This window comes from Acanthochromis polyacanthus, chromosome 14 (genome assembly GCF_021347895.1).
Source record: "Acanthochromis polyacanthus isolate Apoly-LR-REF ecotype Palm Island chromosome 14, KAUST_Apoly_ChrSc, whole genome shotgun sequence".
Lineage (NCBI taxonomy): Eukaryota > Metazoa > Chordata > Actinopteri > Pomacentridae > Acanthochromis > Acanthochromis polyacanthus.
The window spans coordinates 31,727,574-31,871,752 of record NC_067126.1 but is presented as its reverse complement, the minus strand read 5'-3'; the positions used below and the strand labels follow the sequence as shown (position 1 = coordinate 31,871,752).

At 39.8% G+C, this 144,179-nt stretch overlaps 8 protein-coding genes across 15 annotated transcripts in view; 6 read left to right on the top strand and 2 right to left on the bottom strand.

The window, feature by feature from the left end:
• Positions 1-14,658, top strand: part of atf2 (activating transcription factor 2) — a 19,677-nt gene extending 5,019 nt beyond the window's left edge. For 5 of the 8 annotated variants that reach the window (XM_022198896.2, XM_051959081.1, XM_022198899.2 and 2 more), the window contains 5 exons: positions 869-961; positions 4,381-4,617; positions 5,595-5,801; positions 8,966-9,071; positions 12,660-14,658. In XM_022198896.2, coding sequence (XP_022054588.2) covers positions 869-961; positions 4,381-4,617; positions 5,595-5,801; positions 8,966-9,071; positions 12,660-12,877 — 861 coding nt within the window. In that variant the 3' untranslated portion in view covers positions 12,878-14,658. The remainder of the gene's footprint in view (positions 1-868; positions 962-4,380; positions 4,618-5,594; positions 5,802-8,965; positions 9,072-12,659) is intronic. The other 3 variants (XM_022198900.2, XM_051959082.1, XM_022198901.2) reach the window with 3 other exon arrangements.
• Positions 14,659-44,546: 29,888 nt separating this feature from the next.
• Positions 44,547-53,510, top strand: chn1 (chimerin 1). Its single transcript, XM_022198895.2, has 7 exons — positions 44,547-45,299; positions 46,748-46,832; positions 49,537-49,710; positions 50,701-50,778; positions 51,480-51,617; positions 52,068-52,173; positions 52,620-53,510. Exons 1-7 carry the CDS (start codon positions 45,048-45,050, stop codon positions 52,789-52,791), a joined length of 1,005 nt encoding a protein of 334 aa, XP_022054587.2. The 5' UTR covers positions 44,547-45,047; the 3' UTR covers positions 52,792-53,510.
• A 5,344-nt stretch (positions 53,511-58,854) lies between these two features.
• LOC110954378 (cholinergic receptor, nicotinic, alpha 1 (muscle)) lies at positions 58,855-66,649 on the top strand. Its single transcript, XM_051959084.1, has 9 exons — positions 58,855-59,155; positions 60,124-60,266; positions 60,355-60,399; positions 60,906-61,015; positions 61,422-61,617; positions 62,564-62,801; positions 65,401-65,624; positions 65,842-66,078; positions 66,173-66,649. Exons 1-9 carry the CDS (start codon positions 59,113-59,115, stop codon positions 66,299-66,301), a joined length of 1,365 nt encoding a protein of 454 aa, XP_051815044.1. The 5' UTR covers positions 58,855-59,112; the 3' UTR covers positions 66,302-66,649.
• Positions 66,650-70,220: 3,571 nt separating this feature from the next.
• Positions 70,221-80,181, top strand: gpr155a (G protein-coupled receptor 155a). The gene is made up of 16 exons (XM_022198894.2): positions 70,221-70,511; positions 70,730-71,239; positions 72,281-72,680; positions 73,059-73,227; positions 73,321-73,476; positions 74,139-74,222; positions 74,342-74,462; positions 74,582-74,666; positions 74,889-74,979; positions 75,076-75,277; positions 76,239-76,328; positions 76,508-76,638; positions 77,873-77,968; positions 78,059-78,123; positions 78,239-78,376; positions 78,606-80,181. Exons 2-16 carry the CDS (start codon positions 70,771-70,773, stop codon positions 78,799-78,801), a joined length of 2,493 nt encoding a protein of 830 aa, XP_022054586.1. The 5' UTR covers positions 70,221-70,511; positions 70,730-70,770; the 3' UTR covers positions 78,802-80,181.
• Positions 80,182-81,395: 1,214 nt separating this feature from the next.
• On the bottom strand, positions 81,396-85,022 carry scrn3 (secernin 3). Its single transcript, XM_022198892.2, has 8 exons — positions 84,886-85,022; positions 84,540-84,707; positions 84,212-84,393; positions 83,640-83,839; positions 82,295-82,507; positions 82,042-82,204; positions 81,765-81,945; positions 81,396-81,678 (listed from the first exon to the last, which is right to left on the bottom strand). The coding sequence occupies exons 2-8, from the start codon at positions 84,693-84,695 to the stop codon at positions 81,517-81,519; spliced, it is 1,257 nt and encodes a 418-aa protein (XP_022054584.1). The 5' UTR covers positions 84,696-84,707; positions 84,886-85,022; the 3' UTR covers positions 81,396-81,516.
• Positions 85,023-85,359: 337 nt separating this feature from the next.
• Positions 85,360-92,843, top strand: cir1 (corepressor interacting with RBPJ, CIR1). The gene is made up of 10 exons (XM_022198890.2): positions 85,360-85,541; positions 86,787-86,881; positions 87,105-87,178; positions 87,321-87,334; positions 89,052-89,107; positions 89,198-89,246; positions 89,768-89,888; positions 90,704-90,810; positions 91,113-91,198; positions 91,663-92,843. Exons 1-10 carry the CDS (start codon positions 85,470-85,472, stop codon positions 92,354-92,356), a joined length of 1,368 nt encoding a protein of 455 aa, XP_022054582.1. The 5' UTR covers positions 85,360-85,469; the 3' UTR covers positions 92,357-92,843.
• Positions 92,844-94,965: 2,122 nt separating this feature from the next.
• Positions 94,966-97,008, bottom strand: sp9 (sp9 transcription factor). The gene is made up of 2 exons (XM_022198891.2): positions 96,845-97,008; positions 94,966-96,302 (listed from the first exon to the last, which is right to left on the bottom strand). Exons 1-2 carry the CDS (start codon positions 96,863-96,865, stop codon positions 95,004-95,006), a joined length of 1,320 nt encoding a protein of 439 aa, XP_022054583.1. The 5' UTR covers positions 96,866-97,008; the 3' UTR covers positions 94,966-95,003.
• A 1,660-nt stretch (positions 97,009-98,668) lies between these two features.
• On the top strand, positions 98,669-142,239 carry LOC110954393 (obg-like ATPase 1). The gene is made up of 11 exons (XM_022198893.2): positions 98,669-100,428; positions 100,540-100,631; positions 105,923-106,066; positions 107,363-107,490; positions 121,149-121,324; positions 124,859-124,939; positions 125,298-125,395; positions 135,434-135,574; positions 136,128-136,224; positions 139,566-139,688; positions 141,762-142,239. The coding sequence occupies exons 1-11, from the start codon at positions 100,414-100,416 to the stop codon at positions 141,861-141,863; spliced, it is 1,197 nt and encodes a 398-aa protein (XP_022054585.1). The 5' UTR covers positions 98,669-100,413; the 3' UTR covers positions 141,864-142,239.
• The last annotated feature ends 1,940 nt before the right edge of the window (positions 142,240-144,179 follow it).

Sequence of the window (144,179 nt, the reverse complement as noted above, 5' to 3'; positions counted from 1 at the left end):
GTTGAGTGAAATAATGGACTTTAGAGTACAACTGAGTGTCACTGTAGCAAAGACTCAGGATTTGGCTGAGGCACAGCAGGCTTCAGTCCAGGATGCTTTACAGCTATTTGTCCTTGTACAATTAGAATCTTGAGTTCTAGCAGAGCAGATTGATGATACTATTGACGTGTTTTGCAAACTGTAACACATGACAGCATCTAATGTAGGAAATATGTTGTATATGAAGGTCTGCTTGGTATTTTTTGAACTCCCCCATGTGGACGCTTGTCTTATTGTTCACTCTAGTCCTGATTGTCTGTGTGGAACACTGAGCAGCAGATGATTATCTCCTGATAGCTGCACAGCAGGGAAAAAACCCTCTCTCTTCCCAGTCTGTGGGGATAGGGAAAGGCTTTGACAAGCAAAGGAGGGCAAAAGTAGATGGAGAACATGAGCCACCAGTGGGCCTCCCTTTCAGTCCATCATCGCCTCCTCTCCTCCCCCCTCTCTCTTCTCTGCCTCTCTGGCTCTCCCCATCTCCCCCCTGTCTCATTGTCAGCGGCTGTGAGAGGAGGCCTGAGTCTGGCCTTCTGACTCATGTCTCTCCATCCTCTCTTCAGCTTCCCTGTCCATATGCTCTCACGCAGGCACGCAGAGGTTCATTAGCGTGCACACTGCATCTCCATGTGGCGCTGCCTCCACAAAATAACAGGCCATCCAACCTAATGAGGCTGAGATATGAGGAAACTCTGAGAGCCTGCCATGCTTGTGTGTGTGTGTATGTGTGTGTGTGCGTCTGTGTTTGTGTTGTGGTGGAGCGCTGCCTGCCTTTTTACCACCGAAGACTAATTTTCTCTGTGCTGATCTGTGTCTTTGTCTGTGCTGTCAGCTTGTCAGACCTGTCACCGTAGTGCCTAACGTCCCCGGAATCCCAGGACCTCCCTCGCCACAGCCTCAGCCCGCCCAATCAGAAGCAAAGCTGGTATTTATTATCTCTTCGTTCGCTCGCATCAAATATCATTTCCATGTTGAATCTGTAATTTCCCATCTGAGAGGAATGATAACAACCAAGGTAATGAGAGAGCCGGATGATAAGGGGACAATAAGATGATGAGGCTGGTTTTCTTTTAGAAAAATGAGGGTGCTGGTGAAAGGCCGGGTCTGTGGAAGACTAATGTTGCTTTCCGTGTGTGTGTGTGTGGAGTCGATTGACAAAAAATGAAACAGAAGGTTTTCTGAATCAAAGAACTGTCTTGAACCAAATGCCAAACTTTTGCTGGCTTAATAATGGATAAATAAAATGTATATATGTAGTACTGCTGCCTTAAAATGGTGTTAGCCAAAAATGAAAAACAGTAACAAAAAAATAAAAGCTTTGCAAACAGTATGATAAACCAGAATAATGGTAAAACCAGTCGTAGTTATTTTTGTGGTAATTTTTCCTTGTCATATTGTATATTTGAGCATTTTATTCAGTTGTTTTCTGACATTTAGAGGCCAATGATTAATCTTTTAATTAGCAAAATAATCAACGGATTAATCAAATATGAAAATAATTATTAGTGCCAGCCCCAATTATGTAACATAATCAGGCTACGAGCAAAAACAGACATGATCCAAGTGTTCCTCTGTGGGGAGAAGATGGTCACAGCAGTGTTGTTGTCCTGTATTAAAAGCGATAGTTGAAGGGCAGGGATATAAAGTGTTGTGAAGGAGATCGGTGGCAATGTGATGAAGCACGGATCACAGAACCTGTAAGTGTTCGCAGCATGCTCCGCCTGTGGAAATTAACAGATAAACTGCGGAGAGGAGACGTGTGTGTGTGTGTGTGTGTGTGTGTGCTGGGAGGGAAGGATTGATCCTGACTGGTGAGGATGAAGGAGGAAGGAGGGGAGGGGCGGCGAGTTGTCGGAGATCATGGGGTACGGAGATGACAAACGCGTAGACAGCGTTGTGCTCAGCACGCCGTCACCAGGGCCAACCGGAGGGGGGGGCAACCTGCGAAAGCCAGCTGGGGGCATCTTGGCACATGCTCAGCGAGGCACATTAAGTCGGCCTCACCCTGCATGGAACCTTTTGTTCAGCAGAATCCTGCCTGACCTGCATCCCCCCCTCTTACTCACGGCGCCTCCCACCGCACTCAGCTCATCAGCAAACACCTAATGAGCCTGCGTCAAGAAAACAGACCCCCAGCTCAACCTGCCCGCTCCCCGCCCCCACCCGGCTCTCGGGGGGCGCGGAGACGGCACTTTACAAGGACTGATGATGCTGCAAAGACCACAATAATGATAATTAACTTGCTGAATTTAGAAGATTATGCTGTTAATTAGTTGCAAAATAAAGATAAGTAATATAGTAGCAGATGGTTGAATAACACCCATGAGATGGAGGGTTATTACACTGATGAGGTTTCCATGGCAGAGATGAAATATGAATCTGACTGGCTTTTCCCTCTTTCTATGGGCCATTCCAAGAGAATAATATCTTGTTTCTGCCAGAAGAGCTTCTGGAAGGGTATTACACGATAAACTAATTTGGTAGATAGATTGGCCTGGCAAAGGTAGTTGTTAGAATAATGTGGTCCTCTGTTTTCTCATGTAAATGTATTCCCTCTCACTTTGTTATTGCTTCGAAAGGCTCATTCACTTTCACCTTGTTTGCTCAGTGTTTGATGCTAGAGGAATTGACCTGTGAATCACAGACACCAGTCTGTAGAGGAATAGTTTCTGTGAATGGGGTGTGTTTGTGTTAGACTGGTGGAAGCATTCAAAAAGCTTTTTTTTATGGTTTGGTTCCCATCATGTGCTGTGACTCTACCTTCGCTTTACAGATTGCAACAATATAAACACGAGGAGTGTGTTTCATGCTTGCATCAGTAGCCTTGTGTCAGTGTAATACAAGTTTAACTTTGCTTTCTAAATGTAGTGTAATTTTTTAGTATGCTATTTTATAACCCTAAATATGAAAGATAACTGTATAGAGGGTGGGTTTCTCTGCTGATTGCTCTAAACACAGAAGCTTCATTGAAGAAAGATGTTAAAGCCTTTTCAGTAACTGCTAAATTCTAAAGCGAGGTCTGTGTTGTTGAGCATGTTTTTGCCGGTGTGATCTGAGAATTTCAGTTTCATTTCAACTTCCCACAGACAATGAACACATTTGATAGTTGGAGAAAACTGACTCACACCTTGGTTAGTTGCATTTCAACGACTTGAGGCATTTCACAATCTCCAGCATGCACACTGACCAACTCATTAACATACTAATGTGTTTTATGTGCTAAAATCAGCCTGAGTATGCTTGTGTCATAATCACGTGATGCATTGTGTTCTTGATGTGATTGCACAAGGAACTTTCCAGAAGTCTATACTTGATTGTATTGTTTTCACCTTGAATGGATTCCAACAGTTTTCCATCAGTTGACACTTAGTACCCCAAAATGACAAATGTAAGCATGCTTTTATAATTTTTTGAATATGTATTCCAATCAATAACGCCTTTATGTTAGAGTAACTAGGCAAAAGCAACTCTTTAGTAAAAGAATATAACAGCCCAGTTCTATTTGATGGATTCTGAAAGCACAAGGAAGATTTTTTGGTCTGATGATACAACAATTAAACTTTATCAGCAGAACTCCAAGTCCATGCGATGAGAAATGACGAGTAAACACCATCACCTGCTACTGCCATCCCTGTGATCAAACATGGTGGCGGCAGCATCATGCTAAAGGGGTGCAGCGATGGAGAAACTGATCCAAATAAAAGGAATGATAAATGTAACCGAATAGAAAAGGTCTTTGTAAAAATATCTTTTTGAGAGTGCACATGACCAGAGATTGAGATGAGATTGAGATGAGCATTTATCAGCATCATAATGACCCGCAGCACACAGCCAGCATGACTTGAGTGATTTCAACACAAATCTCTGGTTGTCCTTCAGTGGCTCAGTCAGAGCTCAGACTTGAACCCCGCAGAACAAGATACAAAGCTTGTAGGGTCTTAACCACAAAATGTAGTTGCTGTTAAATTTTTTATTTTTTTATAAATGAATGAAGTCAGTTTTTGATTTTTGAAAAATATTGACAATTTCAGATTATTTAGAACTACAGTAAGAAGAGCTCTTATTTTTTTGGTTTAGTTGTAACCTTTCTTGTCAGTACCAAAACTGAAATTTCGCATCTTTTACTTGAATGTAACAAGACTAGAAAATCCCTTTTCTGCATTGCAACAGACTCACGATGAGAAATACCCTCCTTCAGTAATCTAGCTTTTAAGCTAAAAATACTTTGTAGGTGTATGGTTTTGGGTCAATATAATCACCTTTTCACAGTATTTAATCCATTTAATATTGGATTTTTATTTTAATTTCATGCCTTTTCTTGTGTGTGTCACATTTCTTTGTCAGAAGCTCAAAGCCACGTTAAGCCAGCAGCTTCCTCAGGTAACCAATGGAGATGGTGGTGAAATCCAAAGCAGTGCTGTAACCCACACTGCTGCTCCTCCTTCTCCTGTCCCGACTCCAGCTCCAGCCCCGACCGCAGTCCTAACTCCGGTTCCAACTCCGACTCCTCACCTGCCCACAACTGAGGAGCCATCTCCCCATTCCCTTCAGCAGCCAGCCACCTCCACCACAGAGACACCTGTAAGTCTTCACCACTGCAGTGTTTATCAGGGACAGGCATTCCTAGCAGTGTTTCACCACAGAAGAGACGTGTTTTAAATCTGTGGGATTGTGAGCGTGTGTTGTTGTTTATCACAGCATTTTATCAACAACATTACATCACATTTACTGGCATGTTATTTAGTGAAATGTGTCTCAGATGGGTGTTATGTACAGCGGAGCTAGACTGTCACATGAAATAACAGATTTGCAATACAGTTTATTTGCTCCTTAATCAGATAGTCTCTGATCAAATTATTTTCTTACTACTAATTTAGGCAATATTTTAGTACAGCAGTGACAGTGTCCCTGCAAAATAGTGTTGGGAAAATTGTTTTGGTAGAACATGAGTGGAAATTTAAGATTTTTTTAACAATCACTGGGCAAACATGCCAAAATGTTGAAAACATGTAGCTCTTTACAACCATCTACAAAAATAACCAAGCAAGCCTGCTTTGTTGCTTGATCCAGCAGGTAGTTTTCTAGCATGGAAGTTGTTTTTTTCCAGTAGTAAAAACAGGAATATGCAGATAGCGGATGGTAAGGAGAATGCTGTATGACATATGAGACAATGAAAGGCTTATACTCACAATGTGCACCCGGTAAGTCAGATTATAGAGTGCCAAACCCAAGTATTGTGTCTTTACAACTATGAAAGAGATTCAGTTATTACCCCAGACCTCACAATACAGTCATTTTAATGTTGATTGTCAGTCGTCACTTAAGAATAATTTGCACCTGAATTGAAGCCTTTTGTAGCCACAGCATTATAATATCACAGTTATTTTAACAGGATGAATCTGGATTTTCTATCACGTCTTTCTGTGTCTAAACTGATGTCTCAAATCGATACATAATGTTCTTTCTATGTGACAACAGCTTTATACTGATGTCAGGTTACAGATGTGGTGGAGTGGTATATTATTCTTATTGTTAGCGTCGTTGTTGTTGTTCTACAGGCTTCCCCAGCTCCCCCTGCGCCAAACCCTCCAAGCACAGGGGGTCGACGGCGCAGAACCACAAGCGAAGACCCCGATGAGAAGCGGCGCAAGTTCCTGGAGCGGAACAGGGCTGCAGCTTCTCGCTGCAGGCAGAAGAGGAAAGTGTGGGTCCAGTCTTTGGAGAAGAAGGCTGAGGATCTCAACTCCATGAATGGACAACTACAGGTGCTTTTTACGTCTTCCTCTCAGCTACTGCATGTAACAACTGCTTCTTCGTCTGTCTTTGTTTTTGCGCTCAAAAGCATCGGTGTGTCAGCTTGTGTATGTATGCATGCCTGTGTCTATTTATCACTGTGTGTTGTTGGTGTAAACGTGTGTACACAGACTTTTCCCTTCTGTGGTGATGAAGTCATTAAAGCCGATTAAGAAAAGCTGCCGTGTGACAGCAGCGGTGTGTGAGCCCTTTACATCGATATGTCCCTGTCAATAAAGATGTATCCTCCAGATGTCAGCCGCACACAAGCGTGTCTTCGCTTCTGTCTCAGCAGTTTACTGAATGGCCTCAAAAATCTCCTAGGGAAAGGTGTCTTTTTGAACCTTCATTTTGCTAGAAGCAATTAGGATCTGATGCTGACAAGTTCGAAACAGTTCATGTATCTGCTGTCTCTGTTGATAAGTGTGAGCCGGGGGTGCGGCACATCGGTGTTCCAGACAATTAAATGAGATGTGGTGTTTATTTGCTCACTGTCTTATTTTTCTATGAAAGCAGAGTAAGATGCGCGGGGTGGAGGAGGGGATACACAGCAGTGGAAAATAAATAGGTTCACGTTGTTAACACCTGGTTCAAAAACAAGTTAACACCACTTGTCACAAGTGCACCACCTAAGATTTTATTTAAATAAAAGGAGATGAAAAGGGAAGGATAGATGAATGCATGGGGTTATAAATAGAAAGAGCTTCACTGTTAGCTGCACAGAATAGAACAACATGTGGTAGAGAATAAAAGGGCACTTTATATGAAGGCATTAATCAGCAGTGCAGTTTTTGTAAAAACCCCCATGCTGACATGGCCCAGCTGATCAGCGAAACTGCCTCTAATGATGCACAATTATTTTAACATCATCCTTAACTGGCTTTTTAATGAGGTGTCAGACCAGGCAGCTCACAGAGCCTCCAACATCACCCAAGGCCCATTTGCTCAATTTTCGATTAATTCACAAAGTTAGAAACAAGTTTTAACTCTCAATAGTCCAGCTTGGTCTGGTTTAAAATCCTATGTACAATTCAGTTTGACGTTACTGTAGCTGGAATGTTGTTGGCAGCGCTGCAGTCATGCTTTTGGTGTCACCTTTTGGGCGAATGTTCTTCTGTATAATGAATTAGAAGGAGCGATTTAAAAGAGCGCCTGTGTTTATATTGGCTGTAAATGGCAGCAGTCATGGTGGAAGCACAGTGAATACGGTGTTGGCTACACGTGATACACACTCCTTCCAGCTGTGTTTAAATCTGTCTTACAATAGCTCAGCCCTGCCAACACCAGCAAGACTAAACAGATGGAATCAAATAAATTGGCTGCTTTTAGACTAATAGATTAAGCTGCCCATAGTCCTTTAAAGGAGAAGAGAAGGAGCTTAAATCTGCCATTGGGTGTTCCGCAGGCCCCTGGCCGCTCTAAATCCAGTTAAAGTCACCTTCAGCGTAATGTGGCTCTCTTTTACGACATGCAGAAATCCTCTGCTCCCTTGGGAGCAGTAACGACACGAGAGTGTAAATCTCGGCAGCATCTACAAAGTTGCACTGACAATCCCAACAGCTCACCTCTGACAAATGTGCTGGTCGCTAGCCAGTGAAGGCCCATAATTATTGCACAGGAAAAACATAAATGAAGAAGTGCATCATACTTTATTCGGAATTCATTCATTATTTTGTTACCTTTCCCTGTGTTTGCTGTTTCTTGCGGGAGAAAATATGAGTTCCTCTGTAGTAATGTAGTGGTCATGTGGGCTTACTGTACAGAGGAGGTCTTCAGGATTTAACCCTGTGATCCCATTAATAATGGGTGTAAGAGAAAAGTTACAGGAAGGGCACAACATCACATTCATGCTTTGTTTGTGTCTACATCCTTTATATATATACACGCACATATGCAACACCACCTCAATCAGTGGTTTTTATTTAATTATTTTCTAGTTTATAGATTAATACACTAATACTGAAGTCATCAAAATTATGAAAGAATACATATGAAATTATATTCAATAAAGTGTTAGACTTCAGTATTAACTTACAATGTAGAAAATAATACAAATAAATAAAAAGCATTGAATGAGAAACTGTCTGAACTTTTGATTGATAGTCTATATGTATCCACATATTGGGAGGTATTTTTTATTTGCCTATTAATATGTGCTATAGGATCATGTTCAGGCTCAGATCTCATTGTAGCTGCTTATTTGGGCTCAAACTACAGGTAAACTGAGAAACTGGCACACATTCACCCATATTAGCTGTTAACAGATATATCTTATTAGCTTGGAAGTTGGCTGAGAACAGGACAGAATTGCATGCTGAAAATCCATCCATTCTCTATACACTGCTTTATCCTCACTAGGGTCGCGGGGGGTGCTTACTTCCACTCCAGTCGTGATGTAGGTAAAAAAAAAAAAAATCTCACAGTCATCGTTCTTCAGCTCTCCCACTTTCTGCTTCTGAGTCAGAAAGGCCTCCATTTTAGTGTCAAAAATGAGACTGATGGGAGGGGGAAAGAAATTACTCGGAGACAGACACGTGCCTATCCCAGCTGACTCAGGCGAAGGCAGGGGACACCCTGGACAGGTCGCCAGTCTGTCGCAGGGCTACATATACAGACAAACAATCACACTCACACCTACAGACAATTTAGAATAGCTGGAAGCCGGAGTATACGGAGAAAACCCACACATGGACAGGGAGAACATGCAAACTCCATGCAGAAAGATCCCAGGCCCAGGCTGGGACTTGAACCGGGGACCTTCTTGCTGCAAGGCGAAAGTGCTAACCACAACTCCACTGTGCAGCCATGCTGAAAATACATTTGAGCTATACATTTTGTCCAGCAGAGAGCACCAATGGTAATTTTTTCACATGAAAAATCTGCCGCTCAGGACATGTGGTGTCAATTCTTTTTAATATGTATTTTCCTATAAACGTCATGGTCACACTCTAGTTTGGAAGTAAAGTAAAATCCTTTGAATCAGAGTTCAGTTTATACTTGCAGCAGCTGAAGTCTGACCTTCTCTCTGTAATCTGAACTGTGTACATCTGCCATCTGTTTGCCTTCATGTTTTCATCTGACATACTTTTTGCTCCAGAGTGACCATTTTATGTTGTGTCTCTCCTCTCTCCTTAAGAACGAAGTCACCCTGCTGAGAAACGAAGTGGCTCAGCTGAAGCAGCTTCTTCTGGCTCATAAAGATTGCCCTGTAACCGCCATGCAGAAGAAATCTGGCTATCACAGTGAGTAATGCTCCATTATTCTCAGCCCGAGGCTTCCAGTGAAACGTCTAAAAATGAGCTCCAGCTAACCGCTACAAAGACATGTCTCACTTATTACCAAACACAAAGCACTATTGACATATTAGGTTCCTGTTTTTGTTTTTGAAAAACTTTGCAAAAGTTTCTGTATTTATGGGTGGTGGTGTTTGAGACAGATTCTCTCTGGCGGTATTGTTGTGGTCCTTTTAGGAGGCCACAGGTGGTATCCACGAGCTCGCAATGTTTTTTTCCTCTTTTGACACCTAAATAAACATTTGTTAGATGAAGTTAAATGTCGGCTGTATCCTCCAGGAAGGATGTTCAGAAACCGAATGTTTGTGTGTCAAAGCCTGGATTATGAAGCATGATCTTTCTTTTTGTAGCACCTACACACAATAATTAAAGTGGTTATTTTTAATGTCTTTAGCTTACAGTGATCATCTTTATGAATGTTTGAATATATGGGAAGATTCTGCCATTTGCAGCCTCTTCATTTACATTTCCTGTTGTCAGCTTGTGCTCTACAGTGTCATCACATGGTCTCATTTAGAATCATATCGCCTATTTTTCTTCGTTTCCTCAGACCGGGGCTCTGTCACTCTGATTTTCTGGTCATAACTCACCTTCCTTCACAGATGAGCCGGTGTGCGACCAGAACGAGTGCGCTCCGAGCCACTTCTCCACTGTGCTCTCGGCGCCTCTGCTGACTTGTATTGACAATGATTGCCACTGAAATGAGTCCATTAAAGCAGCAAGCTTGACAAGACTGCAGAACATTCTCATTGTGGGGTGTCCACCAAGCTACGCTGCTCATTATGCATTTCTTATTGCTAACCATCCCACAGACACACGTCATGTGCATTATGGGACTGATGGTTTTCCAGGCCAGAGCGGGCTGTCAGAGCCGGGCCTCATTTGGTTTGGTGCAGATTGTTTTTAGCAGGATCTGCAGATGAAATGGGTCATCTTGCTCACGTGTTAGCTGAGGATGCCTGTCCTCTCTTCCTAGACCTTTGTGAAGGATGACAGTTGGGGCATTTTTGGGGAAAAGTAGAACCTTATTCAAATAACTCAGTTCATTGGTTTGGTTCATGATGACAAGTGTGGTGGGGTTTCAGCAAGCTTCGAAGGAAAGCCAATTAATTTGAGAGTGAAAATAACAGTCTGGTTTAATGACAGGATGAAATAATCCAGTGGTTCCACGTTACACAACATTCACGTTAGACAAGGAGCTCCTTAAACACCCCCCTATGCCAGATGTGTTCATTTCAATTGATTGTATACTGGATGTTTAACACTGTTTACTGCTTAAAAATGGATATAATTACACTGTTTAGGTCAGTTTGGTCAAGTTAACACTTGTACTTGAAAAAGCTGGACCTTTTAACCATTTATGCACTACTTTTAACTTTTTCACCATTTACCTAAAGGGTACAGTTAGTTTCTCTTTTATCCATTACTTTTAAGTGTCTATTCCAAGTTTTATCTAAAAATAGAATTTTCTACAGAATCAAATATGGATAAATGGTTGATATGGCTAAAATTGTCCCAAACTTTTAGCCATGTGAACTATTCATCCATCATATTTACCTCATTAGAGATGCTCACATATATAGATGTAGTATATAAATATAAAGGAAACTAAATCACATTTAGACAGTAAGAGATTTAATAATAATAATAATAACTTTCTTTATGTAGCACCCTTAAGAGCAGTGTTCACAAAGTGCTTCTCCAGTTAAAACATGCAACACAGACAATCAAACTAGATACAGGAGACAAGTCAGAGCAGTTAATTAAAATAACTAGAAAAAAATTATGATAAATGAAATAATTAGCTAAACTAGCAATCATAGCAAACAAAGGAACTAGGCAGTTTTAAAAATTAAAGAATAAGATTGAGGGTTACAGTTAGAAATAAAAAATCAAAAAGTCAGAGAATTAAATGAATCGAGAGACGACATCAGACCAAGGAGCCAGGCAGCTAAAAGTAAAATAAAACGAGAGAGCATTTAAAATTAACAGGAAATAATACAGAATAAAGCACTAAAACTAAGTAAAGCTAAAACTAATCCTCACATAAAAGCAAGTCTGTAAAAGTGGGTTTTGAACTCTATCATTTGTAATGTTACACCGTTTATATGTTAGCTTTGCCAGGCTAATTCTACAGTTTAAATGCTACTGAGTACGTCTTAGTTTCAGTCAGAGTTCCATGACTAGTCGCTAACATCTCTGCTCACGTGCTAACTAGTTTCTACACAGTTTCAGCTGCAACGCTTTTCATGTCGAAGTAATTTTTTCTCGTTTCTGTTTAATTGTAATTACTCCTCAGTCTTTCTATTTATTCCCTTCCCCTCCAGAATTACCCCAGGGCACAAGTACCCCCTGGTTGAGAATCACTGAAATAATCCATTTTGCTAATTAGTGAAGCACATTATTTAATTCTGACTGATCCGTGGCCCTCACTCGTGTACAGAACTCATCAAGCACTCTGTTTTCCTCACTGTTACATACCCCTGAAGGCTGCACTGCCCCGCAGACCCTGTAATACCCTTCATCGTCCTGCCCAGGCGTAGCCATGGCAGGTGGAAGGAAATTACCCAGACTGCCCCACAAACAAGCCAGGACATGCTTTGACTTGGCACACCGAGCTGTCCATCTGTTTACAGCGAACCCCACTTCAGAAACCAAGGGAGCAGAAAGAAGCTCGGTTCGCTCAGGGAAGCGGAATTTTTCGAGTATTATGATATATCATCCAGCCAACGCTTAATGTTGTTAGGAGTAATAATGCTCACTTGAACATGCAACAAAACCACAAAGCTGATTTATTCTGAGGTTGACCTTCTTCGTAGTGAAACGGCGAGGGAGTTTATTGCTCTTTGACATTCACTTGCACTAAATCACGCAGTCAAAAAAGGCAGACGGAGATTCTAACGTGAAGACGTTTGAATCGCTCTTTAATCGCATTTTCTTGCCGTGGAATTTGTATTTCACACTCTCAAATATACAACCCAGTCATTAATTACAAAGTGCCATAACAAGTGACTTCATATCATTAGCAATATTAATTATCATTGTGCTCCTTATTCTTTTATGAAACAGAGCATGAGAGTGGAGTCTTTTTTTTCCATCAGGATCCAATTAATTCAATGCAACTGCCTAACAGCTGGTGGCATTTCGACTCCAAGTCTTCCCTACTCTCCAGTGTGAGCATCATTAAAATCAGGTGCTGTAATCATCTGTCGCTGCAGTAGTTGGCAAGGTAACAAAAAACAAATGAGAATGCAGTTAAGGATGGGAAACACTGCCACATGCCCCAGAATGTAACGCACCCTTATGATGTGGGTTTAAATTGACATTGGAGCTTTAATTAAAGGAAGGGGTGCAGAAGTAGCATTATGGGGATTAATGAAACGGTTTGCATACACTACATGCAAATAGCTGTTTTACATCTGATTAGGCCGATGTGACACAGCCATCCCAAGCCTTCTGGATCGTATCCGGTGAAATAAAACGGCAGGAAAATCCATCACAGGGGTTTAAAAGCGCTTCTTGTTGGTGCCTTTGCAGTCTCCGACAAAGACGAGAGCTGCGAGGAGATGTCCGTCCCCAGCAGCCCCCAGAACGAGGCCATCCAGCACAGCTCCGTCAGCACCTCCAACGGGGTCAGCTCCTCCTCCACGACCCCGGCCGTCTCCGCCCCGTCCACCGCCACCACGTCAAACCAGAGCACAGAGGAGAGCCAGCCACGACGGGGCGCCACCCAGTCTCAGCCTTCAGGGAGTTGATCGTCCCAAACCGTGCCCGAGTGTCAACGCTGGAGCGCCATCGCCTCTTCAGATCCCCCCCCCCGACAGACAGAGGAAAAGGGATTCTCTCTCGGTTTCAGTTCGGACCGTCCTGTTTTTAATTTATTCCTGATTGCTTTGATTTATTTCTTTGGTCCGTTTTGAATCTCATAGGCAATGCTTTTTTAAAAAAATGCAATGTTTTCTCTAGAATTGGTGAAGACAAAAGAACAGGCACTTTAGGTGTATGATGTAAAACACGTGGTTCTTAACTGTTTTGTATTTGTGTGACTTATTTATTAATCTTATATATTTTTTTATTTAAAAGGGATCAGCAGAAACGGTTGATCAGTGAATTGTTGGCGACTTTACCAAAGTGTGTTGTGGCTCATTTGTAATTTATTTGCTTCTTTTTTGTTGTTGTTTTCATGACTTTTGTAAGCACTATCTTTATGATGAAGTTAATTAAAGAACAGACACTTTGTTTAGTTTTTTTTTAAATTTGCTTTTTCCATTTTGCACATATTTGAGAGATGACGGGTTTACTTTGTAGGAGTTTGACAGTCCACACGTTAAGTACCGGCAGCTTTTTAGGAGTAGATTTGAATACTGTCACGTCACACAAATGCAAATCAGATTTTAAACTTTTCTGTGAGTGAGATCAGCTGTAGTCGCATCGTGCAGTTTGAATGTTTGAGCTCGCCTCTGCTTGTAAAATAGTCTTATGGAGGCACGCTGCTTAGAAATGTGTGTTCTTTCATTAACATTCCATCTGTAGTCTGATTGTTCCTGAAGCAGTGATTGTAGGATTGCAGTACCTTTTCCATTACTCAATCATGGTGATGTTGACTTCATTCAGTGCCATTAATGTTTTTGTATAACTGACTTCCGTACATTTTTAATGCAGATTAGCTTGAGTTGATTGCCGTTTCTCTCAGATTTTAAGGGTCTCATGAACATATTTGCTCTGTAGAGGATATTTCTTGCTTTGTATCCTGTCTTTGCTTTCCAAGTGACTCTTTCTGGCTTCAGTAAATGCAGAACACTTAAGGACATCATGCTGTTTTCATGATTGCAGTTCTAGCCGGCATTTTTAGAAAACACTGTAAATAACATTGAGGATACATTGTACGTGATCTTTCTTGGTATTATGTACTTTGTTTTTATAGGATTGTCTGGATTCAGTAGCTGAGCCCTTTTGATCACATGAACTCTGTAAGCAGTTAAAAACTGACCTTAACAATCTTTCATTAGGATGCGCCTCCTCTGGACTCCGTAGGTATTTGTGTAAAAATAAAAGCATTCAGGTGTGAACTGGAATCACATCATGTATATTAAGAGTTCCACTACAACAGCTCTGTAAGACTTGTGAGCATTTCATCATTGAAATAATTGTAAGAAGCAAACCACACCATGAAGTCAGTTTTGCCTTTTCTCTTAGTCTGTACTGGCTTACTACTGTGTAGTTTTATGAGAAGCTAACACGTCGTTTTCTTAAAATAGGATTTTTAAAGTTTTACTGTTATGTGCTATCTGCATGAGATAATAATTCTCTGCGAGAATTTAACTGTTTATTTGATAATGTCTGAGATAAATATCATTAAACAAGTTATTACAACTTGAGTTGTGGAAAGCTTCGGTTCTTTGTTTTACCTTGGCTCCGCTGCTACAAGCGGGGTGTGATACTGTGTTGAAAGTGTACTTGTAACGTGAAAGTTCTGTATAAAATTTGAATTGATAAGTTGTTGTAATAAACCTTTTAATATCTCTTTAAAAATCCATCTTTGCTTCCATTTAATTCTCCTCCTAACTGTCCAATTTCATCAGGATAAACTCCCAAATTTTCATTGTTGGAAGTTTAAAAAAAATCACAATTCTTTACATAATTTAATAACTGACAACTGTTTGAGGACTGTATTGTGTATAAAGCCACCCTATAATGATTTACAGTGATGCGTGTGAAGTCTGAGACTGCAGCTGTTGCTGGTGAACAAAAACATTTATTGTGGTGCAGTCTGCCACCTTGTGGAGGATCTGGAGGAGTCTGTTTTCTGATCAAATATCAGACTATCCAACTGCTAGCGACAGTTTTTTTATTTATTTATGGAAATTTTTCAAAAATATTTTACTACACCCCATGTGGATGTTCTAAAATGTTAAATCATGTAGAGATGTTACTGTTCCCAACATTATAGTTCTCTTTTACAGTCAGTGTCTTAAATCCTCCAACAGCAGCTCGTAGACTTAACTCGTCTGTTCTCATTCCTGAGCACGTTATTCTCAAGTTACAGTCTCACATTCAAACATGCTGATTTGAATATGAAAACTAAGTGCAGCTTTAAAGCTCCCTGTCCCAGTAAAGTCAGTGTAACAAGAGGAGTGTTATAACCCTTCTTTAAAAACTCTTGTTGTTAGGGATGTCCGATATTGGCATTTGTTGCCAATAACCCATATGCCGATATTGTCCAACTCTCAATTTCCGATTCTGATATCAATCAATACCGATACCAATATACAGTATGTGGACTATTTAACTAATTTTAGGTCCCATCACATATCTCCTGTTGTGGAATTAACACATCATGCCTAATTTTATTGTGATGTCTTATTAGGTGCAACAAGGCTTTCCAAATGTAAACATTGTCTGTGCAGAATAAGTAAACTAGTTCAAATTAAGTTATGGAATAAATGCCTCTCTCCCTCTATGGGTCTGTTACAACGTGGCATCTATACCATACAATTTTGAAAACTGCACATTTCTTTGAGCTACAAACAATGCTTCAGGCAAAAAAAAGTGCGATAAAAGGAAACAGTTTGATGATGTCATCATTTGCGCACCGGTAAATGCCAGCAAAATCTAGTCATTATTTTATCAGTTTTCATGAAATACACACAAAAAAACAAAACAAGAGCAACATTGACCAATATAACATTTTTATGCCAAGATCGGTGGACCGATATTATCGGACATCTCTACTTGTTGTATTAATTATTATTATATTATATTATTATATATTATTATTATGTTATATTATTATATTAATATATGTTATATTGTAGTATTAAACAGTGGAGGAGCTGAGCTTACAAGGATTAACACGAAGTTGGTTATAAAAGAATTCAAGACATTTGGGCGTTCCTATGCATAATAAGAAATATTATATTCATGATAATTCTTCTGACCAGAGAGATAACCTGTTCATCTCTCAGACTTCAGTCCAGAAGAATATAAATGCAGCTCAGATCACTCAGGTTAAACATTTACTGTCAGTCTGGTGTTTGAACAGGTCTGTTCACACTTTGCAGTAATGTAATGTGACTGCTTTATGACAGCTTTAATTGTTGAAAGTCTGCTTCAGATGTGAGCAGATATGAATATAAACATCTCCTGAGTGTTTCCAGAAGCACTGGCTCAGACTGTCCAGCAGGTGGCGCTACATCCACACCTTACAGATGTGACTGAGTTAATGTATGTACATGCTATTCATGGCAACAATACTCATTATTGCTGAGAGGAATCACAGTGGGGCAGCGCTTTTTCATTATTTATTGATGTAAACAAAGAAGATATTGACACTGAAGATAAGACCTCAGAGTGAAGACATCCTCCTTCATTCAACTGGTCTCATGTCAAGTGGTTTTGTAACATGACAGTTTGGGAGCGATGTGCTTTCTGTGATTCACTGAAGTGTTTTTTATATAACACAGGCTGAGTCTTGCCTGCCAACACTCTGGTTAGCTGCACTGTGTATCCTTTTCTAACTAGGGCAGGCCTGATTAGCTGCTGATCACAGAGGGGAGAATTGTAAATGTTACTATCTAGGTCACAGCTTTGGCGTGTAACAACACTTTTGCCTTGATGCTGAATATTTACAAAGCTGGAACTGAATGATGCTACGCTCCCTTCTGCATCTTTGATGTTCAATCAAAGGCTCGAAGAAAAGCTGAGCTTCACCGTGCTATTTGTTTTCCCCAACTATTTCACCGTCACACGTAGACTATTAATTTTGATTGTTTGATTAATTAATTTCCCCCTGGCAAACAGCTCTGTGTTATTCATTATTCATTCCATAATGATTTTAATGCTAATTTGATGAGGGTTTTCATTAATGAATGCATGGCGTTTAGAGGTATCACCGTTTTCTGGCTGCTGCAGGACAAAGATGATCTTTCAGACAGATGGGCAGCAGAGACCTGTTTGGTGAACATGGTCCACATACTCTGTTTTCAGTTGTTTTCCCAGCAGCAGATTCCTGTTTCACAAAATTATGAGCCACACATGTGGAGCCATCGCATACGGCAGAGTCTAATTGGGAAGAAATAGCAACAGAAATAAAGTCTTCCAGCATACGACAGTAGTTGGGAGTGCCCTGTTTTAGCCTCTCGATAAATGAGCAGGATAATAATGTGGAGCTGATCTGCTGACAGGCAGGCTGCTCCAGCTGTTCCCATAATTCGACAGGTATTGCGCTTTGGCCCTCAGCAGTCTGCCTCAGCAGACTGGCACTTAATTAGGCAAGGATTAAGGCCAAACAGCCTCATTTACGTGAATTGTATCATAAATACAAACTGGCTACCCCCTTTTCCTTCAGGGGGCATCTGGGGTAAATTTTTAAAAACGCAGAGGTTGCTGAAATGAAGATGCTCCAGGCCTTTAACTCCAGATTTCCCAACAATGAGGGCTCTTTCCCCCTGCTGAGGGGTGCTGTTTTCGAGCACACGATTTAACCCCTCAAATCCAGGGAGACGGAGATGAAACAGCTTGATTTACATTTAATTCAGATTATGTAAATACACTGGTTGGGTCCCAAATCAAACACGGGACACAAAGCAGGCAGGCTGCAGCACCCAGCGAAGACGGCCTCCATTGTCATTTAAATGTGATACTTCTTTCATACATGGTGGGCATTTAATTGAACTCGTGATGAGATATAATATGTTCTTTCCACGAATACTGATAAGCTTTATTATTTTCAGTTGGCAGCCTCCACATACTATCATCCTGAGCCTGTTTGCCTTTGCTCTGGGGCAGAGGGCGACTGGGCATGGCATCTGCCTCTGCCACCAGGGATGTGCATCTATTTAATACCATTATAGGGGTGTATCAGCTCAGCTATCGCTAAGTGCACGGGTGGAGGCAAATCCCCAGGGGGCGTGTGCACGTGTATCGAGTGAGCTTGACTCTGCCAATCCCTCCCCCGGGCACTGGGTCTCTGTGGTGAGCCTGCAGACACCAGAACCTCTCCCCCATTAGTCTGTGCTGACATTAGTATGCGTGAAGGTCTATTCACAGCAGTAGGCCTGTTACTGTATGTGCAGGTCCTACTCTTGTTACTCAATCCTGCTTCCCATGTGAATTTGCTTATTTTGTCATCAATATTTAATGGTGGTCTGGTCTCAGTGCTCATGAGGCTGTACATGCTGGTGTAACTGGCAGAAGAGCTTGTCTTGTTGTTGGAAAAAGCATTAAGATCATCAGGACGCTTTTAGTGCTGCAGTCAAAGAGCTTATTTAGGACCAAGATTATCAGCATCAGCGAAGCAGCAGTGGAGTAAAAGCTACAACATTTCACTCTGAGTTTAAGTATAGAGACATAGAAAAACATTATAATTCCAATATCTGAGTGAGTGTACACAAATACACATTGGCAAATCAGAAGTTGTTGTTTTAAGCATTTCTAATCCATTTTCTGTACATTAAGTTAACCATCGTGTTGTTCTGTGCATCAAATTGACTCATTTTAAAGTTTCAAATTGTGAAAAAATATATATATTTTCACAGTGAAACTTCTGATGTCCAAGTTTTCCACATTTTCTGGAAATTTTTGAACATTTTTTGCCGGAAAAAAAGAAATGTTAAAAATGTTTCTTAAGAATATTGACAAAAAAATCAACCAAAATCCAGCGAGTTTTGCTGGATTTTGGTTGATTTTTTTTGTCAATGTTCTTAAGAAAATAGACATTTTACTGATATGCATGTAATCATTTTAGATATTTGTACTCATTTTTAGAAAGATTTTTACTCATTTTTTAAAAATATTTACAAGAATTTTCTTGCCAAATTTGGGGGGATTTTTAACTATTTTTTTTAAGGGAAACCTTTAAGGAAGTATTACAATTTTCTTCTTGAAGGTTTTGCAAATTTTCAGAAATTTGGGGAATTTTTTTGCTGAATTTTGGGATTTTTTTTCAGACAAAGAAACAATATTTTCTGGTGCCTGTAAATGCGGACAACAGGAGGGTTAAAGCTAAACATTGCTTACATCCTGTTTTACCACTTCTGAATCAAAGAAAAACTCCCACTCTGTCCTGTCATGTCTTGTCAGCTTTTTCTTTTACATCCATGCTTTTACCTCCGCTCCTCACCTTGACCCCTCTGTAGGTGTCTGCCTTCACAACAACAACAACAACAAACAAAGAAACCATGTCGGTCCTCTCTGACCGTCCTCACAGTGGCCTCTGTATGTGGTTTTAAAAATGATGGATCATTTCCACAGCGCTGCGTGTCCTGACCCCAGCAGACATTTCAGAGCTGTTAACTTCTCCTTTATGTGTTACGTGTCTTATATCTGATCCGTGTCTGCCGACTGCCCTGTTATTCTCCTTAATGAGGTGTTTGGTGGAGACTTTTCACCGTTTTTGTAGAAAACAGATAGAAGATTGAGGGATATTATCGCTTATTGCAGGTCTATGTGTTGCTCAAAGGATAAGTTTGGTGATATTTTATAGTTATCTGCAGTGCTGTCTACAAATCCAACAGAAACACCTCAACTAAAGGTAAAACAAGGTATCGTCAATGTCCTCAAAACCTGACATACAGTATTTTATTCCTCGCAGACTTGCTATTTGGTGAGTCTGTTGTTGTGCCTGAACACAAAAATAGAACTATAGATCCAAAGCATTCTAAATAATTGCCAAGCGAATACTTTAGATGCCTGAATAAGTAAAACTATGCAGTATTTCACAAAATATCAGCATAAAATTATAAGAAAATGTGAAAAACAAGCTACCCTTGCCTACGATAGATGGATGGATGGATGGATGGATGGATGGATGGATGGATTGGTGGGTGGGTGGATTGGTGGATGGATGGATGGATGGATAGATAGATAGATGGATAGATAGATAGATAGATAGATAGATAGATAGATAGATAGATAGATAGATAGATAGATAGATAGATAGATAGATAGATAGATAGGTGGATAGATAGGTGGATGGATGGGTGGATGGATAGATAGATAGATAGATAGATAGATAGATAGATGGATGGATGGATGGATGGATGGATGGATGGATGGATGGATGGATGGGTGGGTGGGTGGGTGGGTGGGTGGATGGATGGATGGATGGATGGATAGATAGATAGATAGATAGATAGATGGATGGATGGATGGATGGATGGATGGATGGATGGATGGATGGATGGGTGGATGGGTGGGTGGGTGGGTGGATGCTTTATTCATCTTGAGGGAAATTCAAGTTTATGAAGGTCTCCACCCCTAATTTTCCAAATACTGCCCTATAGATTCAAATGTGTATTATTTCATAGGTGTACATACTGTTAAATTTCTTTTTACCTCAGTTTGCATTGAGATTCAGTAGAAAACAGCAGGGAAACACTAAGAGACAGATTGACCAGATATTATCTTATGGAATTTGTTGACTACCAGATACTCTAAGTGTAGAGAAATGCTGACCTCTTGCTCCTGTTCTTGCGTGATTAAAGCTGCTGCCCTCAGCTTTTCTTTCCTTTTCCATTTGAAAGCCAAACCGTCATGATTCCTGTTTCTAATTAATAATTGATCGGTATTGATTACGGCAGTGGTGGGACTCGTCCTCTGATCTCAGCCTGAGGTCTAATTGTTTTCAAAAGATTTCAAAACGTGCCGTTGAGGTGTCTCTCAGAAGGTGTGTCTGATCTGAGGCGCTGACTGACCTTTTCCTTCAACATGCTTGCACATGGGAATGTCGCTGATCAGCGCAAAGCCTCATCGATTGTCAGACAGGATCCGGCCATTGATTTTACCTGCAGAGGTGCCAACAGGAGCTCTTTCTGACTCTAATCAACACAGTGGTTTGCAAGTTTTCATTATCATTTTGACTAAAAGTAATTTCATAATGAAGCTCTTTCAGAAGTCAGCAAACATCACCAGTGTGTTCTTGACATTGACTCCCATTGTAGTGTCGACCCCCATGTCTACCCTCACCCACTCTCCTCCCCCTCCTGTGCACTGACCGGCATTACTGATTGCTCCTGTATCATTGTAGGCACAGTTGTGTTGATTTATTGGCTCTGCAGCGATCTTGATCCCCCTCATTAGCTCCTTCATTACGCCGTCGATCATTTCATGGCGGGCCCATATTGTACTCTGAGTTTTATTGAGCTGCCTCCACTGCCACCTTTCTTTGTGGTCGGTGGCTATTGTGATAGATTCTTTTTCTGTTGTTGTTATATATGATTGTTGGTTTTTATGCACAGTGTTGCCAAAAACAATAAAAGATATGTATAAATCAGACCAAAACAATTACTGAACTGAATGTCAATCACAGTGTTAACATATTTACTGTAATATGAAGCAGATTCTGAACACATTATCTGTATAAAATGTTAAAAAAAAATAGCTTAAAATTACCAAACATCACATGATCTACCAACGTGAAAGATTTAAATGTCCTTCTATTTTAAAAATAAGTCATCCAAAGGACCAAGATTTTCATATCACAATGATGTAAAACACTGAAAATTTTCAAAATTGAAAGAACGTACGAGATTAATAATATAGGCTTGTTTCTGATTAATTGTCAGTTAATCAGCTCACTGTTTCAGATGTATTGCTGGTACAAGTCCCATAATTGTTCGGTGTTTTGGTAATTTTCCACACTGTAAATCATTTTGAGCTCTTTCATCTTAGACACATAAGTTCCCCTGCTGCCATAATAATGTGAGTTCACTGCACTAAGGATGATTCATTAGTTTAAGGTCATCGTGTGAGTTATCAGTCTAAAACTAACTTTGGTCTTAATGTATTAAAATGTGACTCTTTCTTTCAATATATGTTTTGTTATGTGCATTAGCTAAACCAATAAACCCATCATCAGGAAGGATCTAAGAATCCCTGCTCAGTATTTGGAGCATCATTTGGAGCAGAAGACGTTTTTAGCTTCTGACTGAATGTGCCGTTGCTTCATTTTTCATTCATTATCAAGGCAAAGTGAACATAAAAGTCATCCTTTATTCCTCACATGCTGTTGTCCTCTCTGATTTGCATGTTTCAGTAAAAGTTTAGATTTATTCCAGACATCAAAAGCTCACATCCAGGATGACTTCTAAATGATTGCACCAGTGAAGCGGTTGTCCCAGGCTTGACTCCCGTTTATGCATGAGCAGCACAGCTCTACTGAGAATGACCTTGCTGGATGTAGCAGGTGAATTTCCCATTTTTAGGAATACAGTATGCAAAGCACCAATTTTCTCCTGTCACTCTGCATTTCATCAAGCCTGACTGCTGTTTTATTTTCCAGCGAAATGCATTTTATGAAGTTAATAAGTCGTTTTCTTTTCATCAGTCCCTGTAATGAGCCACATGAACGTGCATCTATCCATACATTTCTCCCCTCCACAGTCTGTGATTGTGCTGCTGCACTTTCATATTCACTGTGATCCATAAAAAAATGAGCCATTTTTGTCACAGCAGATGTATCTCCCAGCTTCTACAGCACTAACTCAAGCCGGTCACCCTTTAATGGGATTTCCATAAATCTACTAAATGGGTTTAAAAACAGCTTCGCCCTGATGTGAATTTCAGAAATCCTTATGTGGACTTTGAAAGTATGTTCCAGATGCACACAATTTGACAGAATTACTTCTCTTTCAGCGAACCCCACACCCATTTTCTCCCACAGTTAAGTCGGGTCTGAGCCTGATGAAGTTAATGGGATTACAGAAGAGGCTGCTAACCCGGGATTTAACCATCAAATGTTTAAGAGCAGCGCCGAGCTAATGAGGGCATTTCTTATCACACATGAAGGAGAGCGTGATTACTTTGGCTTATCAGATGACACCAGGGACTGTGGGGTCACAGCTTTTATTGGAGGTATTAAAGTGTGGATTATGCTCCTCATGCTCATAAACAGGACTGTTGAGGTGAAACGTGTCTGCCTGACGGGCCTACCGAGTCAACAACAACACCTCGGCTCTGTTGTGCCAGCTGTTAACAAAGCTGTGGATCCAAACTCTGAGCTTTGAGAGACACTGCTACACTGTCACATCACTTGTCATCCGCTCTTTACATAAGCAGTCATTTTAAAGAAGAAGTCTGCTGATATTCTATATATTCTCATGTTCAACAAACCCTATGAAAAGACCGACTCCAGCAATGACTGATACTAACAAGCAGTTCCTGTGTTTAGAGCTTGATGCTGCTTCTGTCTCTGAGCTCATCTGTGTTGCAACAGGCAGCATCACTCAGGACAACGTGTACATTCATTATGATGATTATGTGGGTTATTTAGAGTCCCACATAATCTGTCCTGCTGTAATAATACTAATCTGTGGCAGAAAATATACAAAACTATGCACTTGGGACACATTTTAGTAGCTGTGGATGAGGCCACAGACAGGTTACAAAGATCAAAAAGTATTGATGGATGCTGCTACTTTTGGTCTTTTTATCGAATTGGTTGGGAATAATAGCATACAGAATATTAGTGTATGTCCCTCAAGGATTTATAAATTAGCATACATTCTGTAAACATAAAATACTTGCCACTACATGGATTGTTTTCATGATTTCAGTAGTTTGATTTGTCACTGTAGAACCATTTCAACCATTCTTGAGTTTTATCGTCTACCGCTGTGCTTGAAAAGTTGTGAAATATGAACATTTATTTAGTAAAAAACATGTTTTTGAGATCTCAAAGGGTAATTTGTGCTGAAATGCTCATGGTGTGTATAAATCTTATAAGGAACAAAAATGGCATTTCATCCATGCCTATTATACTAAAAACAATGAAATAAACTATTTTTTTGTGAGAAGAAATGATACAAGACAGAATTAGACATATTTATAGATCTAAACCATATTTCTCACTAAACAAATAAATCTATGCAAAATTACAAAGCTGATTGTCACGAATTCTACCTGGTTTTCAAAATGTATTTTCAATACTAAATTTGAAATTTAGTATAGTTTGTTTCATTAAATTAAAAAACAATATTTGGAAAATTATCATAAATATATGAAAGTTTTTTTTTTGGTCAATTTAAAATTTCCTTGAAAAAAATAATCATTTTAGGTTTACTCACAGTTACACTCTTAAATGTTATCTGATAATAAATTCAGTCTTTTTCTGTGATTTTATTGATATTGGTGTGTCATTTAAAAAATACAGTAAAATTCTGTAAAAGAGAATTTTTTTATTGTAAAATTACAGGTTTTTCTTACAGTGTATACACACCTTCTCATTCAATGTTTTTTTAGATTATTTTCTACATTGTAGATTAATACTGAAGATATCAAAACTATAAAAGAATACATATGGATTTATGATGTAAACAAAAAAGTGTTATTCTTCAGTATCAATCTACAATGTAGAAAATAATACAAATAAATAAAAAGCATTGAATGAGAAGGTGTGTCCAAACTTTTGACTGGTAGTGTATATGAAGAGATATTCATTTTGCAACGTGTTCAATTTTGCAGATATTTGAAGCTCTACTACGGGACTTTTTACATATAAATGAAGGTTTTTATACATTTAAGCCATTGCCAAAGGAGCTGACATGATGAAGTCAATCAGCACAGGTAAATCTCTGTATTTTTAGTACATCAGAGTTTTAAATCTGGTGTTTGTGGCGACATTTTCCTGCTGGCTCAGTGGCAGCACTGCCTTTAATGTCGAGCAGCAATGACTGGTTTGCCAGGACTGAAGAGGAACCTTAGAGACAGAGACTACAGTCAGTAGGAGAATAGAGAAGACAGAAGTTCTGCACTGCAAAGGAGCCTCAGCCTTCAGCATTTCACTGAACAAGAGCATCAAATAAAAGATTCACATGACTGCTTTATCACAGAGATCGTAGTCGAGGAAACTCCTAGGATGAGACACTTGGCTGGATTTCATACATGAATAAAACAAATGTACCACGGTGGTTTTTCTGCAGGGCACCGGTGTTCTGGTAGATCTCTTTTCATAGCACACAGGCTGACTTGTCATAACAAACAGCTAATAGCATTAAGCGTCTCCGGCATGAACAAAACCACGACCCTGACTCAGCTCACCTAAGTGGAGCACAATGGGTTTTAATGTTATCAGTTACAATTGGGCTTTTCCTGCTGACAAGTCAAAAGTTTGCTGTTCTAAAGGTTAATTGCAGGGGCCTGAGAGTGGCGTCAGTGTGATTAATTACACCTCTGCTGCTCCTGCAGTGACTGCTGAAACACCTGCTCTCATGCTAAAGGCCTGTTGGAGAGCAGTGATGTGGAAAATATGGTTTATGAACACCAGAAGAGCTGGCATGCTATGACTGTTGAATGATTGTATTGATTTATTTATTTATTCCATCAAATATTCATTCTCTTGCATGTCAGATTAACTGCATCTGAATCTGCTTTGTCTTAAACGGTGACACGGGTGGATATGCAGATTGCTTTTTTTTTTGATCTTCTGTCACAATATTGTCATGTTGATGGGAGCAAATTGTCTCAGCTTCGTTAATCAGATCAGTGTGTTTAAAGAGCAAGAAGACCTTGTTATCCTCAGGCGAAAACTGAGGATTATGCACCACGTACATCTGTTTATACATAAATGTTTAAATACAAACAACCTTCACGTAGACGCATTTTATTTCTTATAACTGTACCCTCCTTTTCGGATGTCGGAAGCAACATAAACCAGACGGTTGCATATAAACCTCAGCTTGCCGTCTAACCAACAAAACAAGTGAGCTCCTTGTTCCAAATGACATCATCTGTTTAAATAGAAATCTCTCATCTAAACCTTGTAAATATCAACATCAAGGGACAGACATGCATGAATTTGATACAGGCAGTAAAACCAATCAGTTTATTAGATGCTGCAGGAGTCCTCTTAATGTTGTTTTAACTCCTTTAACACTTTTTCTTTATTTTTTTTTGATTCACGTGTGTTTAATCGAATGTGAATTTTGAATATTTTACTCCTATTATCCATCACTGTGGAGCATGAATGAAAAGCACAATGTGATTCTTGGCATGAGGCCTGAAATTAGGATTTGAAAGCAAACAAAGAGAGGACACTGGCATATGGAGAAACATATTTAATCACAGTTAACACTTTTAAAAAATTCTGAGCTCTGTCAGGGTTCTGGATACGTTCTTATCCTGGGTAATGATCGATAGGTTTGTGCTCTGTAATATCCTTCCCTCAACCCCACACAGTTGTGCAGATTGCAGCATCGCGATGATTGTTGCCGCTGATTAGCAGACTTGCAGCTGCTTGCTTTCACACCAGCGAATGAATTAATCAAGACAACAAAGACAAGCTAATCACTGTTTTAACATGCGCCCATTAAATGAAGTGATGGCTAATTACTGTTTGTGCTTTAAGACAGGCTTTCAGGAATTTTTAAATTACTTTGAAGTCAGATATCATCTTTGACTGATTTCAAGAAGATCTCTTATTCTAACCTAATTTTTTTCTGTTCATGTGCACAAGGATGCAAAAATCTACAGATATTATTTTGTTTGTGAATCCTAAAGGGCGACTACATTAATGAAAATACATTCTCATGTCATGTCAGAGCACTTGCTATGTCAATAGATTTATGCACCCAAATTCCAATAAAACATTTCCCTCTTCTGGTAGGTAAATTCACTGGCATGAGTATTGTCACACCCCTCCAAATAATTGGATTCAGTTGTTCCAATCACTTCCATGGCCACAGGTGTATTAAATCAAGCACCGAGACATGCAGACTGCTTTTACAAACATTAGTGAAAGAATGGGTTGCTCTCAGGAACTCGGAGAATTCCAGCGTGGAACTGTGATAGGATGCCACCTGTGCAATAAGTCTATTCCTGGAATTTCCTAAATATTCCACGGTCTACGAGTTGGTGGTTTTATAACAAAGTGGAAGCAACTGGGAACAACAGCAACTCAGCCAGGAAGTGTTAGGCCACATAAAATCACAGAGCGGGCTTAGCGGATGCTGAGGCGGACAGTAGGCAGAAATCACCAACTTTCTGTAGAATTAATAGCTACTGACTTCCAAACTTGGTGTGGCCTTCAGATTAGCCCAAGAACAGTGTAGAAAGCTTCACGCTAAGCAGCTGCATCCAAGTCTTATATCACCAAGTGCAATGCAAAGCATCAGATGCGGTGGTGTAAAACACGCTGCCACTGTACTCTAGAGCAGTGGAGACATGTTCTCTGGAGTGACCAATCACATTTCTCTGGCAGTCCAATGGACGAGTCTGGGTTTGGTGGTTGCCAGGAGAACGATACTTGTCAGACTGCATTGTGGCAAGTGTAAAGTTTGGTGGAAGGGGGATTATGGTGTGGGGTTGTTTTTCAGGAGCTGGGCTTGGCCCCTTAGTTCCAGTGAAAGGAACTCTGAATGCTTCAGCATACCAAGACATTTTGGACAATTCCATGCTCCCAACTTTGTGGGAACAGTTTTTGGATGGCCCCTACCTGTTCCAACATGACTGCACACTAGTGTACAATTTCCCACTCTGGACTTGTGGCTCTTGGCTGCTGCTTGGTGCTGGATCTTTCTTCTGACTCTGAGGAGCTACAGGACAAAGTTTCCCAGTTATGTGGTCACATCATACTATTATTTAAATTATATAATGTTATGTTTTACGCCACAATGACACACGATTAATTGACTTGATAATTAACTTGAACAGTGGTTTGCAAAGTTCAACAAAGTCCGTATCCGTTCCCTCGGCCTCATTTGTCGTTTCAAAATGCAAGCTTTCGTGAAAAAGTTTCCAATTTCTGCACATTCGGCTGCGCCTGTTTCCAGAGCTTCCTCTTTTTAATTCTTACCTTCTCTGCACCATCCTTGCTCTTCCTGTTTTCATCGTTCAAAACACCTCTGACCTTGTGCACGAACGTGTTACGTCACAGTGCGTCTGCAAAAAAAAAAAAGAGCTGCCAGTGGAGGCGGCCCAGGAACACTGGTAGCAGCAGAATGGACCGGACCTCACGGTCCAAACATCAGACCGGCCCACCGGGAATTGTCCCGGTCCTCCCAATTAGCCACCCCGGGACTGCGCAAACATGATGTGTTAATAGTATTCCAGGTTCCTGTCAGCAGCTGTTCCTCTCATCCTAACACGCTCCTGACTGTCCCTGAGTAAACATGCAGCTCTGACAGATTTAAGCAAGCATGACAGATATTGATCGGTTGAGATATTTGGTGATAGTTTCACTCTTTTATTACATGTATGTCTCATTGCAAACAAACCCGATGCCTATAGTGGATCAAATCTAAAATTGCTCTCCTCCACTATCCCCCAGCCCGGGAAGTAATAAAAGGGAATTAGGGCGATTGTGACAGCAATCGTTCTAGCCATCTCATAAGCTGCTCTTTGTAAAGACTGGCTGCTCAGTGAACTGTGCGTTGTGTGCAACAGCTGTTGCATGGTGGATTTCTCACAACAGCAGAGAAATGTTTGAAAGAAAAAGCAAATGTGTCTTCATTTTGCATGTAAAACAACAGTTTTTAGTCTCCTGAATTTCTATTTTCAATTTTACCAGGCTGCTCCCCTCTGGCTGTAAACACAATGTGCCAACATGCAGGACAACGAGCCTTCTTGTTTCTGCTGATTTTATTTGGTATTTATTAGTGTTTGTCTGGTGACTATGCGGTTATGTCTGGTTGTAAGAATAACTAGCTCCTCTGAAATAATATGGTCTTTGATCAGTTGATGCAGTTCTAATCAGTGCAGAGCTTCCTGACTTCTTGATAAGCAATCTGAATGGCATCAGCATGAGTCTGCTTTGCTCAACATGTGGAGACCAGAATGAGCAGAAAGAGGAGGCATTGATAGTCAAAATGAAAAATGTTTTCCACATCAGCACTTCCAAGTAGGATGGCCTTTTACATGTCAGTTCACATGATACCAAAGTAAAAAATATGTTTTTTAAATGGAATTTGCTTTCTTTGCTTGAACGTGCATCATATTTATAAACAAAAGAAACTCTCATTTTGGTCAAACATTTGATCATATCACAGGATTTTATTCATCCGACACTTTGAAAAAGGAACAAATAAAGTTGAAATCTCAGCTTTTAAGCAAACTGGGAAGAAAAGTTAATAAAAGTAGCTCCTGCTAAGCAGAAGCTAGTGTAGCTACTTGTTATATATTAACCTGGTCTAAAAGTTGCTGGTGTGCCTCAGAGATGCACACAAGATGTCCTTTGGCGTTGATGTCACCCTCTTTAACCTTTGTGTTGTCTTAGGATCAAAAATGACCCGGCCACTATGTTTAACAGCAGAGAAAAGCCCTGAAATAACCCCTTTTCAACTTCAAATTGTTTATATTTTCATCAAAGCTGTACAGCACCAGGGCACAAAGATTGTCTTAGGGTCATGTTTGACTTGGCAGTTAAAAATCACTAAAACACACACCCACATCACACACACCTCTAAAACCACAACGACCCACTGTAGTTGAGTTTTTATCATTGAATTCCACTGTACAGTACAGTGTTTCCTTCAAAAAAATGCATTGAAAGCTACTGTCTGCACATTTCTGGTACTTTCTTAGGATATACAAATACTATCTCTTGCTAAAAATAAAGTTTACACCTAAGCAGCACCTTTAGCAACAATAATAGTGATACTAAACCTCTACTTTTGCAAAGAAAACAGTTATAATGTGTGACGTGATTAAAAACAAGTGGTGTACATTGATTAAATACAGTCTTTCTGCCCTTTGAAGATGGAAAAACACAGGAATTCACAAAGAGTGTGATGCATGACAGGTTGTTTCTTCATGTAAAATAGGTTTTGGTTGAAAATTCAATTAAGCTGCTTCATTTTAGAGGCTCAGTGAGGGCGGAACATGTTTGGCCATTAAGAAAGAAGAGTGTACAGGATGTTAAGACCACATGAGGGTTCATATCTGGGACAGATGTGTGAGTCTTTACGTTTAAAAACAGCCTCATTAGGATGCTTGAGGGCAGCTCAGTCACGAGACCTTTACCCAGGAGATGGAGATTTTCTTTTGTGACTTCCATCTCGCTTTTACTTGGATTGCATTTAGGCACCAAAAATGCTTGGTGAGGTTTGGTGAAAAAAGCATGATTTGGGTTAAAATACACTCTTTTACAACATTTAATGTTCGTTACAAACCTCTTGTTGCCTGAGTAGCGACAGCGAGGACACCAACTTTGCCATTGTTGACTACATTTGGCTCACATTATCAGTAACTGTGTCTGTTATTGACTATTGCAAATTTTTGTAGATCTATTGAATTACATTGTGTGGTGAAAATTATGCAAAAGAATAACCAGTGCATTCAAATTTGAAAGCAGAAGCTGGGGGTTAGACCAGGCTTCTCTAAGTTCTAAGACAAAAAAAAGAACATATGAGCATCTGTAAGTCCATTAAAACTGGAAAAAATCCAGTTTTTGCTATATGTCATCAATCTCCTGAACAGCTACCTAAAGAACACCGTATTGAGGCTGTTTCTGTCTTCCTCTATAAACTGGGGCTGCATTTGGGACATTAAGACTGCAGTAAGTTCACAAAGCGCTCCTGACCCAAAGTAAAGGTTATTTTGTGAAATTACGTAACAAGAGAGGCAGCGTATCTTTGAATCGTTCAGGTCAAACACATTCATTTAAACTAAAAGCATCTATGAAATAAGAAGGTTGCTTTTTAATATTGAACTCTGACTCTGATTCATCATGAGTTTGGATGCCAGTTGTTTACTTCTGAATGCATACAAAGGCTGGTGAATGAGCTCAGACTCTCAGGCCTCTGGGGGAAAATGCAGCCCTCTAAAAACATCCAGCCAGAGGAAAGCGAGATAGCATGTCGACAATAGACGAGAATGTCCTTGCTTAACGGCGCAGCGAGAGATTACGTTGAAACTGACAATTTCACGTCTCTTTGAGATGAATTCAGAGAGTGGAGAAAGGTTCAGGGCAATCTTTGCGGCTGAATAACCTTCGTTGCAAAGTCTCTCTTTCTCCAGCGCTGTGTTATGTATTCTCACAATACAAGAGACTCATAAACAAGGTTGGATAACAGCGGTGGTGGTTCTGAGGTGGAGGGGTTCAACTTGAGCAGGAAGAAAAACAAAGAGTGACTCTGTCTGAAATTCTTGGCAGATTATATTCATTAGCTCACCGCTTGTGTAACGTCTTCCTCCGGATATTATGCAAAGAGAAAGTGCTTTTCTCAAACGATCAAATGAAACACCGTTATCACTGTTCAAATTATTGTCTCTTCTTCGGAAGCGTGCTATTTTCTCTTTCTGTCTGAAAAATACATTTCTGTCTTTGATATGCTAACAAGCAGGCAGCACGGCACCGACAACAGCCCACCAGATGTCCACCAGTCGCTCTCCTCTGCGTAATTTTGAATGATTTCATATTCATGGCTTGCTGATTTGAAAACTGCCTCAAGCCAAACGCCTTGTTTTGAACGGACATAAATTCATATACTTTGCTTTGTATCTGCTGGCTTGTTTATGCAGCAATCAGTGTCAATCACTGTGCCTTTGCCAGCTGCAGTGAAAGGAGAAATGCTGACAGTATTGCTTTGGTATCACTGTCAGCAATGTTTTTTGTTGTTGTTGTTGTTGTTGTTGTTGTTGGGTTCTTTTTTTTCTCATAAAGAATCATTTGAGGTAATTCCAAATTGTGTCATGCAGTACGATCATGTGTTTGACCATTGGAAACAATCTCAAAGCTCATTCCTGAGATTCAGTAGCAATGTTATTAAAATTCTCAGAAAAGCCAAAGAGGCAAAAAACATGAAAAGATCTCAGTGTCTGATCATTTTTTAACAAGCTAGCAGTTTATTCAGATTGTCTGGATCACTTTATTTGGGGGATACGGCGAATACGAAAGTCAGAGTTCAGCCAGGAAGGCAGCTGTAAACTTCGATCAAGAACAAAGAACAGCCTGATGATATTCTATGTTTCACCTAAAAATGTATCTTCCAAACGCTTATTTTTTGTAGTAATGTATTTATTGGATTGTTCAGAAAAGCACAATTATACTTATAACGGTCTACACAAACACACGCACACAGAAGAAGAAAACCTTGCTATCCTTACATAACTGTTATGCTCAACAATATTACATCATCTTTATATGTTACAGTAATCTAATTTTCAGCAAACAAATTGATAATTTTCTTTATTTATAAATTGCCTCCATATTTTCCTCTCAATGATTTAAGTCAGATTTTCTATGACTAAGCAGTTAAAAAGACTTTCAAACAATGTGTGCCACTGTTCAGGCTGCAGTTTTCTTTTTGTCAGTTGTAATTTATTGTTCAATCTTAAATGAGCATAAAATATTTTTTATCTTTTAATTTGCACCTGATGGTCTTAATGCAGGTGGCAGTAGTCTAAGGATGAATACCTCAGGCATTTACCTATTTTGTCCAAAGGCAACACAATAATGCGCCTTCTGTTAGGCCACAATTAATTCCTAAATCAGGATTGTTACTTAAAAGGTTACATAAAATGGGGAGCACAGGGTTTTTGCTACCAATATAAATGCTGGCAAAAGATGCAAAGCTGAGATCAAAGGTGAAATGAACAGGAATTCTCATTTAAACCATTTCCCTGGCTTGATTTCAATTAAACGTAAGGGAAATTTCTCACTGTGAAAAGACACATGCTGGTTTAATAGAGATTTGCTATAAAGTTCTTTAATTTAAGGATTTTTACAACTTTTCCAGTTTGCACTCGTTTGCAAGGCGTGAAAACAAGAGACCAACAAACAGGAATTAGAATCACACACAGAGGCTTCAGTTTAGTGAGGAGAAAACTGTTTAAGGGGATTGTTGAGAGCTCAGCCTGATCACACTGTGACTGTCTGCACTTCAGAATAAAACACGAGATTCTTCAAAGTTCAGTCGTGCACTCTAAAATATAACGTTGGGCTCAACAACAACAACAACAAAAATAATGCAACAGTCTGCATCAATCTTTTTCACTGAAAAAAATTTCTGATGAAATTAAGTGAGATTTAGTTTGGGTTTCTTCTTTATGACATCATCTTAACGATTTCATGGTAGCATAAATGCAACTTTTAAATCAATTACTTGTAAGAATTAGATTATTCCAAGAAGCATTTCCACATAATTTTAAAGTAATTTTTAAGTTTAATGTAATTATTCCCGCAATTATGAACTCAAGTTTCTAGATTAGCAAATTTCAAAAGTTGCTCCAGCGTTAAGTAGGAAGTGGATGAAGTCAATTTCATAAAGTTACCTTAACTTGAATTTAGCAGTAAATCAACTAATGCAGAAATGTAAGCTTGAATTATTTAGTTGATGCAATTGCTAGCATTATTATGCCGACTCAATCCATCAAAATAATGCTTGGTTGCAAGTTAAAAGGCTTATCTGAATGATTAAACGAGAGTTTATATCTTGTAGTCATACATTTAATCACGTGGTGGAAAAAGGTCCCTTGAAATACTTTTTACAGAGTGAAAAATCAGTGGAACCATGAAATTATCACATTTTATGATGACAGGCACAAAATTTTTGGTGGACATCTGTGGCTCTTAGATCTTTTATTCTAATAACAGAGTGAAGTGTCAGCATTTAAATTTCATGTTGCTGGATGAATAAGAATCACTAGTGATGTCCTGACTCAAATCAAACACCATCATCAGGTCAAAACCCTAATTCGTCTAATAAATCTGTGCATCTTGTCACATTCCCATCAAATGTATCATTAAAGACGCAAAAAACTGACATGGTTGTCCTATCAGCATGTTTGTATTGTCATTATGAACATGTCAGCATGCTGATGTTAGATTCTTTGCATTACTGTAATGTCCTCATTTCAACTGACAGAAAAAAAGCATCTTAAAGCAGTCGAGCATATTTGGAGCCCTGACACACCCACACAACAACACAAAGACGAAGCAGTTTTAATTAAACGTAAAGCCCTCACTCTGTTGCTTGGATTGCAATATGTTTTCAGTGTAGCGTGGTATAAAGCGTGGTAATCAAATTATTCATACATCAGCACCTCTAAAATATCTATTAACACTTCCTACTCATGGGACCAGCCTGTTAGTTTCAGCTGGTAAGACAACCAGCAATGAATAAAAGAAGTCCACCGGCTCAGAAACATTGTTCTCATGGGAACCTGACACCCGAAACAGATGCTGTTCCTCTACAGAAAGTGAAACATAATAACATACAATATGGCCAACACTCCACAGGTTTTGTATCGTCCAGCCAGAGCAGACAGTGAGCAGATTACTGATCAGAAAGTCAAGACCTGCTGCCAAAATGTGACTCTGGGCCACCTGTCTCCAAACACTGAAAAACAACAAGAGGAGCAGCACGTTTTTCACATTTTTTATGTACTGCAGCCAACACACAGACACACGCTGTTTAATTCTGCAAGCACAACTGATAGCGTTCGCTGTTGGAAAGCTAATGAAAGTCATATTTTTGTATGCTACAGAACCAGTGACACGGACTTGTTGATCTTTTAAATCGGTCTCGATGTCTGTCCACAATCAACAGGACAAGAATGGGATGAAGGATGCAGTGCAAGGGTAACAACCATTTGAAAGTGGGAGGAAAAAGTTCAAATATATATAATTCTCCTACATTTTGCTCACTAAGTGCAAGACTACACCTTACATCCAAGTCTATTGCCCTTCACCAAAAGTACACACCCCAACAAAACGTGTGAGCAACACTTGGCTTTAGTCATATCTGACCAGAAATGCCTTTGTGAGGTGAGATAGCGATGCTGGCAATCTTTCATAATTCACACTCAGTTATCCCAAGAACTTCAGGAGAAGGTAACTGAGCTTTTCTTTTTTTTTGGTTCTTGAAGAAGTTTCACCTCCTCATCCAAGAAACGTCTTCAATTCTAAGTTACAAATAACAGATATTTATGTAACCCAACACTCAGAGGCCTCAACTCAAGATTCATGACTCAAGATGGTAATGGTGGTGAAACCTTCTGGAGATAGTTCTCAAGACTGCAATATAAGACCTGATAGGTGGTAGTGTAGGTCAACCCTCATGTGTTCTGGCACTGGGACGTTGACAGTGGATCCTTTGGGTCCTCTGCAGTGGTGCCTCTGGGAATCAAAGTTGTTCCACTGCATCCTGTTGATGTTTGATTAGAAGTGGATCTTGGAAGTTTGAAGGTCAAATCAACGTCTTGGTCAACTGTCATATTCCTCAAGGTGTTTCTGACTGTTTGATGTTTTTACAATGTGATGGGGTGCTTTTTCCTGCAGGGGTAGGTCAGTGATATGTAGGATTTGCATGAAGGAGTGTGCTTGTTCTGGGACATTTATTTGAGCGTCTAAGTCTTATCAACATGGATGCCAGAATCCAAGGTTTTCCAGCAGACCACCACATAGTACCTGTTAATGGTCATAATGTTGTGGCTGATTGGTCTATATATATGGGAGGCTAAGCAGCCACTACTCAAGTCACTGTTTCCCCTGGGTTGAAATGGCTGTGAGGTGGTGGGGTGTAGGCCTCGGTGAGCGCCACAGGCGCGAAGCACCTAGGGGGGTCCGGGGGCATGCCCCCCCAGAAAAATTTTGAAAATCAAGATGCAAAATGGGGCATTCTGGCACAATTTGGAGCACATTTTGTTGTATTTGTAGCCATTTCCAAAAACTAAATTAAATAAAATTTTCATGTTTCTTTTCTAAAAATTAGTGATAGAGAGAAAATATGACAAATATAAACCCACCTGTCCTTGCGATCAAAACATGTCAACTAGTCCAGTCTATTATATTCTGGTCAGATTTCCACAAGCCATTCCAAAATGCCACATCAGTTCTTATTACAAATTTGAAAAAGATGACAAAGGACTTGAATCTGGAATCAAGTGGTGACTTTTACTTTTTTTCTAAAAACAACTACATGTTAGGTACCAAATTCCCACTTCATTTTTATTTATAATAGAAAGGTTATGTCATGACCTTCATTTTACTTAAAAATGTGAAAGAAAACTTCAACTCTGGGTTAACAACTGGTTTTCTGAAGGAGTTAGTTCTGTTTTCAAAACTGTTACCTTTTTGAACAAAGAAATAACTTCTTTAGAATACCAGTTGTTAACCTTGAGTTAGAATACATAATTTTGCACTGTGATATGTGTCAAGCAGCTGAATTAAAGACTTTAAGTAAACATTCTTGAAAACACAAACACCAAATTTGAACACATGCTCTCTTTATTACATGAGGGAAATCAAATATAAGTAGGGATTAATGTTGATCAATCTAAGCTTTCCATGGGTGTATAGTGTTTCTATAATCGCGTTGGCAGTGTCGTTCTATTTTGAAAAATGCTTATGTAGATATCAAAACGGCCCGCCTGCGGGCCGCTGAACCGTTGAAATTACAGAATTTGCTTTGCCATTGAATGATATAATTTCGGGCACTCTATAAATCATTTTATCAAAAGAAACTAGGAACTTTATATTCCGTTGAAATCATTTGTCTCGTTCGGTATAACGGGTTTTGTCGTGCCTAAATGTTTTAACGGGAGCCATTTTTGCAGTCACTGTCAATTCGTATCGCCGCGGACAACAAAACAGTAAGCAAACTCAGTAAAGGAAGCAAGATCGATGCCTACACTGTGTTGCTCACTTTATTTTGATGACATGCGATAGTTTTGATACTTAATTTGACATGTCTGTGATACACACCTGTTTTTAGCCCTGAAAAACGAAACCATGGAGCGCTGCCGCCTCTTGTCCGCAATGGGGATGTGCTTTGCTGTCTTCAGCCACGGCGAGAAAAGGCTGCCATTCTGGCTTGTTGATTTCAGCGGCGAATATACCGGACTTATGTGTCAATGCTTTCTAATATTTAGCCGTGAGGCGGCAATGTCGGCAAAATTGTAATGAGGCGGTGGCCTATACCAGCGAGGCGGCCCGCCTAGACGGTCATATAGGAGGGGAAACACTGCAAGTGCATGACTTAGAGAAGAACAGCCGCCTCCTCAGGACAAGACTCAGCATTCCGCCTGCATCTGAAAGATAAGGGACAGAAATGTTCACATTCTAGACAGAGAAGACACATTATTAGAGAGAACAGGAAATGAAGCTATCAGTGTTAAACTGATTTTTTTTTTTTGATTGATTGATTTTTATTTTTCTCAAACAAGCACATACATAAAAACAAACATTATGTGTAATGGGGAAAAAAATGGCACACTATGACAAAGTGCAAGTTCGAGAAGGGGCTAAAAGAAGCAAAGCTTATCAAGTTCAACTGGAACAGCGATTGCTAAAAAGAGGAGGTGGTCTAACACCACTTATCAGGTACTCATAATGCAGTCTTTATATTTTTCCCCAGAAAGTTTAGCCCTTATTAACCCTTGACCTAGCTCATTCACAACCATTCACATCTCAATGCACGGGACAGTTAACAGAACTGAAGAGGCTATTTGGTGTCCAGTTACCTTGAACTGAAGCTCTTAGCTCTTAGCATTACAATGAAATGGACGACTAAGAATCCACACCAATAATTCAGATTCAGTTACATCCATCCAGGAAAATTATAGGGAGTTCACAAAGCTGTAAAATAAAGTGTAAATAATCCTGTAGAGCCCAGTGTAGCGCTGGTGCTACGATTGCATTTTGGTGGTAGATTTGAAACCAGATAAGATAGATTGATCTTTTTTTTTCATATAAAATCTGAGGAGTTACACTAACATTTCACACATTCACCGGTCTCAGAGCACTTTTTGATTGCAGTGGTGGGTTTGTAAAAATACACAATAAAGTGTACGTAATAAAAATCTTTATAAATGAGACCACGGGATATTGTGCAGCTTTATTTACATTTACAAATTTGAGGGATACAGCTATGCAATTTCTGTGTTTTGAAATATATGTGAAAAAAACAAAAACAATTTTCTTTTTTTTTAGGTTTATTGCACTTTTGGGCAATTTATTATAGTAGTTAAGACATAAATCAATCCATATAATTACAATTTGGGATAAAAGGGTTATATTGATGTAAAGCAAATGCAACAGGAGAAAAAAAATACTCCAAACAACTGCACTACAGTATGTAAAAATGCCAGAATATGTCCTGGTGGACTTATATAATGGCAGGTCTTAAAGGGCTAAAACAATACCAAAGCAAAACTGCAGCATTTTTCTTATTTACACTGTATAGATATTAATGCTTTTATTCTATATACATAGGCTGGATTTTGAAGTCCTTCAATTATGCAACAGAGTCCTTTCTGACTGCTCTTATGGTAATGCAACCATAATGCAAGAAAACAGCAAATAAAGGCCCTTATTGTAACTGGTACGACCCAGGAAATGGCTGCAATGTAACAGTGTAATAATAGCTCAGATTTCTTTCAGGATTTCCTTCAGCCATGGGGTCTAATCCGGATATTTTTAGAAAGTGCAGAAGTTCTTCATTGCATCTTTTTTCCCCCCAAAGTCTCATGATGTCTGTGTGATGACAACAAAAAGAACCTCTGTGTTGGTGTCTGCTCCTGATAAGACAAAACCCAGGAGGCTGCAGAGACTTCTAGCCTTTGTCTCCCCAGAGATGTGGAGGAGGAAGGTACAGTTACATAAGAAAAAAATGTAACTCCTCTATCCATCCGTGATTATGAGCACAGCATGTAATGTTCTTCACTCAGATGTTACGCACTGGATGCTCACACAAATAGCTTTTAGTACATAAAGTCCTTGTTATCGCCACTGTCACACATACAGATAGTTTGGTTCATACTTGACATTGTTGTTTATAATCGTCTTGTTGTTCTGTTAGTATTCAGACATGATGATATTTAAGAAACTGTCTACTATATTTATCATGAGAGCAAAAAGACTGGAAATATATAGTTTGTCAGACTTAAAAAATGTGGACAACATAAATTATTTAGTGCATTATATCACCATAAAACCTGCACACGAGCTAAGATGTGTGTGTTTTTTCAAAGTAAGAACCAAATTATCCAAACGCTTCAACTCCTGAAGTCTTTTGTTGATGGAAAAGTAACTAAACACAGTTTTGCTATTTTCAACAGATTTGGCATTTCCCTGTTCAAACACTTTAATTCTGACTAAATATTTGAGGCATCAAGTAGCTCATCCTGTCCTGTTATCATCACCCTGTTGCCAAAATAGCTGATGCACAATGAGTCATTCATCACGGCTCTAAACAGATATCCACGTTGTTGCTGGGGAAAACTGCTCTCAGCAGAGCCACACAAAGAGATAAAGGACCACTCAAGCCTTTTAATTATTCTTCACAACCATTTGTCATTTTATATAATACTCCTCCGTTCTTTGTAGGAGAAGGTGATTCCTGAGTAGATGGCTTTGTACGAACCAAATTGTTTCTCCAGACAGGATTAATGGCAGCATTTGCACTTGGTGGGATGTCCACTGACTGATAATAAAGCAATTTATTTATTATATTTACCACTGTTATCTTCAGGACTACAGTGATTTTGGGAGCAGAATTACTGAAAACAACTTAATCTTCTATCTTTCGGCCAGTATTGCAGTTTCAAAACATTCAAATGTGAACAGATAAGAGCACAATAAAGGCTTTCTGACATGGCTACGTTGTTCTTTGTGAGTGTGAAATGCTACAGCAGAAATGTGATCACTGATTTGCTTTTGGGCCACTGAAGCAGAGAAACTGTTAGATTCAGCACTGTGGTTCTGGCATTTAAACTACGTCATTACTGTGACAGTTGTAACATGAGCACATCTATCAGAGTTGGTTTAGTGAGGACGTATAAGTACTTCACCGCAATAAAACACATAATCACAAGGCAAAACTTGACGGTTTTGGTCATATTATAGTATACAGCCAAAGGATTAAATCTTGATTTATATTTGTGCATCAAATCTCTGCCATAGATACACAATAGATATGTCGTAGGCAAGTGTTGTACTTCTCACATCTGCAAGTAAATGAGTGTCAACAACGATTTGATACGTCTACTGAAGGATCCAGTTTACATCACGCTGAGCCTGTCTGAGTGTAACCCAAAAGGTGTGCCATTCAAACAATCCATGTGGTGATTAACTAACAAGGACGTCACTGCACATGCTCAGAATACAGATCAAGTAAGATCTAGTAAAACACATATTCCAAAGTAGACTCTAAGTGGCCTAGAAAGTACTATAGTATAAAAACAACTACTTGGTGTCCACATGTGTGTGCCTACAAGAGAGTTAATCATTCTTTAGCCTGATGTATACCTACCAAGAACGGACTGCAACAACTGGGATTGGTCTCCTTGACAGTCATTTTTCGTGTAAACACAGCATATTGATTTGCACAAAAAAATGCTGCCATAAAAATGTAACATGCAGTATATTAGGTTGTAATTATCTCTGTCTTGCTCATAATGCAAATAAGAGAGCCGGAATTGTGCCAGTGTAGCCATATTCTCTAATTTTCATACTGCTACCAAGAGATTCAGGTGGCTCCAATGCCTTTTTATCCCCTGCCGGCCGTAGGCACGGAGGGGGATATTGGGGATATTGGCGTGGGCACGTCCGTCCGTATGTCCGTACGTACGTACCTCCACATTTCGTGTCCGCAGCATATCTCAGAAACTACTTGAGGGATTTTATTCATATTGCACCCAGGCCATCTCTATATAGTATAGATGTGCCTTTTGGGGTGCATGACCTTGACCTCATTTTCAAGGTCATAGTGAGGCACTTCAAATATTTTTTGGTTTCCGGAGCATATCTCAGAACCTAGTTGAGGGATTTCACTCATATTGCGCACACTAAGCCTGTTGGTAATGTAGATGTGCCTTTTGGGGTGCATGACCTTGACCTGATTTTCAAGGTCATTGTGAGGCACTTCAAATATTTTTTGATTCTGTTTCTGGAGCAAATGTCAGAAACTACCTGAAGTATTTCATGCATATTGCACCCACACCACCTGTGCATAATGTAGATCTGCCTTTTTGGGTGTATGACCTTGACCTGATTGTTTTTATTGTAGTGAAGATGTATCATATTGTAGGTGTATCGTCCAGTATATATTATTATTTCTTGCACTTAGAGGCACTATATATAAGGCGGGGGATGTTTTAAGCGGAGCGTGTTTATTCTTGTCTGCACTGCAGTAATTTTAGTAAAAGTAGCTGTTGTTTAGCATTTACTAGCTTCAATTTGAACTTCAATTTGTGCATGCTCTCTGAAGCACACGAATAAGCTCAACACATTGGTAAAGACACACAATCGCTAACTAGCATCATAGCGGTGTCATTACATAGCAGCAGATACACCAGTGGACAAGTAAAAATGGTCACAACAGCATTACCCACTCTGGTAAGATTCAATGTAAAACTGAAAACCAAGCTTAATTCGCTAAAAAAAATTGTATTTAGAGAGCCATAGCGAACTGAAATCATTTACCTCTAAAAATCTTGCTAATAAAAAACGAGTCGTCCTTTAAAAGAGAATACTAAGAGGCATTTATGGGAACACCAACAAGCTCCAATATTTGTGTTTTGCTTCATATGAGTTGTAATATTTTTATTCTTTAGAAACATCATGTGCGAATTGTATTCTACAATGCATGCACTCATTATAAAATTGCAAGCTTTGCATTCAGTTAATGGGGGTCCTTTAAAGCAAACAACCAAACAGATATTGCTGAAAGCTTTTTTTTTTTTTACAGAAGTAGATTTAACCATGACTGTATTTATCCATATTTTTTTATCTCTCATGTTTAAAATCACTGACTAGGATAAATCCACAGTTTAAAAATGCAGCTGGGACTGTAACCTCTCCTTATATGGTGCACATGCATTGTGAAGAGTGTGTGCTACGCATGTTCTGACCTTGCAGTGTGAATAGCAAAATGTGATAGCAGCCGACCATAAATCACTGTCGAGGCACAGACTGTTCCAGCCACATCCAGGTAATCTATTTGTCCCAGTAAAATATGGTGTAATTTGTTCCGGGTTTCTTGCAGGACCAGCAGAAAAACCATTCCGACTGCTTCTTATGCATATGTGGTATTTGCTGGCAGTGACGGCTTAACCCAGTAGAGTCTTTCTCCACTTCTGATTCACATCCTTTGTCCTGATCATGGAAAAGAGTCTCTTACATATTATGTGATGCATTTAAAGAGAGCTGCGATACGTGACAAGATTTAATAGCCCAGGTTTAACAGCATGTAGCTCTATTGAAAGCTTTCAGTGGGCAGACATCCTCGCTCTGACATCAGTGCTCAATATTCTTAGACTTTAATAAAAATGTCCTGGTTCTCACTCTCGTCATCAAGCCCTAGTTTTAAGTTATGTAACGTTACATAACTTTGATCAGTAGCTTTGCTTGAAGATGCGTTTGGTACATTGGCAGCTTTTTAGTCTTTTTCTACAGCAACATCACTAAAATGGATCTTTATTACATGTTTTCTCATTTGCTTTTTAAAAAAAGGTTGAAGAATTGTTACCACTGTTGCTTATTTATCTCAAACAAAGAATGTTACGTGAGTGCCTAGGATGGAAATCATAGCCTTGGGAGCTCACACTTGGATCATGAGAGCGAATGCTGCTGTCCTCCTAATGGGTCTTCATGTTGTGTGGGGTCAGCAGTTAGAGGAGCATTTCCTTATGTAACAACCTTCTTAACCCACCCAAGTACTCAGCAGCAGCTTAATGGATTAAACGCTTGTGAGACGGAATGAGGAAATCAAGTTTATAGAAAGAATGAAGAAAGCTTTGGGCTTGTGTTGGTTTCTGGGTCAAATCACAATCAAATTCTTTATGAGCTGGACTGTGCTGCGGTGTAAATCCTAAATCTGCAGGATCCCAGCTTCAAATAAGATCACACGTCCAGGCTGGACACAGATGGACATTTCAGAGACGTAATAGATACTATACAGTATACATCCATCCTCAAGGGTCCCATCTCTGGACATGTTTGGGGAAACAAGCAAATCAATCAGTGTCAATTAGAGCTGCGTTCAAAGAGAACCACATCCTGGGAGTCGGGTGCTCATTGTGCACTCAACAGCAGGCAATGCAATTACGCTGCAAAACCATCTCAAGGGCTCTGGGTCTGAGAGGATGAACTGGTGCCTATAAAAGGCTCTTACCGTCTTTTATCTAAACCTCTCTCAGGTACCCCCCTGAGCAGAGACTTTCCCTGAGCATGTGAGAGGGCAGCTACACTGGAAGCCCTCTGTTTCTTTCATGTTGCAGCTCTGTCGCTGTCAGACGCCACTGTTTGGGATGCCATTCTACATAAGTACACTGATCTTCAAAGCCTCTCTGCTGCTCATCCTCTCATTCTGATACCTCTCCAATGAAGTGGGAGCGGCAAGAGCTGTAACAGTCATTGATTTCTGAGTCTACAGTCTGTACAGTCACTTCCTCTCCAACCAAGGTGAGAACGCTGCACTTTAGCAGCTGAGTCCGAATTAGACTGGGAGACGTGGGAGCATAATCACATTTGGCTTGCGGTGTGAATTACAGAGGCGGGATGCAGAATCCTTTCTCTCACACTGGTATAACGATGCTATATTTGATACTTCATTTGCATGCAGACAAACACGCTTGCATCAGTGTATACCTCAAGGAAATGAACATTCACACAAAGACGGCAAAGAAAGAAAAGACTCCCAGCTTCCAGCTCCCATGCTGCTGCAGACATATGCTGTTTAATTCTTTATTGTATATTTTATCATAATCTAAGAAGATGGAATACAGTAGCAACTGTGTATACTGGTTTAAAATATTCAACTATTGCTTTTACTTTGCAATTCCATCAAAATTGAATTGATTTATTTCTTTGAGGGTGGTGTTTGCATTGTTGTCATAAAGCATGCATCATAGCCAAAGGCAAGTCAAGGTAATTCACATAACGGAGACGAAATGCATCATTAAAGAGGGCAAAAACAACAAAGTACGTCTTCTCTGTTTTAATCTGTTTTGCTGCATAATAATGTCAAAATTTCAAAGCCATTTCATCATGCATGGCTTGTTTTAGATACAATGTCTCTCTTGTCTGTTTTAATATTGTATCAGGAGCTGCTTCGTGTTTCAGTTTCATTCATTTCCTGTTTTGTTTTTTGCTATATTTTCTAGTCTGTTAAATTTGAACTGTATTCGTTTGAAAGTTGGAGCATCACTTTGTGTGACTGCAGGCGTTGATATCAGTGATGCCCTGTTATGGTTGGATGCTTTTGTGGCTTTTGTATTTTTGCACTTTGTGGCCCCAGTCGTGATCGGTTTCTGTGGCAACATGATTTTGAAAATAGCTCCCGTCTCTAACGGCCCACTGCTGTCGCAAGTTCTCCCGGCTGTAGCCCACTCCTGATGCGTGACTCATTCATTGCTCATTATCATCCCACTCTTCATTTCTGCCTACCCAGGCTCCCCTGCTTGGATATCTGATGGCTGTGTGGGGGCGGGGTAGAGGCTACTATAAAGCCGGTGCGTCCCTGCTGTGATTGGCTGGTGGGATCCATTTAATCTGCTGTGGCTGCTACTGGGCCCACCCCCATACTCCTCCCCCTCTCTCCATCCGCCCTGACAGCATCCATACACAACAGTGTGCTGTCTCTGTTCCAGGGAGAATATCAGCTCTGCACAGGGAGGAGAGGATTAGCGCGACCACTCAGCTCATCTGCATATACGTTCCCAGAGAACCACATGAGCAACCAAGGCTGCACCTCTTTTGTATAAAACCTGGCACTCCTATCACAGAGGCTCCACTTGATCTACTCTCACTGCTGTGAGATCATTTGATAGAAAGCACTGTTGTTGTTTTTTCTTTTGGACTCTTTTGAATGATTTATAGAATTTAAATTTGCAGTTTCTTGCTTGCAGTGTCTCTGTTTAACTGGGACAATGCAAGTAATATTGTTTGACATACACTTGCTCTGAACATCAAGGAGTTTACCCTTCATTTTTTTGGGACTTTTTTCCACTGGGTTTGTTTCTTCATCTGGTTTGGAAGACTACAGCTCCAGAATGCCATCTAGAGAGTCCTACGAGGTTAACAAGGAAGAGAAGCATCTGGTGCAAAAGGCCAAGCGAGAGGCCAATCAGGAGGATATTCTGGCGGCAGCTCTGGGAATGAGGATGGGGCCACAAAAACCTTCAGCCACTTTCTGGCAGCCACTTAAACTGTTCGCCTATTCGCAGCTCACCTCACTGGTTCGCAGAGCCACGCTGAAGGAGAGCGACCGGACGCCCAAATCTGAGAAAGTCCACAACTTCAAGGTGAGACTGAGTGAACTAACAGAACACTTGTCAGCTGTTGAATCTCCAGAACGTTGGTATAATTTCATCATGTGCGGCCAGAGGGCTGCTTCTCTCGCTGCCCTTCTGGGAAATGGGAAGGGAGGGGAGGTGTGTGTGGCTGAATGGGAGAGAGGGGATGAAAAACAGAGCTGTTTTTGGTCGGTCCTGTGAGCCTTTATCAAAAGAAAATCTGTTTGGTGGTCGGTGAACCACTGCTGTTAGTTCGAGCACCAGATGGAGAGATTAGGCCGACGGAGAAGGGAAACAGTGGAGGACTGTAACCCTGTTTGGCTCAGGCTCACTCTCCTAGTTTGGCTGGTTAATGGGATGGAGAGCAGTGAGAGAAATATTACCACCAAGGCTTTCAAACTGCTGATGCTCACTGCTCTCTTTCTGCTGTTTTGTTCTCCTCCTGAATGCTGCATTTCAACCTTTAAGTATTCTCATGTATGACTCTACTAAACATTGAACTGTTCCACTAAAATAATTCAAACTTTCCAACTTATTTAAACAATACATAAAGAACTGTGACTATTAGATTCTGGAAACATGAAAAATGCCCAAAGACATGTCAGATGGCACAACTGTGGGTGACTGACAACAACTTTCTTCATTAGTTTGAGAACAAAAAAACAATTAATTGAAAAGAAATCACAGCAATAATCATACAACATTTACAAGAATAGACTCTGTTGGTGAGTAAACGTGGATATTTCTGTTCTGATCTGTCAGCCTTTAATAATACTGAGTGAAATCATAAACATTGCCAACCTGTTCTCTGTGAGAATGTTTCTGCTGGTTCGGGGAACATTTCCTTACATTTATGAGCAGTTTAATCACTAATAATTCCAAATTTATCACCAGTGTTCACTACCACATATTTTTTTATAACACAGTTTCCTTCGCAGTGTTATTCATGCATTCATGAATGCTACCCAAAATGGCTTTCCTGGTGCTGCTGCTATTGACTTAATGCAACTATACTGGGAGAGTTGTGGTTTGCTCTTGCTCCCAGCGGCCTCCCTGATTGGCTGGGCTGTTGTTACCTGCTGGCTCCCTTTCCTATACACGAGCCAGGCGGCCTTCTACTGTTTCCATAGAAAAAAAAAAATTCCCTGACAGCTTGCACATTGTCTCTGGTGAAGTGTCACAACCCACTGTGCCACCACGGCAAAGTCTCGGCTGCTGAAAGTCACGGCTGCACCCACCACAACATTGTCAGTTCAAACAACAATCCTCCTCCGCACACGGATCATCCTCCTCCACTGTGTCATTGAAGATGGCAGCACCCACGGGTCTCCCGGCAGGGTAAAGGAGAGGGAAAGGGGTGGACATGGAGTAAATGGCTGCAGCTACCCACTGTTCTCTCACTATCGTGTCATTACACTTCAGCACTAATATCTATCACTGTCCTCCTCTCTGTTTAGGTCCATACCTTTCGGGGGCCTCACTGGTGCGAACACTGTGCCAGCTTCATGTGGGGACTGATGGCTCAGGGGGTCAAATGTGCAGGTATGACATGTTTACAGCTGCATTAAGCCTTATATAAACCGCCTCATTACTTCACTGCTTCATTATTATAAAGTGAGCATTGTTGTATGTGGGTTACTTGGCTTTTAGAGCATCTGGACCTGGATTATTGCGTTTTAATCTAAAATCGCAACAGTAGTTTGAGGATTAGTGGTTGTATAACACATTTGAAATGAGGACTTCACTGCCGTGGTGTAACGGATATGATGCAAAAGCCTTTTTTACGGCCTACTTCTTTCTCCACTGAGTTTGTGAATGGGGTTCAAACACGCAGAAGAACGAGTTTTCAGGGCTGTCAGGGAGATTCTTCTCAAGTTAAAAATAATGACTCCATGTTTTGCTCAGGCCTTAGTTGTTCTTCACATCCTGTCATCGTAATTAGAGTAAAAAAGGCTTTCTCTGTTTCCACTTTGATGACTTTAATGGAGCATTTGTAGAATTATAATCCTGAAAACACACAGTGGGACAAACACAAAAAAATAACGTATTCGAAAGCTCATTTTTATGGCTGCATTTTGTGAGTATTTGCTCCGTAGTGTGCAGATATTTTATTCACTGAAGATCTTCGCTTTGCTTTGTGTGACAGGTGCACACATGTAGCACTGAGAAAAACCGTTTGATTGTATTATCTTACTTGCATGTCAGATACTCTGATGAGATTTCGATTTCACCGTACCTCTTGTAAGAGTTCCTTTCCCATCCCAGAGTCGCACTATAATATAGTCGGATGTGCGTCTTTGATGTTTTATTGATGCAACAAAGTGTGTCACACAAATCTGCGGGAGCTCTGCCATTAATTATTAATGTCTTTATTTTGAAAGCCGACAACAATTGAGATAGAAGCACATATGTTTGGAGCCAATCTTTATCAGCTCCACACTCTGCCATTCCTTCAGACTCGACCACAGCTCCCAGAATCTAGGGCAGCAAAGTCTCACATTATGCTCACATTTGCATACCAAAAAATGTTCTCCCGCCCCCTTTTCTTTTTGTATGTGTGAACTGTTTTTGGCCCAGTGCCAGAGAGCCAGCCTCTGTTTGTGCTTGTTGTGCCACATTTCCTCATCAGAGTACGCCCCCCAGCCTCATCCCATCATGCCCATGAAGGAAAACAAAGCTGGCATGTCTCTTTAATGAGGAGAGGAGCTGGGAGTGTGGGGAACGAGCTCCGTTTCCACACACATTAAAATTCAGCCGGCTTCAACCAGAGAGCTGGGTCACACAGCTCAACCCCTATTTCACTTAAATACTTGATAAAAAAAAAACCCTAAAAAGTACTGGTAGTGTTTTTTTTTGTTCTTAGCTCCAGTCAGAAAGGGACTGGTATCAACTGGTAGCTCCTCCAGTTAGACATGGTGATAATGTGCTGATTAGAAAATTAGCTACCAGCTACCATTAAACATCCTCTTAAAAGTGAGCTGCTGCCTCCTCACCATAGCAACAGAAGACAGAGCTGACGGTGCATTAAGACAAGCATCCCCCGTCTCCCAGCTCCTGGTGCCCCGTGGGTTCACCCCCACCCTCGGCACCTGGGGCCCAGGGCCATCGGTGTGCTCACAGGGACAACGTGGAGCTCAGCAGGGTTGAGTGTGATGACAGGACCTCCACTATTATACTGCCTGTCTCATGTCCTTAAGAGAATCATCTCTTAAGGTAATTACATTTCTGCATCAATGCATACAAATCCAGGCGGTGTGAATTTCTCCAGGGACCCATATTAATCAAAATATTGTGAGGTCCCCCCCAGAAATGTATAGAGTATCAGCTTTCAGAAGCAGCTTTTTTGTTCAATATTTAAAAGTCGGAATTCCTCTGAGGGATCAAAATAATTGTTTTTAATGTTTTAGAATCAAAAAAACACTTGGCATTTGTCACAAAGAAAACCTTTCAGAACTTGGAGATGGTTCAGAAGATCTAAGAGCTTGAAAAGCTGCCCCATTTTAGTCTGGGAAAGTAGGTCTACTGTAGCCCGCAGCGCCTCAATCGCTGCTTCCACAGCCATTGTGCTTGAGCTTGGATTTGGAAAAGAATAGAGCACGCAGCAGAGCTGGCCGTCCCTCCTCCAGGCCACGGCGTTTCCAGTGTTTTTCTAATTCCCTGCATGGCTTTCTGTTACAAAGCAGAGCTGCAGTCTTTCTCTGCATCTGCTCTCGGCGGGCACCTCTGTTCCCCACAAGGTGAATGCTGCCCTGAAACAGCTGCGCCTCAGGCCCCATCCTCTGTGACTGGAGACACACCATAATGTGGAGTACTTACACTAACATCATGACTAATATACCATTTAACCACCCAGCGAGGTGCATCCTATTGTTTCATATCTGGCACATTTTGAAATAATTAAATGGCCCTCTGAAGGTGACAGCCCACTCTCAAGGTGACTCCAATACCATGTGAGGCGGAGAGAAAGAGCTCTCCAGAGGTCTGGTGACATTTCAGGGGCAGATATTGATCAAGGGGATTAACACGTTTCTACAAGCCAAAACACACACGAAACCGGTGAGATAAATCAAATGAACTTGGCATTGAGTGGCGTGTAGACAAAATTAACTGAAAGAAATCATTCAGCTCACTTTACACGGTTGACAAATTCTATTGTGCAAATGAAAACATCACCATCCTTTGATTAGGACGGTTTGAAGCTGCAGACCTGCCTGAACTAAACCCATCTGTATGTTTCTATTTACAGATTGTGGTTTGAATGTCCACAAACAATGCTCGTCTCTGGTGCCCAACGACTGCAAGCCGGACCTGAGACACATCCGTAAAGTCTACAGCTGCGACCTGACAACCCTGGTGAAAGCGTATAATACGGCCCGACCCATGGTGGTGGACATGTGCATACGAGAGATTGAGTCCAGAGGTCAGTTTAAGACGATTGTTAATGTATGTAATGTGTGTTTGGCTCAAAAATGAGACGTGTGTTCCTCAAGATAAATATGTTAAATGCTTTTTTATTTCTATTCAACGGATTTTACAGCCTCAGATACAATACTGGACTCTGATTGGCTGACATTAATTGCATTCAGCTGGAACATTTCCATTAAAGGATTATGGAATTATGGAGCAGCCATAATAATTTGAGTTAAAATCTTTGAATCTAACCACTTTCTTCGCTGGCATATGTGAAGTCAAGCAACTATTACGTTATCCTCTAGCTACATAATTTAAAAAATGACACAATATTAATTTAAATTGGTTGGCAGCATTTATTCATCACATTTTTGCCAGATATGATACAAAATAAAGGTTGAAATTTGTTCCAAGGATTCTGTTTTTTGTATTGTGTTGTATTGTTTGAGAGAACTGAGCACACTTGTTGTTAAAAAAAAAAAAAAAAGGCTTTTCCTTCTTTTTTATAAGTAATCTGCAATATATACCAATTAGACTGAAGTGCTAAAACTCTGATTCAATTACTGCCTGGCTTAATGTTTTTTTTTGTGTGTGTGTTGGGGGGTGTATGACTGAGAGGAGCGATGAGATTGCTGGTAATTGTAAATGTGTAATGAGGAATACATTACTCTGTTTCCTGCTGCCTTAGTTGATTGCATTTCAGTTAAATCATTCAACTATGTAGGAAACTCGTTGCTCCCTCATTGTCTGCCCTCTAATATACGTCTGAGGCTAAGTTTGATTTATGTCTTTATTATTTTGCCCAGTGATGCAGAAAACTATTTGCATCTGCCCATGTTGTATTGTGTGACATTGTGGACGTTTTATCCTTAATTTCTTATGCATATTTAAGAGTGTTTAATGGCATTTCTCTGCATTACCCATCGTGATGTATGCAGGTGAATTTTTCTACATTACTCTTGACAGCAGCTGAAAGGTTGTTTCACGTTTTCTCCTCAAGGACTGAAGTCGGAAGGCCTCTACAGAATATCTGGATTCAGCGATTCGGTGGAAGAAGTCAAGATGGGATTTGACAAAGGTTGGTGTTGTGTGTTTTACAGAGAGCTGTCAACTCGCAACATGACAGTAGACACAGTGTGTTTGCATACGTTTGCATGAGACAGGCAGAAGATTTCAGATTAACGAGAAAGTGACACATTTGTGAAGGATTAGTGTCCATCTGGGAGCGCAGATCCCATCCTGACATGTCGCTCTCACGGAGAGTTTCGCAGTGTGGACAGACAGGAGGCACCTCAGGGGTTACAAACCAGGCATGTACTCTCACCGCCTTAAACGTAGCCATGAAAAAAAACTCTTCTATGTGTTGGGATTCAATAGTAGACTTAGTCTGTCTTGGTCCAGTGCAGTGTGAATTTTAACTGTAAGAAAAAACCCTGCAGTGCTGGGCTAAAGTCTGCATCTGGGAGATCATCCATGACAGAGTGTCATTCCAGCTCACAGCACTGTGATGTTCAGTCTGCCAGCACAAGTAGGCCATGGCCTGCTCTGAAACGCATGCATAACCGAGGGAAAGTCAGAATAAAACAGGCCAGGCGGATGATAGCAGCTACTTTGCAAAAATATAGAGCGAGAGTCGAATTTTTTTTCTTTTACCACCACTGTAACACAGTCTCTTCATTCCTCAGTTCACTGTGACATGAAAGTGCTGATGTGAGCCATTTTGAGTGTGAAAACTTCTTCTTTTTCTTGTCTCCCTTATTCCATCACACATCTTCACAGATGGCGAGAACACAGACATCTCAGTGAACGCCTATGAAGACATCAATATCATCGCGGGGGCGCTCAAACTGTACCTCAGGGATTTGCCTGTTCCTGTTATCTCATACGATGCCTACCCCAGGTTCATCGAGGCTGCAAGTACGTCACAACTAGACAAATTACTCAGAAGCACACCTGTGTGTGCGGTGTTTTAAGTGAAACAGATGTCAGGTGCAGTACATCGGCCTGAAGAGGTTGAAAAAAGCCGTCACTGAGCAGTTTTCATGTAGATTTAGGTGTATTGTTGAGACTGGACTGCACTGTTACTATGTTGAGTTAAGCAGCACTGTTCAAATGTGACTATACAACTAATTTCTCTGAATCAAGTAACTGAAAACTAACTCCTGAATAAATATCCAGCTGAATTTCCCATAAACAGAGTCACTTGCATCAGCTGTCTAAAGCAGCATCTCATCCTCAGATTTCCTCTCAGAGCTTAATGACTTTAACTTCACCTCCAGAAGTCACTGCATTGATTCCTGACTGTGTCCTCTGAGGTCAAAGTGTTGTCTGTCCACTCTAATAACATCCTCCTTTTTTGCTTCCCAGAGCTCACAGATCCGGAGAAGAAGCTGGAAGCTTTCCGTGAAGCTCTCGCTCTGCTGCCGCAATCACACAGTGAAACTCTCAAGTACCTCATGGCCCACTTAAAAAGGTAAATTATCCAGTAAAATTCTGGAGGAGCTAAGGGAAAATACTGCATTTAAGAAGAGGAGGTCAGAAAAGGGTATATTGTTTTTGCTGTAGTGGTAGTGTTTTAATCCTGCATTCTCTTTATTGTGCATCTATGGAGAAAGCACTACTAAACTAACATAAAATGTGTCATATATACATATATTTTGACAGGATTTGGTGAAAAAAAGAGTGCTATTTTGTGATGTTTGCTAACTTTACTATATTGACTGTGTGGGAATTATTTTCCTATTTTTCTATGAATGTTTATGTAGAAGTGAATTACCCTTAATTTTCTTTATATGCTTGGAAGTTCATTGTTTTTTTATAAAACATTCCAAAGCCCCCTCCACAGTGTCTCTCAAACAGTCATTAACACTCTCCCACTGTCAAGCTGCATGTATTTTCTAACTTTTATGCTCATTTCAGGGTGACACAGAATGAGAAATTCAACCTGATGAACGCGGAGAACCTCGGCATTGTTTTCGGGCCCACCCTCATGCGTGCACCCAACTTGGACGCCGTCACAGCACTGAATGACATCCGCTACCAGAGACAGGTGGTGGAGGTGCTCATTAAAAATGAAGAGGCGCTCTTCTAAAACACACATCAGGACTTTTATAGAACAGCTCTCTAATCATTCTTTTGTGTAAAGACTTGAAACGACTGTTTCTATTCCACTGATACATTTTTTTTAAATGCCTTGTGTATGGACTAGTGCTGACCTAACATCTGTCCTCCCCTGTAACTGGGCGCTGGATGATGAACCTTACACTTGTACGTACTTTACGTCTCCCCATTTTTGTCGGGGGATTCTCAGAAGCTGACAGACCAGCATGCATGGTGCAGGGTCTTTGTTGCTTTGTAGTCGTAACCCAGCATGTGTTAAGATCGTGTAGCGCTGTGATTTTTCTTTTGTCTGTTCCGTAGTAGGTTTTCTCCACATTCCCAGCTGCCTGCAGCGCAGTTATTTCTGTGAAACTTTGTATAGCTGGATGTAAAAAATAAGCTACTGATTTTTTGGGGGGTAATTTTTATGATGCTGTATTTTTTTATCTCCTCAAATGTTTGTATGTCACCTGCACTTCTTAGTTGAATGAGCCTTTTCCTCTTAATGTGTTGGCACTGGTGCATTTTGCCTGACCTTAACATTTTTATTGTGTTATAAGCAGCATTATTTGTGAATTAAATTTTTTACTGTAATGTTTTTGTACAAAACTTGTGCATGATCACTTTAATTTATTAAACCTTACTCTGAGAAATTAAGTGCTTAATGAGTTGTCTGAATTGCTATAATAAAAATCAACATTAAATTTGTGATCAAGTTGCATGTACTGACTTTTTTGACTTCTTTTGGGCAGCAGGAAAAAAATGTGAGTTGATACACACAGTTGTTTAGCTGCATATCCAACAGATACACAACATCCATCCATCCATTCTCTATACACCGCTTTATCCTCACTAGGGTCGCGGGGGGTGCTGGAGCCTATCCCAGCTGACTCGGGCGAAGGCAGGGGACACCCTGGACAGGTCGCCAGTCTGTCACAGGGCTACATATACAGACGAACAATCACTCACACATTCATACCTACGGGCAATTTAGAGTCATCAGTTAACCCCAGCATGTTTTTGGATTGTGGGTTGAAGCCGGAGTGCCCGGAGAAAACCCACGCATGCACAGGGAGAACATGCAAACTCCATGCAGAAAGATCCCAGGGCCACCCCGGGATTTGAACCGGGGATCTTCTTGCTGCAAGGCAAAAGTGCTAACCACTATACCACTGTGCAGCCCAGATACAAAACAGCATAGCTTTAATTATGAAGCATATGTTTATGCCCAGCAATAGTGTGTCCTGTTCACCCTGTTTTAGCTTTGCCTTCTTGTCTGTAATCTTCTGAGGGAAATATCTGGCTTTTAAGTTGTTTTTAATGCTCTGCCACTAACTTCATCTTAAAAACAAAGGGTTAAGCTATGAGTTGAAAATCCACATTGCTAACTGTGTGTGCATTTTGAATTTACATGCACATTTCAACATATTACATTGGAAAGATTAATGGAAATTGCAAATGTTTGTTTTTAGTGTTTATGCTCACTTGTACTGTTAATTCAGTTTGTGAAATGTAGCTAAAGTAAAGTACTGATCAAACTGTGGATGGTAGTTAACTTTTGTGGATTTTATCAACTTGAAATTATACATTGTCTCCTAAGCTGATATTCTAGTTTCATCAGAAGTCTGAAAATTAGGTTTGTGCATTGTGACATCATCGTGACATCATCATGGTACTTACTGCAACTCAGCTGCTGTTATCTTCAGGTAGCACTACAGTGAAAAGAAGAAAGAAGTTCAGTAATTCTAATGGTGAAATCATGTTTAACATTTAGGTAAAGCAAATATTCAAGTTGGGAAAAATTAGAAAAAAGCTGAAAATTGAATCACAACAATGAAAACTGTCCCTTTTGAAATGAATGAAACTGGTGCACACCTCCGTGCCATGTGTCTGTGTATAGAACACCTCCTCACTATTCTGTATCTGTGAGTGAACCGGCGAATAATTTATCTACAAGTATTGTCTGTGTCGCAACATCCAGATGTAGTTTATTCCTCCATAAACCTCCACTCTTGCCTAAAAGCTAATAAAGCCATACTGGGTGACATGTTGTTCATCATTACCATCAGCATGAGCAGGTTTATTTATTTTGGTTCAGACCCACATACACCATGCTGCTGCTATAAATACTCACAAGACCATTAAATATATTGCATTACTGAAAATAGCCCCTCAATATACAACACCCAGCTTTGAAAAATACAGTTACAGGTATTAGGACTTGTTTCTTGGTTTGTGTTTTTACGGTTTCTTATTCTTTCATTGAGAAACAGAAAATACATCACATGTTTTAGGCTGCTTTAAGTAAACAACACATGAACACAGTGTTTATCTGAGGCTGCAGGATGACCCAGGCAGTCCTTCTCTTTACATATTCAGAGTGACAAGTTTTGCCTAAAAGCCTCACCTCATGTGACTGTAAACCCTCTAACAACGCATCAGTCATAGAGATTCACTGTGTGATTAAAACCAAACCCACATCACCGAGGGCAAGAACGCCATGCTCTCAGGAGGCTGTTAATTACTGGACATATGTGCAAACAATGTCACATAAAATTTATGAATTTCAGGATTAATTACCCACAGGTTATGTCTATCCGAGCAATTTCCAAGAACCGCTCGTGCACATCATCAGTGGCTTTTTATAGCATCACTGCTGAAGCATTTAGAGAACGTGTGGACAGTGTTTGTCTTTCACATTTGATTTTAAATCCTATTTTTTTCTTGGACACTGTGAGCTTTCAGGGTGAATAATCATTTTACAGATTCTGACAGCTCATGCTATATTTCATTTTCAGCCGCTCTCGACATTTAAGTGTTTGCACCTCAAATTTCACCACAAAGCGTTTGAGGAGCAATCACTGCTTGACATTTAATCACTCGGGTGTTGGGACCACATCACACTGAGTTAATGCAAGCCAAACTCAGGCTTGTCTCTGGTGATTGTGTGGCAAAATTGGATTTTCATCCAACCGTTTAGCCTCCCCCGCCATTATCAGCCATTTTAAATATATCATACCTTTATCTACGCAGGGCACTGACTGTGAAAGGGGGTAAACCACACCAATAAAGCTATCAGGCTTTCTATCTCCCAGTCAGATGCTGTGATAACACCATGCTAAAGTAGCGTCTGCTAAATGTATTGTGCACTGGATGTGCATTATTCACAGCAATGGGACTAAATTTGAAAGGCTGTGATCCATGAGATAACTGACCTTTCCCTCTTAACTGGATGCTAATGTTTTTCTCCCTGCAGAAGGCTGACCTGAATTTTCAAATACTGAAATGCAAAGAAATACTCAGTTCATCAGTGCAACATATTTGAAATGGAAATGTTTGATCTGTTTAATTGCTGGCCAAGGCTTGACAATTTCATATTTTTTAAATGTTACATAGAAAACAAAACAGCTGTGGATTGTAAATGAGCAGTGATTTTGTATCCTGAAAAAGGCAAAAATGCTTGAAAACATCACATACATACCCAGTAACAGAGAAGCTACACATAAGGATTTAGAATAATGAATATGATTTTCTCTAAAGGAGCAGCGCTGTCCTGTGCTTGTTATTTTTATATTTGTGTTGGAACAATGCATCCCTTAAAGCACATCATAATCTCTTCTGTGAAAACTCTAATCCTTTTAATCTTCATCAGGGCATAAACATCCAGTATGTTGTCCGGCTTCCATCCACCCCCCGCAGATATTACATAGGCGCTTTCATTCAGATTCAATGAACATTTACAGAGCAGCTGTAAACACACACAGCGCATCGCCCTCCAGAGGGAGGAATCGTAGTGTGAGTCTTCAGAGTGGTATAATTAACACCGGACAGAGGACCAAAAGTGTCCGGCTGTGGTGAGATCGACTGAGCAGATACAATGAAGGTTCGTCCTGTGGTAAATGACAGACTTGGAGAACGATAAAATGGTGCTAGCATGGTGTAAATCCAGATGACCTGAGTGACTGCAGGCAGGGAGGAAGAGGGGGGAGGGTTGAAGCGAATCTCTCTTAATTCACATGTTGCCAAAATGGTCATTTGTCCTTAAGTGAGATGAATGAGGCCTGTGGTTGAGTGGTTGGTTGATTAAACGCATCGGGGATGTGAGGAAATTGAGTTGCTTGACCCGTCACAGGCCCCACAGGACGGCGTAGTGAGGAGCAAAGAAGGGATTTGTGGTTTTAACACCTGGACCCCAGGAAACACAAAGCTGAATTATCTGATAGCATTTTATTTCTTATGTTTCGCTAACTGGATTTCTGAGGCACAGTGGGAATATCTTAACAATAAATAAGGTGAATCTTCATCATCTCCACTGAAAGGTTATTAATGAACATATGAATCTTTATGTCTTCCTGTTTAGCACATGGATGCAGTATTATATTAACATTAATAAATACTTTGTATGTTTAAGTGTTTACCAGAGTAATTTAATGTAGTTTAACTGTTCAACCAATAGACACTGTGAGATATCTAATGACAATATAGGGAAACACAGTTGTGATAATAAAAGCTGTAACTGTAAATGGTTATAATAAACATTTTAAACATGCCTGTATCTGCTTATCACCACAGTGGGATATGTTAAAAACTTTTTAATACATTTATACAAGCTTCCACATGCTAAACAGTGGGACAAATTAGCATATACAATACTGTAGGTTCTAATTGAATTTCACAATCAGTTCTTTACTGCAATAAAACTACAAATTTAAGCCTACAGAACTGCTCAAAAACAAAATAAAACTGAAATCACTGGTGCCCAAAAAGCACTTTCCCTCTCTTCTATCTCACCGTCTGAGCACCCATCTAGCTAAACATTCAAAATGAACTGATTCCATCCTCCTTTGCTCAAGTCTGATTTTTAGGTTTAGAGAATTAATGTTGAGTGGAGCCTTCTACACATGTATAATATATGGCAGATTTGCGCTACATGTGTATTAACTTCATGGAGGATTTTCTCAAAATATTCATAAAGTTTTTTAAAAATCCAGATTTTCTCTATCCAACAAGTAACATTCCCAGTACAGGAAGATTCAACAAAATGCCCTAAATTTATGATGTTTACCATAAAATAAATTCTTTTTACTCCTCCAAGGAACACGGGGAGCTATGTGATGATCTGCGTACGTTTGTTTGTCTGTCTGTCTGTCTGTCTGTCTGTCTGTCTGTCTGTCTGTCAGCAACATTACTCGAAAACGGAAAAATGGATTTGGATGAAATTTTCAGGGACGGTCAGAAATGACACAAGGACCACCTGATTTGATTTTGGCAGTGGTGCGGTTGAAGATTGTGGTATTATTGTGAGACGGTGCCACTGCCACTCTAACTATGACAAAAAGTGAACACTGCGTCAGCTGCCTGATCGCAACCCTGCTACAAATCGACCACTGCAGACTTGTCCATTTGAAAGCATACAATGACCGAGCAGCCTTGGCAGAGTACTATGCTCTCTGAGTGCTTTTCTTGCTTGTTATGTAATTCTAAGCTGTTAACCTCAAGTAAATCCATGTTGCCTGACCAAGCACTGCACAAAGTGAAAAAGTTTCTGATGAATCTCACAACAAACTCCATTCAACAATAGATTCTAGAGATTTCAGTCTATATGTCTTTGCTGCAGATGCTCAAACTTCTATTTTGTTTGGACATCTCTAGTTGATGGGGGTCATATAATACAATACAAAACCAGAATAGTTTCAGGCTGTTTTATTTGCTGTTCCTGAAATCGAAACTGGAAAAAAGTACATAAATATATTTAAAATCCAACACTTTACAACAATATGAATTATGTCATAGGTAACCCCAGTTAAAATCATCCATCACACATGATTTTTTTCCTTTTAACAAGCTCACACAGTCAGATCACTCTTCAATTTTTCCATGTAATCTCCATTACACAAGTTTGTATATAAAATGTATATACAGACTTCGAAGTTTCAAATAATAGTTTATCATTGATATAAGAAAAACTGACAGCAACAAGCATGTGTTGTGTCATTGCACCTCGACGCTGTGTGTGGCCAACTTCCCGGTGGGATATTTCAGTGCTGGATTGCTCTGGCACGTTGATCTCATAACAGATGACAAAGAATGTGGTCCTCTCAAATGACAAGCATTGGATGCCACTCATTCACATCCACTGTCAGACAATAACAACAAGACTGCCGGTGGAGAGCCCGGAGGTTGAACAGTAAGTCATTTGCCAGCGTTGAAAGAATGTTTTAGGTGGGTCAAAGCCTTTTTAATTCTCAAGTGGTCAACGGGCAACGCGTTGAGGTCGGATCGTGGTTTTGGATGCCTGACTTTATTGGCAAGAATGAATACTGTGTTTTTCATTTTTCATCTAATCATTCTAGCAGGTAAGAAGCTGTTCAAAATAGAGAAAATATATGTTAAAATGTGTGTTTTCACTTGTTGTAATTAGGTTTTGTGTTGAATCAAGTTAGAAAAAGTTAGAATCACAGATAAATATATTCACTGAAGCCTTTCTTTTTTGATTTTACTGAACCTCTCAGGTCAGTGTAAGATGATTCAAGTCAAAGACCAAACTAATGAGCAAATTTAAATTTACTGGCAACGACCTGTATTTTGTTTTCTTTTGCTTTTCGCCACATGGAGTGCCTTGCATATTTATGGGACAGGCAGTTTCTTAGTTTACTCTGTTGAATGTGTCCAGAATCATTCAAGCATTCAAACAGCATGTTGCAGGAAAATGACCTTCACTTACAGGTTAGCTGAAAAAAATTAAAGTGGATCCTGGGCTGGCTTGTGACATATATGTGACAGAAATAGCAAAAGAATATCTCTACTAGCAACCCTTACGAGAGTGCCATCACATGTTTAAATGGAGTATTGCTAAATTTAGACACCAAATCCAAGTAGGTGAGCATATGTAAAAACAAATGAGCCATTTTCAGAGACCTGCAGGTTGAAGAACAGGAGCTTGATGAATATCTATCCGCTATCAGCGTTTCTAAATCACTAAATGTGATGTTTTTGGCATTGAGCTTGACTACACACACTGTATCCACATCATATGAAAGTGGGTCAGTATCGGTCTGTTGTGTGCTTATATTCACAAACATGATTTGCCTATACTATGGAGCTTGTCACATCTATTTTCAAGTCATATTAAAAGAACTCAGCTCAGGCATCAGATGGTCTGAAAGCAACATCACTATATTGGCACATTGTAACAGTTTTCCAGCACACTTAATAAACAAGAGTCGCATTGTCCCTCAAAAGCATCATTCACTGTCTAAATAGTTTCAAATGTGACGAACTCATTAGTAAATAAGTATGAGGCTGTCCTTGTTTGTTTGTGTAGGTGCTGTCTGGGCCTCCCCTGATGAAACCCGTCTGGTTGAAACCCTTTTCACTGGTTACAATAAGGTCGTCCGTCCAGTCAATCACTTCAAGGATAGAGTGGTTGTTACTGTGGGTCTTCAGCTCATCCAGCTCATCAGTGTGGTGAGGTCTCGTGTCACCGTATATAACCCCCATCTGCATTAAGATTCCCTGTCATCAGCTGTCTAAACACATTCACCTGTGTCCGCAGGATGAGGTCAACCAGATCGTCAGCAGCAACGTGCGACTCAAACAGGTTCAGTTAATATTTTTTGTGTTCTTGTTGTGATATCACGCAAGAGAGACATTGCACAAGCAGTATATTGCAGAAATCATCAAGAGAAGCAATACTTAAAAGGAAAAAAATGCAGCTTTTTTCCCTTTTCCATCTCTTCTCTAAAGGCCAGAGCCAGATGTGGGTCGTGTGCTATGCTGCTTGTGTTTTGTCAAAGGTCTTCCTTTAATCCTTTGTGCCAAGATGAGTTTGTTGGATTTAATTCAGTATTGCTGCTCTATATACTTTGTAAAGTTTGATGCCAAAGAGATAGATTAACCCACTATCAAATAACTGCAAAATATGAAATGCATCATTCTTTTAGTAGTTTGGAAAATTCCCATACAAATTTTTATTCTTTTTCTTCAAAATGAGAATGTATTGACACAGAGTTCTTTCAGCTTTCTTTCACATATCAAAACCTCAATAATAGTTATATTTGCTGAGCTACTTTCCATTGTTCTGACTCTCCTTGTCTGTTTTTTCAGCAATGGAAAGATGTGAACTTGCAGTGGAACCCAGAGGATTATGGCGGCATCAAAAAGATCAGAGTCCCCTCCGCTGACATTTGGCGTCCTGATCTGGTTCTCTACAACAAGTATGCTAGCAGGCTATATTTGATCCATGCCACGTCTCTTGTTTTCTTTTTTCTTGCACTATTTTCTTTCATATAAGCTTTGAGTGACCCGAACACCCTGACTTCTAGAAACAATCAACGCAGCTGTCAGTGACATGTTGAATCATACTTTCCTATACAGCTGTCTGTAGTGTGTGAAAGCTCAGATTTCATCAGGGCTAAATCTGGCCTCTGTTTCGCAGTGTCCCCCCTCCTTCTCCACACCATATGCTGCGTCTGACACACTGCTGTTTCTCCCTGACAACCAGCTTTGCTGTGACAACAACTTGTGCCAACCTCAGCCATCCTCGGGCACTGACGTCCCCCTGCGTTAACATTTAGCTTATTATCCCCCATGTTGATGCTGCCTGTGCTTGTGTGCCCGCAGCGCTGACGGTGACTTTGCCATCGTTCATTTTACCAAAGCACTGCTGGAGCACACAGGGATGATCACATGGAACCCACCTGCCATCTTCAAGAGCTACTGTGAGATTACTGTGCTGCACTTCCCCTTTGACCTCCAGAACTGCACTATGAAGCTGGGCACCTGGACGTACGATGGAAACTTGGTCAACATCATTCCTGTAATACCACTTAATCTATGCACGGTTACTTTTATGCTCAGAGTTAGATGACAGGATTGATATCACTGTTATATCTGTATGCAAACACAAAGCATCTTAGCTTAGCCTAAAAATGAAGCTGGACAAAATCCTGCACTCAAAATAACAGAATTCATCATTTCTACACAGTTTTTATACTGATTCAACAAAGAAAACATGCTCATAAGACGGCTTGTTTTGTTGTCTTTGTCAAGTTACACGTTTCCCTCCTGCTTTCAGTTTTTTTTTTGCTAACTTTGGTAGCAGGAAATGTTCCCACAACACTGACTAACATTACCGAAAAGTTCAAAAACACTTTAGTTTATTGTTGAAAAGAACATTTCAGAGATATTTATCATTCCCAGCAATGTTCCCATAAGGTTAAAAGTCAGCTAAGACATAAACTGCAACAATTTAAGAATGTTTGGAGAACGCTGTCAGTGATGCAGTTTCCTCCAATGATGGAGTGTAATTAACAAAACAATCTTATGATATGATTGACAATGTTATAAGGATTTTAGGGGGATTTTCCTGAGGTACCACATTATAGAACGTCCTTTTATATTACATGGCAACAAAATGAGGGCATTCTCAATGCAACATTAAGAAGATGTTTTACAAATACTATTGTGTAATGGTCCAACATGTCCTGTTAAAATTCTCACTGAGAAGCCCCTGTCTCCTGACTGTAGATTCATGCTTTAAGATTGAATGTAAATGTACAAATTCAGTACAGTTTAGCATTTAACATTTTATTTCACAATCACTTTTGAATGTAGGCAGAAATTTGAGGCAACTTTTTACCAGCAAATACAAAATACCTACAATAACGCTAGCATACAGAAACAGTTAACCGGCTGAGACTGATACATTTGACAAATACAGAACTTGAAATACTAATACCCATGTTTATTGCATCTTATTTCAGGACAGTGATCGCCCAGACCTAAGTCACTTCATGGAGAGTGGAGAGTGGATGATGAAGGATTTTCGTGGCATTAGGCACGAGGTGCCCTACGCCTGCTGCCCTGACACCCCCTACCTGGACATCACCTATCATTTCCTCATGCTGCGACTTCCATTATACTTCATTGTCAACGTCATTATCCCCTGCATGCTCTTCTCCTTCCTGACGGGTATGGTCTTCTACCTTCCTACAGATTCTGGTATGTTGACACTCACGGCATCAGTAAACCAATGATATGTACCAGAAAATATCATTTAAACATTCTTTATATAGTATATGTACAATAACTCTTTCAATAAATGATATATTTCTGTATGTTTTTGTCACACACAACGTTTTGTTGGAGAATATAAGCTGCTTGCTACGTTGTTAGTAAGTAGCAAGTTAAACCTGCCTTTCAAGAAGTTGTATTTGACTTTCTAAGCAAATTGCAATGTGGAACTAAATGAAATTAATACATTCAAGGCAATAGTTTAACTTTTATGGATATGCATTATGTGCTTTCTTTCCAAGACAAACAGCTAGTTCCACTCTGTGTACGGTACCTAAATATGAAGCTGCAGCAACCAGTTAGCTTAGCTTAGCATAATGGCCACAAGCAGGAGGAAGCAGTGAACCTGGCTATGTCCAAAGGTAACACACTCCCCCTTCCACCGCCTTTAAAGCTCAATAATTTGCACGCTAGGTCTCTTTCGTTTCGTTCTGCAACCTTACAGGCACAACAAGAGTCCAGGAGGTGAACCTGGTCAAGAAAAATAGTCCAGAACACAGACTTTAAACTGGAAACTGACCTTATTTACATTTTGGTATTTGTTCAGATTTGATTTGCAAATTAGTGAGCTTTAGGGGCGCTGGTGAGTGCATTTTATTAAGATTCTCTTGTGTAAAAATCAATCACGTTTTTAACCTTGTTCATTTGGCCATACAGTGTTTTTATATGCTACAACATACATGGCTGAATTACTCCAACATTACAACTTATCAATTTGTAGTGCAGCAGTTTTACAGTGTTGAACAAAGTCATAGAGATGGTGTCCTAGAGCAGCAGTGAGTGGTGGAGGAGAGTTACACCTAAGACATTTTAAGGCAGGAATTGATCATTTCTGTGAAAAAAAAAAAGCCTTCATTTTCAGCTTCCATGGCAGCAGAGGAACTTTAACTTTAGACAAAACCAGCTCACTGTTTTCCCATTTCCAGTTCCAGTTAATGTTAAATTTAGGTAACTGGCTGCTTACTGTAGCATTGTATTAAATCCACACTCACTGCTTAGGTGCTGTACAGTATTCCAGGTGAAAAGTATACAGATGCTCACTGTATGAGTGAACTACAAGGAACGTGCACCAATATCGCATGAATTTGCAATTTGTCAGAATGAGATCATATCTACTTAAATTTGCAACATTATATTTGTTTTATAATATAAACTGGCACCATGTTGGACAGATCTTCGTATCTGATGCAGCCCGTCAGTCTTGAGCGTCCCAGCATCCATCGGCTGCAACAGGAACTGCACAGCTTATGTGCACATCTGGCCGTGTTCCCAGTGTGTAGGTCTGCCTCATTACCCAGAGTCCCTCTGTGCTGTCATGTCTGAAAGCAGGCCTTTGCTTTAATGTATAATACATCACTTGATCCCTGTTTCTGATATGGCTGCTGACAGGATAGTGTGGAGGAGAAGCTGGTGCCAAAAGACGCTCTCTCTGGGATAACTGATCTTACTGAGCAACAAAAAAATAAATAAAAAACATGTCTTACATTTTTGCTGGTGTGAAACGATGTCAGAATCTGTTTACTTGTTCGGGTCCTACTTTTATAAAACAGAAGCTGCCTGTTACTTTTTAAATGTGATTTGTTAATGGGGGTGAACAATGCAATCATTGTGCTGGCTTATAAATTCTGGAGGCGGATTCCTGATTAGCTGACGGGACTCAGAAATCAGGCCTATAGAAACAGCCCTCCCTTGTGGCAGAGTATCTCGACTGCATGCTCATGGTTAAATGTGGCGGCAGCACGTTACCAACTCTGATTTCAAGGTTTCGGTCTTTCTTTGAAGTAAAATGTGTTTAAATGGCACAGAATCTGTTACTGCCTGTGGACATTTTTAAAGTTTGTTATAGTGGGGAAAACACAGCTTGTCCTCTTTAACTGCATCAAAGTTCAGTGATATTAAACCTCTTAGCAACTATTCAGTGCATGAGACTGAAGTAATGATCTAATTAGGGTCTCAAAACATTTTCTCCTTAAGGTCTTTCACACTGTTCACATTTTGTATGTGCTATACCATAGAGAACCAGTTTCACGGATTGAGGGATTGTTTGATAATTATTTGAATGATTTTTTTTTAACCTAGAACAGTTAAAAATAGCAGACAAGACAGTCAAAGATCGGAGGTAGGTCTGAAGAAATAACACTGCAATTTGTTCTCTAAGTTTGCAAGGTTTTGTGATCTTCCACGCAGCGCCTGCAAAAACAGTCTCACCTCAAGGTCCTTTCAGTAACTGGTTTGAAGCTTTTGATCATTTTCATGAGCAAAATCCGTCTGCTGATGAAGATTGCATGCTGTTCAATGGACTTTGAAGTGCAATAGTTTTGTCCATTTTATTCTCAGTCAGTCATCTCACAAATGTTCTAATTAGATCCTGACCTCTCAGGTGGAAACCATCAGTCTAAATGTTAACTTATCACAAGCATTTCTTCCTCAACAGCTGCCTCTGATGTTCTGTAGCTTTTGGTGTTTTTCAGACAAACTTAAAAAAAAGACACAAGGAGCAGTGAAATTGGTTTGTTGTGTCTCCAAGGTGAGAAGATGACTCTGAGCATCTCGGTCTTGCTGTCTCTGACTGTGTTCCTGCTGGTCATCGTGGAGCTCATCCCCTCCACCTCCAGCGCCGTGCCGCTCATCGGGAAGTACATGCTCTTCACCATGGTGTTTGTCATCGCATCCATCATCATCACTGTCATTGTGATCAACACCCACCACCGCTCCCCAAACACTCACACAATGCCAGACTGGGTCCGCAAGGTGAGCAAAAGGGGAACTGTGGAGCTGAATGACTGCAAATGAACGAGTCTCACAAGCTTGGACAGTTCTAGAGATACATGATTTTTTTCATCTGCATTGCATTGCCATCTAGTGGAAGCACACAGAACATGTGTTTGTTGTGTTTTTCTCTTTGTGTAACTGCTCCGATGTTGCACTTTTTGACACAGTGCGCTTCTTTTCCTATTGTTTACGGCAGGTTTTTATTGAAACCATTCCCAACATCATGTTCTTCTCGACGATGAAGCGTCCAGGCAAAGAGAAACAGGCCAAAACCATCTACGGTGGTGACTTTGACATCTCAGATATTTCTGGCAACCAGGCCTCTGCGGTTCCCTACCAGTCCCCCATCACAAAGAATCCAGATGTCCGCAGTGCCATTGAAGGAGTCAAGTACATCGCAGAAACCATGAAATCAGATGAAGACTCCAACAATGTAACCTTTCTTACAATGAAAAGTGTTTCTAATGTGGCTTTACAGTCGCTTCTCTTTCTGCGTTTGTGACACATTGTCCCTGCTCTTTTTCCAGGCTGCCGAAGAGTGGAAGTTTGTGGCCATGGTGCTGGATCACATTCTGCTGTGTGTCTTCATGGCCGTGTGTCTAATCGGAACATTAGGGGTGTTTGCTGGCCGCCTCATTGAGCTGAGCATGCTTTAAAGGATTGTGCTTCACTGTTTTTACTTCTCAGATGGCCAGTTTGTTGCTCAATGTGGAACATGTTACCTTTGTTTGAGAAGCCTCTGTATAAGCCCTACAGTCCATACTGCCTGTGGAAGTGTCTGCTTGTTTGCTTTGAAGAATGGTGTTGTTTGCATAAGAACCTGTTTAATACACTTATAGCAACACATTTTGACAGAGCTACGTTTGTTTTCTTACGGGGATGGGATGGTGCATGTGTACAAATGAAATGTTTCATTAATTCACAAGAAATCTCACATTTTGGAATATTGTGCACTTTTGCTTGACATGTTTATAGACATATAATAAATTGCTTTTGCCAGTTTACAGTGTGACTGTTTTGACTAAGTCAGATGTACAGTATGTCACAGAATTCTTCCTGCTCTAATCTAATTTTTAATGAATTCTGATGTGTGTCATGTTTCAGCATACACCTGCCCATGGTTTGTAAGAACACAAGGAGTCTGCTGGAGATCAGCTACATCATGCTTTTCCAGTTATACTTTTCTTCACGAGTGTTTCACAAAGCTCTATTTGCATTGTATATATTTATCCGCCATCGCTCTATTTGACTGTCAAATCCACATGCAGATTATGTAGCTTTGCACTTTCAGTTCCAAACTGTTTTTTTTTTCTGGTTACTTATTTGCTACATCCAAAGCTCTTGATTAAGTTACAGCAGAATGTTATTTTTAACATGCAAGAAGTATATTTGCTCTGATAACCGACTGTGACGCAAGCCTCACCTAATCTTTTCTACATGTTGCACAGGTGACTTCCATGCAGGCAGCTGATTTCAGGAAATGTAGGGTTTAATAGACAAGTAGAATTTATGTGCTGCAGTTAAAATGCACATATGATGGTGGTGAGGCAGATGCAATATATCAAAATTACAGTAGTTCCTCTTCACCTTTTCATACGATGCACCTCCAACACACGTTAGGATGAAGCCAAGTACATTGTGTTTTACATTAATTTGAATTTATTTATTCATTTATGTTATTTAACACTACCGATTATAGAAAAGGGGATTTGTTATAGCTTTTCAACTGCTGAGTTGTCATTTTTAGCTTTATCATCATTTAAGTATTGCTAAATGTAATGCATAAATGGCAACTATTTCAAATGTTTATCAAATACTTTTAACATTATCATTTCCAGTCTTTAATCTATTGTTTGTAGCTTCTTTGTTATCATTCGTCTTTAGCTTTTTGCTGTCTATAAAGTCCCTTTAACATTATTTTTTCAGTAATTTTGAGCTTTCATTTATTCATTGTTTTTTGAACCATTAATCCTGAAAATGTATTAAATTATCTGAAATGTTTGTGCAATACTTTAAACCACAAATTAAAACTAAATCCAATCTTTTAACTAGACTTCTCCTTCGCAGTGTTCATGTTACAGATGACACAATATGTACTGTACACTATATATTTTATATCAAAATGTAATAAAAAAATGTTCGTTTATCAGACTAGTTGAGTCGCTCTATAGTCTTTACAAGCACACTCTTTCAGCTGTACGAATAGGCTATCTTCTAGGATACAAATATCCTGGGAATCAATATCCTATCCTTGAGGATGCAGAGACGATGACCTGGCATTATTGAAGGTTTTGGCAGTGAAGAGTGCAAACTGACCACTTCATCACGTCAATGCTGGCTGATCATGTGACTGCGAGTCCTGATGTGGTTGATCTGAGTGCAGCATATTATTGTTATATAATCCCCATAGGACACTTTACTGCCAGAGTGGAAGCTTATTTGTGGTTCCTAACGTTCCCATCAGTAGAATGGAAGGCAGAGCTTTTAGCTATCAGGAACCAGTTTGGGTTCAGGAAGCAGACAGTGTCTCCACTTTCAAGATAAGATTTGAAACTTTGCTTTTTGATAAATATTAATATCGGGTAACCCTGAATTGTCCTTTTCTTATTTACTCCCATGATGCACTGAACACCGCCCCTCTTTCCACCCATGGCATTCATTTCAGGTCTTCTTTCTCCCATAGTTTGACTTGTGTCCTCTCTGCTGGTATCATGTTCAGATTTTCGGTTGCTGGTCTCTCCAGGCTCCCCAGTCTGTTTTGTTCTCTTGTGCATTGTTTATTGTTTCCTCCTGCTATCTCTTTACATATGTTTCCTTTAACCTCAGACAAACTGGTGCAGATCATTTCTAATGAGGTTTCTACCTGTTAGAAGGCAGCTTTGTGTTGCTTTTTGTCTCCAATATTAAGGCTTTAGCCCAGTCCAGCAGTTATTAGGTTTTAACTTGGTTATTTTACCATTTTTAAGTTTATTTCTGTGTGAAATAAATATAAAATGTGAGATGCTGTGCTCTTGGCAAAGTAAGGTCATCAAGCTCTCTTTTTGTTGTTAGCCCATGTTTCACAGTAATGTCACAGTCAGTGAGTGTACTTAGTTCTCAAACTAAGTACCTTAGAATTGTTTTGATGATTTGCTTAGCTACAATTAGCTATATGTAAAGACAAGCCTTGGAAATACTTGCTATCATTAATTGTATTTAATAATAATTTGGGTGACAGATAATAAAGTGTAGTAGAAGAGATGCATTTCCTAATGAGGTCAAAAAGTCATCCATAAAGTCCCATGACACAATAGCCCAAATAGATAAGTTATAATAATCAGAGCAAATTCAGTGTCTGTGTTGCTGACAAAAAACCCAAAAAAATCTGTCTATGCTCTAATGATAGCTTATCCAACCTAAATAAATTAACAAATGTCCTTCCATTCCTACTCTGTTACGTATTAGTACATTGTAGATATTTTAATGATTACAGAGGTTATGCTCTAAATGTAGTTATCATAGACTGTAGTTACGGGGAAATGTCCACACACACAATCACAATAACGTCATTACTGCAAATATCTCGCTGTGAAACTGTGATAAAACACGTCAGAAAGATATTTGAGCTTTAGCAGATCAGATTTTAAGAACATTTGCTTCCTTTTTGAAAGATTCAAGGACGGCTTATTTATACAAGTGCAAATACATTTTGTTTAGCTCATGATTTGTTGTATTCTGCATTTGATTAGCTTGTTTACCAGCAAATATCTGTAAAATAATATTTTTTCCCTCTTAAATGCAGTAAAAAAAATCTGTAATTTTAGGGTCAAATATTGTAAAAGAACAAAATATTATCTGCAAAAATACAGAATTTTTTGATTATTTGATTATTTACAGTATTGGCCTGTTTTTTGTTTGTTTGTTTTTTTAGTTAACATAATAATAGTTTTACTATTTTTTCAACCCTGAATATGCCTAATTATTCTTTCAAATGACAGCAAATATCTATAAAATAATAATATTATCTGTATTATCTGTAAAACAAAAAAAAATACAGACTTCAGATGTAGGCATTGTTTACAGTATTTATTTGGTTTTATTTATCAGTATTTTTTCCTGTCATTTTAAATACAATAAAAATCTGTGTAACTTTATGGTCAAACATTCTTTTACTACTATTTTACTATTTTTTTGTGTGATTTTACTGGTTATTTCGTTATTATGTGTAATTTAACAAAATAGGGAAACATTTTCAAAACATAAAAACATTTTAAAAAATAAAATAAAATTAGCTACCATTTTTCAATCCTTGACATACAACAGTAAAGTGTTTCAAAAATTATTTTTTAAAAAATTCTTCCCAGTGTAGCCAAACCCTAATAATACTCAGGGGTATAAACTGGAGAAGGCCAACCAAGCCCATATTAATCGAGTGTATAGAATAGGTAGAGGAATTATATTTTGGCCTCATACAAAAGGATAAAAGAGGGCAGAAATCTGATTTGTATGTATGTAGGTTATGTAAAGTACCTGGCTTATTCCTGTAAAACCGCTGAACACGTGTGACGTCTGCAGCCTTCAGACTGAACTCAGCTCCTCCTCTCTCCGCCCTGAAAACCTGATTGGTGAAGACGTGTTGTTAAATCAGGGATTTATGAAAGGTGCTGGGAGGGAACCAAGGCAGTGTCTATTTAACGCTAGTTCAGCATGTGTCGTCAGTTTAGCGTTAATCGAACAAGTTTGTGACAGTGGAGGGTAAACTTTGGTCGTGTAAGTTGTCCTGCTGCGTCTGTAGTTTAACGTTAGCTAGCCGGCTAACTCTTTTAGCTTCTCCTACAAACATGACTGACACATGGGGCATGAGAGGAAACGGCCGCTTTCAGAGAGGTGAGAGGAACTCTAATAGCTGTTTACACGCACTTCTTGTCGACTCACTTTTATTAAACAACTTTACAGCCGCTCTAAAAGGTGTATTTTTAATGCGTAACTCGGTTGAAACGCGCTTAGCGATGCGCATGAAGTTGTTATCAGATTACCTTTGAACCGACAGTGTTAACCGATGTTGCTGCTGCTGCTTAAAGTCCTCTGCTGTCTTTTACTTTCAGTATCTGGCTGTGACGGGCACTAACATGACCACAGACCCTCCATGACAGCTGACAACACCGGGGGGATGACCATGATGGAGGCACAGGGCACAACCAGCAGCTTTAACCTCTCATATGGGGAGAATGAGGATCCTGAGACTTCTGTTGCCTCATCCAGCATGTCAATAGACAAACTCCTCCCTGCTCTGCTGGAGTGCTTTGGGATCATTTTATGCGGATACATCGCAGGCAGGGCAAACATCATCACCTCCACACAGGCCAAAGGATTGGGGAACTTTGTGTCAAAGTTTGCTCTGCCGGCGCTGTTGTTCAAGAACATGGTGCTGCTGGACTTTGGAAATGTCATCTGGCCTTTCCTCTGGAGCATCCTCATCGCCAAAGTGTCTGTGTTTTTCATTGTTTGCGTCCTCACACTCATAGTCGCCAGCCCTGAAAGCCGCTACAGTAAGGCCGGGCTCTTCTCCATATTCGCCACCCAGAGCAATGACTTTGCTTTGGGATACCCTATAGGTGAGCAGAAAGCTTTTTATCCAACCATCCACACTGCTTCTCATCAACAGCTGTGACTGTGATCAGAAAACTTTCCCATCCACCAAACCAAAAGTATAATTATCAGTTTGTTGTGGTGTAAACTGAGTTAGCAAACAGAATTTGACTTAGCTGCATTCAGTTTCCTCCTTTATAAACACAGAGTTAATGCAGGAAATGTTCTTGAGGGTGCGTCACATCACAGTAAAGTGAGATTCCTTAGTTTGTCCTCACACACAAACATTAGAAGAACTATAATCACATCTAAAGCATTATTATCACTTCCTGTGTTTGAAGTGGAGATGTGAACATGACAAAATTAAATAAAATTAAAAAAACATTATGTTTCCAGACGTTTATAGTTTACATTGTTCTTTAAGAAACGCTTACGTTAAACATTAGCCATGACCAAATAACTGACGAATTTGACTTTGACAAATTTGATCGAGTAATTTTGAAACTGATTGCAGAAAGTGTTTGGTATTCCAGTGACACAGAATTTGTAGCAGTATGAGCCTGCTTTCCAGCCATACTCGTTTCAGACAGCATAGCCTGTGGATGATATTTCCAAAAAATGCCTTTTGTTTTGCAGTCATTCCAGTAACTAATGCTTCAGTTTCACCATTACTTTTGATTGTGTAATCTTTAATATTAAAACTGTTGAAGTCTAAAAGAGACTCCACCGCTTACAGAGAAGTTTAAGAGTCATGATACTCCTGGTACTCTAAACAAGTTTGTTAAGAGTACCAGTTGCGTACTTGCATGGTAGTTCTTATGATCGGGCAGGACAGATATAAACAGTTGTGCATGTTGCAAACCTGCTTCAATGAATTGATTTCACAGAATTCCTGTAACCAGTGCTGATAAATGGGCATCATGTCTTATCTTTTCTACAGTTTTCAGGTCCTAAGCAACCTGTTAATGTGAAATTTAGGTAAAGTTGCATCTGCAAGGCCGTAGTAGCATGTTTTGTTACCTTCTGACATTATTCCCATAACATTTTCCTTTCATTTCCATCCACAGTTGAAGCCCTGTACAAAAGCACATACCCAGAGTACCTCCAGTACATCTACCTGGTTGCCCCGGTGTCCCTGATGTTCCTAAACCCCGTCGGCTTTGGCTTCTGCGAGGTCCAGAAGTGGAAGGATCAGGGAAACAACCAACAGAGCAAACTGCGGGTCGTGGGACATGTACTTTTACAGGTCCTAAAGAACCCCATAGTATTCATGGTTGTCATCGGCATCATCGCCCACTTTGCGCTGAACCAGACGGTTCCCGCCTTCATGGCTGAGTTTGTGGATGGCTTGGCGAACTCTTTCGGGGGAGCAGCTCTGTTCTACTTGGGTCTGACCATGGTGGGCCAATTGAGGAAATTAACCAAATCCACAGTCGTGACACTGATATTACTCCTTACAGCAAAACTGTGAGTGGGAATCATTCAGGCTTTTCTGCACCTTGAGGTCATTTTATATATATTTTTTTCATTGTCCAACATCCTTGTGTTATAATCATGCATGCTGTAGGAGTGCAGGGAGAGTCAGCAGGTTAGAGCTCTATAAAGTGCTCCCATCATGTTGTTTTGTGCTGATGGTTTGGATGACTCAGACCTTTTTTTAGGCTTCAAACTCTTACCACATATATGACGCATTAAGAGGTCTCAGGAGTGTGTAGCATGGTCATAGCGGTCATAACGGTCATATGAAGTGTGTAAAAATATTTTAGCTGTCCTGCATTTCATACCAGTGTCGGCATACCCTGCACATAGTGGTACGTGACGTCAGCTTTTTGTTTTTACTTTCAGACTGCTGATGCCCCTGATTTGTAAGGACATGGTTGACCTGTTGGACAACAGCAACAGCAGCGCTTTGAACCACTCCAGCCTTTCTGATTATGCCTTTCTTTATGGAGTTTTTCCCACTGCACCAAGTGTCGCCATCTACGCCGTTTATTACAACGCAGAGCTAGAAGTTGTGAGTTGCTTACAACGATCTGCCAATCTTGTGCCTGCCATGCAGCAACTTGAGTAACTTTGTGTTGTTTTTTTTTGTCCTGTTTTCTGACAGGTAACCTCTGGCATGGTGATCAGCACTTTTCTCTCGGCTCCGATAATGTATGTTTCAGCCTGGTTGCTTACCATGCATTGGATGGATCCTCAGCTTTTAATGAATTCGCTCCAGAATGTCAGTTTTAACATAAGCATAGTGAGCTTAGTTGCACTGGTGAGTCACAACTAGACACTTCATCGTGGCAAATGTCAGCTTGTTGCTGAGTAATCTTTTAGGATTGACCTTTTATCGGTGAAGTCTTTTATGTTGTCTGAGTGCGTGGAAACTGGACTCGCAGACAAATGAAAACTGCTTCATAACATAATTGCACATATAGCATGCTCCACTTTGTTATTGACAGCAGTTTGGGCTGCCGTGATTTGCGATGATCACTGTATATTCCATAACCAGGCATTAATCATTATGGTATCTGTTTTTGCATTACTTGGGAAAAGTAAAGGGGGAAAACGAAGCATTTGCAAAGATGTTTTCACAAGTGTGGCAGACTAACGTTAAAAGGCTCAGTCACTTAGAGGATGTATGGGTGAGCAGATGTTTGACCGATCTATAGACCTACTTCCTCTTTCTCACTTAAGCGCACCTTTTAAGGAACTTGAAACTCCCTGCTATAAATTGATAAATTTTGCAATGATGAAATACTTGTTCATCAGTTTTTCTCTTTGTTTAATGCAGTATGTCATTTTTCTGAGTAACTTCCCTTCCACTTTGTTTAGAAACTGAATAACCACATTAAATATTAGTTATATTTACTAAATGGGCAAAAGCCTTTGTGTTCTGAAACGTGTATCATTGGAAATTTGTGTTTTATCTGACAGGTGTGGACAATTCCTGTCATGTTTTTAAGTAAGAAATTCAAGAGGCTACCTCACATGTTTACAGTCAACCTTTTCTTGGCACAGGTAAGCATGCGGCCATATACTTTCAAAATGTATTTCACTCTTTAATGAAATTGACAGAAGAAATCTGGTGATAACTTCACACCAGTAAATGCTAGTATTTGTTCTGCTTTGGTCTCTAGTTTCTAACTTGCATTGGGATGATTCTGTGGAACTTTGTGGTGAAAGGAGACAGCTTCATCCTGCAGGTCTTGACTTTCTCAGTATTATGTACCTCACTCTACAGTACATATTTGTGGCCAGGTATGCACACAACCATCCCCCTACACTAACCTCACACTGAACTGCAGTCATTTGTCTCTGTGAGCTCTAAAATGTGAAGCCTGATTGTTCATTTTTAATGCGTGTTTTTGTTGTTTTAGGTTTAATAGCGCTCTCAATTGTGCTCTTGAAAAAGTCTGAGGATCTGAAAGTTTCACCAGGGATGTTAGTCATTGTAGGCTGGGGGTGAGTCACATTCAAACATGATTAGTTTACCTTCGCTATGATTGAACTCAAATCTGAGGCAGTTTGGCATAGAGTTGTGTCAATAAATATACCACCGCAGTGACAGATCCAGATTACTGTGCTGAATCTAAATGCTCAAACATACATTTCTTCAAATGTAATCCCCATATCATTCACTTGGTTCAGGGAAATTTTGTTGAATTGTCAAATATCTTGTAACAGAATTCCAGCTTTTGCGACTGCCATTTTGCTCATCTGTGGGGGAAAAATGCCCGACACAATTGATGCATCTTACTTCTATGGGGAACAACAGGTACCGATGCTCGTGGAAAACATTTTAATGTTATTTGCTGTTTAGTAACAGACAATCGCATGAAAGTCTGCATGCTATATGTGTGTTTTCCGTTAGATAATCTGCACCACGGTTGTAATCGCCCTAAGCATAATCCTGGGAGGAGGGTCACTTGTGTGTCTCAGTAGAGGAAGCTGGGCACAAAATGACCAAAACCAAGAGGGAAACGCTTCATCTGATGAGGATCTTTTAACCGAAGATGAACCAGGAAGCCAGATTTTGTTTGAGCCAGTTCCTCCACCAGGAGAGCACAACAGAGGTATTTTGTCTAACTGAAACCATTTAACAGAGATTATTATTATTATAATATATGACTATTTATTGCTGTTACTGTGGTGACACTAAACAAAGACCAGGTTTCAAAGTACTAAAAGTTGGTGATGAAACTAGCTTAATAATTAGTGAAGCAGAATGCAGGAATGTGTAACATACTGTCAGTTGTTTAAGCTCAGGTCTGTGTGTTAATGGAGAGAGAAATCCATGATCCAAAGGCTAACCCTTATCTTCAAACTGTCTGCAGCCAGCTGTCACAAAATGCAGCCTCTCTGTGTTGTTCAACCCCTTCCCTTCAGATACATTTTCTGTTACGCAAAAAGTTGCAAAATCTCCAAGTAAACAGTGAACACAACTGAATTAAGGTCGGGTGTCATTATCTGGAGGTTATCCAATAAGTTCCTGACAAGTTAAATTCCACTTTAAACACGTCATCTTTCACAACCTACACTTGATTTAAATGAACATGCCAGAAGAAAGAGTGTCAGCAAGGCAGCCATTGTTTTTCTACTTGCTACATGTGACAACTGAGCCATGGTGAACTTAGGACACAGATGAGTAACCTGAGCAACAAATGCTAGCAAAGCTCTAAACCGGTATTGTTGTGTCAGTGCGATTTGTTGGACACTTGTCTGTTAAAGTATAACATTTTTCCATTATATTATTGCAATACAAGCATTGTAAAAGCATTACTAAACAAATCATATAAAAACAGGGAATACACTTTGTTAGAAAGTGGGTCACAAATGAAAACATACTTATTAATTGAACATATGGTTTGTTTTTGTTTTCAGATGTGCGTCAGTCAATGAAATAAGAAGCTATGTAGCTTTATTATTGTAGTACTTTATTGAATTATTGTACTTTTTTCTGCTTCGAGTGGAAAATGAGAAGAATTGTGCTAATGTAGTCACAGAATCACTTGCCCTTTTCTCTTCCTTTATCAGCGTGCCTCATATGTGACTGTGCGTCACCCCAGCCCATGCCTGATATGATCATCAGTACAAACATGAATAACACACCAACCACACTCGCAGGTATTTATAACCGACTAACTTGCAGTTTTTCTTTTGTAAGAATTTGAAACATAGTAGACTTAAATAACAGTAGCAGAATCTCTCTAGTCATGTAACCTTGTATTTGAGAAATGTAAGTGTTTTTGCATGTAGTTGGTTAGATGTAGTTTGTTCAGCTTCTGTTCTGCTGCCCCCCTCAGGTCAGTGTGAGAGCGGGTGTGAGTCAACAGACTGCCTCCTTGTCCAAGTGGAGGAGCTCCAACAGGTTGCAGACAGACAAGAGACCCGTCATCTGCTCATGTGTGTGCTTCTGACTGTCAGCCTGCTTGCTGTGAGTAAACCACCACCTTTCAGTTTTAAAGTGACATGAAGTCAGCTTTCACCTGCCTGCATTATTATATTCAGTGCATCACAAACCAAATCAGATACAAATGACTGAGCTGTGGAATTTTAACTCCTGTCAGTGGGAGACTTTAAAGTATATAAAGTCTTTAAATACATGGGTTTATAAAAACTTATTTTAAAACCCCATTAGAAATAATTTTGTATGGATTATTGTTTATTATTGTATGTGATTTCTATATATTTCTGTCATGCTGAGAAAAAATTGTTACTTAATTTTTATCTTAGACACCATTTTTTTGGTCCACGACCCTCAGGTAGATGCTTCCTCAAGTGGACTGAAAAACCAAACTTAATTCTGTCAAACAGTCACACTAGCAGTGTGGACCTGACTGCCTACTAGCAACTTAACTACCTTATGCACCTTGTATTTATTTTTAATTCAGTTATGATTATTAATTCATTTTGTTGCACAATGTGCAATGACATTAAAAGGAATTCAATTCTATTTTTGTACATGTACTATTCCCTCACTGAAATTAAATGTAATGAAATGAATGTCTAAATGCAGTACATTTCACTCTCCTGGTTCTACAAGCTGGTTTTATGAACAGGATCAGCATACCACTCATACAGGCGTGAACTAACCGTGACATCACCCGTTGGTTTCAACGCCGAGAAAATGAAGCCCAGATTTTGCTACTTCCTGGTCGCCATTTTAGATTTTTTGGAGCCAGTGACATAAAAAGCGTCATCAAACAGACTGGACCGGAGAGCAACTAGGGCAGGATCAGTCTATGGACGGGCCAGACTGAAGCCAGACTGCTGAAAGCCTCGCCCTAAAGGATCTGTCAATCATTCCAGACAAGACTGTCTATCAAGTATAGCCACGCCCCCTGGCTCCGCCACCTTTAACGATTTATTTAAAATTCAGTATTGATTTATTTTCAGATCGGCCACCTGATTTCTCATTTTGACCATGAAAACTAACGGGAAGAAAATCCTGTGCTGCAGAAAATCAGTATATCAAATTTTATTTTTTCTGGTGATGAATTGGGGTCTATGGAGCAAAAGCTTTTTGGAGACAACCCTAGCGGACGGCGTGATATTTCAAGTTTTTGAGACTTCCGGGTGGGCTTCATTTTTGGAGCCAGATGCTATGTCCATTTTTATATACAGTCTATGCTCTCATGTAACATCCCTCTTAAATCCTCTTGCTGCAGAACTTGTCCAGCTGCTTGTGGTTGCTCTTTAACCGTGATCCTGGCAGACTTTACCTTGAGCTGCTGTTCTTCTGTGCTGTCGCCAACTATGGACAGGTCAGTGTTACAGATATCATGTTCCCAAAATCATGATCCTTTACTTTAACGCAACACCAAAGCCATGATAGTCATATTTTCTGTCAACAGGGACTTCTCTCCTTTGCTCTTTTTGGTCTGGATAAGCATTTGATTTTACTGCCATTTAAAAAGAGGTAAAAAAAATGTACATAACAGATTGTGCCTCAGTATACTATAAATACTGTATGTTTATACAGTATGTGCACACATAAAGTGCCCATGTTTTCTTTTTCTTCAAATGGTGTTTAGGTTAATCAGTCTGTGGTATGGAAAGAAGCAAGAAGAGCCGCCGCAGACAGATTTACCTGAAGACATCAGAATGACCTGCACCCAGTTCACCAGATACCACAAACAGCAGTGTTTTCATGACATTGTAAAAACAAGAAGGTGAGAGCATGTAGTGTTACTGCTGCTCTGGTCAGAGGGTGATGAATAAACATTTCCAGGTTCCCTGGCAGTCATCCACAAACCCCAATGCCTGATAAACATTATTTTGAATATTATTTCTTGCTCTGTGGTTTTGGTGTGTGTGGCCTCTGTCTGTTTCTCTGCTTCTTGTGGTTTCTCTTTAAAGAGAACAACAGTCATTTGGGTGAATGCTTCTCTTGACTTTCAGGTGTGGAAAGCAGACTGTGGTGGACTGTTTTCTTGGCTGTGAACTGGTGGAGTGGCTTCAGCAGGTGGGCTTGGCTCAGGACCGTGGTGAGGCAGTGCTCTACGGGACGCGCTTACAACAGGGTGGGGTGCTCCAGCACATCAAGGACGAACACAGCTTCCAAGATAATCCCCTTTATTATCGCTTCATAATGTAAGACACAAGGGACTTGACACTTATTTATCCGTAAAGCAAATGGCATTTCATTTCAAACAGGGAATTATTTCTTGTCCAGCCCTGTACTGTACAGTATTTTGCAATGCACCATTGTGCAATGTAACATTACAGTTGGGTGTGGGAATAGGCCACACCTGATTGATGATGCATGTGTTCAGAAATGCAGCACTCTGTCAAACCAAACAGGTCAGTAGTCACTATGCACTGTGTGGAGTTGTTCTTAAAGGGAATTTCAGTCTTTTCTTTTTTATCCAGTTCATGTTTTATATTTAACATGTCGCTGAGCTTGTTCACGTCTGAGATGTGAAGTTGTAGCCGTGAATTTAGCCACAGTTACAACCCTTCACTGTGTGGAAATACTGCAGCCACACCTACTGTTAAGTGCGGTACATTGCAGCAAAATCAGGAAGTCAGTCTTCAGATTGTAATAAATGTGTACAACAGAGAGACTCAATAATTCAATGTGCCACTGTGTCTTTAATAAGTTAAAGACACAGTATTAATATGTAACACTGGATTAAGTAACAGGGCATTACTAATCTCAAAGGCTGAAGCAAGATTTAGAATGTGACTTTTTCTTGTTTGTTTATGCAGGTAATTTATGTGATTTGACTTGGTTGCCTTTTTCATGCCATTGTGAGTGATGAAGCACAAAGAGGTGTTCTCGTCAAACAAATTTGTTGACAAAAAGAAAATTCCCACTCCTGCTGAGTGTGTTATTTCCTACAATGGGACACCTCTTTGTACATTATCACTGTTCTACCAAAGAAATAAAGGGAAGATGGGGATGATTTTTAATCCAGTTTACATAGTTTGTTTAGTTAATTTAAGCAGCTAATGTAGCATTAAGCACAAGTAGTGTTGCTTTGGTAACCTGCAGTTTAATATGACTTGCCATTGATGTACCACAGTGTTTACACTGTTACCAGGACTACGTTATCCCAGTACAACATTTTAGAAATGGCTGACCAGTTGTGGACAAAAGGTTTTGTCCATGTTTCCATGTTAATTATTTATTTAGAGCAAAAGACAACTGTCAGTTAAGACATTTAAAACATCTAAGTAAAAATACAACCCAAACATCACGGTAGCATGACCCAAGGACTGAATACTGGAAGAAATCAGGTGTTTGTACTTGAAAATGTTTGTCTTGACTTGAAAAAAAGATCCTATTTCATATAATCCCAAATTCTTAAAAGCTGGAGCTGCTGCCATTCTTCTTTCCCTCGCACAATGATGTAATTAGAGATTAATGAAATGCTTGTTGCTTTTTTGTTTAAGTGAGAAGTGTTATTTGTGAACTCAAAAATGTTGAGAAAGTAGCTGTAAACATGTCTTTTTAATAAAGTTACTAATACAATTTGTGTCGTATTTCTCTCAAAAGCTAGATAATTGTTATTTTAAATAAATTTATATTGCATAATGAATTTGCACAGAAACCATTTCAGATGAATGGTTCTAACCCTAGGCAACATTTTAGTCCATATTTTCCACCACAGGATTCATTAGTTTCATAGATTTTAGTTAGTATTTAGTTGTGTACAGATTTATGGTTTATAATTCAAATTTGTCCTTCCACCCAGGCCCGGGGTGGCTAATCGGGAGGACCGGGACAATTCCCGGTGGGCCGGTCTGATGTTTGGGACCACGAGGGCCGGTGTTAAGTCATGGCACTGGGTTGATTATTATGCTGCTGCCGCTCTTCCTGGTCCACCTCCACTGGCAGCTTTTTAGGGTCCAAGCACCAACAGTGGCGAGGACAGGCGGTGCCTAGGACCCTATGGTTTTTTTTATTTTTCTTTCTTTTTCGACATTTTGAAATGCATTTTTGGCGACCTTAACATACCCCAAAACGCGTGAAACTTTGCATGCACATCAGGACTGCCGAAAAATTTGATATTTTATGACTGAGTGTGCATCGACACTCAACAAAAATATAAATGCAACACTTTTGTTTTTGCTCCCATTTTTTTTATGAGATGAACTCAAAGATCTAAAACTTTTTCCACATACACAATATCACCATTTCTCTCAAATATTGTTCACAAATCTGTCTAAATCTGTGATAGTGAGCACTTCTCCTTTGCTGAGATAATCCATCCCACCTCACAGGTGTGTCATATCAAGATGCTGATTAGAAACCATGATTAGTGCACAGGTGTGCCTTAGACTGCCCACAATAAAAGGCCACTCTGAAAGGTGCAGTTTTATCACACAGCACAGTCTTCCATTGGAGATTAGCCCTTTAACTGATGTTCTCATATTTGTGAAATTTAAGTTGTGATGGAACTGTTTCCTTGCAGAGAAAAAAAAGAGATGATCGTGTTATTAGAAAGTGCAACACCTTTTATTTTATTTTTTGAATTTAATATTTTTATTTCTTCTTTTATTTCATTTTTAACGTTTGGATATCCTTGAACACTCATTTGAACAGAATATAGATTCTGATATTGTTGTAAAGAATAATGTTGGAGATGTGCACTCATGTCAGAATAAATCCTCATTGTGAAGCAACTCTTATTTGCACTGAATTGGAAATATTTTAGAAAAACACACTGAATAACAAGACAAGGCTAGAATTACATGACTTTAATAGTAATAGGTGGTGATCTAAAGTGGGCTGGTCTGAGGCATGAAAGTCCAGGGCTGAAAATGAGTCCCACTCCAGCCTGCTTCCACCTGATTAAAAAGCCTCTTAACTTTTGCTGTAAACAGTCATTTCCTCATGAACAGACCTTGAGAACAGGTCTGCCAGATTATCAGGCTTGTCAATACCACTTGAAAGAATCTCCTCCATTTCTATCATCTTTGTTTTCTCTAGGTCCCTCATGCTTTTGGTGATCCTCTGTCCTCTGTCCTGCAGGAACAAACATGAGGAAAGATATTTTTGTCATATAAATGACAAATTCAGGTAAATTTCAGGCTTGAATTAAATTTCCAAACCTTGTAGGATTCAATGATGGCAGCCACAAGTTCATGTTTGACAAACAACTCATGTCTGCGGTTGGGTTTGCTCTGGAAGCGGGGTTTCTTCTTCACAGGGTCATCTGGACCATAACTGGGCGAAGACGTCTCCTTTAATGGGCGCGCGTTTTCCACAAAGATGAACGGTTTGAAAACAGACCTGTTGTACAAAAGAAGAACTTAGTTAATACTCAGTAACTGCAGTCAAAATTAATTTAGAGTTCAATATGTGCTTAAGTGACATCAAATGTTGTACTTTTCAGGGTCTGGAGTTGCAGTAAAATAGTGAACCCCCGGCAGCTCAGGGTTTGTGGGTATCACAGACACCATGCTGCCTGTTGACATGAACATGCCCTCCATGTTGATGCCACTGTCTTTATCCCTCAGGATACCCATCATCGTCTCCGCAGTAATGTGACCTTCAGTAAATGAAATCAACACATGCACCAACAGTCATATAAACCTTTATCTCCTCATTTTATTTTACAGTGGCTTCTGTATTAACTCACCGTTGCTCTTCTCCAGCAGCTGCTTCCCCTCACAGTATCGGCTCCCAGAGGCTTCTATTCTGGCTGTAGTCATAAAGGAGTAGACTGTGGCGAAGTTAAACTCTGTCTTTCCATCCCACCAGCCCTTGCTTTGAGCATATTCCCTCATTTTTGGATGTTCCTTGTCTATCTTAGTTGTTATGCCGTACTGGTTGGAGATGTTGCGATATCCACCTGGAAAATGGAACATGTGATGATGAGCTGTTAAAATGAAAACATATCGGTACAACTCAGCGAATGCCGTTATTCAACATGAGCCCAACCAGTGCAGTGTGTTATTGGGAAACTCGGTAATCATAGGTGTACATGTGGTTCTTCATCTGTTTATCTACAACTTCAGGTTTTTGAAATCTGTTTTACTTTAGTTTGTGACTGCAGTAAAAAAAGACAAAAGGAAGATTGCACTTAAAGACCCAATGAACATGAGAAAGATGTGGACTGAGAGCTACTCTGAGGTAGACACTGTGTTCTTGAGGCCAGTACAATTACTGACCTCAATACAGAGTTCTAACAAGCCTTAAATGTTTAAAATATTGAAAAAGATGGCACACAATATGCTCTAAATGGGCCATTTTTCAGTTGAAAAATAAAGGTGACAGCGCTCTCTGGTGGGTAAAATGTGTAAGTCAGTATTTTACAAGTTATGTTCCTATTTGCAATGGCCTTGTCTCCCACACATTTCTTTTCATGATGATGTGTAGCTACTTAAGCTGAAATTTGTCACTTCAGTGTAACATCAACAATAGTATTTCAGATGTCAGGTCTATAAGGACAGAGCCTGAAAGACAGAAAATGCGTAGCTGTTCAAATACTTACAGTCTGGCCTGTATGTTTAGCATTTTGACATACAATTTCTTGTCAGTTACTGGGCGACATACATACAGATATTAATACATCTTTGCTAAACCAATATAAGGTAATGCAATTTATCTTGATTTACCATTAGTTTGAATATCTCACTCATGTTTTGTTTTTTATATAATGACATGTCAGTGCTTCCTTTGTGTTGAAGTCTACATACCCTGAGTCAACACAAACCTCTTGAGACTTGTAACACTTGTAGCTAAGCAGAGCAGCTGGCAGTTCAGGTCTTTTAGTATTCTTTATGCATTTAATTGCCCATATCTGTGCACACATTGAGCAGCTTTTATTTTCTCCCTAGTACTGACCATGTAAATCAGCCTACCTGTTTAAGAAGCCTACTTTCCTTATGGCTATTTGTGGATTTTATTTTGCAGGTAACACTGTCTTTTGAACTCAGGCCATTCACATTTGTTGCAACCCTCTAGTATTCTTTTCTGATTACCTTGCACTTTTTCAGCTGCCCAGTGCTTTCCTGATGTTTCCAGCAGCCAGGCCTCCTTCCGGTCTGAGATGAGGAAGCTGTTGTGGTAGGTGAAGCCACTTTCATCCTCCATACATGATCCTCCCTGCCCGTATTTCTCCAGCAGCTCAGTGATGACATCCACAGCTTTCTCAGCTGTATCAGCTCTCTCAAGCCCAAGCCTGTAAAATGATAGAAATCCCAATTCATGTTGCATTAGGAACATTTTGTAAAATTTTCTGTACAATATCTTTTTTTGTTGTTATTGCTTTACATATGCAAGAATATGTGAGGTATCAGTATTTCCTACTAATGGAAGAATCTCCTGTAATACTGCAAATTTCCACACTGTGGGATTAATTGAACCTTATTTAATTTTATCTGTCTATGAGTCTTCTCCACAAATTTACTCTGAGTAGACAAAAAACACCAGAAAAAACAAACATTTACAAGGTTCTGTCTGGTGCCATGTTATTAACATTCTCTTTAAACCTCAGGATGAGTAAATAAATGGTGCTTGGAAACACAGATAATTTATTTGACATGGGGTTTACCTGACGAGATCCATGCCGAGAAGAGCCTCCTCATCATCAGCGCTCTCTCTGCCCCACACTGCTTCATTTCCAATGCACACTTGATGCTCATTTGCGCCCATCTCTGCCCCCCACAGCCAGGCCGGTCTGCTCAACACCACTGCATGTGTGTGGCCAACCTGCTCTATCTCTATGTATGTGCACTTACCACACACAAAAAACAATAACAAGACACAAGAACAAAAACTGTCAATGATTATCAATTGGCACACTCAGCACAGGAGCATTCACACTGTGGAAAATTGAAGATTGGAGGCCAATGACAGGCTAAACTGTGTGTGTCACCTACCTCAACCTTCTCCTCTGCAGCATAGTCTCTGGCAGGAAAATACACAACCTCCTGGACTTCATCACAAGGCCTGTCAGAGTTCTTCCCAAAGATGATGCGTTGTCCCTCAGTGGAGGGTGGCAGAGCCACGAAGGTGTCACATGAAGATGGCTGCATTTTAATCACACACTGCCAGAAAGGATAATAGATTGACCACATGCATTACTAAAACAACTATATTCAATGTTCAGATTTAAATAACGTGGTTATCTTGGCAAAAACAGGCACTAACACCTTCAGTACACTTCACTATAAGCCTTAACTGTGTGAAGTTTAATGTCATATAGTGTGTAGTCATGAAGCGTACCTTAATAGTCTCACCCAGAGCTGTCAGTTTCTATTCTTGTGTGTTTCTGTTTCAGTCTATCGGTTATAGTTCACGTTTACTGACACGGAATAGGAACTAGTATAGTCACGTGACCAACGTGAAGAAAGTCTCATATTCGTAGTTCGGAGCGTAAATTGTATTTTTCATTCATATATTATTGCAGTGGTAGTTATAGAGCGTTTGCATAATTTTAGTTTAACATTAACGAAAGCTTTATGATTATAAACATTTTAATTAAAAAATACTGAATTGTTTAGTCTGTCATTTCCCTCATACTTTAGAGTATGACCGCACCTGAAGCAGATTAACTATGTTACTTACATGCAAAAAATAAAGTTAACAATATAGTTTTTGGTTTCTATTGTCTAAGTAATGTAGCTGAATTTTAATCTTCACTGGTTCTGTATCAAAGTTTTCTGAGCACAAAACAGTTTAACCAACACGATTCACTCCAATGTGAAACTATCTTCTTGTCGTCGTCGATTTTGTTTACTTGCGTAGGAAGCTAAACTCCGTTAGCTAACAGTAAGGTTTCCACTCAGCTAACGTTACGGGTTTCAGCCATGGGGAAGTCGTTCGCTAATTTTATGTGTAAGAAGGATTTTCACCCTGCGTCGAAGTCAAATATCAAAAAGGTAAGTGCTTGTTAACAGTGTCACTATTTTTGAAGCTAAACAGACGTTAGCTTAGCCTGCTAGCCAAAGAGCTGTGCTGTGTTAGCCTGCTAGCTCAGCTTGTTACGTACTGAAACTAATACTGTGCTAACTTCTTGATAGAAAAATTGATGTAGGAATTCCATAAACTTGCTAAGTTTGTTTTTATAGCTGTGTAGTTGAATAAAAGTAGCCACCGTTTAGTTTCAAGCTAAGGCTGTCTGTAGCTCACTGTGCTGTTGAGTTAAGCGTTATATTACTGTAGATTGTCCATGCAACTTTTATGTTTTCCTACTGCCTGTCAAGCCACTTAAATCACTACACTCACTTTAATTTTATCTGTGCCTTGGAATGTGTAAATACTGTATTCTATGTAACGCTGCTCAACACTTAATTTCAGTCGGGGTTATTAAAGTATCTATCTATCTATCTATCTATCTATCTATCTATCTATCTATCTATCTATCTATCTTGTGAACAGCTCATTTCAGTTTTCCAGTTACACGTTTCAATATGAGTCCATTTACACGTTTTATTAAATGTCTCTGTTTTTCTATTGCAAGCAAATGCTTTGTATAATGGCAGTTCATTGATTGATTCTTGTAACGGAAATTCTTGCTGCTTCTAATGTGTGCTGTTTAATGTTGTGTTTATAATATTTAATGTGGATTGTGTGATTTAGTGTTGGCATCAGCAGCAAACACTGTAGTGATATTTTCCCTTATTATATGTGTGTTTTAATTGTACACTGCCAAGGGACTACAGGTGACTACCTTTAGTCACTTCTGGTACAATATGTTAACCGAAAAATATACTGGATACACACCTCACAGATATATTTAAGAAAAAAAATGTTTACATATTGTTTTCTCTACCGCTGGTAAGGATTTTTAGCCTATGAAATACACAAAAATGTTCCAGTCCAAACTAAAGTCTTCAGATTTAAGTTTGCCACTTAGGAAATTAAAAATAAGTGCATCTTACATCTAAGAAGCTAATATCAGTCAATGTTGTATGATGTAATTCTTTTACCAGTTATCAAAATTATTGTCAACTAATCAACCATCTGATGACAAAACAAGTCATATTTGCTGTAATATGTACATCTCTGTAACAGCATGTAGGCCAACACAGAAGTTGGAAAAGGACATTTTCTTTGACCATATGTCTGTGACACTAAGCAGGACGAAAATGTGCTGTAAGTCTCTCTGTTTCTTTGTCATTTAGGTATGGATCGCAGAACAGAAACTCACTTTCGAGAAGAAGAAGCAAGAAGACCTCATGCAGGCATATCTCAAAGAGCAAGACACTTACAACAACAGGTTAGATTATTATGTAGAAAGATACTTTGTATCTCCTTAGAGTTCAGCTCTCTTACCAAATGTATTTTCCACATTTTATTTTAGTCTTCTTATTAATATATATAGAATATTAAAGAAAGTTAAGATCTGTTTGTGTGTTCGTGTAGACCTCCTTCAACTTAGCATGTTGTAAATTTAAATGCTGTTTAAAAAAATATGAAATACATTGTTTTCTCACTTTTAGGCTTTTAATGGGAGATGATCGTGTTAAAAATGGCCTCAATTTCATGTATGAGGCGCCACCTGGAGCATCCAAAGGTAAATGATCTATTTCACAAAGCAGTTCTGATCCCTAACAAATATTGCAATTCTGGTGATTTTGTTCTTTAGAAAACAGTGCTTAATATTTTAATACTTGTTTTTCTTTGTTTTCTCTTCATAACTGTCATCTATCCTGAAGAGGAAAAGAAAGAGGTAAAGTAATAAAAATTACAAACTTAAAACTGTAAAAAATCGAAGTTCCCAGGGCCTCAACATGATTAGAGAGTCCTCAAAAAAGAGTTAACAGCTTGTATTTATACATGCTGTCTACTGCCCGTCCATAAAAAAAGCAGCACACGTCACTAATATTTCATTGGACCGCCTTTATCTCTGAGAACAACATACGTTCACCGTGGCGTTTGGATAAGCTTCTGCAATGTCACAGCATTATTTCAGTCCAGAGTTGCATTAATTTTCTGCCAAGATCTTATATTGATGATGAGAGAGTCGGACGACATCCCAAACATTCTCAATGGGGCTGATGTCTGGACTCTGTAGAGGCCAATCAATGTGTGAAAATGACGTCTCATGCCCTTGAACCACTAATTGTCAACGTGAGCCCCATGAATCCTGGCATTGTCATCTTGAACATGCCTTTGCCTTCAGGGAAGAAAAACTTCATTGATGGAAAGACCTGGTCATTCAGTATATTCAGCTAGTCACCTGATCAACCCCAGATCATAACCCTAACCCCCACAGGGTGGTAGACACTAGCCATGATGACGGCATCACTTTATCCGCTTCTCTTCTTACCCTGATGCCCCCATTACTTTTGTACAGAGTCAATCTGGACTCATCAGACCACATGACCTTCTTTCATTGCTCCAGGAGTCCAATCTTTATGCTACCAGCAAATTGAATTAATTAGCCTCACTGATCAGTGGTTTTCTTAGAGCTACAGCTGTTTAGTCCCAATCCCTAGAGTCACCTTCACATTGTACATGTGGAAATACTCTTACTTTCTCTATTAAACATAGCCATAAATTCTACTGTTGATTTCCTACGAGCATCTAAGAGTTTGTTCCGACCACAGTTGTTCCTTGAAGATAATGGTTCACCACTACCCGTCAGGTTTTAATAATACGTTGGATGGTTCGTAACCTGATTTTAGTAGTTTCAGAAATCTTCTTGGTTGTTTTCTTTGCTTGATGCAGACCAATAATTTGACCCTTCTGAGACAGATGACCATCCTTTCCATGACCACAGGATATGTCTTCCAACTTGGTTGTTTAAGAAATGAGAAGCTCCTCACTGCATCAGCTAGGGTTAAAGAAGGCGTTGCAGCTGAAACATGTTCATCACTGCAGTAATTATTCAATGGAAGGCTCTTACCTATGTGCTTAGTTAAATCCAAGTGGCGACTCTTTTTTTAGACAGGCAGTGCATTTTGATCATTCTGTATTCAACACAGGACACGACATCCTTTTTCAGAACAAAGTATGGGGAAAGTTCCCTGAACAGCAATGCAATGTGTCTTTGTCTGTATACTCACCGTACAACAAAGGCCAAATAAACAAAGGGATGTTCTCAAACCTAATAGCAAAAACTTCACGGACTAATTACAGTGTCAGGGGATAAAACCCTCCTTAAATGTCATGTAAGCAGTGCATTGCAGACACATCTCCACAGATGAATGTGTTTACTTGTATATGCAGTTTATATGACAAATATGACAGTGCTACAACAAACACGTACACTATATATATCCAGGACCCAGATTTCTGTAGTATGCCACCGTCTGCAATATGTATACAGTATCTTTCTTTTGAACTTAAAAATGTTTCTTTGGGTTTAGTTTACATTTGATTACATTCATTTATAACCAGTAAGGTTTAAATACTGAAATTCATAATGAAAATGTACCTTTCAGGGGGAAGGGGAAGATGAGTACAAATTTGAGTGGCAGAAGGTGGCTCCCCGAGAGAAGTAAGTAGTTTATTTTTACACACAATGAAATGTTCTTGTCTAGTACTGTCAGAATTTACATTATTTTCTCCTTTTTATTGTATCTTGTAGGTATGCAAAGGATGACATGAATATTAGAGATCAGCCATTTGGAATCCAGGTGAGTGATGATTTGTATTAATATGAAGCAGGTGTACCACACAGTTTATTCCTGAACTGGTGGTTAAATGTACGAGAGTCATGAGTTGAGTAAATGAATAGAATATATAATGGCTTTATTATTTTTCTCAGATAATCAGATGCTTTTTTTTCTTTTGAAGCATTGGGTACTTTCATCTTCTCGGGTCCTTGAAAGATCTACAGATGAAACAAACGAGGAAAAGCCTTTCTGTTATAATGTTTTCAGCACATGTTCACAGTGAAGCCGTAGCCTTTGACAAGGGGTCGCATGTAGAGACTGATTTGTTTCCGGGATCAAAAGCTAATGCTTTCTTATGAAATACTCTGATGTATGCACACACATTTGTGAAAGTAAAACCACAGCTTGTTATGTATTAAAAGCCTAACGCATTGATATACTGTATCTTACCTGTAATTGGGAGTTAGTAGTTAAGTTGCCTTAATTTTTGAATAATCCCTACAGTAAACTTTACATCATTGTGTGCCTTGTAACTTCTCAAGGTGCGCAATGTGAGATGCATCAAATGTCACAAATGGGGGCATGTGAACACAGACAGAGAGTGCCCTCTGTATGGACTGTCGGGTATCAACGCCAGCTCGATGGCGTCTGAAGAGGCAGCAGGTACATAAAATAACTCAATATAAAAAATAACAAATGTCATTTTAGATGTCTGTCACTTGATTTGTTTCATGCTGCAGTTTTATCCTAATGTTGCCTTTAAATGTATGTAAACAAGCAATACTGTCTTCATGCTGATTTTATTTTCATTTTATTTATCTGTACATTAGTAACAAGAAAATTAAAATAAGCACCAATGAAGATAAGCACGTATTAACATTATGGTGTATATATTTGGATCGCCTACAATGAGAAGTCATACATTTAATTAAGATGTTGAATTGTAGAATATTTTACTTGCTTGGTTACCAAAATATACATGTATGTTTCTGTTAAACATGCTTGTTGTTAGGTATGCAGTGGAACAGCTAGAATAATCTTTTGTAGCACAAAAGAATAAGGAGCCAGAATAGGAAGGTGCCGGAGTTGCAGGAGCTACACCTACTGTATCTTTCCTCTCAGCCTTCAGCTGGAGCTCCCAGCCTTGAGCTGATTCTGAGTTCTGCAATCAGCGAGTTGAGTAGTAAAGTAATAATGTTTACCCTGGGAGAGTCCAGTCAGTGGTGTTGATGGTGGAGTGCTGTAATGGTCCCCCTCCTGTGCCAGAAGAAAAAATGTAATTATTGTGTATTCTGATTCCCCTAACTGCTGCTTTGGCAGAGAATGATATTGTATGATTTGCTCAGCCGGAAGTGGAGTGAGTTGATTTGATGTCCCATTCTGTTAACAAAGCCGCCTCTGAAATTCCCACTGTGGAGATAGTGGATGGTATGGGTTTGACATCAATGGGACTCTGAGGCTGTGATTTGTGCCAACAGGTCCGTCGATGCACCCCTCGGAGTTAATGGCGGAGATGCGAAACAGTGGGTTTGCCCTGAAAAAATGTGTCCTTGGTAGGAATTCTACTGTTTGTGATCCATCACAGGTAATTGTCTGTCTCACACTGTCATCTTTGTGCACATAGGACAATATACGAACACACACGTATACCATACCCTTGAGAAAGAGAAGACTATAGCTTCGGCGTGTCCTTAGACTGCATCCATTTGCAGGAAAGTGGTTGGTTAATGGCACGGCTGAGGTCAAGTGAACAGATTTGATAAAGAAATTCCATCAGTGTTTAAGGTGTTCAGCTGATGTAATCAAACGTAGGTTTGCCGTCGAGAGTCGTATTTGTCTGTACATTGTGGTTTTGATTCAAGTGCAGATTTCGGTGTGCTTTTGCAGGATTTTGTTGCCAGTGAAGAAGAGGAGGATCCCGAGGTGGAATTTCTGAAGTCATTAACGACCAAACAAAAACAGAAACTCCTCAGGTAAAAACACTACACACTTTACAGTGTTTCCCCCTAGGGATCAATAAAGTTTTCTATTCTATTCTAACAAATGTTATTGTGTTAAAAGTTTAATGAAAATCCTGCTACATGAATGTCGAACTAAAATTTAAATACATTTTAACATAATTTGAAGAATTTTAATCCTTTTGTTGATATTGTAGGCTGATGAGTAAATCTTAGAAATGATCATGAACATTCTGTAATGTTTCTGATGTATTAATTACATATATTAATTAATTTACAATTCTCAAATGTTTTGTGTTTGCGGTCCAATTAGGACATTTCATCAGGAGTTTTTTTCCTCTTCCATTTTTTTTTTTTTTACAGCTTTCCGTTTTCCATGCTTTTAATATGATTCATCAGAATTTATTATGCTGTAATTTTCTGGCATCTTCTGCCTCCTTAAAGAATGCTAATCTATGTTGGTTTTCGTCATTTTGCAGAAAACTCGATCGACTGGAGAAGCAGAAGGCCAAGAAGAAGAAGAGCAAAAAGCAGAAGAAGAAAAGCAAAAGGAAGCACAAGAAAAAGCATGAAAGTAGTGACAGCTCAAGTGACTCCTCCAATAGCAGCGGCAGTAGCAGTGATAGTGGCTCCGATTCAGACAGCCATAGCAAGTCCAAGAGCCAAAAGAGAAAGAAGAACAAGAAAAAAGATTCCTGTCGGGATAACAGCTCTGAGAGCGAGCGTCAAGTCAAGAGTCAGAGAAAGGCCTCTTCTCACAGGAGCAGGTCACGCAGCCCTCACGCTGGACAGAAGCGGCCTAAAGAGGAGTCTGGAGATTATAGACAAACAAAGACAGAGAGGGGAAGGAGCAGGAGTCGAAATCGCTGCCCTGAGCTCAAGATCAAGCTGGAGGGAGGTCAAGAGAGAAAGAGGCCCAGCAGCAGGGACAGGCAGAGACCTAGCAGCTCCAAGTCTGGCTTGGACAGAAGTAGAAGCCGCGAGAGAGGCAGGGAGGACCGAGGTAAAGACAGACATCACAGTAGAGATAGAGAGAGGAACAGAAGTAGCACAGAAGGAAGGAAGGGCAGAACAGCAGATGGGAGGAGTAGAAGCAGAGAAAGGAGAAAAGACAGGGAGGGCAGGGGAAGAAGTAGGAGCAGGAGCCAAGACAGAGCAAAAAGAAAGCACTGACTTTTTTTTTTTTTGGTTTTGCGTTGTGTCCACTCTTACAATATCGAGCAAAAAGTGTAAATGTTGTGCATGTTTCTTGCAAAGTAGTAGTTCTGGTAAACCTATAGGGTCCCTGTATTTAGACATTAAATAGCAGAAATTGTGCGCGGCTCTCCTTTTCCTCCAGTAGAGGGAAGCAGTAGCCTAGAAATATCCAGACAGAGCTCAGAGCTTCTGATGCTGTTTTGTACTGTATGAAAGGCTCTAAATTAATTGATTGCCATTGGAAGCAATTTGCAGCTGATCCGTTCATGGGAAAATGTTGGACTCATTTCATGGTGAGACAAGTTCCGTTGCTGCAGCTTTTATTTTTTTAAATTTTACTTTCATGAGGGAGTCTTTTTTTGGGGGAAACTGGCATTGTAAGCTGTAATTCTTGGACGGCTGTTGATTCCTGAAACAAAAAATTAGAACTTTAATTCTCTGATTAAAGATTTAAACCTCTCAATTTATTGGGCTATTTATTGCAATGTTTGAAATTAATGCCAGAGTGGTAGATTTAGTAAAAGTGAAGCTGTGAATTTGTATGTTGGCTGATGAGCTTATTAGTTTATTTAAGATTGACACCTGATAAGGACTTAATACACGTTATTTAATATTATTAAATTAGTAAGTGATAGTATTTCATCAATTTTCAGGGCGGGTTCCTTGATTGAAATAGTATTTTTACGTTTTCTCTGAATATTTAAATACGTTCTGCTGAGATTTTGCGGACGTCAAAAACGAACAGAAATGAAAGTAATATGAATTTTGATGAAAATAAATGCTAGGATCGAAACTAGCGCAAGCAATATAGAAGAAATATGCTCCCTGTATTTATTTTATTAAGACATTTTGTAGCTTTTTTATATTTATCCATGGGAAATTGTGCAAATAAATAGCGAGACGGACTTTGGAATTAAGCGTTTGTCTTTTCAAATTAAAATGTCTCAATTTTATTTTGACGGGCTACGTCTCAAACTATAATTTTGAGCTCAATGAAAAATGATCAGCAATTATATTTTACCTCTAAATTTATTTTATTTTCTTAAATGTGTCGTCAAAAAATATATTTCGGCATTTTTCCTTTGCTGTAAGTTTAGCTTTTTATGTTTGGATTTAATTCAAACTGAATTTGATAGTTTGCACTATCTGCTCGTTTCCTTGAAGCCGCTGTTACACAAAAGGAAATGAAAATAATTTCCCTCTATTGCCTTCTGGTCAATTTAACATCCTCTTCAGAAAAAAAAGAAGAAGAAGAGAGGGTGTCTGGATGAGATGCTTTTCCATGACGCATTCCCAGTCCTGGATTCACGCTGTAATTATTCCCCGGCTTTTTCTTTGAGAGTCGGACGCTGCACTGGGTAAGCACAAAGAAGTCAGAGAGCATCCTTGAACCCTTTCAATACGGGGCCACTGATATTCAAATAACATGCAGGCACCATTTGACTGCGCTGTGCAAGGAGCATTTAAAATTCAACATTTGCATGTGACTCTTTGCCCCACTCTTTTTTTCTCTCTCTCTAAAGTTTAAAAAACTGTTCCCATAACATCTATGTGGTTTCTGGCAAAGAGAAAAGAAGCCATATCCTTATTGTCGGCCCATCGATTGGTATGCAAATGAAAGCAGTTAATTTGGACAATTAGAATAAATATTCGGGGACCTTTGTCATCGAACCCCCTTGGAAACCCCCCGATAAAGTGAAACCGAACAAAAGATGTCTCGGAGATTAATTAGATATTTGATAAGACACGAATCCCTAATCGCAAATACAAGACACATGGGGCTGCGATGTGCTCCAAGTCATAATTAATACCATTTAACAAGATTTTCATTTGGGCATGAAATGTCTTTTCCGGGGCATTAAACATTGATTTATTCCATAGGGGGGAAATAGTGCAAGTCAAGGTATTGTAGGTGATTTTTAAGAAAAAAAAACACCCTCACGTTTTAAAAGAAATTCCTAAATTATTTTTATAAATTTTCAAATTAAATCCTACCAAATAATTAAACAAAAATATAAAATCTACATCACACACTTGCAGCCTTTTTTAAGATGTTTTAATTACGATAAAATGAAAGTCTTATACGTGTGACTTTATACAGGTAAACATTTATATATAGATATTTTTTAGCAAAGAAATAAAATGGTTAACCAAAGTTTTAAAAAGCTGTGTACATACATATCCACAAAGTGCGTCGAAAGTAAACTCCCTGATTTCCAGGATACCAACACGAATAAAACAATCATAGCCTAACATTTACATGAAAAGAACACAGAGTTTTAGTCGTCAATATACAAGATGGAACTCACATTGTCCAACCAAAGTTCAACAGGTTTCGCGCACCCTTTAAGCAAACATCCATTTCATTTTCAAGTTGTCCCTAAAAATTGTCCTGGAGGCCTACAGTTAGTAAATCACTCTGTTTCTTTAGATGAACTCACGAATGAAATACTCGTTACGCCTGTGGAGAATATATCTTTTTTTTCTCTTTTAGATTTTTGCTTCTTGGAAATATTTTCTCCTTTTTATTGTCTGTCAAATAAGACCCGTTTCGTTGCTGTGCAGTTTTTTGTTTTTGAATGTGGTTTCATTTTTTTTTTTTTTTTAAGAGGGAGAAGAAGCCTCAGGGCTCGTCGTGAGGAGACGGATCCTTTACAGTGATTCTGGGGTTCACACCCTCCAAAATAAGTTCTGGGGACTCGGACCTCGGGGTCTCCAGGTTACTGGTGTCGGTGTCACTGTCGCTCCCCTTTTTGCCTCCTCCGCCCGCCGTGTGCGTTTTGATGTGCTTGCTCAAATGGTCACTCCGCATAAAGCGCTTGTTACACACCGGGCATGCAAACCGTTTCTCTCCGGTGTGGGTGCGCAGGTGTCTCTGGAGCTCATCGGACCGAGTGAACCTTTTGCCACAGAAAAGCCAGTTGCAGACAAAAGGCCGCTCGCCGGTGTGCCATCTCAAATGCGCCTTGAGGTGAGATGTCTTTCCGTACACTTTACCGCAGCCGGGAATGTGGCAGCTGTGGAGTCCTTTTCTCCGCAGACTGGCCCCGGCGGGTCCCAGCCGCTCAGCCTCCTGGCAGTTCGGACAGTCACATGTTGCTCTGCCGGAGTAGCGCCTGGACGACCTGGAGGAGCTGCTTATTCCTGAGCTGCCCCCTGAAATCATGGCGTTGGCGGCAGTAGCGTCTGTGTAAGTGGGGATGACCGTTTTGAAACCGTCCTGCGTTAACAGGTGCTGACTGGTGGACAGGAGGTGAGACGCGGTCGGGCTGATTCCGGTGGAGCTGAACGCCGAGTGGGTGAGCGAGGAGAAGTCCGGGTTGTAGCCACTCAGCTGGGAGTGGATAGCCTGCGGGGTCCCGGAGTGCAGTGAGGTCTGGAGGGTGCTTGCGGGATTCTGGACATCGAGCCACGACCCGGGGTTCGTGTGGACATCCCACCACGAGGACGCCCCGTTGGCGACCTCACCAGAGATAGTTGAGTGGAACCCCGACTTGTACCACGACTCGTACGGGTGCGCCATCCCCACCCGCGGGTACAGAGTCTCTGCTGATGTGTGGACTTTGGAGATAAAAGCAGACTGTCCAGACTCCTGGGTCGTGACGCTGGCAGAGTTGGAAAACAGACCGCTGTACTCTGTGGAAAACGCGGACGAGGTCGGGGAGGTGGAGGCTAAGCAAAAGGCGCTGTTGCCTGTGCCACTGGTCGGTGTTAGTCCTGTCGAAGCTCGGCTTGTTGCTACTGTGAAGCCGGGCAGACTGGATCCCAAGTTGCAGCTGGAGGAGGATCTCTTCCACGGGTGAAATCCACCTTTGGAGAAAGCGCTGGAGTCTGGTAAAGTTGTGAGAGGACTGGTGTTGCCAATTTTGTTGCAAGTTGCAGCCAGCATCGCTAGAGGTGTAGTTCCAAACCGTGGCTCTTCCTAAAAGAAACACACAAAAAGTTGGACTCAAAACACGGAATGACAAATGGGAGAACATTTTTTCTTGCTTCACCCGGAGGCAGCTTGTGCCCCACAAAACAAGAGTTCAGTAAATCAATTAGAACCGCAATTCAAATTTAGTGTAACTTAGCTCAAACACTTTTAAGGAGGGAGGCGACTCGAATAATTATTATTTAAAGGTTTCTGTACAAATACTGCAACAAATAAAACACTCAACAACAATCAGGTTTATCAAGTGTCTCAAAATAAGAAGAGGAGCGCGCAGACAATATTACAACCACAACAAAGTTTGCCCAGCTCTTGTTTCATCATTTGTTCGCTGCTAAAAGTTCATTTTTATACCAAAAAAACAACGGAAACAAGTTAAGTAATGACACACAACACAGCAGTAAATCTTAAGTAGCTACAGACGTGAAAACACGCGTGTTCACAGAAGCAGCAAACACATTTTGTTGCAAAGGAAAGCGGGCAGCAGTAACTTTACGCGCAACTTTTACGCATAAATACAAAGTCAGACTCACCCCAAGTATAGACGTAGCCATATCCAGGGTCTGTGCTGTGGTGAGAGTGTTCGCGATTTCAGTGCTGTATGGCTCCAATTTGATTCAGATTTACCGTGTTGACTCAGGTCACACGGTTTCTCTCTTGGCTCGCAGCTCCCAACACTACCTAGTTGTAGTGAGCGTGTTCTTTGAAGTACAGCTGGCGACGACGCGCAGCCAATCTAATAGCTGCATTCATGGCTGGGGTTTGAAGTCAGCCAATGGGAGAGCCGTCCACAGACAGAAACACCAAAAACCCCGCCGTCAATCATGTGTTGTGCAGCCTCTGCTCAGACTGTCATACAAGACACGATTTGGTATTTTTTAATGCATACAGTTATTTTTATGTATTCTCACACGAAGGCTCAATGTCTCCTTTCATTGCAGAATTGAGTTCACACGTCAATTCTCCACGAGGTAAGCTTTTCACTAATTTTTTTTCTTCCTTGTGGATTGTGGCGACACTCTTCCATGTGTAATTCCAGGTTTCCCTTTTCTGATTTTTTTCAATATTCAGATCATGTGAAACACGTCATTAGGAAATTGTTGATTTAAGCGCAGAGTACGGATGTGAGCGATAACTTGGAGATGACTTCATCAAAACAGTCTGCAGTCAGTGTCTGCTGCTGCTGCTGCTGCTGCTGTTGTGTTAGACATGGCACAGTTAACGCACAGTGGGGAAACAGCTGGTGTAGTGTGCTCTGTGCCACATTTTAAAGTGTTTATAACCCAAAATCGGGGATGGATCAAGTTTAGCGAAGAAGTCCAGAGACAGGCCTGACAGCGCAGACGTCACTTCTCTAACCGCAAGTTGGATTATTTATGAAGTGGCTGCATGAAAGCGACTAAATATGTGAAGAAAAACTGCTTCAGACTCGTAATTAATCAACTAACCTCCAGTTTGTTTTTAACTTCAACCCAAAAATATCACGCGCGTCTGCGTCCGTGCGTGTGGTCGTGTTGGCGCACGCCCGTTGCCGTCCGTTCCCCACCCCTGCTTACTTGTTGGGGGGGCAGTGCAGGTGAGGGGTTAATTAAAACTGACAGCTCGCTTTATCATGTAGTAGATGTGTTTTAAAAGACTCCTGTTGGAAAAAGTTTGAGCTCGCAGCAGGAGGTGGGGGGACACCTGGTGTAAGAGCGCCAGGCATCTCCATTAAGCTGCTTTAACAGGAGACACGGTGCCTGTCTATTAGCTGAGAAATAAAATTTAACGGCAATTTAATTAAATTGTGGACAATGACGAGGATGCGGTGTTTCACCAATTTTCCCCTCAGCTCGAGATTCTTCTTTTTTATTATTATTTCCCTCTCTCTCTCTCTCTCTCTCTTTGAATATCACAATTCAATAAAGCCCGCATATTCCATAGCTTGATAAAACGCTTAGGGATAATGGCATAATGTAAAATTGACCTGCTCTGCTGTGATTCATCATCCCTTTAAAAGTTAAAGCAATTTTCTAGAGAAAGGCTTGACCGAAAGATGTGCATTACAGTATTCAAAACGGGCAAATAATGCTCTATTATAGAGTATGAATGCTGCCAGTAAACACAGGCGCAATTTGTTCAAATACTCCCCTCTTTCTTTCTTTTTTTTTTTTTGCTTTAAAACCCCACCTTTGGAAGGGTGAATAAAAATCAGTCTCATGAAATACTCAGCGCTGCCAAGAAAATGGAATCATTTTTTGCAATCATGACAATTTGGCAGAGTGCTGTTAACAGTATTAAATGTCTGCTCTTCATAAGCACAGTTGATTGTTTCTAAAGAAGTTAAATTAATTCCAGCGTTAAATGAAATGTAATGCAGAATGTAAGCATTTCTTTTCACTATAATTTCTTTAGAAGGAATCGGAAAAATAGCTCCAACCTTCATTATTTAATTAAAAAACATGATTTCACCATGTCTGTAAAGAATTAATAATAGAGAGGTATTACAATTGCTGCTTAATATTCTAGTATTGTATTTAGTATTATATCTCAGTAATGAGCAATATGAGGGTCCTAACAAAGAAATGTGTAAAGGAATCACAGGATTTATATGCTCTGTTAAATGTAGCCTTTTGATACTTTTATTTAAATTTATTTGCACAGAAATATATTTGTTGGATTAACCTTGAGCAGCACAATATTGGTGATTTTTCAGACAATGTGTGTTTGGGACAAGAGGGCAGAACATGAGCTCGCCTTGTCATTCAAGTGAAAATTCTGAGCTGAATCTGTAATTCTGGACTCCATTCGTGAGCACTTCTCTGTGGCAATTAGGAGCCTATTACAAGCCATTAGATTGATCAATGTACCTTAAACAATGGGAATGATTTATTTGGTCGAACAAAACGCTCTGCATCTATTGTGATGAGTCTAAGTGGGGGTGCATCCATCAACAAAAGATAAATGATTAATTCAGACCTATTCATTTAAATTCTTTCTACAAAGCCAGCCTCACTTGCCTCAAATCCAGATTATTAGAGCCTCATTTTCTGCATGTTAAACTAGACAGGCTGCTGGATTGGGCAATGGTGTTTGGTTGTGCCCCTGTGTGCTTTAATTTGTATTTCTGCACAGGCAAGTTTATTTGAGGATGTTTAACTAATTGTTGTAATTTCGTGTGCTCATGTGGCTACACCTGCGTCTCCCAAAGGGGGCTGGAAAGAGCTACGAGTGAGGGGATGTTTCACTTTATTTCTGTGGTGCTGAAGCTGCACATTTTTATGTGAAAATTCCACTTGTGTCATAGGGAATCAGCGGAAGCTCAGGAAATAGGAAAATGTGTATAGGTTTTGTCAAGATGTTTTGCTTAGTGTATCTTCTTTTGCTTTCAGATATTTCTGCGTTGTAAAATTTATTCTATTCCATTGCAAAAATATAAAGATAATGTTTAAAAAAAAAACAGCTTGTCTTCTTGATGTCTTACTTTAAATGACAAGCTCTGCATTTCTTCTACCACTTAGTTTTTTTTATTTGTGCATTAAGGTTGCCAGCTCATTCTTTTTTCTGTGACAGGTAAACAAGCCACAGTAAGAAAGTGGAATTGACATATATTAAAGTATAGTTAAATAAACTGTTTTACAGCAGGGATTTATTGCTGTAAGATGTCAATAGGCTATAAAACAAAAAGAATTGGCAAAAATTGCTTGGACCTGTCAGGATTGAGACACAATTCATGAACGTCTTCAGTTAGTCGACTGTCAGGACGGATTCTAATAATAATACAAACTGACAGTACAGTCAAACCTCTGATAAAGATGATTTTTTTTCTTTTAATGCCCGCTTTTCAATAGTACTATGCAGGGTGGATCTTAAAGAAGCTTGTCAACCCACATCGATATTATCGACAGCTAAATTTGGAGGTGCTGGTCAGCTTGCCAGCTTACAGTGTCAACTTTCATTTCCAGAGGCTGCATGTTCTATTTCGAGCGCAGGGAGCCAGCTAGATGAAGTGCAGTGGACTGGTTTCATTTGAGGACTTAGCTTAGCTCATTTTCTGTCAATGAATGTGCTTTTCTGAGTTTGCGAGCTGTCGTGGAAGTCGGTAAAACCTGAGGTGTGAGAAATGGCTCCAAAAAAGGTGTGTTTTTGTTAAGGGGTAGGTCCATTCAAATATGAGCGCACATTGTTTAGGTTATGTAATGGTAAGTGGTCTTTCTGACTGCAGGCATTTCCACATTGTCTTTATTAGGGCAAGGGAGGTGATGTACCAAAGCCACCACCACTGATTGGAAGGTTTGGCACCTCACTGAAAATAGGAATTGTCGGCCTGCCCAATGTTGGGTAAGTAAAATGATTTTATTTTTATATGGCTTTCTCACTGCATTGACAAGCATGCGCCCTGCCTACTTCTGAACTATATTTGCCTTCTGCGATACCACAAATATGAATTCATGTAAGGCGAGATGTAAACCCTGCACAGTACGCTGCATGACCAAGGCGAACACATTCAGGTTTATGAAACTTCTGATTTCATTTAGGTTTTTGGCAGCAGTTGTGCAAGTTTCTCTACAAAGAGTTGTGACACCTTGTGCGTGCTAGACTGAATACTGCACCAAGAAAAATGTAATGCACATGATTTTAGACATACATGCCGAGAAAACAAAAACCATGACGGCCTGTGGAAAGTCTTTCTGTGTTCTTTAACAACCGCAACAATGTTTCTATAACTGTCAAGTGTCTGCAGCCACATGTGCTCCCCGCAGCCAGGGATCAAATTCAGCAAGAGGTTTTCAACCAGTGGCTTTCGTTGCATGCATCTTAACTTTCTCTCCGTTTAAGACAAGTGTTAGGATTGAGAGCGAACTTGTGACAGCAAAGAGAACATGGGGTTCTAATAAAACTGCTAAAGTAGCATTTATGTTCTTCTGTCTGTGAATTTACGAATGTGTTTCGCAATTTCTGTTAATTAGACAAAATACATGTTTAATTCTGTTCCATCTTATTGTTGTGTCAACATTTGAATATAGTTTCTACCACACCACTTGATGAAATCTACCACTACTGTACATTTTTGCACATCTTGACCTTTTGCACCATAAATATTGCACATATTGCACATTTGTTTGTATGTTCAATACTGTCTACTTCATTATGTATGAGTAGATTTTCACCTTTTGCATCATAAATATTCTTTATGTTATTGTATTTTTCCACTTTTCTTTGTATGTTCAGTATTGTCTACCTCCATTTGTACAAATGAATCCGAGTGACGTGTTGAATGAGCAGATTCTACCTTTATGTTAATCACGGCTCTAGGTAGAGATACAGTAAAGCCATTGCATACAACTATATGACAGCAAGCAAAAATGAACCTACTTTCTTACTACTTCCTACTATTTGTGCAGAAAATGTAAAATGATAATTGAATGAGAAGCATTAGCAAACTCTGTCGTCAATTTGTTTTGAATACCCACTTATCACTCATCGTAGCACGCACTGGTCAAAGGTGAGGCTGCATGCTAGACAGCTCTGTGGGCAAATCACAGGGAAAAACACACACGCTAACGCTAACATATTCATGTCTCGGGCAATTTGTGAGTTAAGAGGCTGGCATACTGTTTGCATGTCAGACCTGGTCAGACAAATCCATTTTGTCAGCATCTACAAAGACCTTCAGCAACATCAGTGGCAGAGCGTAATCACAGGACAGACCCTACATGACTCCTCTGTAGCCCCCTTTGAGTTACAGGAAGGCTCCAGTGGTAGGTCATGTTCTGTTCAGCTGACAGGTTCTCATCTTTTTTGCAGCTCCATAAAACATGTTTTTTAAGTGATTTTCAACATGACAGTTGTTTTGAAGCAGCCTAGAAAGTTTTGTGAGATCTGAAAACTGCAAGTTTTGAAAGGACAGAAAAGCCTATGATCTCGAGAGAAATATGTAAAACTGAAGTCATTGAGATAGATTAGTTAAACTGTGCACAGACTGGGGCTGTTTTTGAGCAGACACGTATTTGTTATATATTTAGATGTGGATCGTATGCGGTGCTTCTACAGATGTTTGTTCACATGTGGTGTGTGTTGGTTGCTGTTTTGCCAAGTTTTGGAGATTATTGCACAAAGCTCTGACTCTCTAGTGTCCAGTGTTTTCATTTCTAACCACAGAGAAACCACAATTTCTTCCTGGTTTAAGAAGTAGAGCTCACTGAGGTTGTGGTCTGCCATACCATATTTGTGTCAAAGTACAACTTGTCAACCCTCCTATGGTTTCTTCATGAATGAACTATGTTCAGATGCCTGCCAGCTGTTAGTTGGGCGTAACTGACCATTCTTCACACATGGGGAAACTTGAGAGTGGGATTCAGCCAACCTTTCAGCTATTTCTACACTTAGACCGGCGCATGTTCAGAATGTTTACCGCCATTCTTCTGCTCATAGACAGGAAAATGTCGTGTCCATTTAACCCCTGTAGACCCAGACTGTACTTATTGCTTAAGATACCTGCCTTTAGCATCTCTCTTCCCTCCCCTTGCCTCATGAAGCTGATTAAGAAGCCAGTGTCTTAAAAAAAAAAATCAAATAATACCTTCTTGTACCTTGTGTATCTTTATTAAATTTGCATGTTTTTCCCTATATAGGCTTTCCATTCTGTTTCAGCTGTTCTGATATACAGAATGGGTAAGTGTTTGCTCAGGGAAGCACTCTCATCATGACACTGAATTAGGCAGCTTGCATGAGGATAACCAAGATGATTAAGATTAACAAGCCATTCAAGCTGAAAAACAAAGAAGCACACTTCCTCAGGCAGGCTAATATATTAGCTTGGAGGTCATCCTTTCTGATATGGACTGTCCCTAACAGAAACATCATCCTTTAGAAGCATAGATGCTGCAGAATCATAAATCTCACCCTCCTGTTTAACTTGTATTTACTTCTTTATTAATCAGATTAAAAATGAAATAAAATAAAAGCAACAAAAAATTCCTTATGTCTAGTACTTTGGTTTAAAGTTGAACATTTTTTCATTTTAAGTCATAGCTCATTACAGTTATATACTAAGTGTATGTGCAGAGTTAACTAAATTATTGTTTCTTGTGATGCATGCATAAATTTACCTCTTAACAATAACCCATCAAGACTTCAATCACAGATGTGAATAAGTCATTAGCACATGCTTGTTTTTTTGTCCAACACACATTTTCAGCTTCTTTGGACATTGGGATCAAACAATCCATTGGAGAGGTTGACTTTAATGGACTGATTTTAACCTGTAGGTGTGATGAATGATTAATCTTTGTCAAAGCAAGCTACAAAGGAGAAGTATTAACCAACCAAGCGGATCCTTAACTTCTACTGAGACTTACAAAATACATTTATTTACTAAAAAACATGAACAAATTCTATATTTGCATAATTGAAAATGAAACCACAACTGAAATGTTAAATAACACATTTAGTAATTTAAACAACCGGAAAAATCAGAAGCTCAAAGTATTTTGAATCAGAGTCAAATATTATATAAGGTAAAATGTATCCTGCAATAAGTAATCTTGAAAATTACCCAAAATCCTCAGTGGAGCCTTTTTTCCCCCATTCTTTATCATTTCTTTAACAACATAATAATCACCTTGATTTTCTAGTAGTGAAAACATATTTATGAATTGACAGAATAATCTTAATTCAAGATCTACTTGATCCACCTCCCACCCTTCATCAATATGAACCTTTAGATACATGACAAGTCTATATACAGACAGGTGACAAATTAAAGGAAAAACCTGAATAAATGAGTGGAGAAACACAACAAATCCAGACGCCTCCACACAGGTGCACTGCAAGGTACACTTACGCAATTAACATCCAATCACGCAGTGTGGCACAAAACTGCTGAACAGACACAGCTGATTCAGATTCTGTAATGAGATATCAAGAGGAAAAGATCTAAGTGAGTTTGAAAGAGGGTTCATTGTTGGGACCCAGAGGGCAGGAGCTTCAGTCACAAAGACTGCTCAGCAGTGATTGAAGTGACGTCTGCATTTAGATTTGTAGGAAAGACAGTAAATAGGGTTGAAAATTGTGGTTGACAGTGCACATTTGATGACCGATAACTGAGAATGTCAATGCAGGATGTGATCAGACTGTAAGCAAGAACAGTCTGTTGACAATTACACAGAGAAGAATATTATAGTAATGATATGCAGTATATACAGTGGCTGAGCTCCTCATTACAGCAATGAACACACACTTGAAAATTAAGTGTTGCCAAAACCTTTGATACATGTTATCAGAAGTTTTGGGGAAAAAGTCAAGACAGTGAACAAGCACCTCTATGTTTGATCCATACAGTGAGGAAATCCATGGTCTTTCATTGAATCCTTATTATCCTGATTGGAGTGGTCTCTTTTAGGGGGAAAAATCCAATCTACAGGCCACAAGGGATCTCTGAAGGTTTAAATATAATATTATGTGAATATAAACTATGGCATGTGCAGTCACCAGATCTTGAGTCAATTTTTCATGCAAGAGGGATTTTAGTCTGACCTTTTTAGACTGATTTTAGACGGAGTTCTTCACCAATATCATCAAAACACCAACTTAGCAAATATCTTTTGTAAGAATGATGTTTCATCCCTCCGGTAGAGTTATGAGGACTTTGGACAATCAGTACCTAGCATTTATGTACAGTCTATGATGCCAAAAAACCTCCCAAATAAACATTTTTGTTTGTGACATTTTTAGTATAGTATAGACCATAGTGAACTCTGTTGAAGTTTTAGGTTGATATCGGGGCTCCACCTAAAAATATGTCTCCCCCCTATAATTTTCTGTGACCCACCACTGGGAAAACACTGGTCTAGAGTCTGGCTGCAAACCTTTCAAGACACATCACTTTTCCTGTTACTGATAAACGTATTACCCTTAGATTTGCACAGGAATAAGTAAGTAATTTTTTCTGTTATTTGTTTTATATTAATGATTAAAAAGTTTCACCTGCGAGTGGCTGTAGTTTTCCGGTGGATTGCTTTTCTTTTTTTTTTTCACCAAGGTGACCCAGCAACAGCCTTTAAGTATGTTAAAGTCTTCGTCTCGCTTTATATAAGGAATTAATTTATGCACTTTAGTGGTCTCAAGCAATTTCCTGCCTATAGAAGTTAGCCATCATTTCAATGTGAAGCACTAAGTGAGAGAATAGAGATGGCAAGTCTTGGATTATAGTCTCTGCCATGCCATTATTACTGTTAGACACTTGCCATTGTCTGTAGATTCTGAAGTACACTTGAGCCGCCTTGTACCACAGAACATAAATCTCTCTGTGATCACAACATGAGGCAGCACTTTGTTGATCCTGTTCAACAGCTAAGATCTATCAGAAATCTAAATGCCCCTCGGCCCCAATTACAATTGATCTATTATGGGATTATCTAACCATGTCATTGACGTAGCATTTTACAAAGTATTTTTGAGTGAAGAGCTTCAAAATTAAGCCCATTAGAATAACCTTTTGTGTCTGGTGTGAAAATAAAGTTAATCTCTAATAAGGTACTGAAGTATTTCAGGATCATGCTATGGAATCTTTGGGCTCTACACACCAGCACTTTCAGATGTCTTGACCTCACTGCTGTTTTTATTTTCAGGAAGTCAACCTTTTTCAACGTGCTGACAAAGAGTCAGGCTGCGGCTGAAAATTTCCCCTTCTGCACCATTGACCCAAATGAAAGCAGAGTGCCCATTCCAGATGAACGCTATGATTTCCTCTGCCAATTCCACAAACCTGCCAGGTACGGGGTCTCATCGTTCGCGTATTATTCACACTTCAGATATGTAGTTTTTGATGGTGCTGTTGCTATAGGTATGACAAAACATATAACAGTGTTGCTGACATGTAGCTGCGCGGTGTGTTCTGTGTGATGTTACAGTCTGTGCCTTTGAAAGAAAAACCTCCAGGACCTGGTTGTCATACACATTCATAGAGGCTGTTAAATCAAATTGAATTCAGGTTGGGTGTGCTGGATTATATATGATCTATACTGTGCATCGGACACATTCAAAATAGATCCCATTCCACTCCTATTTATCCATATTTACACCGGTAACAACATGAATTAAAAACACTGATACCTACCTGTCTACCCTACCTGCCTCTCTTCGGGTAATATTCTACATATTTTTATTAAAAATGTCCAAAAACAACAATGAAATGATTCTGCTAAGCATAGTACTATCAGTGTAGCCAAAGCCTGACATCCTATGTCTCTATGTCACTGACCTACATTAGTATCCGAAAATGGTTAAAGTGAGCCATCCAGCTGCCTCAAATTGAAAATCACTCAATACATATTCATCTGCACCTGAAAATAGTCTGTAATCAATCCAGTATTTACTTATTTTCAAGCAATATATATTTAAAAAAATATGTTTTTAGGCCACCACAAGATCTTTTTAAACAAATAAAGGGGCATACAGCATTTGTGTTTTACTAGTAAAGATGTACAGACAGTGAGGAGAAGTCAGAGCGCATTGACAGATTGTAGACACACAGACCTTTTTTAGTGCAGACATTTCGACTTGTCACAGTAGGGAAAGCTCAAGTGGAGTTAATGATGGCTTAGTTCCATTAGGTCTCCCAGTAAGCCATGACGGGGAACCAGCATGCACAAAATCAGGACCTTCCCTAAGTAGAATGCAGCCATCATTAATACACCTGAGCTTCCCCTACAGTGACAAGTGAAAGCATCTGCTGTGAAAAAGGTCCATTGTCAGTTTTCATTAACATTTTCTGGAATTTGTTCAAAGTAACACCAGGCTTATCCTCTGAGGATGCTTTGTATTTATATGTTGTGTTGCAAACTCATGCTGACGGAAAGCAATATCCAGTATTCGTACACACTTTACATTATAATACAGTGCAAAATAGAATGATCTCATATCAAAAATTCACCCTTGAATTCCTGAGCAAACAACAAAATTAGAAACTTGAAGTTCACATTGACTTCTACTGGACTGAAGATCAGAGTAATGTGGTTTCTATTTAATCTTAATTATCTGACTTCTTCCTTTTGCTTCTTGGTTTGCAGCAAAATCCCAGCATTCCTCAATGTTGTTGACATTGCTGGTCTGGTGAAAGGTGCTCATGCTGGTCAAGGCTTAGGAAACGCCTTCCTGTCCCACATCAGCGCCTGTGATGGCATCTTCCACATGACACGTGAGTCACAGGTTGGGGGTCGCGTCCCTTTGTAGAATTTCTCATCATCAACAAATCACATGAAACCTATTGGCGCAGTATTTAATATTCTATACTGTAGCTAAAGCGATTCCATCGGCTGCGTTTGGTCATGCCAAGACTCCCCCACCAGGCCTTTGAAAGCAGAAGCCATAGTTTTCCTGGAGCTTTGCTTAGCAGGGCATCTTGTGTGGCCAGTGCCAAGATCAACATAACAGTCAGAATAAATGAAGTCAGACCAAACCTCACATTCCTACTGGGAGGCTTCCCGAATGAGAATCACAAGAGCGGTTACTGAAAAGGTCTGTGCTTGGTTTAGACTTCACACAATCAGTAGTATATTTTGAGGGCTGGAAACAATGCAAGACTGTAGAGAGGGAGCACCATATATTACTGTAATATGATTCCTAATGCCACTTTTGATTTATTTTGTGTGCGGAAGAGGTAAGTAAGGCATTAATAAGCATATGAGAATGAAACCATAATTTTCTTCTACTCTCCTTTTCTTTGTTCCATACTGAATCTGTTCTAATCTACTCTATCTTAGTCTCATCTGTTATCTTTAATTTTTCTGAAAATGTTGTTTATTTGATATGATTCGAAATACTGCCTGCTGTTGCTTTGTGAATGTACAGATATAATTATCCTAGCAAATTGTTCCCAGTTTGTCCCTCAGTGAGACAGCCTTCAAATCACTTCACAAGTCTTCCTCTGCCTCAGGTTCTTCTGTGTCCCTGACATGGTCTTTGTCTTTGACAATTAAAGTATTACACGCTAGAATAATTCAAATCACTGCAACTGAAATGAATGCAGAGGCTCTTTTAAAAATAGCTGAATTTGTTTGCTGATTGTATGCGGTTATTGACTTTCCCACTGTGTGAAAAGAGCTCTGATTAGAGTCAGTGGTGGTAGGCACAGAGCGGACGGATAGAAAGGGTTAAGATTGAGGCCATTTTTCTATATTGTTCTGAAGTTGTCTCTGTGTATCACTGGCAAACGTATTACTTCTGTTCCAGTGCAATTTTCAAATAGCCTTTTCTGCATGATGACTCTAGTTGTTGGTGAGAAATGGAAGTGGAGGGCCACCCACTGTAAGACTTAGTAATGATTTACAGAGTGGACAAGACATGTCAGGTGAGACAAACTGTTTCTCTAATAAAAAGTCACAGAATAAGGTTGACGCAATTCTATATTATTTATTGTCAGCAGATCTCATAAAAAGATCAAAACCAACAATGCTTTAGTCTGTCTCTTAGTGGTTCATAACTCTCAGTCATCCTTAAACCCCTTTGTTCCTACATAAAGGATAGCTTTGGTGATTTCCAGTTATTTTTACTGTCAGCAAAACTCATAAAAGGACAAAAGCAAACAATGAATTAATCCCACTAAGAAACATTGTCTGGGAGTCTAAAACTGATTTATCTTATTCCAATGTGTCAAAGAATTCTATTGTTATAAAAGAGCTATTAAAAACACATCACTGAGCCACAAAATTGCACTGGGTGACATGTAGCTTCATTGTGCAAAATGTGTGTGCACTATAGTTTATTAGAAACCATTCCACCAACTAATCCTAGCAATCACTTCACTGTCTCTGAGAGGAGATCCTAAAAGGCAGAGGTCACTGCACATGCTCAGATACACCTGCTCACACTGCTTTAGCCAGCTTGTTGAGCTGCTTATCAGAACTTATTGACTTAAGACTTAGGATAACTACTGATGTACATCAGACTCACAAGAAGAAAGTCAGGTGTGATAGATTCATAGGACAATGCTTACATGAGTCCAAGTGTTTAAAAAGATAAAATACATCAGAGGTGTGCTGAGGGTACCAGGAGAAACTATCCATCCATTCTCTATACACCACTTTATCCTCACTAGGGTTGCGGAGGGTGCTGGAGCCTATCCCAGCTGACTCGGGCGAAGGCAGAGGACACCCTGGACAGGTCGCCAGTCTGTCGCAGGGCTACATACACAGACGAACAATCACACTCACATTTACACCTACAGGCAATTTACAGTTATCAATTAACCTCAGCATGTTTTTGGACTGTGGGAGGAAGCCGGAGTACCCAGAGAAAACCCACGCATGCACAGGGAGAACATGCAAACTCCATGCAGAAAGATCCCAGGCCCACCCCGGGATTTGAACCGGGGATCTTCTGGCTGCAAGGCGAAAGTGCTAACCACTAATTCCACTGTGCAGGCCCAGGAGAAACTAATGTTACTGATAGTTAAACACTGAATACCTCAAACATGAGAGACTAGTGGTACGGCTTTGGTTAGTGCTCAGAAATCACAGCCAAAGCAAAGATAAATGTTGATGCTGCAGTGGAAGGATCTGGTCATCATAACGAGCTTTCATGTGTTTTACACTCACAACACCAAACAGTTGAAGTCTACAGCAAATTTCTTAACATAAATTCATTGCACAACACAGGATCAGGCAGCTGCTTATGATGCAAACTTTGTCCCTGTGCATGCTCAGTGACCACAAGCAAATACGCTAAATCCCCTCTTGTTTGCACAGACAGTACTTGTTAGGGGGATACATTTTATTGTGGTTTTTGTGTTGATACAGAATTTGTTGATTTAGAAAATCCCAGTTATCCTTAAAGGTACAAATCTTTAAATTTAAATCTCAGATATATAGTTTTATGTTTAAATAAAAGTATTAAGAAAAACAACTGGGCCAATCAAGAGTTTATTGGAGGCTATTCATTTGTAAACAATGGTTAGATTCACCATTTCCAGACATTAGACACATGTGTGATGTGGGTCTGCTCAACATGCAGTGGAGTCATACATGCCATTACTGTCACCCTGCTTCTCACTGTTAGTAGAATTTGCAGCATGGTTTTATAAAAATCACTGATCAACTTGGAAATTGCACTGAATTATATGAAATGGTTCAGTGCTTTGTCTATGCACATACACCCTCTCTCCTCGTCATATATGCATTCTTATTCTTTTCTGTCTCTTTCTCTCTCTCTCCTGCATTTGTCTCGGCCACTTGATTAAATGACATTTAAACATCGGTATCACTGAATTAATTCACATTCCTGATGGCAGCACCAGGTTATCAGAGCCAGGTAGGAGCCCGACCCGCCTCCAGAGGAAGATCGTGAAGGCGGTTCGGCTGACATGGGTTGACCCATATAGCTAGATCCCTCACCCACATCACTGTGTCAGTCTGAGTGGGGTATAATAGTATTTACACAACACTGGAGATCACACAAGAGGATTAAGCTCTGTCAGACTCTGGCTGCACAGAAAATACTATTAACTTCAGCTTGATCATTAAAGAAGTAAGAAAAATATGAAATCACATCACTTTTTTTTCTTTTGGAGGACTTTTATGTTTTAGTTTCAACAGAGGAGGACTTTAATGTATATAGTTCATCTATACATTTGTAGTACATATCTTGGTTCTATGTGTGGTTAAAAAAGCCCACAGTTCAAATGTATATACCAGATCCTCACCCAAAACCAACTCTTTTGTTTGTATTCAAAAAATTAGACAAACCTTCACAACAATCAGAAATAGAAATCGAAAACCTCTTCTGTGTGTGCGTCTGCAGCTATCCGCTCTGGCATGCTATTGTTTCCACTCTTGTGAAGTCTTCGGAAACAATGTGGTTTGTTTCACAAGTTAACCATTAAGCAAAGCTGCTTTTGTTTTGTAATTATATCTATCTGGTGTTAAGTTAAGCAGATTGCATTGCTGAAGCCACTGCTTTTATATAGCTTGATTATATGGTTGTGGGGGTTCACACTTTTTTTTTTCCTGTCTGGAGTGGTATGTTTTTTGTCTGAGAATTAGCAGGAGCCTTTATATAGGGTTTCATTAGTGACATGAAAAAGCTCAGCGTAGTTGTATGATTGTTAGTGCAAGCTGAGGAAACAAGCAATTGACCTTTGATGAAATTAAATCTTGAAGTCTTGTTAAACTTTAGATGTCAGGGTAAGTTTCTGCCAATCCTGTCTGAAATTACTTCATGGTCCTTTACTCTACAACTTTTTCCAGGGAGCAGCTCAACGGGATTTCCCTCTTGATGTCTGTTCTGCACATTATGAATATATTTCATCCCGTAATGACTTTGAATAGCCTGTGTAAACAGAGGATTTACTTTCAACAATACCCTCCAAAAACTATTAAAGTACATGATGACATCCTGAAAGCTGATTCTCTTGAATGCGTGGCGTTTCCTGGTCTCATAACGAAATGGTTTGCAGGCTAAATGTTCCCAGTCCCTCTGCAGTCACTGGAAAGCGGCTGAATCCTTACTGTCTGAGACAAGACACAGACATGTTCTACTTCATCTACTCTTCTGTTCCCCGCTAGCAGCACTGCCAGCTCACCTGGCCTTATTCCCAGATGTTTGGTTTCCAGCAATTAGATGTTTGAATGCTCACACCGTGCCCTCCCCACCTCCCCATCACTGTAGGAAGCCCCTAGTTCACTTCTAATGAAGACTTATTTACGGTTGCACGGCACTCAGTAAGACTCTAGCCTTAAGACATCATGGTACAGCACGTTTAATCTTGAGGGACTTTCTGCGGTTGTGGCCAGGCAGCTGGAAAGTAGCTGTTATTTTTGGCAGAGATGTTTCTCTTCCTGGGATATTCATGCTTTCAGCACCTGGACTCCTGGTTAAGTTGGGGTTCTTTCTTCTTACTTCTCAGCTGCTGCCTGACAGTGCAGATTAAACTTTTAGGGCAGTCAGGTTGATCAGTTGCATGAGATCTTCTGCGAAGACAGATGGTAGATATTCCTTTGCAGTGCTGAAACATTTAGTCTCTTAATTGTTTAGTTATCATTCATGTATCATTGTTATGAATTAGTTGACAACCATTTTGATAGTTGATACCTGCGTACAACACTTTTTGCACAAATAAGCAGAACAGTTGAGGATTTTCTTGAGCGTTCTTGTCTTCTATTACTGTAAACTGAGCACTTTCGGGTTTAGGCTTTTGGTTTGATACATAAAACATCTAAGAACCTCACTTTTTATTTTGGGCATTTGTAGAAAGCATTTTCCAGTATTTTCTGATGTTTTATCAAAAGAGATAGCTTATTCTCTGGTTAGTACTTTGTCCTACAGTGTCAAACCATTCTCTGATGCCTTGTAGAATGGTCTGATTGCACTTTATTGTCATTCTGCTATAGGGAAAAATACCTTTGGCATGTTTGTATTCCTTTAAACTAATCACAATCATCTTGGGCAGGGCTAAGAACTATAGTGGTACTTGCTCAAAGTATGAGGGGACTGTTTTTGTGGAACAATTCCACACAGGGAGGTTAGCACTGCCATCCAAATGGCTAATTCATTGAGAAAAATTAGCAAGGCTGCTATATTGTACAATCCAATATTTCAGCAAGAATTCAAATTTTCAGTGTGTAGTTTAAAAGTCAACAGTTACCTTAGTTTGACTTAAAACCATAAATGTAATAAGAACCGGACAAGATATTTTAACGTGTAAACCAAGTCAACATCCTCCACCTTCTCGTCACTCACCTCTAAAAAATGAAAACTATTTAAAGTCATTCAGTGTCCTCAGTGACTTCCACATGAATCACGATTACCTGATGAACACATAAATCTGATGAAACAGTGAGTGTTTAAATGCGTTGCTGCCACATTGTATTTGTGTTTGTTTATTGCGTCATTCAGGCATCATCCCATTCTCCTCTCAGTGCTACAGTAAAAAAAAATCTGATTGTTTAGCTACAGGCGTTACATGCAAACTGGCTTGACTATTCAGACAGAGATGATTTATGGCTGACCTGCCTCCCCACTGACGCCAGTAATGGCTGCTCGCCAGGAAACCAGCCCTATCACTCACGAACTCACAAATCCTCAAACTTGACAAACGTCCAAAACACCTCAGTCTGCTCACTGTGCTCAGCAATGAGTGAGCTTGTCAACAATTCAGTTGTAGAATCTGTTGTTGCATTGATTAAACTGTCAATATTAGTTCTAAAAAATTATTTAATTTTTGCTGATATAGACCAAAGCCAGAAAACAGGAAGCCATCAGTGAAAACATGTGCACAAACTGTAATTATAAAGCACTCGTTTACAGTAACTGATGTGTTTACAATCTTCTCAATGTCTGACATGTAATCTCATGCCCGATGGATAGCTAAAATTATAGAAATTATGGTCTGTAACTATTTATTAAATACATTTTTAAAAATTGTAAGCAGAATCCCACAAATCCAGTATATCCTCTTCATAATAAGAGCATTCATTACTGAAGACTTAAAGACTTTTCAAAGGAAAACATACACAAAAAACCCATAAGGAAACAACAAAATCAAAAACAGCTAGAAAAAATTTATTCTTGAGGCCCCAAAATAATTTGTATTCTATATTTGTATACCCATCTATAAAATAAATCAATAATAATCTATTGTTTAAAATTATAATACATTTTTTGTCTTAATTTATTGTTTTGTTTACTTTTTGCTACATAAATTGTATCTAATTTTGGGAATACATTCACAGTAATAAACTTGTATTCAACAGTTTTGCATTTGTGAGATTATGCTACATTTGGAAATATGTTGAAAAAGATTCTTAAAATATGCAGATTTTTATGGTTATTCACAGTTACAGGTTTTAAATTTTATTTAGCATTAGACATGTTTGTTGTCTATTTTACTAAATTCTATTAATATTTTTACATATTTCAGAAATTCAGAAAAAAAATCTGAAAAATAGAACTGAATGTTCTGTAAAATTCCAGATTTTTTTAGTGTATTTTCATTTTTAAACAAGAAAAGCACTCAGAGAGCACAGTACTCCGCCAAGGCTGCTCATTCCTTGTGCCATTTCCAACGGATAAGTCCTAATAAGTCCACAGCGGTTGATTTATAGTAGGATTGCAATCATGTGATTGTCAGCAGGCAGCTGACATAGCATATAGCGTTCACTTTGTGTTATAGTTACAGTGACGCAGTGCTGCTATCTCGCAATGATACAGAAATGTTTAACAATTCAGACTATAAGCTGCATTGCTTCCAAAATCTAATCATTTGGTCCTTGTGTCATTTCTGACCTTCCCTGAAAATTTCATCCAAATCTGTTTGTCCATTTTTGAGTAATGTTACAGACAGACAGACAGACAGACAAACAGACAGACAGACAGACGGCGATTGTCACATATCTCCACCACGTTCCATGCGAAGTAACAACTTCCATAAACAACAGGGCACTGTAATTTTTAACAAACATCACTGAAACATCAGAAAATAAGTAGTCATAGGGAGTATTTACAGTAAAACAGCAAACAATAGACAATTATGACAACGTTTATTGTCATAGGAAAATGTGTCACTTAGTGCAATATAGTGTCCCATTCATATGTTTCTGATATTTTTTATTTTATTTCTTCCTTTTTTTTTACTTTTCATGGGATTTAAAAGTAAAACAATATATATATATATATATATATATATATATATATATATATATATATATATATATATATTTACTTTTTCAACTGATTTCCTGCATGTTTATGGGTTTTCATTAGTTTAGTTTATCACCTTTTCCTCTACCATTACTTTCAAGATAGTAATACAAATGTCAAGATGGTAATCTAACTGGTTACGTGTTATTCAGTAGCATTTTTAAAATGTATTTGTTGGTGTGGTTTTAATTTGGTTGACAACGACCAAAACACTAAAAGCTGAACAATGCACACAAGGCCAACAGTTAACCCTTCTATGATATGCAGTCTGCACCTAAATTCAATGGTTGCTTTCTTTGTCCGTGTTACACCTATCTACAATTACCTATCTACTGAGTTTTATTTAAAAAATAAAAATAAAAATCAACTGGCAGACAGACCACAAATGGTTATGAAAACATGGCTTACTTAACAGAAGTAAATAAAAACTGCTAACTTTGAAATGAGCCTAAACAGCATTTACACTGTTTACTGTACTTGACTTGCATATTGTATCCAGGTATATACACACTGTGTTTTCTGACACTCTCAGCTGACCTGATTTTGTTGTTTATCTTGGGTGGAAGCAGTTGAATTGCATTATAAATAGGTTAGAAAATATTCTGCCCTCTGCTACATGCGTCTCTTTGTTTACGTTGGTTGTTGTTTTAACCAATACTCCAAATGTAAAATCTCCATCATTTAGCCGTGCTGGGATCATCCTCCTTTTGTGTGTTTTCGGGCTGTGTTGAGGTGCTCTCACAGCATTTAAATGAGCATTTTGCTTCAGCGAGAATGAAGAGTTTTTGTCAGCCTCCACTCATCGTGGATGATTAGAGAAAAATGTCTACCCATCTTGACTGGAGATCGCCACAGCTCCAGATAACATGCTCGGTGATTGAAGGTCGCAATATTTTGAATTCTAATGGGCCTGCAAGATGAATTGCCTGAAATAGACTGTAGAATCTTCCTGCTTCCTCCTCGTGCCCCCCTTGCCTGTCCGCCGTGAAAAGAACCACTGGGAATGGCAAGGCCCGATGATCATAGAATTATTGGATGGTGATTCTAAACCCTTCAAAAGGGAGTTGCTATGGAGATCTCGTTCCAAACTGTGAAATGATTCACCTTTGAAAGGCTGGAGGGCCTGAAAGCTGAACACATCATTGTTCAGGTGGCGGTTGGTTAGGAAATTGCTGGTGTCTGTGCAATCAGCAGCACTATAGTAGTTAGGGATCTAAAAAGGTTTGTTCTCTGAATGATGTGGGACAACAGTGGTCTGCATATGACAGTTCCTTTCAATCACGGCACTCTCATGCTCAGTGGTTTAACAAAGTAAATGGAATGACAGAGGTTAAGCTAATGATAAGGAAATTAATACTGTTGTTTTCTGTCTATTAGTTCAAGAAAACCGCAGATTCGTCATTCAGGTTTCAGCTGAACACACATCCGACTTGTCTGGACGACTTTCCCCTACATATAGTTTTATTTTCCGTCAGTCATCGATATCAAACCTGGTGGAAAGAAGCACCTTTAAATCTCAGCCTGAGACATTGCAGCTGTCAGTACATTACATAGGAATTGGAGACACCTTGTGAGGTACTGATATTCATGCTATCGAGCACTGTGATTTCACTGTGATCTATTTTGAAAGATGGGATCATGTAGAAAACATGAGTGTATCTCTGAAGGGCTCCAACCCACCACTTTCTGGTGTCAAACTGCTTTTTAGCAGCCTATGTATTTGCCATAATTGACATGGAGAACAGACAGAGAAACAAGGCTGAATATTCCACAAACTCTGTTACAGAAGCAGTGTACTACAAATTGCTGTCAATTTCATGTATCCTAAAATGAATGTCAAGAAGATATTTCCTGAATGAACATAAATACCCTTATGTGTATTGCCAGTGTTTTTATGCTGGGAAGACATCCATAATGTGCTTTTCCTGACAGACTCATAAAATAGCTTTTACTGCTCTGAATACCAGGAGAATTGCGGCACTGAGTTTGCATGAACATTTTAAAAGCAGCGTGAGGAATGCAAGTTCTTTAGATGTGCTCTTACCCATCTTGCATGTGAAAACATGCACAGGAAGTTCGAAGTCAATGAATACTGTAATTTAACTGAATTATGTTGACCACATATCCTCCCAGGTAGCAACATCAGAGGAAGCAGCTCAATCAGTATTGATCTCGACTTGACTCAGATAGCTGCCTTGTCAGTGTACCTGATGAAAAAGTAATGATATAACTTCAGCTTGCTTGGTGTTTTTCAATGTTAAACTTGCACCAAGTGAAAAGAGGGAGCTAATTTTTTTAATTATGTTGCAGTGAAATTTTGCACAGTGAGGTTAATGTAAAAAAAACGTGTGCCTCCTTTGTTGTTTGTGCCTCCTTTCAAAACGCCTTTCATTTGTAAATGTCAGTACAAGTTATATCTTCTCAGGCTACACCTGCCTGCAGTGCTGTTATAATTTTGCAGAGCTTAGCCTGATCCCTAATCAGACCGTTGAACACGACTCGCCCTCTGGAGACTAATCCTTTTGTTCTGTCAATAAAGGAGCACCTGTTAATAGTGTCTTCACAACATCCACTGTTTGAAATGAAGCAGTAAAAATGAATTGTAAGACAGACCTGACTCCTGAAAGTGGACTTTTCCGACCTCTTCCCTCGTTTTTTGTCTTTTTACTGTCTTGCATGTGGCTTTGTGTGGCGCCGCAGTTTCATAAGGGCTGTCTTCACAGAGGCCCAACCCGACTCAGCTGTTAAAGGACTAATTGTAGAGATTGCCCCACTAGATTTCTCCCCTCTCTTTCACTTCATGCATTTGTTGTCCAGCTCTAAGCCTTGAATGGGAAGGCGGTAAAGTAGATGTGAATGTTAAATTAGGCGAAATTAATTAAAGCAAATTACTTTGGAATATGTGGCAGTCAGCAGAGAGTGTCAGTTGATAACTGAATAGTGAGTGATCAGCTGCTCCTGCTCTTTGAAAGCCTGTTTGAAATTTTGATCCATTCTCTTTATTTATTAAGATGTCTTATAATTCTGTTTGTGACTGCTTAAGGAATGTGTTGCCAGATGATTGTGTGTCTTTTAGATGTTTTAAATCTTCTTTTCAGCAAATAGACTGACATTTTGTCATTTTTAATGATTTCATTCGGAAGGATTTAATCCCACCACTGGTGGTTTGTTAACCATATAAATCAGTTTTAAGCCTCTTTAAAGCTCTAATTAATATGTGCTAAATGAAACAACAGAGGGATGTGTTTTCCATCTGAAACAGTGTATCAAAACCATACATCGTAATTGTTTATAATGTATGTATATTCTTGCAGCTAACAAAATGATTACGTTGCATTATATTTTCGGAGTTCGTGCAGACACAATAGCAAATTTTCATTCCAATCAGTGCTGAACAGGGAGCTGGTAAATTGGAGCAGCAAAACAATAATTCCACTGATTAGCCCCTTTCTGTGTGGCGTAAGTGAACTGTTTATACTGTGGAGTACCTCTGCAAGAGGAGAGGAACCAAAACAGCCTGATTAGGCAAAGAGTAATTGAATAAGTTCATTTCACCATGAGGACAACGCACAGGATGACAGCTTGCACAAAAGTCTCCAGCTTCTGTTGACTTGCATGAGCAATAAGGTTGCGGGGTTTTTTTGGTTTGCTGTCAGTTTGTTGTTGAGCTGGATTGTAAAAGGCTGTGTACTTTTGTGGAAAATCAGGTATTTGTGCCTCCTTAGCTCAGTAAAAGATGATATCCTGTGCATGCTGGGGAACATTCAGAGGTTTGTATCGGTTCAGTTTACAGATTAGTGTCCCATACAAGCAGAAGAGGGGCCAGTTCTTATTAGTGTGCCAAATTTGGAGTTTACAACCTGCTCTGTAAGGCTGCATGTCAGCACAGTGTTGCTTTAAGCTAAATTCTGACATCAGTATGTTAACTTATCCACAGTGACAATGCTAACATGTTTATGCAGATTCACTGATAACCACCCAGCAAGTTGTAAAAAGTCATTCTGTGGGGTATGTATATGTCTGTACAAAGGTTATTGTAGTTAACTACACGACAAACCCAAAATTAGCAGTGAAAAAACATTTAAAGCAAACCGAAGCTTTAAAAATAACTACCCGAAACAATATTGTGCATTTAAAAAGAAACCAAAATAAAATGAAAGTATACAGGAAATGTCATTAGTTTTCGTCTTTTAGTCACTGCAGTCAAATTTGTCAACACAGCAAGCGTGAGGAAGAATTAGCGCATGTTTACTGTAATTTGGATGACTACATAACTGTGAGTCATTTGCATTCACAAAAGGTTGTGTTCGTACTGTGATACCTATTCTCAACTCCTAAAATCTTCCCCCTGACAAATACATCCACATATCATAAAAAAACAAAAATAAAAAAAAAACAGAAATAGATAAAAATGAAACAAAAACACAAAACTGGCGTGAAAAGAACATTGAATGGGGTGAAATCTGTACCCATTTTCTTAGCGAAACTTGGCAGGACAGTGCACTCATATCATCAGGATTCTTCCTTTAGGGATCATGAATGTCTGTACAAAGTTTAGTGGAAATCTACTCGATGGTGTAAAATCAGGACATCGTGATGATGCCATAAATTCATACCTTAGACTCAGGTATACCGTCACCCGTCACGTTAACTCAACACAGCTATGAATCAACAATATTTTCTGCATGTGTCACTGTTAGAACTTGCTGAGAAATCTCGCAGGGCCTCACCTGTTAACAGATCGTCACACGCTCAGGTGTGAATATGGATTATCGATAACATTTAGTGACTCCGCTGTGCACATTCCAAGCCTATTGTCCTTCAGCACTTGGGTAGTTAAAGCCAAGTCATCATTCAGCTGACATCCACTTCCTTGTTGAATGAGATGACATTCCCATTCTGCTACGGTGTCGAACTTCACAAGTCGCTGTTGTTGACTGATTTACGATGACGTGTGCAGCTACTGTGTAGTCCAAATTTACCAGCACTCAAAAAAATACCTGACACAAAGGTACATAACTAAGTACATTTACTCCAGTACAATTTTGTGGTGCTGCTCTCCTATATTATATTAGCTCGCTGTTTTAAATTAGGCAGCAAATTATCCAATTTGTCTTGGCCAATAAAAGTGAAATACTGCTTGCATCGGTGGTAAAAAATCTCTATAATGTAATGCTAGAATGTTATATATTGATATAAGAGTCATGGGGGCTTTTCAGAATTGTAAGTATGTAATACTTTAAACACAGTTGCAATGGAATAATTTTGCTGAAGGGAAATTTATAATGCACGACTTCTACTTTAAATGGAATGTTTTTACTTTACAGCCACTTTGGATGAAAACTTGCACCACTGTACACAAATCCTAGGGTTTTGCAAATTGAAAAGCAGTGTTAGAACAGAATGCAGGTCCACTGCAGTTGCCTCTATTAACATTAAAGGCTGTCACTCTCTTGTGACAGATGTACAGCCGGTGCCCCCCCCCTCCACTCCCCTTCCCACCCCTGAGCTCTGCTGGAGAATCAGAAGGAGTCCTGAGAGCCGCTGGTGGCTAAATTGTCTGCTTCAGAGCCTCATTACCTAATCACCAGCACAGCCACAGCTAAGATGCAAATGATTGGGAGACGACTGTCCTCTTTCATTCACCAATGTTGACATTTTCCCTTAAACACACTTGGCGCATTTGTCATACTTTTTACATAATAGTTTTAAGACAGAGGGGTATAAAATGCATGACCAGATGCTTTCCACTTCACGCATTTGACAGCCTGTTTTGTTGCACTTAAAGCCAATTTCGGTGGAACTTACTTTGACACTCTTAGCTGTTTTCGTACAGTTCTGACACTTGCACGCTGAAAAGAAAGATTAAATATATTCCTGAATATTTGATTGTATTTGTTATGACTTCCCTGCGACTCCCACTGTGCTTTTTCATGTGGATGTTTATTTTTCCCCATATTCTCTGCAAAAGCTAATGATTTTCTCTGGGTCTGAATCTAATCACTGTTTCACATTTGATCTCAGAAAGTCAATGGTATTGATTCTGTTACTCTGATTCTGATGTTTGTATTATATGTGTTCACATAAAGCAATATTGTTGCTGCGAGAGGAAAAAAAAGACTATACTGATTCGCCCTGTGTGTTTGTGTCCTGTCGCTGCAGGTGCTTTTGAGGATGAGGATATCATCCATGTTGAGGGGACAGTGGACCCAGTGAGGGATATGGAGATCATCCACGAGGAGCTGAGGCTGAAGGATGAGGAGATGATCGGCCCTATTATTGACAAGCTGGAGAAGACAGCCATTAGAGGCGGTGACAAGAAACTCAAACCAGAATATGTGAGTCAATGTCCCAGCAGGCCCTTTGCTCCCCCTCACAGCAAGGCACAAATAATAACCCTCCCACACACATGGCCAAGGAGAAAAAAAGTATGTTTTTTTAATCTCCCTCCAATAGGTCTCACCCCTCCCCCTGGCCCATTTTTTCCCTTTTTAAGATTGAAAGTGATCAGGGGTCAGGGGTTTTCTGCTGTAGAAATCATTAATAGAGAGTTACTTATTCAGCTGCTGACCCTGGGTCACAGCACTGGGCTAATGAAAGTGTTTCCACACAGCTCTTTTCATCTAAAGTAATACTCAAATCATGGCACAGCTCTTGCTCATGCTTATACACCTACAGCAGCTCGGGAAATTGTGCGAGGCCATACGATGGGTGACATATATTCCTATACCTCGCTATGAATACCGTAAATGTTTAGAATATTCTTTGACAGAGGATTTCTCGACGCTCGGAGGTGCAGGGCAAAATGCTGGTTGGGATCAGAGGAAAAAACCCACATCCTGTAGGTCAGATCAAAATGTATGTGGATTCACACACATTCAGATGGTTATATTGTTACGGTAATGAGGCTGAGAAGCCAAGTTTAGCGGTGATTTGGTTGCAAATGTCACATGATGCCCTTCCATCTTTGGAGCAGGATAGGATGGGCCATCGTGCGAGGGGGATCTGGCCTTTCACTCGGAGCGGTGTGCCCAATTTTAGGCCCCAACACACAGAGGCTCTGACCACTCATTACGCTAACGAGAGGGGCTATTTCACCTGCTGCAGAGGCCCCCGCCACCGGTTGGTTCGCCCAAGACGAAACCCCCTCCTTCCAGCCAGCAGCACTTCCCCACACCCCTGTAGCCCCACAGACAGGAGCCATTCAGGCTAGGCAGGTGGCCGCTTACGCACATAATTGCTAACAATTTTAGGCAATGAATAAAAATGATCTACATTACTTGTCAAAGGTTGTGCACGCGTCGGCAAGTGAGAATCTATAGAAGACCTCTTTAGATGGCAAAGAATGGTGCTTATCAAAGCCTCCACTAAGCTTTTAGATGGGAGGGATTTTGTGATTGTCTCACAGGCTGAGCCTAGCGTTTGACATGCTCAGCTGTGTGTAAGCACACATACACGTGTTTATGTCAGCATCTATATGCAGAACGTCAAGACTGCATCTAAAAATGTGCTTTATAAAAACAGTAGTGCTCGTGCTTTTTTTTGTAGTGCACAGAATGCAGCGGAATAAAAAAGGAAATTGTGTCAACTATTTAGATGGTGATTACTTCCTTAGATTTCCCTCTTTGCTGAATAATTTGAAAGACCTTTGAAATACTATTTAATTTCCTTTGTTGCACTCAGTTGTCTACAAGCACTACAGGTCTTTATGAGACATGAAATTTCATGAGCAGAACCTATTTTTTTCCTGCTCCTAGCAGATTTCAAGAATTACTTTAATGGAATTGAAATGACAGGGCAACTTATTTTACTATTTAGGCATCCGGCGATTATCACATTAGGAAATCTGTTGTGATTCAGGATGACGCAACATTCACATTTACAGAGCTAGCTTAGTTGATATTTCACATTAAGCTTCTTTTTTAAAAGACATTTTTTAAAACATGCTTTCCCACAAGTTCCTTGAAGTGTAGAAGTGAAATACAATTAAAACCAATAATCTGGTTTAAAGAGTTATTAAAATAATTTTGAAATTTTGGAGCAGTTATGACAAACCACGCAGAAAAAATGAGATGCAAAACTGAAAACATGTTTAGTGAAAAATGCAGCTCTTCTATGAGTTAATGTTTGCTTGTGTTTGCGCTCTTCAAGGCCTGGAATGAAAGTGATGTGCTGTACATGTAGACAGCAAGGGAAATTCCCTGTACATTGTTATTACACCCAAAATATATAGAATTTTCATTTTGCCTTTTTTTTAATTAAATGTACTTTCCACTGAAGCAGAATGCTGGGGCAAGACAAAACCCAGAAGGTGATGATTGACACTGGAAACTAAAAGGGATTTCAATTAGGGAGAAAAATGCAGCTTCATCTCTGCTTTTCTACATTTACTGCTGCACAATGAGCTCAAAGCTGAAGATGTGATGTTTAAGAGAAAAAATCAGAGAAATTTGGAAATTATTGTAAAAATGGGTAAAATTAGTTTTAAAGATGAAAATGGGACTTGCTATTTTGTTGCCAGTTTAAGTTAAATGTATGTGCATGCAGCAGTGTATGGCTCATATATATGCATTGTTGTAAAGATTTAAATCCATTTTGCCGGTGCTGTGTTTACAAGAACAATGTTTCATCGCTTTTGTCCGTGCGAATCCTCAAAGTCCCTATCCTTACAAAACAATAATAAGAAACCGGCCCACCAGCGGCGCTTCATGGTGGCAAGCGTATGTGTTTGACCCCTGTGGGACCTATATGCCTTTTATTAACACCTGCCTGTTAGAGGAGCGCTGCACGGCGGCTGCGAGCTGATGAGGGAAACCTGGAGCGGGTTCAGCCTGTGTCACTGGCCGTTTGCTGTTTCCATTTCACAGATGATTAATCTCTCTGTGAAGACTTGGGCCGGCGCAGGCGGAGTGTATGCAGCTCTTCCTGCGCTCTCTCCCGCTGGCTGCACTCTGGCTGCCTGACTAAAAGGCCTTTAGAATTCCTGTGGAGAGAGATGTGCAGAGAGTGAATGCAGCTGGCTGGGGGTCAGTGTGTGGAGCTTTTTCTGCCATTGTGTAATTGAGGCTCTGGCAGGATTTTTTCCTCAGTTCTTTCAAAAGGGAGTATGATTGTGAAGTGCTGCAAGGGTTTGGGGAGGGAAAAGGAGGTAGGGGGAGTGTTGCAGAGGGTGGGGGAGTTTTTATATGAAGGGGGAGGTCAAGTTGACAGGAACAAAAAGAACGTGTTCCGCTAATTTCTGTGGGGCTGGATCAACAATAATAGGCTCAATTTCTTTATTACAAATTTTATAACTACCTCCCTCCCATTTTCCCACCCTTTTCCGCTTCCAGATCCTGTCAAGACCCAGTCTTGCCTGTGGTCTCAACCCACAAGTACCTCAGTAATGAATGTGGCATACATAGCTGGAAATGCTCAATATTTTCTCCAGAAGAAACAGAGAATAATTAGCTCTGTACCTCACTAGTGCTTATTCAGTATGACTACATTCTGCAAAGTGCCTGAGGAAGGACCAATAATTTACACCTTACTAACCAACTTCCAATTAGTTCCTAGCTCTTTCCAATTTTGTCTCCTCTCTCTATCCTTTTTATTAAACAGTCCCGATGGAATATTGATGTATAAAGCTGAGACTCTAAGAGAGACACCCCAGAAGGCATTTTGTCATGATTTAAAGGAGGGAAGGGGGTCTTGTGCATGCCATCCCTGTCAAAGCCAGGCCACTCCTGCTTGAATGCGAGCAAAATCCATTGTTCATTTTGGCATCAGGATGCCATGCATTTAGGAAATAATTACCCCATACCCTGCTGGGTTTATATTCTTTTTCATCTCCTTTAATGGCTTCTTGTTCATTCTATTTTAACCCCAAACAGGACGTTATGTGCAAAATAAAGAGCTGGGTAGTGGATGAAAAGAAACACGTCCGCTACTATCACGATTGGAACGACAAGGAGGTAAGTGTTTGATGTTGCTGTCAAATTTATTAGTGTGATTTATCTCGCTAATCTTTTCATCTGACCTAAAAGTACAACTGCTGTTTCCCTGTCTTTTGATTTTGCGAGCAAGACGTCTTTTGTGCAAATCACGAGTTAATGTGATGCACAGTCCTTTTTTGGTTATATTTTGACATCACTTTTGTACGAGCTAATGACATCTGGCCATGCTGATCTTGATTTAGAGGCTTCATAGTTGCTCCCCACAGTGCCTATACACCAGATCCTAATTTGATTTGGCTTCGTTTGTCTCTGTCTGTGTTGTCCTCAAAGGCTACTTTGGAAAGTTGTGGATTCTCTCTCTCTCTCTTTTTCACAGATCGAAGTGTTGAACAAATACTTGTTTTTGACGTCCAAACCCATGATCTACCTCGTTAATCTCTCTGAGAAAGACTACATAAGGAGAAAGAACAAATGGTAAGTGCTTCAAAGAAGGGCGGGAGCAGATTCATTGCACTTACTAATCTTTAGAGCATTCCTTCTACTTATACAATGACTTAAATCAATTTCTACTAACTCTGACCGAATCTGCAGTCGCCTATAAACGGAAAAAGAAGTGTGTGTGCTCGCTTGCTCCTGTGCATTCATGTACGCGTGAGACTGACTGTGGTCTCCTGCTGATAGAAACGGTCATATCTTTGTGAGAGGATCTGCCTGGAGGTGGCACTAAGTAAGCTCTAACACAACATCCAGCTCTGCAAACCCCGACCAGCCTCCAGACTCTGTACTTCATTAAGCACATACGAGCATATGGTCTCCATTTTCCATCAAAATTTCTCATTTCCATATGATATCAAAGAGAGCGAGTGCTTTAAATGACAGCAAAACAAGCGTGTGTACATTCGTAGCCAAACAAGTGATTAATATCATCTGGAGACGGCCAATAAATCATAAGGACAAGGCTCCTTAAATATTATCCGAAATTGCTTTGCTCCAAATATTTGGTTTTGTCGTCACATGTTGCTGCTCTTGCTTTACAAGTATCTCTTTACAGCCGCAGAGTTCCCACAGTCAAACTAAGTCTGCCCAGTGACTTGTTCGCATGTATGTTTTTCTTTTTAATGCTAATATGCAGAGATTTCTCTAACTTACTTTGCAGGTACAGAACACAAGTCTGTAAACACGACCTTTCATGCACTAATAAAACTTCTTGCTGTGTTTCCAGCTCTGTGATCCTCTGCTCCGTCACAAACACTTTTTTATAGTAATGTTGTCATCTGGCCACAGAGAGAGCAGATCTAGAAGGCTGGTGTTAGACATCCATTATGTCTGAAAGGGCTACTTTTCCACACTACAGCCGTTTTGTCAATAACACCAACTTGTGGATTGTTATCACACTTTTCCAATTGCCCTCTAGGCTTGTGGTGTCAGTTCTTACAAAATTTGTTTTTAGTGCTTTACTTGGCAGCATTGTATTACAAGGGAAGTTGTTTACCTATGACTGTTAAAATGTTCCTGACACGAAAGTATGACTGTCAGATGGAGGGAGGGGTAAGAGAGCTCATAAATCAAATGATTCATGGCAAGTGGAACATCCGTCATCAGAGGGAAGAGAGGTTTTTTTTTTCATGTCACATGTGTGTGTGTGTGTGTGTTTTTAACGGTGTAAAATGCAATAAATCTCGGAGCATTTTAAACAGGCAAACAGTAGTGCTCAGGTGTCCTGAGGGCTCCGCGATGAACAATGCCGACATCAAAGTGTTGATGTTTGACAAGTGATGAGTCACTTCCCTTGTCCAGAGAGGGGCTCACACCTGTATGGAGATGATTACAGGTAGATCTAGCTGGCCCTAATTGTACAATAAATGCTGCTCTCAGCCCTAATGGCAGCTAGTCTGCTGCAGAGACGCCAGACTGCCATTTGGCTGTCGCCATGCTCCTGTGTTTTTCCACCGGCACAGTTGAGATGATGATACGGTTAAGGACTATTCAAAGCAAACAGCAAGACAAATTGCAATCTCAGCTTTAATGTGTGCAGGAAAAGAAGGCAAATCGTAGAATGAGGCAAATAAGCCAATTTTATCTGTGTCTCTCAGGACACCCATTCAGACCGTTTCACAGGTTCAGTTGCATTTTTTTTTTTCAAGCTCAGTTTTTATATCTGAGGTGTTTTGATGAGTGTGGCTGTCAAACTGGATTTAGGTTAATGTTTTTAATTTTAGCAGCATGTTCCACCAAGCTTATTTTTTTTATTTTAATGAATGTACATTAATTGACTTTATTATTCTGGCCACTCCATAGCAGGTTATAGAAACAGTTGTGATGACTGTACTGAACCACCATCTTCAGCACACATGGGCGATTACAATAGTTTCATCAAACATTCTGAGCCTCCAGAAACATTCCATTGTTAACCAAGATCATCTTGTTTGGAGTATGGGAACCACATACCAAGCTGCCCTTGTTTAGACAAGAATACACAGTATTAGCTTTAGCAAGCCATCATTAATGGAGGGATCAGACGAGGAGCAAGGCCTCCTTTCATCCCCAGGTTCTCTGCTGGAGACAGTACATCATTTACTGTTGAGAGGAGCACATGGCTCCAATCCTATACAGTGCATGTGTACGTGTATGAGAATGCGTACATGTGCATGTTTGAAGTCTGTTTCAGAGGCGACTCCATGCTCATTTGGATGCTGGTGTAATTGCAGTGTGGAGATCAAAGGCGCGCTGGCCGAGTGATGTTCCAGAGGAGACTTTACCACACAGCCCTCTCCTCTGTGCAGAGGGGGCCGCCTGCTGCTCACCGCTCCCCTCTCCCCTCTAGCCATGCACTGCCCCCTGCACATCCCCGCTCGTAAAAAATGATTAAGGCTGCATTTGTCATGTGTTTATGACTGAGAGGCATTGCGTGATAGGGAATGGCATCTACAAGAGTCTATCAAGAGCCTTTCTCCTCTTTTCCTCGGCGTCACTGAGCTGCCTAGAACACTATTTCTCTGTGCTACATACTGCAGTTTGTGTGTTAGAGAAGGTCATTAGAGCACTGTTGATGATGTGGTGGCTGCAGTCTGCCCAGTGTTGATGTCTTTCTCTTGTCAGTTAAGATATTGTTTATTTCACAAGCATGTGGCCTCGGCTTTTTTTTCATATCAGTCTTTATTTCTTTTAATAGGTTTAGATATCAGATATTTATTTAATCTTCCTCAGAGAACTAAGAGCAGTCATATTTTGTAATGGCAAAGACACAATTGAGAATATTCCGGCTATGCTGTGATGTTTTTCTCCCTTGTCATTTCTTTTTTTTTCCCCTGCTTTTTTTCTGTCTTTTGGACAATGTGCATTAAAGTAAATTGGAGCCTCTTAAGTAGATGAGTTGACCTTTAAGGAAACCAGCAAGCGTGACCTGTCTGTGAGTGCCTCTGCCGTGTGGGTTCTCCTGGTGAGTGTAGGAACTGCAGGGTACCAATGCTTGGAGCTTTTATTAACTGTGTGTGTGAGTGTGTGTGTGTGTGTGTGTGTGTGTGTGTGTGGAGGCTGGGTCTGTTTGTCTGTCTGCCTGTATGCAGTTGTGTATATGTAACGTATAGGTATGAGTACTTTTCTTTGTAGTCTGTGGAGCCTTATTGTTCTGCTTCTTTTTTTTTAATCATTTATTAGTCTTCCTCTTTGAATATTTGCTTCCCAATGTGTGTTACATGAGGCACTTCTGTCTCTTTTCTTTGCTGGAAAAGCCACAGATGAAATTGTTATAAACCACAGCTGCTCTTCCCGTCAGCCTTTCTTTAATCATGTTCTTCCTGCCACAGATACTTAATTTTTTCATATGATTTATTTCCCTGTATTTTTCTGTCATAGTGTAATTCAGACAACTATGATGTTGAAAAGACTGAACGTTTCAGGACGAGTGGCTTCGCTCAGCACATCAGGAGGCATCTGATTAACAAGTTATTGGTTTGATCTCAGCAAAGTGCCTTGTTTTTCTGTTGAGGTGACACTGACTCAACCTCGACATACTTTGCTCATTATCAGTTAAAAGATGCAGCTAAAATGTTTTGTGGTTTTCTCGTTGTCAACAAATACACAAAAAGACCAACAACAACAACAAAAAAATGTTCTCCTAATTGCTCTTGTTGTCAATTAGCAATTAAAAACACATCAGTGTTGCCCTGGCTGTTGTAATTCAATATAATTAACAGACACACTGTAGTTTATTTCCCAGATAAACCAAATACTCACAAGTATGCAAAATACTTCCAAGAAAATAGTCCTGCGAAAATTATATTTTGAATACTACACAGTATGTGTTACTGTTTTAAGAAATTCTTTAGCCCACTTTTTTCTTGAAAGGTTTTATATGGATATGCTTCTTACATATTCAAATTAGCTTGAGGCTCCGTGGTCATGGACAGGGAAAGAGAGTCAGAAAATATTAAGAGAAAGGCTAATTCAGTGGTTTAAATCTTTGCTTTGGATTTGTTAGCTATGAGAAAAAAAATAGATTAACCAAAGTCTTAACTTTTCTTAATGATCTATGCAATGTAAACCCTAAGTTTGAAGAAATCCACAGTTTAAGAAGGAGGAGGAGAGGAGCACGAAATTGTCTTTTCTAGGTTTGATACTCAACTCTGCCTGTAGGAGGAGCTTTCACAATTAAAGTAAAGGAAGACTTGAGAGCAGTTGCAGCATGCAGGCATTCAGTTAATAAGGGGGGAAATCCTTCATCTGTTCAACTTAATCACTGGCTTCTATATTTCTACTTCCATTTTTGGTTTTGAAGAATAAGTAACAAGTTAGGTATGCATCTGTTTTGCCTTATTATTGTGATAAACACCCAGACATTTCTGGGTAACCATCAAGATTTAGAGACTGAAGCAAAACTAAGAGCAGAGGAGACTATTATGATGCTGAAAGCCAGTCCATGAAAGCAGTGACTGCAACCCACTTCAGCTACTCCAAACCATAATTCCCATAAACACAACTGAAACTTTATTGAGTGCAAAACCACTGGCTCCATCCAAGTTTTTAGGAACTGCTATCTAGGGAGTTAGAGCTCACTTTTCAAAGCCATGTGGGAGATATACGATCACATACTCCTTTTTATTTTGTGCACAGTCGTGCACTCTCTCCTTGTGCAGTGTGGGATCCTGACAAACACTTTCCCATGGTAAGACGTGTACCCTACTGCCCACTGTCAGTCCTAATGGATGCCTTCAGCCGGCTTTCAATGAGAGAAAACAACAGGAGAGGCTGTATAGTAAAACTGAAACAGATGTAAAGTCCTGTCGGCACAGTTAACCCGGTTATTGACTGTCCCCAGTCCAGGTAATGAAAGGACACTGTTGACATGTAACATGTCACCCCATTGTCTTTGATGTGTTCTGTTGTAAAGATACAGCACTGTTCTTGCAACTAATGAGACAGAGTCTGAACTTAAGACAAACTGACTTTTTTTTTTACTCTTGTTTGCTCACTTTTCTTTTTTACCAAAATCTATTAAGTATTGGTCACTTTTTTAGGCTTTGTCCTGATAAATGCTAAGTGAGTCCCCCACAATTCATAATGTATTTAGACACCTCTGCAGTTGTACAACATGCTCGCTGTCCTCTGAATCCACGCTGGGAATTGTTCTCCTGTACAGCCTGTAGTTTGGCATTTTGCAGACATAAAAAGAAATGTCTGTGAGTTTCAAGTCTGTCTAATGATACATTTTGATAGCTTTGGCTTTGTTGAGCTGCTTTTTATTATCTTTGTGATAGGGTTAAGACCAAACACACATGCCACAGTGAGTAGCCCGCAGCCTCGGCCGCTCTAATGAGACAAATAAATGAATTTAGTGTTGCCACATACAGCTTGTGAACGCTTATTATCGGGATTATTGTTGAACTGTTATGAATGGGGGAGAGAAAAAAATAGATGTCGGATTGGAAGGGGGCATGATTGGCTGATGTTACATATGTCCTTGATTACCTTCCTTCTGCTTTTATTCTAATAAGTGGCATTCTTTGTACTCCCTAGGACAGCTAGACAGTCTGACACACGATGAGAATAAATATTGCATGTGGTAGACATTAAGCTGTCATCCTGGAAAAAAAGAAGAGATGGAGAAATCCGTGTGGTGTTCTTCGGCGCTACACTTTGCCTGCTCTTGTCACAATTGTCACATCTTGATGACTCCCCCCACTCTACCCCAGCCCCCTTATTTTCTCTCGCCCAGTCAACTGCCATGAATGACAGCATGGATACCCCATATAGAGAATTATTTTGGGTGATGTAGAATGTACTCCTCTGGGTTACAGTTTGAATTTCTGATGCTTGCCTCTTTTTTTTTTTTTTTTTTTTTTTTTTCAAATCCACCCCCTCAACCCCCCCATAAATAGCTTTAACCAAGTTTATAGCTTTGATAATTTCTTCTCAACAATCATCTTAAAGACAAGAATGGGACCGGCGGTTTGTTACCGGTTTTATCTATCATGTGCAAGCATTTAAAGTCACAAGATTTAATGGGTGTATTTATCAAAGAAAGGAAAGTTGTTTAAAAAAAAGCTTGTTACCAGCACACCCTCAAGGTTTGTTTGAGATACGATGTGAGATGATGCTCTTAATTAAAGCTGCTCCCATTGTGCGTGCACCATGTTCTGTTTCCTCCAGCCCATGATTGCTTTGAAGATTGAAAGAAGTTGATAATATTGGAGATAGCGTGTGTGTGTGTGTGTGTGTGTGTGTGTGTGTGTGTGTGTGTGTGTGTGTGTGTGTGTGTGTGTGTGTGTGTGTGTGTGTGTGTGTGTGTGTGTGTGTGTGTGTGTGTGTGTGTGTGTGTGTGTGTGTGTGTGTGTGTGTGTGTGTGTGTGTGTGTGTGTGTGTTAGATCTCCTCCCTTTTTAGAGACTGACATGTATTGCCTTTCCATCCGGCTGTGGCCACAGGGAGCAGAGAGCGTCTGCACTCTTGTCGCTCAGGAGCTCACCACTGGGAGGATGAAAAGCTTCCCACAGAGCCCCCGACTTCCCAGCCTCTAAAGCCACCATGAGCTCATACCTCTCATTTCTGCCTCCCTTCACAGAGGAAGGAAAGAGGAGGGGGGCTAGTATATGCTGTGTGCCGCAGCATCCTCACCCCCTAGACTGCTCGTCCCTGTAACCTGGTACCGGCAAAACAGGCAGGACTTTGAGTTTATTACTTGATGAGTCTGTGTCTGATGGCTGCTCACGTTCGGCCGATGTTCAGGTGCTTCCTCCACCTGTGGGTGTGTCAGTGACCGGGCTGTGGAGGATGTAGGTGGAGGATTACTCTTTAGGTCTGTCAGCATTCAATTCCATCTGAAAGGAGCACTCAAACTGGAGGTGGTGGCCTGTCTTTTACAGGCTTAACTGGCTAAGCACTCATAATGAAGCCAACCTGTATGAGTGTACGTCAGACGCAGGCCCAGGTCATTGTCTCAGGTAGCTGCCCCTGTACTTTCAGAACCTCCTATTGTTTTCTCCTCCTGAGCCATTTAAGCAGATCAAAGCTCTGACAAAGCCCAGGGAAGCCCCAGGCATGCAGAAACACAGGAATTATCCCCCCCTCAGGATTCCCACACAAAAAGACAAATAGACTAGCTCCAGAGGGTGGCCCCCTGTGGGATATCTCTATTCAGAGCCAGTCTGTTGTGGAAGGTCCAATTGTTTTTTTTCTTCCTTTTTTCCATGTCATTTTGCAATATATTGTGCTTTAAATTAGATGCATAATATAAAGCTTGGAACAAATAACCAGACAGCTATTTTTTTTTCTAGACAAACAGATGGTATTGCTTTCATATTGACTTGTTTTTGCCATTTTAAAAAATGCATGTCTTAGATTGGTAAAAGTTTGATAAACAGAAAGTACTTGTAAGAAAACTATATTTCTCTCAGTGAAATTAAAAGCAGGAGGAAGAGCACAAACATGGCTTGTTCTTTAGCCTTGTTTGAGCCTTCAAGCTGCTGAATGATTAGCAGAAATAATGTCCCTGTCACCCTTAATCACATTAAAACGTGGTTAACATTTAATTTTTCCCACTTGATATGCAAAAATTTCCACTTGATTTGCAGCAAAGGCCATTGGAATTCCATTATAAAAAGAATAAAAATTTCAGGCATCATTTGTTCAGAGAGGGATATCAAGAGCAGAAAGTGCTGAATCTTTCTATTAGGCGAGCAGTGAGAGATGGCACTCAGTGCTGGGACATAATGGGAGACTGACAAGACGCTCACACACATACGCAATCTTTGTCACTGAATTTCTTTTCAGTTTAGACTTGTAGACACTTTTTAACAGGGCTACATAATAAATATTTTATTTAGATTTTCTATCATTGAATTTTACAAACCATTTTTGCTTTAGGGATTTAGATAATAAATAGAAATTAAATTAGTCAGTAAACCTGCACTAAAATAAAAATCTGACTTATTTCTTATGTCATATAAAGAGCTGTATATTAAACTCTGTTGTAAAAAAGCCTCGCTGTGCAGAAAACACTGCCTTTGAAATACAGATTTGCATGAACACCCTTTATAATTTAGAATGACTGAAAGACAAGAACAAAAAAAAAATCCGAAGCGTGTTTTACATAAACATTTTCTCCAAATTTACACATCCATACAAAAATTCACACAAATAATTGGAAGGGACATAAATACAAATTGCAAAGTGCCGTTGCAGACAGCGGTGAAGTTGACAGAATTGGTTTTGGGAGTCATGTTGACGGAGCATCAAAGCTCTTAATTGACAGTGCTTTGTTTCTGGAGTTGAGGGAAGGGGGTGTTTCATGTTCCTGTGGCAAGGTGTTTGTCTGGTCCTGTGTCACTCAGTGCAAGGACCCACAGACCCCCGTGCTCATTTGCAGCTCACGTTCTCCGTCTCGGCTTCACATTATTAAAATCATCCCTCAGCCTTCCACCAAGAGCCTCTTTGTTACTTGGCTGGCTTGGCTCAGCTCTGTCAAGTCTTCACCAATTACAGTCTCAGGTACAATGGTCTATTCAAAGGATCACAGCCCTTGACTGGTGTGGAGAGAGTGATTTGTGAATCATTATTCAGCCGCCTGTAGAGAACGCAATACCTGAGGAATGCAAATAACGTGCCACCAAATAGACAGCTGTGCTGCTAAAAGTGACAAACTACAGCTGTTATTATCTCAGATTGGATTTTTTCCCCTCTCAGAGCGCCCTCCATCTCCTATGTTTTCAGGTTTTTGGCTTTGACTAAATATGTTTTATTTTTCTGTCCTTTATTGGTGAGACATCGGTTCCCTCCTTATTGTGGTGGCAGTCAAGCGTCTGCATACATAGTGCGAACAGAAAGGGAAATATTAGGTTATGTGCATCTGAACAGACAAAGTGGCATGTGAGGCATTTCAAATTTACCCTGTAGTGTTATTTTAACTTGTGAGAAAAACATTCAGTCAAAGCAAAACTGTGCTCTTCTTGTGCCCGTTCCCCTGTCATATATTGTATATTGATAATCATTAGGTAGGAGCAGTGATATGGCGTTGCAGGTGATAAAATGGTGACATTGTTATTGGAATAGATGTGATATTGAGGTGGTCGGGTTCCTCCCAGTCTTTGATTCTTATGGGCTTTAAACAGGAAACTAGGATTACAGATAATGACAGGGACCCCTTAGAATCAATCCAGCCTAGGAGCTGCCGTGTGAAAATGGATTTGTGTGATGCTGTTCTTTGAGATCCGTCCAATCCCAGCCTCGGAGCTTGTGGGGCTAATCTCATAATTGCCCTAACCCCCTTATATTGTTCTGACTGAGAGTCACCATTAAGTGTGAGGATATCTTTGTCCTGCAATGTCAGGTGTCCTGTTTTACAGGAACATAGGGAGAGAAAAAACAAACTTAGGCAGTTAAGAAAGTGACACATTTATAAGTAAGGAAACACTTAGTGGTTAGTTGTTCTACTTCCTCCTGACTTTACCGTAAATGTTTATTTGGTTTCTCAGCAGGTGAATAAATTGTCTTTTGTTGTAAAAAAATGAGGGAAAACAACAAAAGCCTCATGTGTCATGAACTTTAGTTGGAAATTCTGAGGCAGTTTTTTTTATATCTCAGAACATTTCACAGGGAAATGTAGTGTTTATTCAGTCAGCTTAAGCAGAATGTGTAGCCCTACTATTAGGTCATTTTAAGCAATAATTAGGTCCTTAAAATCTTATTTATTATCTAAGTGTGCAAGAAATATATATAAACACACATTCAGCATAATGAGTACTTTCAATTCTGATCACATATGTCTATACTTTTAACTAAGATTTTATTTCAGGATGGGGTATTTTTACATTCTTCTTCCTCGTCACATTTTTTCTTTAAAACTTTCCCAGATAAAAAAAGTCCAATTCTGTGCAAGACACGCCACCTTTGGAGAGCAGCCTCCCGCAAACACTCACATGTTCAGCTGCTCTCATGAATATGCATGCACCAGCGGATAACAAATACTTTCATGTTAATCAAGTCCTCCAACGAGTTTTGTGGCTGCTGTTTTCATCAGGTTGGTGAAAATCAAGGAGTGGGTGGACAGTCACGACCCGGGAGCCTTGGTCATCCCCTTCAGCGGCGGCCTGGAGAGCCAGCTACAGGACAGCAGTGAAGAGGAGAAGCAGAAGTACTGCACAGAGCACAAGACGCAGAGGTTAATTAGCATTCAGTCTCCCCACACTTTATTATCAGCTGTGTCCTCCATGCACTCCTTTAATTGCATGTGCTGATAGAATAATAAATGGCAGAGTAATTACCATTATAAAGCAAAGGATCCCTCTTCTTACTGAACAACTCAGTCAAAGGGTTTTCCTCTAAATTAAGTTTTTAACTGTCATCTGTCATCTGTAGGTATAATTATAACTTGGGCATTTTGGGTTTATTGTTCTTGTGTGAAAACCTCTATGGAGAGAAAAATTGTGACAGCAGTTTTTTTTTTTTTCTCTCTCTCGGCACAGAACGAGGCATTGGGTTGAATTCTTAAAAATGTTAAATGAGTCTACAAGCTTTCTAATTAATCAAAGAAACCATTGGAGAGTTGAATGTCTTATGTGAAACGAAGTGACCCATCTTATTCACTTAATGAGTTTATATTGGAATGAATGGGGCCTTGCCACTGAAGTGAACTTTGTCTAAGCATCAGTAGCAATAAAGAATACTTAAACAGTTCAGACCCCTTGATTCAAGCTGAAATTTCTCTCCCCCAGTGCTCTGAGCAAGATCATCAAGGCAGGCTACGCCGCCCTGCAGCTGGAGTACTTCTTCACTGCCGGACCAGATGAGGTCCGTGCATGGACCGTTCGGGTAAGAGGCGGCTGCCTGCTGTGCACATACATGTGAGCGTGAGGGTGTGTACCAGACGTACACACTCGCACACAGTATCCCATGTTCCACCCTGCTGGCACCTTCACTGATATCACACACTTTCAACTTTGTCATGGTTGTGCTTTAGCTAGTCATTACAGACCAAGGATAACTTCAATTACTGGTGAGCTGCTGAACAGTGAAAGTGGGGGCTACATTGATTGAGGAGGGCAACAATTGATTTTGCCCATTACGTCCATGAGAATGTTTCCATCCTGTGCAGATCTGCCTGCCCTCCTCCTGCCGCTGGAGATAAGGAGCCTGTGCATTGTGCCTGCCTAATCTGTGTGACGGAGGTTGTCTGTGCCAAAATTGATGTCGCTTTTCATTCGACTGTTTGTGGGCCTTGCTGGGGGCTCCTCCTCCCTGTGTGTCTCAGTTTACTGAGCCCAGCCCGCCAAGAGCTTTGTGCAATGGGATCGCAGGATTTACGTCAATACAGATGTTGGCTTTGCATGCTGGTATTGTGATTCTTTTTTTTCTTTTCTTGAACAGATACAAGTATTGAGTGTGTATGTAAAATGTATTTGACAGAGTTACATTTTTAAGTGCATACAGGTGATTTAAAAATCCTGCAAAGTGATTTGCTTTTGAATAACTTTTGAAAAATGAGAGATTTTGTCATATGTAATCATATCCATTCTCTCATCCCAGTGCATATTTGAAGGGATTACAATTTTGGATCAAATTATTACAATAAAGAATGCTTTCAATCCCATAAACATAACATGTCCATTTGAAAACTGAGGCCCATTTTCCAAAAAAGCGCTGCAATTTTCCACAAAGGCGTCTATTCAAAAAACTTGTCACCAAGCGGATCATTATGGTTTTGTTCCCTGAATGTGAGTCTGCTCACTGTTCACATTTTAGTGACAAATGTTCTTCAATTCAAAAACTTTAAATAGGCTGCAATAAAGCAATAAATTATGTTTATGTGGAGGCAATAATGAAAGGGTTACAATTCTGACCACTGATGTAAAGGCTGCTTGAATTTTGATCTCGTCTAAAGTTGGAGTTATTGGTTGGCTTACAGAACATGTACAAGAAGTTGTGCATGATTCTGCTTTACCGAGATGATTTCCTTTAAATAAGCTTAAATTGGCTTCCTTCTGGTTTCACAAAAAGAAGTTTTAAGAACCGGCATGAATTTTTGCGTTTCAAATCAATTTGAAAAAAGCGAATGTCAACAGCAGCTGATTTTTCAAACTAAACAGGACGATTTATCAATTCATAGTCAACAGTGATTAATAGAAGATATTATGTTGTTATGGTATTTGTTTAAGATGTGAATTTTCTCTGAAATTTTATTCCATACAACGAAATCTAATTTATTAGATCACCACTCATAATTTAGTAGCAGCTGAAACACAGTGCATTAGGACTCAGTTTGTACAACTTAAGAAGTGTTTTTATAAAGTGTTTACTGCTCACCACTATTACCAACATCATTCTGCGGATGATTTCATTTCAATTCACTGCTATACAGTGGAAATTTCTGTATTAAAGATCACCATTGAGGTCAATATGGGAGGAAAATACTGGCTGGGAAATAAGCTCTGATTCTGAAAGCAAATATGTTGAAGTGATGTCATATATTTATTTAACCCAATATCACAAACTGACAAAGTTTACAGCATGTGACACTATCATTAGACTTTATTAGAATGAGGAAAAAAACCTTCCAAAAATACTTAATAGGGGTCTGTCTGTCTGTCTGTCTGTCTGTCTGTCTGTCTGTCTGTCTGTCTAACAGTCTAACAGTCTAACATTATTTCACATTAAAAAAAATTTTTTTTTGTTGTTGACGAAATCAAACACGTCTAAACATGTTTAAACACCAACTTTACTTCTCAGGCCAGAGGGGACGATGAGCTCACTCCTCGTATTTTTTTACATTTTAGTCAGATGACATCACCAGGTTGAGGCGCACACTCGTCTCAGCGTGACTGATGTCCTCACTATTTACAGCAAAGTCCCAAAACACTTCAAAGGCATCCTCAAAAACATGCTTGTCCTCTTCGACATAACTGATTACAGGCAGCCTTGATTGTGTGTGAGGGGCATTTAGTCAGGTAAGCATCAGTGAGTAACTATATTAAGCCAATACATCTTGTATTGTAAAAACTACACTCAGTAATGTCGTGTTCCTAAGTCCTTTAACATGCTTTATTAGGCAGCCTCGAGGTGACCATTATCTATCAGCCTGCTCTGCATAGCTCTTAACTAGGACAATGTGGATCTCTTGTAATGCGCCATATGAAAAAAATCCCTCCCTTAATCTATTTTTCTCCAGATAGACAAACCTTGATGCTGATTAATGGTAGTTAAACTCACAAGCACTCCGTCAATGAGATTGCAAATAGATGGTAATGTATTAGAGTCATTAAATACGCATCATTCTTTTGGCATGAAATATGTTGACCCCAACCTGATTATATACATAATTAAAACTGCTCAACAGTTTCTGAGCACGGAGCTGCAGAGCAGAGAGGGAGCGAGCAGGTCGACAGGCAGGAGTCATAATGATACACAGCAGCCACGTCACTTATTTGGGTCATTTGTCATTTCCGCCCAGCATTATTTCAGTGCATATAAATTGCACATTTTATCAGCTCCGCAGTTGCGTCTTGGAGTGTTAGAGACGATTCAAGGTGCAAAAAAAATTGTATACAACTATTAAACTGTAAATGTGTGCTTTGTAAATTGGTATCTGAAATAGCTTTACTTAATGTTTGTTTTGAATGTAAAATCATTGCTGTGTGTTTCAACTCAATTTAAAAACATCACAAGCACATTCACACACTCCAAAACTGTTTATTGTACTACATCTGCCACAGTGAAATATTACTGAGGGTCTCGAATTGAATTTGAATTACCAAACTCTGGAGTGTCACAATAGCGAGGCCTGGTGCAGTGAGGTCTACACCACCCTGGCCTCTCACTGCAACACTGGGTCTTCTTGCTGTCATGACCAGAGAGCCGAGCAGCGACCCACAATGAGGCAAGATTGCTTGGAGAGAAATCAATACCACCACGGAATGGGAATCAGAAGGCATTGATAGCAGTGCTGGGTCCTTATCGGTGTCCAGGCTGCCCTAGCAGGGCACAGCCGAGTGGAAAGCTATCCAGAAATCAGGACTGAAGCAAGAATACCCCCGACTGAAAACACCCCCAGAGTGATCACAACGCTATCACCCTATCAAACACCATGTCGCTCGCATGCTGTAATCCATCTTCTCCAAAACAATTCATTTGTCCTCTCTTTTCCTTCCTTGTCACAGAAAGGAACTAAGGCTCCGCAGGCTGCGGGGAAGATCCACACAGACTTTGAGAAGGGCTTCATTATGGCGGAAGTAATGAAATTCCAGGATTTTAAAGAGGAAGGCAGTGAGAACGCTGTCAAGGTGAGCAGTCAGGGTGCCAGAGGAGATGAGGGGAAGTCTCCTGTGATCAGTGGAGCTGACAGTCACCACACAGCTCCTACTGAAAACGGCTCTTCACCTTTACTCAGGGGAAGAAATTACTGCACACACTCCAGCACCACTCTTGACAAGCCAACTGATTCTGGCTCTAAACACTGCCATTCTGCTCCAGCTGTGCATATCTTTATCACAATGTGTCTTAACTGGCTGATGGTAGTTCTTGCTCGTGGCTCAGCAGAGTCGCTCAGAGGAAGCACTTCTCCACCTCACCAGGCATTTATCAGATCTATAGAGTGCGCTGTTAGCTTAGCACTCTCTGTTGCCAAATCCCCAAGCTGCTGCAGGCATGTGACAGTGATATAAAGCGGCGAGTTAAATAAAGTGTGAAATTCCTCAAATCAGGACTGTTTCATGGGTGGGGAGCGCAGAAATGTGACTTGCATATCTTATTTTTATGATGGCCACTGTTTGTTTTGACCTTTTAACTGTGCTCTGGGTTGTTCATGTGCACACTCCTGTCCAATGTAGTCACTGATTTCATGGTAAATTTATAAAGACAAGAAGTGGGCTCCAACAAAAGCCTACATATAGAAAAATGCATTGAAATGCTGTTCTTTCCTGCTACAAGTTTAAGTTTTGCATTCTGTAATTTAGTAATTGACGGTACAGAGTTAATAGTCACTTAATCAGCACTGTAGGACGTCTTTTATATCAAAGATGTACTTTTTGTCATGAAATTTTTGTAAATAAAAAAAGTCTTAATTGTATTCTCAGTTAATTAAATTAAAGCAGAAGTGACTGTAACCTGTGTGACACTTGTGAGAAGCAGCTGTAGGCCATGCTGTTGCAATCCTTCTATTGTCACCATCAACTCCATGTGCCCACTTACACACTCAACTAATGTAATTATGGTGGCACAAAGGGCCCACGGGGACCAGCGTGGAAAGGAAGCACTAAAAAACATTTAAATCTCGTTACTATTCAAGCCTTTTTTGATAAATATTTGATATTTAATGCAGCGGCAGTGTATTGTCCACACCCTTCATAAGCTGCAAACAGCGAGTGAAACGTGTCGGTCTCTGGGGGTTTCTCCATTGTTATCCGGGGTTGAGATCTGAGTGTCAGGTCCTTCCTGCATGCTCTCTTACTAATCCCTTTTTGAGCCTCAGAAGAACATGGAGCGTTTCTGACTGTGGCATTAAGGTCCATGCTATTTAATGCCAGTTGTGGGAATAGGCTGTCTGAATAGGGCCAGTGTACGGGGATATCACATTATTAGTAATCATATCTGCTTAAGCCAAGCTTGCTGCTCCAGATGGCTGCTTTCAAGTGCAAATGAACCAGTTAGACGTGTCTGGTTTAATACATACTCAGGAATCACAAATAGCCATTGATTTTTTTCCTGTCTCCCTCTCCATCCAGTGTTTCTGGTGGTATTGAGCTTGGATTAAATGGTCTCCTGAGCCTTTAAAGGGACATTGATTCTTCTAATTAATTGTGCACTGTGCAGAACCAGAATGCATAAACCTGTCCGTATTAGCACTTCAAGTCAATTATTTTGAGTTTGCCGGGAAGGAGAACAAACACTTACTGTATACAAAAGAAATGTTAGAACTTATTTTGTTTCCTTGAGAAGTTTTATAGTGCTGTAATCAAAGACTTATTAACATTTTGTGCTTGTGCACATGAAACTGAAATGGGCAGAAGAGGGGATTATTCACTCAGTGGGAATTCAGGCACCCCTTGAACAAAACATGCATGTAATTGTGTGTGTGTGGGTGTGCGCACGTGTGCGTGCAAGCGTAGAAGAACAAGAGTATGGCATTTGCAAGTGCAGTTTAGTTACTGTAGGTGAAAAATAGACTGGCTACTAATCCTGCACTGCAATTTTCCATTATTGTTTGACATATACAGAGTTGCTATGCATTTTATATTATCCCTATAAACCAGTAGATAAATAACGAAAGTATGCAATAGTCTATAACGTGTGCATCATGCAGTTTTTTGTGTTGACTTTGATTTTAATTCAGCATCTGTTATTTTTTGATTGTACAGGCAGCTGGAAAATACAGACAACAAGGACGAAACTACATTGTTGAGGATGGAGACATCATCTTTTTCAAATTTAACGCACCGAATGCACCAAAGAAAAAGTGACACGAGAACAATATGTTTGTTTACATAACTGACTGTCTTGTTATCTGTTTTTTGGCTGATACCCACTTGCCACTTTCCCACTTTTTGTTTTCCATTCTGTAGGATTGAATCCCCCCCTTCATGTGCCAAAGCACAGGTTCAGTAAACTCTGACAGCTTTGCTATTTAAGATCAGGATCGGCCCCCACTCCAAATTGTAGCAGCATTTGAAGGAGCATATTACTCTCCAGATACTTCATTAATCTCCATCACGGGTGCCAGCACTGACACAGCTGACAGCGGGGACAATGCCACCTGCTCCTCTCCCCCTTCTGCAGATAATGCATGTTTTACAGTAGCCCAGATGTCTACACTCAATAAAACATTTGACAAAACCAGTCTGTGTGTGTTTTGGGATGTCTGTATTGAGTGGGAAGCTGCATGGGGATGGTGATAGCGGTCCTGCCGACCACTGATTAGAGAATTAAAAGACACAGCTGACATTGACTGTAGCATAGAGGGGACAATTATAATTAAATCTGTTAAGTGATGCTGATTTTGGAAGGGCACATGCAGGATGCAGGTGTTTCGGCCAAAAGAAGTGGTCACTTTAAATGATTATTTGTAAAGAGATTGAGTTAACCTTTCATTTAGAATTTTTTATTACATTTATGATTATTGAATATGTGTGATCTCTCTTTCACCGTCCCCACAGTACTTGGCTGCGATCCTTTAATATCGACAGAATAGCATGTTTGTTATGTTGACAGTTTCTTACTCCCATCCCTGAACAATGAGGGCAAATACACAGTTACGGAAAAATAAAGGAAATTTTCATTCAAACCATATTTTCACCCCAAAAAAGTCCACATTTTTAGGATATTCTGTGCAGTATGAAAATAGAAGTTGACACAATCCACGAGCACAAGCAGAAAACGATTCCTGTTGTCTGGAGTAGTGTTTTTCTCGCCCCTATACTTTGTGCGTAAGTGTTTGTGAAGCGTTTATGCTGATGGAATTGTATGGCTGCAGCCGCAGTGCTCCAAAGTAAGATTGTGTTCTCCGTGGGAGTCCGAACAAAGAGCTGTAGATCAGCAGTGCTTTGCTGAATATCTTGTAACCATTAAGGCTGCGGTGAAAAAAAATGGCCTTTTGATGGGAACAAAAAGATTGAATAAAAATGGTCATTTTACAGAAAGACTATTGCATATCCAAGTTTTGGAATAGGATGTTTTATAGAGCGGAGCTTGTACAGCTAGCACTACAAAGAATAGTGTTTGTCATGGAAATAAGGTGGATTATAGTCTTTAGGGTTTGAGATCAGTGGCAAAATATAGGATAGTGTTTATTGTGTACTTAGAAAGAATGACAGATGACAACATGTGGATCAAATAACATTAAGCTTACTTTGCTTGGTAGTTTTGGCATTAACCACTGATTTTAATCACAGCTGACACATACAACGCTGATATATTGTACGGACACTTCCACAACTTCTACACCAACTTGTTTTCAGCTGACTGTTTTCTAAGTGAAACCATACAGATCCTCTGGAGAGCACAATGGGGGCTTGAGACCAAACTGTTTTTGCATTCTTCTCGGGGTGGTGGTGGTGTTGGCCAACCTAAACCCAGCACAGAAGATTATTCATCTGCTGCAGTTTTGAGGCTCAGGGATTGATGAGTTGTTCCCAGTGGTCTGGGTCGTTGAGCATTTTGTTTTTCATAAAGTGGCAGTAAATCTTTGCCAGCCAAGTAATAAAGCTATTTAGAATCATGCAGATGTAGCACAGGAACAAAACACCAAACAAAAAAAAAGTCTCTTGTTCTGCAAGAACATCCTGAACATGCTGTTTCAGGGTTTGATACCAATAATTTTGCTGTCACACAGGAGGCTAGAATTAATGAATTACAAACTCATTGGACAAGCCTCCTGTCCTGACGTCATGGGGCACATTTCAAAGCACACGTGTCACCATATTGCCACAGTTCACATTTAAAACAAGCATGTATTAAAGTATCCATAAACGCTCTGAGGTGACATAGGTGGATTGTAAAAGCTGCACAATAGAACTCGGAAAATGAGCGCAGATATGTGACAGAATCTCTGTTGGTACAAATGTTCTGTCAGCACCATCAGTCAAGTGGTGCCACTCTGCCCCGAAGGCAAACCACAGTGGCTTCAAACCAAGAAGGACGCAGAGCGGAGAGCTCGCTTTACAACACACACCCAACAAAACAAACCACGGCCTGCTGGTGTAAATCACATACGCTCCAAAAACCTTTGAAGAATTCCAACAAAGAATGCATGAGTTATAACAAATAAACATATAAATAAC

Excerpts from the sequence above, each read along its gene's own strand:
- chn1 (XM_022198895.2), top strand. The coding sequence starts at position 45,048 with ATGCCATCTAGAGAGTCCTACGAGGTTAACAAGGAAGAGAAGCATCTG. Across the intron at positions 45,300-46,747 it reads AGAAAGTCCACAACTTCAAG|GTCCATACCTTTCGGGGGCC; the intron begins GTGAGACTGAGT and ends CTCTCTGTTTAG. Across the intron at positions 49,711-50,700 it reads ACGAGAGATTGAGTCCAGAG|GACTGAAGTCGGAAGGCCTC; the intron begins GTCAGTTTAAGA and ends TTTCTCCTCAAG.
- scrn3 (XM_022198892.2), bottom strand. The coding sequence starts at position 84,695 with ATGCAGCCATCTTCATGTGACACCTTCGTGGCTCTGCCACCCTCCACT. Across the intron at positions 82,205-82,294 it reads GCTGCTGGAGAAGAGCAACG|GTCACATTACTGCGGAGACG; the intron begins GTGAGTTAATAC and ends CATTTACTGAAG. Across the intron at positions 81,679-81,764 it reads CCATCATTGAATCCTACAAG|GACAGAGGACAGAGGATCAC; the intron begins GTTTGGAAATTT and ends TTGTTCCTGCAG.
- sp9 (XM_022198891.2), bottom strand. The coding sequence starts at position 96,865 with ATGGCTACGTCTATACTTGGG. Across the intron at positions 96,303-96,844 it reads TGGCTACGTCTATACTTGGG|GAAGAGCCACGGTTTGGAAC; the intron begins GTGAGTCTGACT and ends TGTTTCTTTTAG.
- cir1 (XM_022198890.2), top strand. The coding sequence starts at position 85,470 with ATGGGGAAGTCGTTCGCTAATTTTATGTGTAAGAAGGATTTTCACCCT. Across the intron at positions 85,542-86,786 it reads CGAAGTCAAATATCAAAAAG|GTATGGATCGCAGAACAGAA; the intron begins GTAAGTGCTTGT and ends TTTGTCATTTAG. Across the intron at positions 90,811-91,112 it reads CTGTTTGTGATCCATCACAG|GATTTTGTTGCCAGTGAAGA; the intron begins GTAATTGTCTGT and ends GTGCTTTTGCAG.
- gpr155a (XM_022198894.2), top strand. The coding sequence starts at position 70,771 with ATGACAGCTGACAACACCGGGGGGATGACCATGATGGAGGCACAGGGC. Across the intron at positions 73,477-74,138 it reads TAGTGAGCTTAGTTGCACTG|GTGTGGACAATTCCTGTCAT; the intron begins GTGAGTCACAAC and ends TTTATCTGACAG. Across the intron at positions 75,278-76,238 it reads ACCAGGAGAGCACAACAGAG|CGTGCCTCATATGTGACTGT; the intron begins GTATTTTGTCTA and ends TTCCTTTATCAG.
- LOC110954393 (XM_022198893.2), top strand. Across the intron at positions 121,325-124,858 it reads AGAAACTCAAACCAGAATAT|GACGTTATGTGCAAAATAAA; the intron begins GTGAGTCAATGT and ends AACCCCAAACAG. Across the intron at positions 139,689-141,761 it reads GCAGTGAGAACGCTGTCAAG|GCAGCTGGAAAATACAGACA; the intron begins GTGAGCAGTCAG and ends TTGATTGTACAG.
- LOC110954378 (XM_051959084.1), top strand. The coding sequence starts at position 59,113 with ATGAATACTGTGTTTTTCATTTTTCATCTAATCATTCTAGCAG. Across the intron at positions 65,625-65,841 it reads TGCCAGACTGGGTCCGCAAG|GTTTTTATTGAAACCATTCC; the intron begins GTGAGCAAAAGG and ends TGTTTACGGCAG. Across the intron at positions 66,079-66,172 it reads CAGATGAAGACTCCAACAAT|GCTGCCGAAGAGTGGAAGTT; the intron begins GTAACCTTTCTT and ends CTCTTTTTCCAG.